At 31.4% G+C, this 103,721-nt stretch overlaps 1 protein-coding gene across 2 annotated transcripts; it reads right to left on the bottom strand.

The window, feature by feature from the left end:
- Positions 1 to 8,093: 8,093 nt before the first annotated feature.
- Positions 8,094 to 99,291, bottom strand: otp (orthopedia homeobox). 2 transcript variants are annotated; one of them, XM_075310904.1, is made up of 5 exons: positions 99,040 to 99,291; positions 92,472 to 92,627; positions 15,070 to 15,274; positions 9,844 to 10,010; positions 8,094 to 9,765 (listed from the first exon to the last, which is right to left on the bottom strand). In XM_075310904.1, the coding sequence occupies exons 1-5, from the start codon at positions 99,055 to 99,057 to the stop codon at positions 9,355 to 9,357; spliced, it is 957 nt and encodes a 318-aa protein (XP_075167019.1). In that variant the 5' UTR covers positions 99,058 to 99,291; the 3' UTR covers positions 8,094 to 9,354. The 2 variants fall into 2 exon arrangements, with proteins under 2 accessions (XP_075167019.1, XP_075167018.1); XM_075310903.1 differs by having other exon boundaries at positions 92,472 to 92,606; positions 99,040 to 99,158.
- Between the last annotated feature and the right edge of the window lie 4,430 nt (positions 99,292 to 103,721).

Here is a 103,721-nt window from a genome sequence, read left to right as displayed (position 1 = left end):
AATTTTGACAAAATTTCCTATAGAAATAAAATTTTGACAAAATTTTCTATAGCAATAAAATTTTAGCAATATTTTCTATAGAAATAAAATTTTGACAAAATTTTCTATAAAAGTATTTTGCCAAAATTTTTTATAGAAATGAAATTTGTCAAAATTTTCTTCAGAAATATAATTTTGACAAAATTTTCTATAGAAATAAAATTTTGACAAAATTTTCTAAAGAAATAAAATTTTGACAAATATTCTATAAAAATGTAAATTTTGACAAAATTTTCTATAGAAACAAACTTTTGACAAAATTTTCTATAGAAATAACATTTTAACAATAATTTCTATAGAAATAAAATTCTGACAAACTTTCCTATAGAAATTAAATTTTGACACAATTTTCTATAGAAATAAAATTTTGACAAAATTTCTTATAGAAATAAAATTTTGACAAAATTTTCTGTACAAATAAAATTTGGCAAATTTTCTAAAGAAATAAAATTTTTACAAATATTCTATAAAAATATAAATTTTGACAAAATTTTCTATAGAAGCAAACTTTTGACAAAATTTTCTTTAGAAGCAAACATTTGACAAAATTTTTTATAGAAATAAAATTTTAACAATAATTTCTATATAAATAAAATTTTGACAAAATTGCCTATGGAAATAAAATTTTGACACAATTTTCTATAGAAATAATATTTTGACACAATTTTCTATAGGAATAAAATTTTGACAATATTTTCTACAGAAATAAAATTTTGACAAAATTTTCTACAGAAATGAAATTTTGACAAAATTTTCTATAGAAGTATTTTGACAAAATTTTCTAAAGAAATAAAATTTTGACAAATATTCTATAAAAATATAAATTTTGACAATATTTTCTACAGAAATAAAATTTTGACAAAATTTTCTACAAAAAATTTTAACACTAATTTCTATAGAAATAAAATTTTGACAAAATGTTCTATAGAAATAACATTTTTACAAAATGTTCTATAGAAAAAAATTTTGTTTTGTTTTTCTGTAGAAAAAAAAATGTTTTGTTTTTTATTGTTGGTTTGTTTTTTTAATCATATTTGGCCCTTACCAAATATGGACATTGGACATTGGTGGACTAACTCTGTGGTGGTGGGCAGGGACTTTATAACCTCATTGGTGGAGGTTATAAAGGACAATATAAAAAAAATTGTTTTTGCCAATTTCCCTCACTGTGCATTTAACTATGGCAAACTCATAAAGTAAAACATTTGTATACATTGAACTTTCCATTTCCATTGCATTTGAAAAGGATTTTCTGCCCTGTATGTGATAGACTGATACATTTTTATATTTTTTTTTACTTGTTTTTCTTGTTGATGACTTATTTTTTTTTTCATTTTCATTAAGTTGTTTTCTTAATTAATTATAATTGTATATGTGTGTATATATATAGTTAAGTATACTTTTGTGTGTTTGTCTCTTGTATATTATTTATATTGTATTGTATATATATATTTGTATATAGAATATTTATAAAGTAGTTAATAATAAATGGGAAGGGAAGGAAGGAAGGGGGGATAAATTTCAGAGTTTGGCTGCTAAACATTTAATTAAATATTTGTTGTTGTTGTTTCAGTTTTTGTTCGGTTTTATTGTTATTATATATTTAAATATTTAAAACTTACTAATTATAATAATTTATAATTTAATTTATATCTTACTATGTGGTAGCTTAATTATAAATCATTTAATGTTTTCGTATACATTTGGTTTTCTTTCGTTCAAATTTTTTTATAGTCTTTTATTGCATTTTAAACAGTTGGCCATTGGGTTTTTGTTTTACTTTTTTTTGTTTAATTTATATACCTCTTGTTTTTTATATTACGACACTGAATTTAATTTATTTTGCATATGTTTTTTGTTTCATTGTAAATATAAAAAAAAAAAACAAATATTACTATTTACAAAACTCAGGGTTAATTAAATAAAATGTTTCATAAAGAAGCTACACAACGAAAAACACAAATCACGAAAAACATAAAATGGAAATTTTTAACTTTATTTAATTTTGTATTTAATGAAATTCCTTGAAATGTTTGTGACAATATTTCAAATGATATTAATTGAATATAAGTCAGTATTAATAATTTAATTTAAATTTTTTATTGAATGACAAAAAGATTTAATTAAGATTAATACATAACACTATTATAGCGAAACCATTTATATTTTAGTATGGGAATGACATTAATAGGCCAATCAGTAGGAATTTCTGAAAAAAACTATTATGCTAAAAAAAATTCGAAAAAAATTGCAAGCCCTTAAATACCAAATGCTCATGTTTATGTGATAAACTTCATTTGGACAAATGTAGGACTCTTTACGAAGTCTCAAATTATCTTACGAACAAGAATAGAAACCCATTTTTACCTAAATTAAATTTTAGAGTACCGAAGAAGTTAAAGTAACCTTGAGAAATTGGCACAGACGAGATGTCATGGGACTAGTGGCAATGCTCAACTTTATATAAATTTTTACATAAATAATTACACTAATAAAATTACACAAATTTTAAAAAACTTTGTACCATATAATTGTGTCTTCTATGTCACGAAATACTTCCATTCGTATTTGAAGGACAGGAAATCCTTGAACTTATGATAAAAATTTTTCAGAGAATGTTTATAAATGTGAACATTCCGATGTGATAATCAATCTAAATGTCTTGCAGTCAAATGGGGGGTTGTCCAAATTGGTAAAAAAAGCAATTAACTCCCAATTGGAACTCGATTGCAAAAAGCAAGACTGAGTCATGGGGACCTGTCAATGGTTCGCTCCAGGAAAATGAGCCCCAATATCGAAATAAAACGGGTCCGCTTTATAATGAATATGAGCCCCAAAAAATGCAACTAAAACATGAAAATCGCATCCAAACTAAATTAGGACTCATTTTATCTTTCAGTTTAAAAGACTGTGTGAAAATGAACCCTTAATGATGGACAATATATTAAATTTTTTGAAAATGAAATAAAATATTTATTACCGAGTTCGAAAGTCTTTAGAATTGCGTTATCCCACTTTTGGACTCTTTCTAAAGAAGAAAGTCAAAAACAGCGACCAAAGTCCGGGCACATAAAAACCCCATCTCATGCGATAAAATACTATTCCGAACAACAAAAGTTTGTATACTTGCCACCATTGTCAAATACTAGAATGCGAAAATAGGCTCTATTTGGAAACGAAGCATAATCCCAAGAAGGAAATTTGGGGTTTATTTTAATTTGAAATATTGGGGTCCAATTTCATAATGCAAACTTGGTCAAAGAATGTGATAAAGTTACTCCCCAAAAATATATACAAATTTGCTGTTGTTGTTTTCCATATAATTTTTTGTGGGGTCCAACTTCATTTAGGTTTTGGGCTTATTTTTATGGGGCCCATATAAATAGCGCCGGACCTGTCTAAAGACTGGTCCTACAAAACTGTTCCAGGTCTTGTACTGTGGAAATCTACTGACCTACTTGTAATAGTCGCCAAAATCGACGAAACGAAATTTATGCCAAAAATAATGATAACTTGCAAATGCCGTGACATTAAAGATTGATATTTTAATAGTAGAAAAAGTTGAATATCGACTCTTACATTTTTTTAACGTTGAAATACTGTAAAAAAAGTCTTGTAAATGTCAAAAACCGCCTTTTCCGAAATTATGGAAAATTTAACAGATAATTTCTGCAAGTCGACGTTTTAAAAGAAATTATTTAAAAAATATGACAAAGTCGATAAGGCTAGATTTTCAAAATTTTGATAAAGCCAAAATGAGGACTATTTAAAATTTTGAAACTTTCTATAGAAAATTTTGTCAAAATTTTATTTCTATAGAAAACTATGTCAAAGATTAATTTCTACAGAAAATTTTTTCAAAATTTTATTTCTTTAGAAAATTTTGTCAACATTTTATGTATAAAGAAAATTTTGTCAAAATTTTATATATAAAGAAAATTTTGTTAAAATTTTATTTATATAGAAAATTTTGTCAAAATTTTATTTCTATAGAAAATTTTGTCAAAATGTTATTTCTATAGAAAGTTTTGTTAAAATTTTATTTCTATAGAAAATTTTGTTAAAATTTTATTTCTATAGAAAATTTTGTCAAAATTTTTTTTCTTAGAAAATTTTGTCAAAATTTTATTTCTATAGAAAATTTTGTTAAAATTTTATTTCTATAGAAAATTTTGTCAAAATTTCATTTCTATAGAAAATTTTGTCAAAATTTTGTTTCTTAGAAAATTTTGTCAAAATTTTATTTCTATAGAAAATTTTGTTAAAATTTTATTTCTATAGAAAATTTTGTCAAAATTTCATTTCTATAGAAAATTTTGTCAAAATTTTGTTTCTTAGAAAATTTTGTCAAAATTTTATTTCTTAAAAAATTTTGTTAAAATTTTATGTATAAAGAAAATTTTGTCAAAATTGTATATATAAAGAAAATTTTGCTAAAATTTTATTCCTATAGAAAATTTTGCCAAAATTTTATGTATAAAGAAAATTTTGTCAAAATTTTATTTCTATAGAAAATTTTGTCATAATTTTATTTCTATAGAAAATTTTGTCAAAATTTTATTTCTATAGAAAATTTTGTCAAAATTTTATGTCTAAAGAAAATTTTGTCAAAATTTTATTTCTATAGAAAATTTTGTCAAAATTTTATTTCTTAGAAAATTTTGTCAAAATTTTGTTTTCTATAGAAAATTTTGTCGAAATTTTATTTCTATAGAAAATTTTGTCAAAATTTTATGTATAAAGAAAATTTTGTCAAAATTTTATATATAAAGAAAATTTTGTTAAAATTTTATTTCTATAGAAAATTTTGTCAAAATTTTATTTCTTAGAAGATTTTGTCAAAATTTTGTTTTCTATAGAAAATTTTGTCAAAATTTTATTTCTATGGAACATTTTGTCATAATTTTATTTCTATAGAAAATTTTGTCAAAATTTTATTTTTATAGAAAATTTTGTCAAAATTTTATTTCTATAGAAAATTTTGTCAAAATTTTATGTATAAAGAAAATTTTGTCAAAACTTTATATATAAAGAAAATTTTGTTAAAATTTTATTTCTATAGAAAATTTTGTCAAAATTGTATTTCTATAGAAAATTTTGTCAAAATGTTATTTCTATAGAAAATTTTGTCTAAATTTTATGTATAAAGAAAATTTTGTCAAAATTTTATATATAAAGAAAAGTTTGTTAAAATTTTATTTCTATAGAAAATTTTGTTAAAATTTTATGTATAAAGAAAATTTTGTCAAAATTTTATATATAAAGGAAATTTTGTTAAAATTTTATTTCTATAGAAAATTTTGTCAAAATTTTATTTCTTAGAAAATTTTGTCAAAATTTTATTTCTATAGAAAATTTTGTTAAAATTTTATGTATAAAGAAAATTTTGTCAAAATTGTATATATAAAGAAAATTTTGCTAAAATTTTATTCCTATAGAAAATTTTGTCAAAATTTTATGTATAAAGAAAATTTTGTCAAAATTTTATTTCTATAGAAAATTTTGTCAAAATTTTGTTTTCTATAGAAAATTTTGTCAAAATTTTATTTCTATAGAAAATTTTGTCAAAATGTTATTTCTATGGAACATTTTGTCATAATTTTATTTCTATAGAAACTTTTGTAAAAATTTTATGTATAAAGAAAATTTTGTCAAAATTTTATTTCTATAGAAAATTTTGTCATAATTTTATTTCTATAGAAAATTTTGTCAAAATTTTATTTCTATAGAAAATTTTGTCAAAATTTTATGTCTAAAGAAAATTTTGTCAAAATTTTATTTCTATAGAAAATTTTGTCAAAATTTTATTTCTTAGAAAATTTTGTCAAAATTTTGTTTTCTATAGCAAATTTTGTCGAAATTTTATTTCTATAGAAAATTTTGTCAAAATTTTATGTATAAAGAAAATTTTGTCAAAATTTTATATATAAAGAAAATTTTGTTAAAATTTTATTTCTATAGAAAATTTTGTCAAAATTTTATTTCTTAGAAGATTTTGTCAAAATTTTGTTTTCTTTAGAAAATTTTGTCAAAATTTTATTTCTATGGAACATTTTGTCATAATTTTATTTCTATAGAAAATTTTGTCAAAATTTTATTTCTATAGAAAATTTTGTCAAAATTTTATTCTATAAAAAATTTTGTCAAAATTTTATGTATAAAGAAAATTTTGTCAAAATTTTATATATAAAGAAAATTTTGTTAAAATTTTATTTCTATAGAAAATTTTGTTAAAATGTTATTTCCATAGAAAATTTTGTCAAAATTTTATTTCTATAGAAAATTTTGTCAAAATTTTATGTATAAAGAAAATTTTGTCAAAATTTTATATATAAAGAACATTTTGTCAAAATTGTATATATAAGGAAAATTTTGTCAAAATTTTATATATAAAGGAAATTTTGTTAAAATTTTATTTCTATAGAAAATTTTGTCAAAATTTTATTTCTTAGAAAATTTTGTCAAAATTTTGTTTTCTATACAAAATTTTGTCAAAATTGTATTTCTATAGAAAATTTTGTCAAAATGTTATTTCTATAAAAAATTTTGTCAAAATTTTATTTCTATAGAAAATTTCTATTATAAAAAAAATGTGAAGAAATGATTATAAACTTACTTTCAATAAAAAAATTCATTATTTAAAAAATGTCCTTAATGTGTTGTAAATTGTATGTTCTAAAATTTAGGTTGCATAATTTTTGATTTTAGGTTTATATTTTTTCAGAGCTTTTAGCTTTGCAGTAAAGGTAGAAAAAGTCAACGGATTAAAGTCAAGTTTGCTTCAATTCAACGGAATTTTTTATATCAAAATACCCATTTTAAAATCGATTGGGCTAACAACCAGGGCAAAACGCTTTCAATGAAAAGTCCAAGACAATGGACTGAATAGTATATGTTAAGTGAGCTTGAAATAAATCGAGCGACTTTGAATCGAGTAAAAAGTTTTTGTATCACTTGGCAAAAATGACATTGTTATTTTTCCTTATGACAATATTTTTCTTAGTATAGAAATTCGCCATGAAAATCTAAATATTTCGTGTGGGTAGAAAGACTTACAGAATTAACGTAAAACTTATTATGCCTCCTTCCTACTGGGTTACTTTAGCCTTATTAAAATGATGGATTTATTTCTAGAGGGGATTCCCCCTATTATTAGACCCAGGATACAAAAATCCTACTGCAAAGGATATAAGTAATTCTTGACCCTCAAAATTGATAATTATTGCTCTTGAATAAGTTCAGTCGAAGCTCGGTCTTACGAACGATATATTGTCTATCCTTTCGTTAATCAGAAAAATTTGTTAAATCGAACGAAAATTTTAAACGTAAAGTTTTAGTGAAAATCTTAGTCTTTGCCATGTGAGAAGAAATTCAACAGTATTTGGAAAAATTGTGGTATATAGTTTAGGTTAAGTTAGGTTATTTTATTTTTTCTTTCAGGAAATCTCTAATTCGTTTTTAGTCCCCATTTCCGAGCAGGTCCTGCTTTTTTCGCCGATATAGTGTGTTCTATATATTATTAAGGAGGGAAGGTAGTGTCCACAGTATATTCTTCCTCAAAATACGCCTTACATTCACAATCAGCCACTGCTTCTATTCGATGTTAGGACCACAGTTGCCACCCGAACTAAAAATAATCTACCAAAATGTGGAGACAATTTTACCAAAAAACTACCGAAAAAAACTTATTTTGCAAAATTTTATATCTGCAGAAAATTTTCTTAGAATTTTATTTTTGTATAAATGTTTTCAAAATTATAAAAAAAAAATTTGACAAACATTCTTTTCCTCTGTTGGTTAAGCTACACTTGTAGTTTAGTCAATGCATGGTTTTAAGCTGAAATAAAAAAACAACAACAATGCTTAAAGAACAAAGCCAACAATAACAAAACAAAACGAATGAAAAAAAATTTATTTGTATAGAAAAAATTGTTCAAATTTTATTTCTATAATTTTCAAAATTTTGTTTCAATAGAAAAATTTGTCAAGACAATATTTCAGCACCTGATTCGCTCACTTAAACTATTTAGTACAAAATATCAGGCTACCTCTATACCTAACCTACGTGCCCGGTCATTGAATACCATTTTCCAGAAATTTGATGAAATCTCTCATCTGTTGGTGTCTGACTACCGTACTTTATCGACATTTCCGAAGGACTTAAACTATTTTTGCAATCGCCAAATATTGATTTCTGTCTAAGGAATATATATTTCAACTCAACATTTTTAAGACACAGCCCATCGTGTAAAATTCTTTAAATCGAGCATACATTTTGGTCATTCGTTCGTTATTTAGAATACTCAATTTTAAAAATTTGGACGTTCGTTAAATTGGATTTTCGCTAAGTAGGTTATTCGTTAAACAGAGCTTCGACAAAAAATTCTTTTATAAACTTCTAAGTTGGCTATCTGGTTTTTCCCATTCATCATCAAGTAGAGTTAGAAATGTTCATTCTCAAATTTCACCAAAAGAACATTCCATCATAATCCTTATCCTTAGGTTAAAGCTTTTAAACTTTCATATTAAATTTCTATTAATTTCATGGTTTATAATAAATTGATACAATCATATAGTGTTCGCAATAAAATTTCTTAAAAGAATCCTTAAATTATTTTAGCAAACGATAGTTCTTAGAAATATTTCTCAATTAACATCATTAGGAAAATACGTGTGCCACATACAGAAGGAATTTCAATTAAACTAATTTAATAAATCATCATAGAAAACAAACTAAATTACCTTTTATAAACAAGTGGATATTCACACGAACACACACACACACGCGAACATATGTATGTATATGAACTTGTGTATATCCAGGATTATGCTACTTGAGTAAATAAACTTAAAGAAAAATACACACAGACACTTAAAGTAGCAAAGGCAAAAAAGGAAGAAAAAAAAACACATCAACTGAACTTAATTACATCCTTTTTAGTGCCAGGCCATAAGCCAAAAATGGCAAGGATTCACAATTACACATCAAAGGATGAAAGGAAACTATATATATAGAATTAAAACGCTCTTATGCTCTAAAGTCTTCACACCATCATGAATGGAAAACTAAAAGCTCTAAAAGCTTTTTCTTGTTTTTAATCTTAGTACTAGCCTAGACATCCACATCCACATTAGCATTGAGGCTTTGCTAAGATTGATATTCACCACTGCTTCACTACACCATATTACACCTCCTTTGATAGATATAGCCTTGTAAAAGCTTTAAAAGCCTTTCCTATTTTAGAACACCTAAGCTCAAAAATCGCTCTGGGGAAATCCATAATCAGAAAAGCTTTCAAAGCTTTTCAACAAATTTCAGTAGACCGAATTGTGGTGTTCGTAACTATTGTGAGCAGCGGCGGCATGATGTAAATACGTCGGTATCCCTGTGGTGGCATTCAATTCGGAAGCTCTCCTTCTTAGGGCAGCTATGCTATGACCTCGCCAGACATCATCTTCGGGTGAGCCATCTGTTGGCGATTGCATTGACTGATGACAATGTGGCAAAAGCTGTTGTTGGTGTTGCTGGTGGCCGCCTTGGCTATTATTATTCGAATCCGAATGCTGGGATTGTTGTTGTTGCTGTTGTTGTTGATGCGTTGGTGGATGTTGATGATGATTTTGGGGTTGTTGGTGATTTTGTTGTTGCTGCTGCTGCTGTTGAGGGGGTTGTTGCTGTTGTTGCGGCGGCGGTGGTGGTTGTTGTTGATGATGTGGCTGGGCACTCTATATATCAAAAAAAAAATGCAAAGGTTTGGAAATTAACTTTGGCCAAGAAACTATGAGACGAATTGAGATACTCACCATATCACCATTCAGTTCATTTTGACTAGGATTCGGTTGATTCGATAGAGGCGGTGTTACCGAAGAACACGAATTCATATTGGGTGGTGTGGCAGCTGTGGGTGAGCCATTGCCCCCACCACCACAGCCAACTCCTCCTACACTATGCTGATACATCATTGAATCACCTGAAATAGTATAAAGACTTTTATTTAAAAAAATCTCCAAAATGGTAAAATATTCATAGCAAAAAATTTATATTTCCACGGAATTGTAAATGGGTTCCGATTAATTGTTAGTAGGCTAGACATTAATGCCTAAATAAATAGCAACAATAAAATTATTTAGGTTTGTATAGTGTACACAGAAAAAAATATCACAGACATTTGTCCAATTAAATTTTTGAGTTTTAAAAAAATTTTCAATTAAAAAATTAATTGATGCAACAAATGATTTAACAAATTTTTGTGATTGGTTTAATTTTTGTGATTGGTTTTAACACAAACCAATCACAAAAATTTGCTCTATTAATTAATTTTTTGAATGAATCAATTAATTTTTTAATTGACTTTGGTGATTGATGCTATCGTTTCTGTGATTGAAGACATTTCAATTAAAAATTAATTGGTACAATTAGTTGGTACAATTAATTTCGTGATTGAAGACAAAACCTATTTTTATGTGTGGGAGCATAATACTGTAGTATTTTCATTATTAAAAATGTCAGTTATACTATTTTCACCAGCCTTCTATAAAAAGGCAATGATAAATTCGAATAAGTTCCGCCCTTGTAGTACACTGGTAGAAAAAACTTTATTATATTATTGAAAAGAGTCATTAAAATCGGATCAATGAAACAAATTCGTTAATACAAAGAAATTTTTCGTTATTGCAATGAAATTTCTGATCATCAACGAAATGTTTCGTAATATTAACGAATATATTCATTGTATTAATGAAAATGTTTCATTCTATCCATGAAATATTTTCGTTGGCTCAATTTTAATGAAATTTTCTTTGTGTGTAGTTCAGTTTTAGTTCTTTTTTTCTGTTGTTTTTTTTCGGTGTGTGGATACACATACACTCAAAAAATTTATATAATATTCTAAAACTATTGACTTTTTTTTAATTTTACATAAAATATTATAAACTAAATTATATTTTTTTCTTTCAGTGTAGATACGATTATACCACAGCAATGTCTCCGAATTTTTAATTAACAACTTTTCATCATATATATGTTTTGGTAAGTTTTTTCTTAACAAAAATATTAAATTAATTCATCACCTCTACGCTAATTATTTATACAAAAGGCACCAGAAACAGAATAAAACAAAAAAACAAAAAAAAATGTTTGCTGAAAGCAAGGCATCCCACTAAACTCTGGCTATTTTGAAAATCATCCATAATCAAATACACAACGAAAGAAGTTTTTTTGTATATAATAAAAACATGATTTTTTATTGCAAAAATCATTTGGCACATTTATGATTTTCAAAATTTTCCTCTCAAAACGTGATTGATTAATAATGACAGTAGTTAATAAAAAAAAAAACAAAAAACACCATAAAATATCACACCTCGATTTAAGTAACAAAAGAGGAAGAAATTTTTTATTAAGGGCATTTTCACAAATATTTATTGAGAAATATAAATTCTTATCTAGAGCAAAGTACAAAAATGTGTATTGCAAAATACCCATTCATAAAAATTTTGGTTAAAAAAATATTTGAAAATAAGTAGCAACTTACGTTATTTTTTAAAATATAGATTTACGTGGCCATGGTTAAACTGAGTTTTCCACATTATTAAAAATACATTATCGAAAAGATGACATTCGTCCAAGTGTCCCAATGGAAGAATAATACAAAGATCAATTTATTATCCTATATCACATTTTAGTTAACGTCTACTGGCACCCATGTAGGAAATTAATATAATTTTTGAAAAATGGAAAAATATCAATATTGGTGATTCCACGATCAGTGGACTGTATGACTTTCAATCTCATTGAGCTCTAAAAAAGTCGAATAGTTGGACTACAGCCAACTTAATTTCTATAGAAAGTTCTGACATAATTTTGTTTCTATAGAATTTTCTAAAACTTTTATTTTTTATAAAATTTTCTAAAAATTTTATTTTTATGGAAAATTTTGTGAAAGTTTTTTTTATAGAGACATTTATCAAAATTTTATTTCTGTTGAAAATTTTATCAAAATGTATTTCTATAGAAAATTTTGTCAAAATTTCATTTCTATAGAAAATTTTGTAAAAAATTTAATCCTAAAGATTTTTTTTTTAATTTTATTTCTATAGAAAATTTCATCACAATTGTATTTCTATAGAAAATTTTGTCAAACTTTCATTTCTATAGAAAATTTTGTAAAAAAAATATTCCTAAAGAAAATTTTGTCAAAATGTTAGTTCTATAGAAAATTTCATCAAAATTGTATTTCTATAGAAAATTTTGTCAATATTTTATTTCGATAGAAAATTTTTGTAAAATTTTATTCCTATAGAAAATTTTATCAACATTTTATTTATATAGAAATTTTTATAAAATTCTATTTCTATAGAAAATTTTGTCAAAATTTCATTTCTATAGAAAATTTTGTAAAAAATGAAATTTTTGTCAAAATTATATTTCTATAGAAAATTTCATCAAAATTGTATTTCTATAGAAAATTTTGTCAAAATTTTATTTCTATAGAAAATTTTGTCAACATTTTATTTCTATAGAAAATTTTGTAAAAAATTTATTCCTAAAGAAAATTTGGTTAAAATTTTATTTCTATAGAAAATTTCAACAAAATTGTATTTCTATAGAAGATTTTGTAAAAAAATTATTCCTAAAGAAAATTTTGTCAAAATTGTATTTCTATAGAAAATTTCATCAAAATTGTATTTCTATAGAAAATTTTGCCAAAATTTTATTTCTATAGAAAATTTTGTCAAAATTTCATTTCTATAGAAAATTTTGTCAACATTTTATTTCTATAGAAAATGTTGTGAAAAATCTATTTCAATAGAAAACTTTGTAAAAATTGTATTACTATAAAAAAAAAATTTGTTAAAATTTTATTTCTATAGAAAATTTTTGTAAAATTTTATTCCTATAGAAAATGTTATCAAAATTTTATTTATATAGACATTTTTATAAATTTTGTTTCTGAGGAATCAGTGTTCGAATTCGGGGATTCGTATCTGCTACTTGGAGACAGCGTTACCCTTAAGAATTTCCAAATAGTGGCACAAAAAGTGGTACTTTCTATAAACTGCGGCACCTTCAATTTAAAAAAGTGCACATTTTTCCATAAAAATTCCATTTTCCCAATTAAACGCATTTATACCACTTTTATATATGGAATTGTCAAATAACAGCTTTCAATTTAGATCCACACTAACCTAACAACTTTGGGAGCCACCGTGGTGCAATGCATACACAAGGTCGTGGGTTCGATTCCTGCTTCGACCGAATACCAAAAAGTTTTTCAGTGGTGGATTATCCCCTCAGTAATGCTTGTGACATATATGAGGGTATCAAAGCTTCTCTAAGTGGTTTCACTGCAATGTGGAACGCCATTCAGACTCGACTATAAAAAGGAGGTCCCTTGTCAATGAGCTTAACATGGAATCGGGTAGCACTCAGTGATAAGAGAGAAGTTCACCAATGTGGTATCACAATGGACTGAATAGTCTAAGTGAGCCTGATACATCGGGCTGCCACCTAACCTAACCTAACAATTATTTTATCTCTATTTCATCGGAAAATATTCCTTGAAATTTTGTATTAATCCGTCTTATCTACTATAGAAAATTTCATTTGCATAGTTTTAGGCGGAACACTTGCACACTTGAAATATTAAGATACGAAAAGGTTCAGACAGTGGGACAGCGTAATCTTAATTGTATTTATGATCAAAATACATACAAGACACTACTGTATAAATGAATGTATTTAAACAGTTGCACAGTATGACAAAAAGGTGGCACAAAAATGTAAAAAATATGACTTTCAGCGGTACAATAAAAAAGTGGCTCAAAAGTACCATAGTTTGAAAAAAGTGGCAAATTTGCCACTATAGTGGTCTAATTGGGGTATGGATTGTGCGACTTCCAAACTCGCTGAGCTCTGGAAATGTCGAAACGTTGGAGTATAACCAACTTGAAAGCATAATCCATATCGATTACTTAGGGAAGATCTAGTGGATGTTTTTCAATGGCGAAGAAGAAAGAGGTCATTTACCATGACAATGTACAAATTTTCCACAATGTTTGTCTATCAGTTTATCTGTACGACAATTTTTAGAGACATATTCCAGATTTATATTCGATGATATAATAGACACTGCGTATTATGTTATTATTGTGATCGATTAGACATTTATCGATTTTGTACTTATGGCCGACAATTCATAGCGTTTGACCACACTGTAAGAATTTTACAAAGATGGACTTAATTTATACTTCGCGAGAAGTTCTTTTGAGGTGATATGTAAAAATCTCTTGTCCGACCGGCGTTTCACTGCCTCATAGAGTAATCAGGAAAATGTATTAAAATCGAGTGATACACATCTTTGGTGTCTAGCGAATTTTAATACGAATTCATAAAAGTTTGATGCAATTGATTCCTGAATTCAAAAACTTTAAAAGGCAAATTTCATGGGGATGGCACAAAGTGAACACGGTTTCCCTGTTCCAAGTCACCATACCGTTATAACAGGTAGGCATATTTACATAACAAATTTACATCAACTTTATTACAACTTTGGGAATTTAATCACTACATAAAATTTAAATGAAAATTATTGAATTGAATTATTTTTTTAAATTATTAAATTAAAATTTTAGCATACATAAGTATTAGGCTACATTTACTTCTATATTTAGTAACTACAAAATTTATGTTTTTTTTTTTAATTTATAACATTTAAAATTATAATTACCTAAAGCATTTAATCCGTAATGTTGATAACTACCAGCACCCATGGCAGAACCTAAATTAATACCAGAATTTAGACCACCATTCAAAGAAGATGAAAGCGATGAAGATTGATTAAGTTGACCAAAACCTTTAGAGTTTTTATTTTTTGTTTTTTCAAACATTTGAAATTGTTAATATTTAAGTTATAAGACATACGACAGAAGGAGGATACAAGAAAAAGATAAAGAAGAATAGCATAAATAACCAAACCGTAGTATTAGTATTGCATCTTTCGTAAAAAAGCATTGCATTTTTTTACTCACCAGCTGTCATGGGATTAACACCCACACTCCAACGGTCTCCGCCAAACATACTAGACCCACATAGACCCTCGCCCATAGCAATATTTGTAATATTAGCACCGAAAGGCGGTAAACCATGTGAGGGCAAGAGGGCACCTGGAGTACGAAAAACATTGGTGGTCTTCTTGCGTTTCTTCCATTTGGCACGGCGATTTTGAAACCAAACCTGAAAAGACAACAAAAAATTAGGGGGACAAATTAAATTTTGAAATAATATTTAAATTTACAAATGTAGCATAAATAAATAGAACTTTGAAAAACCCCCTAGTTGGAGGTAATGAAACATGTCATAACATCATTTTATACACGGTCAATTATCACCACTACCACCGCAATGTCTTGTCCTGTACGACTACCATTCCACCGCAATTTGAATTTTGCATTTGTAGTAACAACAAAGCTGTTACTAGAGGAATCTCTGCATATTGTCTTGTAGTCATCAGACGATAAATACAAAAATATTCTCAGATTACCCAGAGGGAGTTACACGGGGAGGAGTTATATACAATAAGGGCCTTAAATTGAATAGCTTAAAAAAATCAAACTGATTTTAAAATGTGATGTTTAGCGTCCCAGAAAAAAAAACAAGTATATATGACCGTAAGTTCGGCCAGGCCGAATCTTATGTACCCTCCACCATGGATTGCGTAGAAACTTCTACAAAAGACTGTCATCCACAATCGAATTACTTGGGTTGTGGTACCTTAAAACTTCTTAACATCGTTTTCTAAATTGTGAGTTAGTCCATATGTGGTATATATTAGACAAAAAAGTTAGGTATAGGTAAGTCTACAAATAATTAATAATCGATATGGACTTTTTGCACGATACATAGAGAGCCAGAATTGAAATATGGGGGTCGCTTATATGGGGGCTATATACAATTATGAACTTGATATGGACCAATTTTTTGTGTGATTGGGGATCGATTTATCTGAGGGCTATATATAACTATAGACCGATATGGACATGGTTGTTAACGGCCATATACGAGCACAATGTTTCAAATTTCAACTGACTCGGATGAAATTTGCTCCTCCATGAGGCTCCAAAACCAAATCTCTGGGTCGGTTTATATGTGGGCTATATATGATTATGGACTGATATGGACCACTTTTGGCATGGTTGTTAAATATCATATACTACCATCACGTACCAAATTTCAAGCAGATCGGATGAATTTTGCTTCTCCAAAAGGCACCGGAAGTCAAATCTGGTGATCGCTTTATATGGGGGCTATATATTATTATGCACCGATGTGGACCAATTTTTGCATGGTTGTTAGAGACCATATATTAACATCACGTACCAAATTTCAACCGAATCGGATAAATTTTGCTCTTCCAAGGGGCTCTGGAGGTCAAATCTGGTGATCGGTTTATATGGGGGCTATATATAATTATTGACCGATGTGGACCAATTTTTGCATGGGTGTTTGAGGCTATATATTAACACCACGTACCAAATATCAACTGAATCAGATGAATTTTGGTCTTCCAAGAGGCTCCGGAGGTCAAATCTGGTGATCGGTTTATATTGGGGCCATATATTATTATGCACCGATGTGGACCAATTTTTGTATGGTCATTAAGAGACCATATACTAACACCATGTACCAAATTTCAGCCGGATCGGATGAAATTTTCTTCTCTTAGTGGCTCCGCAAGCCAAATCTGGGGATCGGTTTATATGGGGGCTATATATAATTATGGACCGATGTGGACCAATTTTTGCATAGTTGTTAGAGACCATATACTAACACCATGTACCAAATTTCAGCCGGATCGGATGAAATTTGCTTCTCTTAGAGCAATCGCAAGCCAAATTTGGGGGGTCCGTTTATATGGGGGCTATACGTAAATGTGGACACATATTGCCCATTTGCAATACCATCCGACCTACATCAATAACAACTACTTCTGTCAAGTTTCAAGTCGATAGCTTGTTTCGTTCGGAAGTTAGCGTGATTTCAACAGACGGACGGACGGACATGCTCAGATCGACTAAGAATTTCACCACGACCCAGAATGTGGGGTCTTAGAGCAATATTTCGATGTGTTACAAACTGAATGACAAAGTTAATATACCCCCATCCTATGGTGGAGGGAATAAAAACGTCGTCCAAAAAGTAGTGAGGAGGTGCTAAATTGGCGCAGAAAAGATGAATTTAACATGGGCTTGTCATTGAACGAATTTCAACCATTTCAACCGGCGTTGAACTGAATTGGCATTCGTTCTTAAGGTGTGATCCGAATTCAGTGTTTTGAGTGTGGCTTAAAAAAATTTTGTTTTTTTTACAAATAAATAGTTTTTACATTTTTTTTATGATTTTCAATGCATTCTAATGTATATCTGAAACAATAGACCTCAAATATTTGTAGAAATTCCCATTTTTATACCATGCGCCACACTGTGGAACAGGGTATTATAAGTTAGTGCATATGTTTGCAACACCCAGAAGGAGACGAGATAGACACATGGTGTCTGTGGCAAAAATGCCCAGGGTGGGGTCTTAAGTCGATATAGCGATGTCCGTCTGTCCGTGAACACATTTTTGTAATCAAAGCCTAGGTCGCAGTTTTAGTCCAATCGACTTCAAATTTGGCACAAGTATGTGTTTTGGCTCAGAATAGAACCCTATTGATTTTGGAAGAAATCGGTTCAGATTTAGATATAGCTCCCATATATATCTTTCGCCCGATATGGACTAATACGGTCCCAGAAGCCAGAGTTTTACCCCAATTTGGTTGAAATTATGCACAGGGAGTAGAATTAGCATTGTAGCTATGCGTGCCAAATTTGGTTGAAATCGGTTCAGATTTAGATATAGCTCCCATATATAGCTTTCGGCCGATTTACACTCATATGACCACAGTGGCCAAACTTTTACTCCGATTTAATTGAAATTTTGCACAGGGAGTAGAATTAGCATTGTAGCTATGCGTGCCAAATTTGGTTGAAATCGGTTCAGATTTAGATATAGCTCCCATATATAGCTTTCGGCCGATTTACACTCATATGACCACAGTGGCCAAACTTTTACTCCGATTTAATTGAAATTTTGCACAGGGAGTAGAATTAGCATTGTAGCTATGCGTGCCAAATTTGGTTGAAATCGGTTCAGATTTAGATATAGCTCCCATATATATGTTTTTCTGATTTCGACAAAATTGGTCAAAATACCAAAATTTTCCTTGTAAAATCGCCTTTGCTTAGTCGAAAAGTTGTAAAAATTACTCTAATTTTTCTAAACTTCTAATACATATATATCGAGCGATAAATCATAAATAAACTTTTGCGATGTTTTCTTAAAATTGCTTCAGATTTAAATGTTTCCCATATGTTTTTACTAACATTGTGTTCCACACTAGTGCATTAGCCGACTTAAATTTTGAGTCTATAGATTTTGTAAAAGTCTATCAAATTCTGTCCAAGTCGAGTGATATTTAAATGTATGTATTTGGGACAAACCTTTATATATAGCCCCCAACACATTTGGCGGATATGATATGGTATCGAAAATTTAGATCTACAAAGTGGTGCAGGGTATAATATAGTCGGCCCCGCCCGACTTTAGACTTTCCTTACTTTCTGAAACAATGGACCTCAAATATTTTTAGAAATTCGGAATTTTTGGCATTTTTTTCGACAAAATTTAAATAATTTGCACCATTTTATTAATTCTTTCTCTGTTTTTAACATATTGTAAACAAAAAAGTTCACATTACCTATTAAAAATATGAAAAAAGCGAGTTATAAAAAAAATCAAAGTACTTTCTTTGTAGTTAAAATATGTTAAAGAACATCTTTGGAAGTGCTTTTAAAGTTGTGCCTTTAGAACAACTTCCAAATTTTTTGCTGGGATGATGTGTGATCGATTGATGGGAGCTATCCACCAGACTTTAAGAAAAATTAACTTTAGTTTAGTTATGCATTTAAAATATGAAGGAAATAAGATTTGGATATTGAGATCAGGATATCCCCTTCAAGGCCCTTCATGCCTTGGTGCTACCTATTTTTCATAACTGGTCTTGGTTTTGTTGTCTTAATATCAGAAACATGCTCAAATATTGTACAACTAATGGTCGATGAAAGCTCACCTCCTCCACCCCCTAGATATAAATCCATAGGAAATAGCCCGACAAGAACACCATATTCCTTGTTCTTCAATACAATGGACCAATGGGTTTGAGTTACAAATGTATGCTGTGTAAGTGTATTCTGTTCTATTGCCTATAGCCGCAACCGAATGATAAAGGTAACATTGACCCACCTCTCTCTCTACTTTTGCTCTGTCATCAATACATGGATTCTCAGTTGGGGTTTTGGAAAGGTTTACCTCAACATTTGCTTTAAGATTTATGCATTTTTCAACAGTGTTGACCAACCAAGGAAGGAAATTGATTGAGAGTTTTGAGGTTTTGTAAGGTAACAAGAGTAGAGCCTGTCAGTTAGGCTTTCGAATTTCGACAGATACATGCTAACATCTTGTAGTAGTAGGTAAATTCGGCTAGTAGAAGAAGCGATGAGATGACATAGATTGTTAGACAATATTGTCTTATATGTTGGAAAGGCAAATGTAAAGAGATGGGAACTTATACACAAGTGCAGTGAAAAAAATATTGCATTAATAATAAATATTAATTATTCGGACACTGGAAACTTTTAATTAAAATAAATTAATTCTTCGATTTTTCTTCGGAATTGTAAATTATCTGTTAAAGTCCAATGTATGTCTGTAGAGAGCATAATTTTTTACGAAAATGGGGAGGCACATATACTTAAGGGTGTTTTATCTAAATCTCAACTTATGGCTAAAACATTTAATTTGCAATTTCTTTCTTCGCTAAAAGTAATTAGGAAATATAGAGAAATTTGCATCACCACAACCGTTTGGGTATGCAGCATTTTTGTTAAATAAAAATTTTTATTGCATACTTTTAAGTACTTGCATATTTTTAAAACTCCAATCAATATGGAGAACATACATTATTCTAGGACATTAAGCTAAACTTGAAATCGTGTAGCCCTTAACGATAAAAGGGAAATTCTCCACCTGCAGTATCAAGAAAGCCTAAAATAAGGGCCAGTATTGGACGTGTAAACCCTAGCGTTTGTTAAGTTACCAATTACAACAGTAGTGTGGATGGCATTTAGTGACACAAAAGTATCAACGCATGTCATATTTGTCACTAAAACGGTACATTGATCCCTACTACAAGGTGGCTGATATGTAACGCAACAAAGTAATGCAGCATATCCTTAATTTTTTTAGTTTTTGTTTTATTGTTCTAATGCCTGAAATAACATCAAATTTTAAGATAAATTTACATTTATTCTAACAGGCTATCTGTGGCATGAATTTGGCCGATAATGCCATAACACGCTGCACCACAGTAGCTTTGTGGTATTGTGTACCTTTCGCGGGAAGAGCTGAAGTGATTTTTTTTTGTGCCAACCTTACATTGAGATCCGGAGATTTTTATGGTCACTAAGCGGTAGAAATAAACAATAAACCTCGTTTTTTAAGCCATTCTTGGTTGACGCATCCCTAGTCCTGTTGGAATGTTCATGGTCTGCGGCCAAAAAATTGCCGTGCTTCAATAGTGTCTTTAGGATATTTTCCCGATAATATTCGGCATTTATTATACCCTCCACCATAGGATGGGGGGTATATTAACTTTGTCATTCCATTTGTAACACATCGAAATATTGCTCTAAGACCCCATAAGGTATATATAGTCTGGGTCGTGGTGAAATTCTGAGTCGATCTGAGCATGTCCGTCCGTCCGTCTGTTGAAATCACGCTAACTTCCGAACGAAGCAAGCTATCGACTTGAAACTTGGCATAAGTAGTTGTTATTGATGTAGGTCGGATGGTATTGCAAATAGGCCATATCGGTCCACTTTTACGTATAGCCCCCATATAAACGGACCCCCAATTTGGCTTGCGATTGCTCTAAGAGAAGCAAATTGCATCCGATCCGGCTGAAATTTGGTACATGGTGTTAGTATATGGTCTCTAACAACCATGCAGAAATTGGTCCATATCGGTCCATAATTACATATAGCCCCCATATAAACCGATCCCCCGATGTGGCTTGCGGAGCCTCTAAGAGAACCAAATTTCATCCGATCCGGCTGCAATTTGGTACATGGTGTTAGTATATGGTCTCTAACAACCATGCAAAAATTGGTCCACATCGGTCCATAATTATATGTAGCCCCCATATAGACCGATCCCCAGATTTGGCTTGTGGAGCCTCTAAGAGAAGCAAATTTCATCCGATCCGGCTGAAATTTGGTACATGGTGTTGGTATATGTTCTCTAATGACCATGCAAAAATTGGTCCACATAGGCCCATAATTATATATAGCCCCCATATAAACCGATCCCAGATTTGACCTCCGGAGCCTCTTAGAGGAGCAAAAGTCATCCAATCCGATTGAAATTTGGTACGTAGTGTTAGTATATTGTTTCTAACAACCATGCCAAAATTGGTCCATATCGTTCCATAATTATATATAGCCCCCATATAAGCCGATCCCCAGATTTGACCTCCGGAGCCTCTTAGAGGATCAAAATTCATCCGATCCGGTTGAAATTTGGTACGTGGTGTTAGTATATGGTCTCTAACAACCATGCAAGAATTGGTCCATATCGGTCCATAATTATATATAGCACCCATATAAATCGATCCCCAGATTTGTCCTCTGGAGCCTCTTGGAGGAGCAAAATTCATTCGATCCGGTTGAAATTTGGAACATGGTGTTAGAATGTGGACTCTAAGAAACACGCAAGAATTGGTCCATATCGGTCCATAGTTATATATAGCCCCCATATAAACCGTTCCCCAGATTTGATCTCCGGAGCCTCTTGGAGGAGCAAAATTCATCCGATCCGGTTGAAATTTGTAACGTGGTGTTAGTATAAGGCCGCTAATAACCATGCTATAATTGGTCCGTATCGGTCTATAGTTATATATAGCCGATCCCCAATCACACAAAAATTGGTCCATATCGGTTCATATTCATGTTTGCCACTCGAGCCAAAAATAATCTACCAAAATTTTATTTTTATAGAAAACATTGTCAAAATGTTATTTCTGTAGAAAATTTTGTCAAAATTTTATTTCTATAGAAAATTTTGTCAAAATTTTATTTCTATAGAAAATTTTTCCAAATTTTATTTCTACAGAAACTTTTTCCAAATTTTATTTCTATAGAATTATTTTCCAAATTTTACTTCTATAGAAAATGTTGTCAAAATTTTATTTTGTCAAAATTTTATTTATATAGAAACTTTAAACTTAATTGTATACGTATTTAATCGGCCTTTTTAGTTTAATATATACCACGTATGGACTATGTGGTATATATTACGGTGTTGGGAAGTTTTAAGATACCTTGCCATCGGCAAGTGTTACCGCAACCCAAGTAATTTGTGGATTGTGGATGACAGTCTTTCGTAGGAGTTTCTACGCAATCCATGGTGGAGTGTACATAAGATTCGGCCTGGCCAACTTACGGCCGTATATACTTGTTTTTTTATTTTTATTATTGAGTAACAAAAAGGTTGGAAATAACATCCAATTTTAGAATCAGCTCAAATTTGTTCGAATTGGTCACCGCACCCAGAGAAGGAATATGGTCACCTCAAACATGTTTCAAGAGCAAAATGTTACGTTTGGATGGTGACCATGTAACATGTTCGCTGCAACCATGTTATTTTCTCCGATATTATGTATCTCTTTTCTGAAAGCATGTTATGTTTGCCGAGAAAACACCATCCAAAAATAACATTTTGCTCTTGAAACATGTTTGAGGTGATCATCTTCCTTCTCTGGGTACATTGGAACGAATTATTAACTTCAAACGGCCGACAAAACCATCACACGCTGCACGAAAGTGGCTTCCGGGTATTTTGGCCTATTCTCGCCAAAGCGGCATCTTGAGATGATCGACACTTTTGTGTTTTCTATTGCCAACCTTGCTCTACAAAATATACCAGGCAAAAAGTCACACGGATTGAGATCCGGAGATTTTGGTAATCCTTGTGCGATAGAAATAGAGGGGGAACCTCATTTTTATGTCATTCTTTGATGACACTTGATGAGTGCCACGGTGCTAAGTCGTGTTGGAATGTCTAGGGTTTGCGTTCGAAATGTTTGTCTGCACATGCAGAGAGAAGGAATATGATCACCCTAAATATGTTGCGACAGCAAAATCTTATTTTTGGAACATTTTTGTAACAAAAATGTTTTCTCGGCAAACATATAAATGATTGCCGAAATAAGATACATAATTTTGCCAGCAAATAACATGGTTGAATTCAATCAGAAATGACTTGATTTTTGAATGCAACAGATCAAAGTAATTTTGTAGGCTTGTAAACAATAAAATGAACTGTCACGGGAATAAATCTATCAACTGTCAGACGAGTGGTTTAGACTAGCACCCGGAAGTTGGTTCCAAATTTTTTACAATAAACACCAGTCTAGACTCACATCTAGGTATAGGTTCCTTATATAGATAAGATATGGTTTTTAAGCTAATATTCTCCTTAAGTAAAACCTATTTTGAAAATAGTGTAATATTTTTTTTTTTTTTTTGTTAGAAAATATATATTTTAATGTAAATATATGTGCTGTTGTATTTCCAAAATATATTGCCTACTTTTAGGCATTTGAAATTCATCAAAATTCAAAGTAGCCATAAAAAGTCAAGTGACATAAATTTTGTTCGTTCCTTTTTTTTACACTTAAGCAAATTTTAAATGAACCATTAAAAAAAAACAAAACAAAACAAAATATTTTCCTTTGTTACGTTAATCATTGTGAGACGAACCACATTGTAAAGGAAACCCAGTCATTAGTCATGACGACCCTATGATTGCTTTTTCATGTCTTGTTAACTTTTCACGGACTTTGTTTTTTGCCACTTTGTTTTGGTTTTTCCGTTTCGCTTATGTTGACGTTTGAATGAATTTTTATTTTGTGCCATTTCATCATTATCATTACTTATGCATGAGCTGAAAGTTCATCCATAGAAGCGAACACATTCACTGGGGGACGAAATCTGTGCTGGATGAACAATAAAACATATTTCACAAAATATAATGGCATAAGCGCAAAAAACCAAAAAAAAAACGAAAGTCTACAAAATGTTATAGTCAAAATAGATGAGAGCACAAGGACGAACTCAAACAAAACATGGAGGGCAAAAGTAAGTGTTTTCTACAGCATTTGGATATTGAATAAAGAAACCAGTTTTTCAATTAAAAACAAGTATATACAGCCGTAAGTTCGGCCAGACCGAATCTTATGTACCCTCCACCATTGATTGCGTAGAAACTTTTACGAAAGATTGTCATCCACAAATTTCAACTCACATGGTAGTTAAATATCATATACTACCACCACGAACCAAATTTCAACCAGATCGGATGAATTTTGCTTCTCCAAAAGGCACCGGAGGTCAAATCTGGGGATCGGTTTATATGGGAGCTATATATTGTTATGGACTGATAGGAGCCAATTCCTGCATGGTTGTTGGATACCCTATACTAACATCACGTACCAATTTTCAAGAATTTTGCTCTTCCAAGGTGCTCCGGAGTTCAAATCTGGGGATCGGTTTATATGGGGCCTATATATAATTATGGACCGATATCGACCAATTTTTGCACGGGTGTTTGAGGCCATATATTAACATCACGTACAAAATTTCAACTGAATCAGATAAATTTTGGTCTTCCAAGAGGCTCCGGAGGTCTAATCTGGGGATCGGTTTATATGGGGCCTATATATAATTATGGACCGATATGGACCAATTTTTGCATGGTTGTTAAAGACCATATACTAACACCATGTACCAAATTTCAGCCGGATCGGATGAAATTTGCTTCTCTTAGAGGCTCCGCAAGCCAAATCGGGGATCGGTTTATATGGGGGCTATATATAATTATGGACCGATATGGACCAATTTCTGCATGGTTGTTAGAGACCATATACTAACACCATGTACCAAATTTCAGCCGGATCGGATGAAATTAGCTTCTCTTAGAGGCTCCGCAAGCCAAATCGGGGGATCGGTTTATATGGGGGCTATATATAATTATGGACCGATGTGAACCAATTTTTGCATGGTTGTTAGAGACCATATACTAACACCATGTACCAAATTTCAGCCGGATCGGACGAAAATTTGCTTCTCTTAGAGCAATCGCAAGCCAAATTTGGGGGTCCGTTTATATGGGGGCTATACGTAAAAGTGGACCGATATGGCCCATTTGCAATACCATCTGACCTACATCAATAACAACTACTTGTGCCAAGTTTCAAGTCGATAGCTTGGTTCGTTCGGAAGTTAGCGTGATTTCAACAGACGGACGGACGGACGGACATGCTCAGATCGACTCAGAATTTCACCACGACCCAGAATATATATACTTTATGGGGTCTTAGAGCAATATTTCGATGTGTTACAAACGGAATGACAAAGTTAATATACCCCCCATCCTATGGTGGAGGGTATAAAAATCATTTTAAAATTACAAAAAATAATAAATTGAAATTTTTTGATATCTTTAAATTGACCACATACAAAATCTGTTTTGTTACAAAAATATAGTTCAATCTAAAGATTTTGGGATTTATTTCGAACCAAAGGGAATAAATCCACCCCTTAATCTATTGGGTCCACTAAATTGTGTATACAGATCTCATTGATGGACTTTTTTTACAATATACAAAAAAAAAAAAAAACTATTCATAAACAAATAATTTCTATTTAGAAATCCATGGAAGGGTGTCTGGGTTTAAATTTTTTTATTTTATTGTTTTTCATATTGTGTAAATATTCTATGCTAAACATTAGGTTATATAATCTTTCATAATAGATCAAAATATTTTCAGTGTAAATTCGGATAATCACTTTAGAGTTTATTTTAGGTGAACTATACAGAAAAAAAATGTCAAGAACATTTTTCCAATTAAAGTCTTATTTGAGTTTTTAAAAAGATTCAATTGATGATTCAACAAATTTAATTGATTCAACAAATTTTTTAATTGGAAAAAAACTCGATCAGAAAAATTAATGGTATGAATTAATTTTTTAATTGTGGCTTTCAATTAATTTTTTAATTGCTACTATCATTTCTGTGATTGAAGACATTTCAATTAAAAATTAATTGGATCAATTAATTTCGTGATTGAAGACAAAAAAATATTTTTGTGTGTGTGGGTGTGTGTAGTTCTCAATTTGCGGTATACGACCAATTTTTAATTTTATATTAAATAAAATTAAAAATTTAAAAAAAAAATAAATAAAATTAAAATTTTAGTATTGACTTCTTCATACAAAAAATTAAATATTTGGGGTGGCAACCTAAATAGAGTGTTGTTAATATGTATTGCAACCAATTTTAGGGTGCTATCATTTCTAAACCATCGTCTAACAGCTGACGAAATTATTGCAGTGACAGTTCATTTTATTGTTTACATGCTTAAAAAAGCATTTTAATCTATTTGTGATGGAAATCAAGCATGATTGTACACACAGAGAAGGAATATGATAACCTCAACCATGTTTCAAGGGCAAAATGTTATTTTTGGGTGGTGACCATGTAACATGTTTATCCCAAAAATAGTGTTTTCTCACCAAACTTAAAATAATTTCCGAAAACAGATACATAATTTCCGAGAATATAACATGGTTGCGATAAAAATGTTACATGGTCACCATCCAAAAATAACATTTTGCTCTTGAAACAGGGTTGAGGCGATCATATTCCTTCTCTGGGTGTATGATTGCTTTTTATTTGGCAGGTATACCACAAGTGGCTATCGTTAGAGCCCTCCCAACATTTAAATGTGAATAAATCCTTGGTACGAGAGACCATTGGTGGTTACCGTGATATTGGCAGATTTGATGAAGGAGTTCCTCGCTTCATTTCTACCGAACAACGGCTATCGGATCTCAAACCGTTGGACTTTCGCGGTTTGGGTATTTTAAAGAGCTCACTAATAGAAAAAATTTACGTTTCAAAATTGTGAACGGACGGTAACAAAATGAAACGGAAACGTTCACGAAAAATCAAAACGGAATGTTTACGGTTTCACCCACGGGCGTTCACGGTTTCATTAACGGCTTTCGTACGAGACCATTGGTGGTTACCGTGATATTGGCAGATTTGATCAAGGAGATCCTCGCTTCATTTCTACCGACCAACGGCCATCGTATCTCAAACCGTTGGACTTTCGCGGCTTGGGTATTTTAAAGAGCTCACTAATAGAAAGAAATTACGTTTCAAAATTGTGAACGGACGGTAACAAAATGAAACGGAAACGTTCACGAAAAATTAAAACGGAATGTTTACGGTTTCATCCACGGGCGTTCAGGGTTACAGTAACGGCTTTCGTTTCGGTAGTGAATTTTTTTTATAAATTTGGTCCCATTTTCTTTTCAGACCATGAATGCTGGTTTTTGTTTTGACAACGCATCTTGTCATTTTATCATTGTCAGGTTGTCACCGTCTGTTCTCCGTTTGACACCACATGTGTGTTGATTCACTTTCATAAACGGTTCATTTTGAAACGTGCACGCCGTTTATGATTTTTTTTCTATGGGTGTTGGGTTGGTACCAAAAAAAATACCAAAGCGTCAATCTCAAGAAGGCGCTTCACGAAAATCTGCGTAAATATCGCAAAGCCAATTTCATGCTGCATGTGATTGCTTTGTTGGCCGTTTGAAGGTCATGATTCGTGCCAAAGGTAGTCAAATCGAATAAATCTAAATTAATTCTAAAATTTGATGTTATTTCCGATATTTTTACGGTTAAACAATAAAATTAAAAAAAAAAATAAAAAAAAAATTAGCGCCTTACATTGTTGTATTACATATCAACCACCCGAAATAAATCTAGAAATTATAAAAATGGATACATATACCGTTTACCGAATTTCACAAGGAGATATATGTCAATTTAAAACAGTCAAAGTTATATTAGAAACCTCAAAGTACAAAATATTTATTTTTATTAAAAAACTACTTCAAATCAAGGAATTAATATACATAAAATAGTAGTCTACATTTGAAGCTATTTTGTCCTTAAGAATAGTAAAACAAATATCAGCTAATTTAATGATAATTTCTTTAAGTCAAGAATGTCTACAGAAAACAAGTCTTAACTTACAAGACGCAAATTTAAAAATGAGTATCGTAAATAAAAAAATATAAAACAAAGATGATAAAATTATATTACTAAGAATTCCTTTTTTATGCCTTCAATATTGTGGAAATTCAATTTCCCAAAAAAATACCTAGATAATCTTTGACATTCAATATTTTCATTATATTCAATATTAAGTCAATATCTTGTTAAAATTTGCAAAAATCAGAAATATAAAATGTCCATTAATTAAATATCCTACTGCGAGGACCTGATGCTGTTCTATATACATATCCTTTATCTCTCTAAGGCAATGTTAACAGTTGTCTACCAACATTAATAATAAAAAATTAAAGATAATTGAGCGCAACCAAAAAAAAAAGGCGCGATCCCAAAGAGTGCCACCAACAACACCAGCAAAAAACAAACAACAATAACACATTTCCACGAGCTATAAGAGAGCACAATAACCTTGTGGCCTTAGAATAATCAAAAAACCATTCAGTCATCTCAACCCCTATTATGCTAAAAGTGGATGTGGTGTGCTACAATACCCTCCAAAAAATGTATGCTAGCCAAATGTAATTTAGTATAAAACCGCCCTATTTAACGCCTATTTATATGTATGTCTATACATTGTAACCATCTTTGTTATAAATCGCAAGGCAATTTTGTTTTAACGCCTTAAAGTAGGCATTGACCCATAAGCGGAAGCTCACACCTAAAAGTATGCATGCAAATCACGTTTTTATGACTGCTTATGAATTATAGAAAAATCGATTTTCCTCACCATGAAATTGTGTTAATATGCGGTGGAATGAGTATAGATATAAAGGAAAGTGACGCTAGACATGGAGGATGTTTTGGGAAAGAGAAAAACTTTTTAGATTTACTTAATTTTATATTTACGAAGCAACGACAAAATAATTCTCAATGTCAATTTAATTCATAGAAAAAAACAAAACAAGAAAATCTCAACAAACATAACAAATTTTTAGAAATTCACCATAAAAGTCAAGGTCGCCTTGTTGTATGTTTTCTAGGTAGGGCATGACTTTGAGAAACAACCCTTAAGGTATGCAATACAATTTTCATATTAAAGTGTTAAACCTGTAATGAGCAAACATGCTGGTGAATAATACAAGACAATGCACTATTTTTGCTGCCCCGCTAACCTGCCAAAGTAGACACTTGGACAGACAGTTAGACAGACATCAGAGTAAGGTTATGGAAGAGACCAAACAATCGAATCCTCAACACAATAACAACAAGGACGATGGCAATGACGAAGGCATGAAATAAAATTCCATGCCATTGCTCTTCCATTTGAACATGTGACAGTGATAAATACCCACGGGACCATCATCATCATTGTGAGTTGGAAAAGTACAAGAAAATTTACTTAACTTTGGAAAAATCAGAACGTTTGTTTTTTTTTGCCATGCCATACTTTTTACTACATTCTAAGGGTTTTTCGTTTTCATTTTATCCTGCAAGAGCTTTGAGAAGAAGTGCAAGTTATTGTCTTTGTAAATGGAAAATATTTCGTTTGGAAATCCTAAACTTTTTCAAATTGATCGATCGAAATAGAAAGAAGTAATTCCTAGGTTTTCCAACAAGGATTGAAGGAAAGGATATAAGAAAATGGGGAAACTGAATTTTGAAAGCAAGAGAGGGTTAAACTTTTGCAGTCGTTTTTTTGGGGGGTTATAATGAACCATACATTGGCCTTAAAGCGAGATACTATTATGGCAAACAGGATTGTCAGTTTAACCATCAGATAATCGAATAATCGTCCTCAAGTTGAATGAAAATCCATAATAATCAGCGATCCCATTGTGTCAATTTTTCATATAATGACACGTTTTTGCCACTACGAGTACAAGCCTTACATTATAATTTAAATGGAAATAAAATTTTGGCAAAATTTTCTATAGAATTAAAATTTTGACAAAATTTTCTATAGAAATAAAATTTTGGCAAAATTTTCTATAGAAATAAAATTTTTAAAAAATTTTCTATAGAAATAAAATTTTTAAAAAATTTTCTATAGAAATAAAATTTTGACAAAATTTTCTATAGAAATAAAATTTTGAAAAATTTTTCTATAGTAATAAAATTTTGACAAAATTTTCTATAGAAATAAAATTTTCACAAAATTTTCTATAGAAATAAAATTTTGAAAAATTTTTCTATAGTAATAAAATTTTGACAAAATTTTTTAAAGAAATAAAATTTTGAAAAAAATTTCTATAGAAATAAAATTTTGACAGAATTTTCTATAGTAATAAAATTTTGACAAAATTTTCTATAGAACTAAAATTTTGAAAAAAATTTCTATAGAAATAAAATTTTGACAAAATTTTCTATAGAAATAAAATTTTCACAAAAAGTTTTGTATAGAAATAAAATTTTGGCAAAATTTTCTATAGAAATAAACTTTTGAAAAAATTTTCTATAGAAATAAAATGGTCGTAAAATTCTCTATAGAAATAAAATTTTGACAAAATTTTCTATAGAAATAAAATTTTTTATAGGAAAATAAAATTAAAAAATGTTGATAAAATATTTTTATCGATATAAAATGTTGGAAAACTTTCTATGGACAAAAAATTTTGAAAAAAAATTTCTATAGAACTAAAATTTTGACAATATTTTATATAGAAATAAAATTTTCTAAAGAAATAAAATTTTGACAAATTTTTCCAAAGAAATAAAATGTTTACAAAATTTTCTAAGAAAGAAATTGTTGACAAAATTCTCTATAGAAATAAAATTTTGAAAAAAAAATTTTATAGAAATAAAATTTGGACAAAATTTTCTATAGAAATAACATTGTCATTAAATTGTCTTTAGAAACAAAATTTTCATAAAATTGTCTATAGAAATAAAATTTTCTATAGGAAAATAAAATTAAAAATTTTAACAAAATTTTTTATCGACATAAAATTAAACTTTTGAAGTCGTCCTCAAGTTGAATGAAAAACCAAAATACTCAGCGATCCCATTGTGTCAATTTTACATATACACACAAAAAAAATTTTTTCTGATTCAATCACGAAATTAATTGGTCCAATTAATTTTTTAATTGAAATGTCTTCAATCACGCAAATGATAGTATCAATCACAGTTTTAATTGGGCATAGAAAAAAATCTTGATTAAAAAGTTAATTGATTTCATTACCAAATTTCAATTAATTTTTTAATTGATTCAATTAAAAATTTAATTGATGTTGATTGCAAAATTCAATTAATTCATTAATTTAAAAAAAGTTACTATTTTCAATTACCTTTTGAATTGGCTTAGAATTTTTATTTGGATTAACAATTGATTGTTTAAAAAAAAAATAATTTTAATTAAAAATTTTAAAAAATGTTAATCACTTTTTTAACAGACTTAGTCTTCCGAATTTGATTAAAAGTTTATTGTATCAATTAACTTTTTATTTCAAAATTTTTAAATTTTCAATCATTGACTTCTATCTTGATTAAAAAGTTAATTGTACCAATTAATTTATTAATTGAAAAAAAATTCAACTTCAATTAACTTTTTAATTGGAAATATTTTGGTGATATTTTTTTCTGTGTAGTGACACGAGTTCTGCCACTACAAACCTCACATTATATTTTAAATGTAAATAAAATTTTGGCAAAATTTTCTATAGAAATAAAATTATGACAAATTTTTCTATAGAAACAAAATTTTGAAAAAATTTTCTATAGTAATAAAATTTTGACAAAATTTTCTATAGAAATATAATTTTGAAAAAAAAAATTCTATAGAACTAAAATTTTGACAATATTTTCTATAGAAATAAAATTTTTACGAAATTTTCTATAGAAATAAAATTTTTGACAAAATTTTCTATAGAAAATAAATTTTGACAAAATTTTCTATAGAAACAAAATTTTCTATAGGAAAATAAAATTAAAAAATGTTGATAAAATTTTTTATCGACATAAAATTTTGGCAAATTTTCTATAGACAAAAAATTTTGAAAAAAATTCTATAGAACTAAAATTTTGACAATATTTTCTATAGAAATAAAATTATAACAAAATTTTCTATAGAAATAAAATTTCAAAAAAAAAATCTATAGTAATAAAATTTTGACAAAATGTTCTATAGAAATAAAATTTTGGCAAATTTTCTATAGACAAAAAATTTTGAAAAAAAAAAATTCTATAGAACTAAAATTTTGACAATATTTTCTATAGAAATAAAATTTTCCAAAGAAATAAAATTTTGACAAAATTTTCTAAAGAAATAAAATTTTGACAAAATTTTCTAAAGAAATAAAATTAAAAAAAAAAATTCTATAGAAACAAACTGTTGACAAAATTGTCTATAGAAATAATATTTTCACATAATTTTCTACAGAAATAAAATTTTGACATAATTTTCTATAGAAACAAAATTTTCATAAAATTCTCTATAGAAATAAAGTTTTCTATAGGGAAATAAAATTACAAAATTTTTACAATAATTTTTATAGATATAAAATTTTGCCAAATTTTTCCACGTTTTATTTATTTATATTTGTACTTGGTTATTTTTAGTACATCGTCATCATAATAATAGTAAATGGGACTTTTTTTATAAAAAAGAGTAACACTTTTCTCAAATAAGTATTAACATGTTTATTACGAATGACACTTTTTGTGCCACCTTTTGGAAATTCCCAATGGCAACGGTCCATTAGCTTACATATCCGCGTTGACATTTTAAAAATTTGCTGATTTTTTTGCTACGTGATAATAGTATAAGTTTGGATCCCTTTTTATGATGTTAAACGCAAAAAAATTAATTCCTTTTCTGGGTAAGGAAATTTTGGACCAACGAAGTTTCTTTTTTTTTCTTCAAGTTTTTTCATCCATAGTTCTGTGGGACCAAACATACCAATCGGTATCATAAATAAAGATTCATTTGCCTTCACGGAAACAAATTTAATAAGAAAAGGAAATTTCGTTGGTCTTAAATTTCGTTTCGTAATAAAGAAATATTTTTTTGATGTGTAATAAATACCATTGTTTTTTTATTTTTCTGTCACATTTTGACCCAATTGTTCCCTTCTTGTTTTGTAAATTTTATTATGCTAAAATTACGCGTATAAGCATGGTTGCCACTCTTCCCATAAATACCAAAATTTTAAGAAAATTTTACCAAAAATATTCCAATTTTTAGATTTAGAAATTAGAATTAGAGTAGTACATTGTATTTCGTTAAATTGACTTTTTAATGTTTTTTTTCTCAAAATTTTATTTCTATTTTATTTCTATAGAACATTTTCTCAAAAATTTATTTCTCAAAGTTTTATATCTATAGAAAATGTTATCAAAATTTAATTTGTATAGAAAATGTAAGCACCTCTTAATTGGATAGGAATATTTTGCAAAATCTACCAAACCAAACAGTAAAAACTCGAATATTTTTGGTAGAATTCTACCAACTGTGGCAATACGAGTAAGCCACCATTTTAATAGCCGTTGCACTTAGGATGTGAATTAAAATATTTTGTAATATTTTGCCAAATAAATAATTTTTATAATTTTTTTTATGATTTTTAATGCTTTCTAATGCTTGTCTGAAACATTTGACCTAAAATATTTTCAAAAATTCGCAAATTTTCTAGACTGGATTTAGCATTTTTTTCCAAAAAATTTTAATAATTTCTACCATTTTTTTTAATTCGTAATCTGTATTTTACCTATTTGAGACAAAAAAGTTAAACTTACTCATTAAAAAAAATACGAAAAAAGCGAGTAAAAAAAATTGAATTAAAAAATTGAATTAAAAGAACTTCCTTTGTACAAATGTTCTGTTGGAGGACATTTTTGGAAGTGCCTTTGGAACAACTTCCATTTTTTTTTGCTGGGCAGTAAACGACTGCAAGGGATGTAATCCGAACATACGAGGGTGGTCCAATATGGTCTTATGCTAAGAAACAACAGGTATTTTGAAAAAGTAACAAATTAGTCTCCGCCTAACTCGGCTCCAAGCGCTACAAATCTTTAACTTTTTGTAAAAAAAAAATATCTCGAAGCCTCTGTGGTGGCAAATACTTCCTCATTCGAATAATATCTGTGCCTGTTTTCAAATTTGAAACCAAACAAAATCGAACTAAATAAAGAGAATGAGTTCACAGAGGTAGCAGTTCGTAGTCCACTTTGACTGCAGCAATTTGGGCTGTTCAAAAGTGTTAGTCGAATTGACCCAAATTTAGTGGATCGGAAACTACTTTAGTGGATCGGAAAACATTTTTGTAACATACACCCACACTGAAAAAAAAATATTTACCTACTATAAAAGATCATGCAACATAAATTTCAGGACATTGGATTAACACAATCTTAAGGGCAACTTTCTTTAAAGTAAAGAAATTTTAATTAGGAGAAAATTCATAATCTTTGATTTAAATATATTCTTCCATAAATATAGGACACGAGTCTTTGAAATTTGCGTCCATTCATTAAAGTCGTTTGTCTTTGAAGTAGGGAAAATTTTCTAAAGTAAAGAAAAACATTTTTGATTTGAAGAAATAGGTCTTATATTAACCGAGATACTGAATCTTAGGATTAACGATGAAAAAAAAAAAACTAAATATAGGCTAATATTTATTCTGAGAATTTTGCATCTTTGGTCCGAAATTAAGAAAATATTTTTTACTTTGAAGTATCTGTCATAATGTGGATTTTTTACTGGCTTTTTTGTACATGAACAACTTTGTTTAAATATCACAAAAATTGAATGGAAAATTGATAACTGAGATCTGTATCCCTATTTTAATTTTATGGAGCCTAGATTTAAAGCTATCTTGCTCCCTCAAGATTGCCCTTAGTTTAAAGATGTCGCCCTATTTGGCTCGGAACCAATACCAAAATCCTTAAGGGAATGTCAAAATCTTTGGATCCAAGTAAACTTTTTTTTGAGTGCAGAGAATGAATATGATTAAATCCTAGAGCAAACGGTTTTTGTTTTTGACGGTGAACATGTAACATGTCATTCGCAAACATGTTGTTTTCTCCTGATTTCGGCAACTATTTTATATTTGGCGAGAAAATAACATCATAATTTCATGCAGCCTATAATTCATGATTTTTTTTTTTGAAATGTACACCTCCAATTGCCGGTATTCGGAAATATTACCGTGGAATTTTTGTCACTTTACCCTCAATAGTAGCCATTTATATGAATGCCACTAATCAAAAACCGCTGTCATAATTTCGAACTATTATTAAATTAAAACCTGAGTGTATAAATTACAATGCAAATTTTATTTTTCAAATTGAAAATAAATTCCCCAATTTCAAAAGACAAAGTAAATACCTCTTTACAATATTTATGGCAAATTTCTGTTTCATTTGTATCTCTTGGAAAATAGCTTTACAAAGAATTATTATGAAAATTTATTTTGGAACTTGCAAATATTTGCATAAACAAATCAATAATCAATTTGCATAAACTCCTACTCCCCTTCCCCTAGGATGCTAATGAAAATGGAAAAACAATAACAGTCCACCACTTATGGTTGAATAGAAGAGCCATCACCATCATCATGAGGACAATATTCCAATCAAATTTCTATTAGTTTTTACAATCAAGCATTCCATAAAATGTAATATTGCCATTATGGTCAGAAATAAACGAACGAACCATGGAACGATTGAGTTGATACCTGCAAAGGAGGTCTATCATAAACAATTGAAAATGTAATAAAATTCAAATCCATTCAATGGAAAAAATTGCGATTGACAATATTATTGGTCTTTCGTCTTTTGCATTGAAAAAACGATGAGGCTAAAGCATTTGATTTTTATTTTCACAGAGGGGTCATGCGAAGGGAAACTTTTTTCCATTTTTCTGTCTTCATCTTTGAGTTTCTTGTAGAGGAGGTATTGACTACTTATCGATGATGATGATGACATTTCCTACGGATAATATTAAAGAGATAAGGATTTTTCTATCTTGGCAACAGATTTTATCAAAACGTTACCCAATCAAAAATCAATTCCATATGTACTTCTAGATAAATAAAGTTTTCTCATAACATAGGGTGGAATGAAGATTTCAATTGTGAATTTTTTTTCGTGAAAATAATTTTAAATTTCAAATTTTCATACAAAAAAATTTTATTAGAATTTAAATTTTCTATGAAAATTTCAATATTTGATAACAATTTCATTTGTCTATGACAATCGCAATTTTCTATAAAAAATTCAATTTTCTACGAAAATTTTCATTTTCTATAAAAATCTCCATTTTCTATACAACAAAATTAAATTTTGTTTTTTTTCCTATGAAAATTAAAATTTTTTATGACTAATAAAATGTTCTATGAAAAAAAAAAAAATTTTTATAAATATTTCAATTTTCTATGAAAATTTAAATTTTCTATGAAACTTTAATTTTTCTATGTATATTTCAATTTTCTATGACAATTCCATTTTTCTACGAAAAATCTCAATTTGCCATGACAATTTCAAGTATCTATGAAATTTTAAATTTTCTATGAAAATTTCAATTTTCTATGAAAATCTCAAATTTCTATCAACATTTTAAAGAAATTGTTAATTTTCTTTGAAAATCTCAATTTTCGTTGAAAATCTAAATTTTCTTTGAAAATATCGAAATTCCAATTTTCTATGAAAATTTCAATTTTCTATTAAAATTTTCTATGAAAATATAAATTTTCTATGAAAATCTCAATTTTCTATGAAAATTTTAATTTTCTACGAAAATTTCAATTTTCTATGAAAATTTCAATTTTTTTTAAAGTTGCAATTTAATTTTTTTTCAATTTACTATAAAAATCTACAAAAATTTAAATTTTCTATGAAAATCTCGATATTAATTTGTACAGTTAGTTTGTAAGGCCTGAGGTCATGTTGTAATAAAACAAATAAAATCTTAGTTTTTATTGTGTTTTATTTTTAAGTCTTTCCAATATTTAAAAATTAAATATTTAACTGGTTGTTTTGTTGACTTGTTCGCCACTACGATATTCTATAAAAACTTCAAAATTTCATTTCTATGAAATTTTAAATTTTTCTATAAAAATTTCAATTTTCTATGAAAATTTCAATTTTCTATGAAAATATAAATTTTCTATGGAAATCTCAATTTTCTATGAAAATTTTAATTTTCTATGAAAATTTCAATTTTCTATGAAATTTTAAATTTTTCTATGAAAATTTCAATTTTCTATGAAAATTTCAATTTTCTTGAAAATTTCAATTTTCTATGAAAATTTCAATTTTCTATGAAAATTTCAATTTGTTATGAAAATTTCAATTTTCTATGAAAATTTCAATTTCCAATGAAAATTTAAATTTTCTATGAAAATTTCAATTTTCTATGAAAATTTCAATTTTCTATGAAAATTTCAATTTTCTATGAAAATTTAAATTTTCTATGAAAATATCAATTTTCTATGAAAATTTCAATTTTCTATGAAAATTTAAATTTTCTATGAAATTTCAATTTTCTATGAAAATTTCAATTTGTTATGAAAATTTCAATTTTCGATGAAAATTTCAATTTTCTATGAAAATTTCAATTTACCATGAAAATTTCAATTTCCTATGAAAATTTGAATTTGCTATGAAAATTTCAATTTTCCATGAAAATTTCAATTTCCTATGAAAATTTCAATTTTCTATGAAAATTTCAATTTCCTATGAAAATTTCAATTTGCTATGAAAATTTCAATTTTCTATGAAAATTTCAATTTTCTATGAAAATTTCAATTTTCAATGAAAATTTCAATTTGCTATGAAAATTTCAAGTTGCTATGGAAATTTCAATTTTCTATGAAAATTTCAATTTGTTATGAAAATATCAATTTTCTATGAAAATTTCTATTTTCTATGAAAATTTCAATTTTCTATGAAAATTTCAATTTTCTATGAAAATTTCAATTTTCTATGAAAATCTCAATTTTCTATGAAAATTTAAATTTTTTATGAAAATCTCAATTTTCCATGAAAATTTCAATTTACTATGAAAATCTCAATTTTCCATGAAAATTTCAATTTTCTATGAAAATTTCAATTTTCTATGAAAACCTCAATTTTCCATGAAAATTTCAATTTCAGTTTAGCCGCTAAAGCGAAAACTAAATCAATACAAAACGGCATAAAATTATACATATTTGTTGCAAATTTTATTATAACTTGATGGAGAATTGCCCAAAGCAAATTTTCACAAAGTTTGTATTCCTTAAAATGGATTATTAAAGAAAAGTAATCGTGAAAAAACGTCGATTTTAGCGGCTAAACTAAATACCCACCTTAAAAATGTTTTTCCATTTTCTAAGTAAATTAAAATTTTCTATAAATTTTCAATTTTATTTTTTTTTTTTCAATTTTCTATGACAATCTCAATTTTCTATGAAATTTGTTATTTTCAATGTTCTATGAAATTTTTATGAAAATTTAATTTTTAAATTTTCTATGAAAATCTAAATTTTCTATGAAAATCTCAATTTTCAATGAAAATCTCAATTTTCAATGAAAAATTACATTTTTTATGAAAATCTCAATTTTCCATGAAAATTTCAATTTCCTATGAAAATCTCAATTTTCCATGAAAATTTCAATTTTCTATGAAAATTTCAATTTTCTATGAAAATCTCAATTTTCAATGAAAATTTAAATTTTTTATGAAAATCTCAATTTTCCATGAAAATTTCAATTTTCTATGAAAATCTCAATTTTCCATGAAAATTTCAATTTTCTATGAAAATTCAAATTTGCTATAAAGGTAAGTACTAAGTTTGAGTTTAGCCGCTAAAGCGAAAACTAAATCAGTAAAAAAGGCATGAAATTATACATATTTGTTGCAAATTTTATTATAACTTGATGGAGAATTGCCCAAAGCAAATTTTCACAAAGTTTGTATTCCTTAAAATGGATTATTAAAGAAAAGTAATCGTGAAAAAACGTAGATTTTTAAAATAAAAAAGTTTTTCCATTTTCTAGGAAAATTAAAATTTTCTATAAATTTTCAATTATAATTTTTTTTTTCAATTTTCTATGACAATCTTAATTTTTTTTTGAAAATTGATATTTTTCAATGTTCTACGAAATTTTTATGAAAATTTAATTTTTCAATTTTTTTTTTCAAGTTTCTATGAAAATCTAAATTTTTGATGAAAGCTGTAATTATTTCTGAAGATTTCAACAATTGAAATTATTAATTTCTTACAGAAAATTCAAAAATGTTAACTTAAAAAATAATTCACAAGTAATTTTTAAAATTGAAGTGAAAATTTTGCTATTTTCCTTTAGATCCTCCCTCATATTGAAGTATATTCGTACACACTATATTGTGAGTTGACATCTTCCCCCTCTCCAGTTTGTTTTGCCACAGTTGAATAAAATGTCCATTTTCTTACTTAGAATGGCTATTATTGTAAGCCATGTTATATAGCAGCTTGATGTTACCATGCATGGCAATGGCGATGTCAATAAAGTTTATGTTTTTTAACAAGTGCTAAAGACCATCCAATGTCCTTTTTCGTTTGAGTTTTTGCATTGCAAACGAAAAAAACATTCGAAATAAAAATGGAAGTAGGAAGGAAAGCAAAAAAAGGATCCACAATACATTGAGTGGTTTATGAAAATCGCTTTTTGGCCAATATCTTTTCATTTTCACAAAGGATTTTTATGATTATTTTGTACCATAAAAAAATGTCATGGAAAAAACAGGGACGTGTCTATGACGATGTTAGTGGACGTGTGTGTGTGGGTAAAATCTCTATGAGAAAGAAATCAAATGTAAATGGAGTCTGTATGTGTGGAAGTGTGTGGGGAGAGAATAGTATCCAGACTCCCCCGATTGTTTACAGCATTCTCCCCATTCCTATCAATCTCTCTCTCTCTCCCTCTCTCTTTGTGTTTTTTTTCATTCCTATCAATACGACCAGTGAACAGACATAGTAAAAGCCTTACTGTTAAAACGATTTATTTTATGTTATCCTTTAAATCCTATTTTACGACTAAAGGCAATAACAAATAAAATCTCTATACACACACACGCACACATACAGTCACAGACCTTTACACAGCTTAAAGGCAAAAAGAATGAAAAAAAAATGAAACTGAGAAGTAAAGCCCAATGACTGACCGAACTTTGGCTTGCTGTTATTTTGTTGCTGACTGGATTCGCTATTGCTGTTGACAGCTTTGGCAATACGCCCTTTCAATAAAATGTGAATTGAAGCAATTTTTTTCTTCTTTCCATTTGGGGTGGAGTTTTTCTCAAGACTGTTGAATTGATTGAATTTTCTAAAGTTTGTCGAAAATGATTTGAATGTGAATATTAAATGGTAGCATTAGTTTTGAAAACTTCTAGGTAATACGAATGCTAGCTGATCAAAAAAAAAAAAAATTTGGACACTCTATAAAATCTAAAACTTCGCCAAAGTGTACAATTTTCGTGCAACATTTTATATATTATTCAGTTAAAAGTAGAGATTTCATAATGGCTCGTCTTCCAATTGAACACAAAATGTAGATGGGCGTGTGTGTCCACTTCTAATAGGTTTCATTGTATCTCCATTTTTTTATCACAATTAACAAAAAAAAATTTTTTTTTGAGCTTTTTAATTTCTTTTTAAGGGAATTTGAGGTCAATCGAAATGTGAAAATAACCATAGCCACCAAGATATCAAGATATCGCCTATTTTGGTTTCAAGAACTCCCGCTTGTTCTCCTGATGAAAATTGTTAACATAAGAATGAACAATGGAAGGGTGAGTCCCTTTCCGTTTCTGTTCGCCTCTAGAACACTCTCTATGTCCTCATTCTATCTTTCTCCATACTTTGAAAATTAAAAAAGCCACAGGCAGAGAAGGAATATGATCACCTCGTAACACAAAATCAGATACACACAGAAAACAGATAGGTTGAAAATCGATTATTGTAACGAAAATTCTACATTTACAATCAAATCACAGTTGTGTCATTAATTTTACTTTATTTACAATCGTTATTTCGTTCCTTCTACCATTTGTTGTTTGTAATACAAGACAATTACTTGTTTAAACTAAATGCCTCTCTTTTGAAAAATTTTGATCGAATTCGATAGGCACAACCAACCTTATAAAACCTTTGTAACTGTCATTTTGTAGTCAGCACTTTCGTTGGTACTCACAGCAGAATTCCTTTGAATATATTTTTGAAATGTCAATAAAATTATTTGAAGTATAGTGTGTTTTTTAAATATCAAGTAACTAGAACTGAAAACGAAATACTTCTTATTCGTTTCGAAGTTTATCTGCCTCATCCGTGGACTGCCTATAAAATATTGTCGTGAATAACTCGCGCCGTGCAAAACTAAATAATAAAATAATACACAGCAATATTGGCTATATTGCAAACAAATAGCTTCAGGGTACTCAATGCTACGGTACGCATCCTTAATATGGAATAATTTCATTTTGTTTAACACGGCGGCTCTGAAAAAATCCATCTCTACATCTGCCTTATATATTTGAAACCCCAAGAAAGTGACCATCGTGGATGGGTTCGTATGTCGTTTTTAAAACTCCACACTAATTTCTTTAATACATTTATTGTGTGTTTTTGACGGGCCATAGACAGTTCGGACACCATCTATAAATACTAATTTGCTAAGAGTACCAAAGATTTAGCTCCATTATCTGTCAATTCCCCAACCTATTCATGCTGGAGGGTATACTTTTAAGGGTGAACATTTTTTATAATGTATTAATATATTGTATTTAAGTATATGTACCTTCCTATCATCTAAAAAATATAAATAAAATGCAGTATTTTGTGGGATTTTGTTATTCAATTCGGTTATGGTGCTTTAAAGTTGGGAGATACAACCAAATGAAGAAGGGAGCAACGACCAATTTCATCGTCTGACACAACCAACTCCATATATAGTATTAGTCTGGTTTCCCATCATTCGATTGAGCCGACCGAATTTGTTGGGTGTCACAACTGCCAACTGGTAGTTGCTACAACTGCCAAAAGGAGGTTGGCAATAAATTCGATTGTCACAACCAATCTATATTCTCTGTGTACATATTGTTCGAGAAATTAACGTGGTGAATGCAGTGTTGCCAGGTTGGGGGTTTTCCCCCAAATTTATGTCACAAATTCTCCCTGGGTGGTAAGGCAGACCTCTTGTCCGATTTGTACCTAGAAAAGGTTTTGCTGTAAAAAACCTTCCTCTACTACGAATTTTCAAAAATATGGTTTCTCGGTTTACTTCAAAATTTTCACAGAAGGTAGTCCCACTGGTTAGCTTCCATCTTGAGACTTTTGTTGCCTCATTTTTACAAGCTCTTCTTTTTGCAGTAGCAAAATGTTGGTATTTTGGCCATATTTTCTCTAGTTAGAGGAACATATGTATATGGGCAGTTTGCCTAAATTCGAGCCGATTTTGACCAAATTTAATACACATTGCTAAAATATCACCTGTACTCACTGTGCAAAAATTCAAATCAATCGGAGTGAAATTATAACTTCCATTGGTCATACGAGTCTTTATCGGGCCAAAGATATATGGAAGCTATATCTAAAACTGAACCGATTTCAACCAAATTTGGCAAGTACAGTAAGACTGATTTAATTTTTCCGAGTGAAACTGTGATCTCTTTGGTCAGAATCGGGTGAAAGATATATATGGGAGCTATATCTAAATCTGAAACTCTTTCAACACAGAAAAAAAAATTCACGAAAATTTTTCCAATTAAAATTTTAATTGAGTTTTAAAAAATATTCAATTAAAAATTTAATTGATTCAACATTTTTTTTTAATTGAAACAAAAATCAATCACAAAATTAATAGTATCAATTAATTTCTTAAGTGACTTTCAATTAAGTTTTTAATTGATACTATTATTTCCGTGACTGAAGACATTTCAATTAAAAAATTAATTTGATCAATTAATTTCGTGATTGAATAAGAATTTTTTTTTGGTGTGAACCAAATTTGGTACACTTTACGACACTATCAATTCTACACTTTGTGCAAAATTGCAACCAAATTAGGGTAAAACTTTGGCTTCTGGGGCCATATAAGTGCATATCGGGAGAAAGATATATATGGAAGCTATATCTAAGTCTGAACCGATTTCTATTCTGTCTCAAAGAACACAAACGTGCCAAATTTGAAGTCGATTGAACTAAAACTGTGACCTTGACTTTTGTAACAAAAATGCGTTCACAGACAGACGGACATTCAGAACAGGGATGATAAATGATGTTGACGAAAACGTACTAAAAATGTATTAAAAATTTACTTTTCGAAGTCAAAAGGTGCTAAAATTACATAATATCAAATTTAAAGACTTTTGTAAAAGTATACATATAATTAAATCTATGACGATTTGGATATTTTTTAGATTTTCTATAAAAATCCTATTTTGCAAAATTGTATTTCTATAGAATTTTTTTTTTCAAAATTTCATTCCTGCAGAAAATTTTGTACAAATTTTATTTCTATAGAAAATATTTTGAAAATTTTATTTCTAGAAAATTTGTTGAAAAATTTTTGAAAATTTTAGTTCTATTGAAAATTTTGTCAAAATTTTATTTCTCTAAAAAAATTTTTGTGAAAATTTTATTTTTATGGAAAATTTTGTCAAAATCTTTTTCTATAGACATTTTTTTGAAAATTGTATTTCTATAGAAAATATTGTCAACAATTTATTGCTGTAGAATTTTTTTTGAATATTATATTTCTATAAAAAATTTTGTAAAAATTTTGTTTCTATAGAAAATTCTATCAAAAGTTTATTTCAGCTTAAAACCATGCGTTGACTAAACTACAAGTGTAGCTTAACCAACAGAGGAAAAGAATGCTTGTCAAATTTATTTGGGCAAAGCCCTATAGACTGCAAGATGGTTGGATGTACAGCTGTTTCGGAATTACCACACTAATAGTAAAAGTTTCGTTATATTAACGAAATGTGTCGTTAAAAGTCAGCCAATGAAACAAATTCGTTAATACAACTAATTTTTTCATTAATATAACGAATTTTCTACAAATCAACGTAACGTTTCGTACTATTAACGAATAGTTTCATTGTATTAATGAAAACGTTTCGTTATATCAATGAAAATTTTTCGTTGGTTGACTTTTAATGAAATTTTCTTTGTGTGCACATTCCTCATCAACATCCTCTACTTGCAGCAAAACTATCAACCAATTATCAGAATAAATTCGGGTAATTCACTCAAACCAAAGTTAACTACACTTGAAACTTCCGAAAAAAAGTTTATTTCAATAGCATATTTATAAAGAAGTACCTCTTTGCAAAATCTATTAAAATTGAGAATTCTACCAAACTAAAAAACCATGTTTTTTAGAGTTCTACCAACTGTGGCAACCAGCTCAGGGGACGGCTCTAAGCATTATTGCTAAAGACACCATGTGTGTATTTCGATACCTTCTGGGCATTACAAATATATACACTATCTTAAAATACTGTGTTCCTCAGTGTGGCGAAAAAAATTCACGTTTCACATTTGCGGACGAATGTGGTATAGAAAATAAACCTCTCAAAAATGTTGAGATCCTGTGATAAAAACTAAAATATCCTCATTTGGAATATGTTTATTTCTTCAATGTCGGCTATTTATAATTTTTAATGTTGAGTTGATATCTGAGAAACGTTCAAATTTAGGGCATAATAACTCAATATATAGTAAGTGTGATGAAAAAGTACCAAATGGCTCGCGGTCACACCACGGTACTTTTGGCAGACGAAATGTATCAAAAAAAGCACAAAAGTGTCAACTTTATCAACCCTGATTCAGCCATGGCTAGATTGACTCAGGAGTTGGCCCTGAGCATTATTGCCAAATACTAAATGTGTCTACCTCGTTACCTTCTGGGAGCTGTAAACATATGTACTAACTTATAATATCCTGTTCCACTGTGTGGCACAGGGTATAATAAACATACATACACACAAAAAAATATCAATTAATTTGATTGTCAATACAATTAAAATTCTGTTTAAATTTGAGCTAACAACGTAATTTGTAAATACAATTACGATTTTAGTCACTTTAGCAAACAATTTTGTTATATCACCAAAAATTTTGTTGAACTTAAAAATTTTCTGTAACAACAATTTATTGTTAGCTCAACAATTATAATATTATTTTCTGTGTACGAGAATTATTCTTCCCAAATTCAACCATTTTCACATCCACTGTACATCATCCTCTCTTCCCTTTTGTTTGTTAAGGCTGTCGCCTTAAAAGCAAATATTTTTTTATTTGTGGTACCCCTTGCCATATTTGTCTCTAACGAATTTTTTCTTCTGCCTGAAAGAAACAATAAACTAAAACTTCTTTGCGTTAAAAACTTCGTTTCCAAGAAACGAAATTTACTTTTTTCCATATAGAAGCAGACAATTTAAGTCTTCTCTACCATCCGGGATTTGAACAATGACAGGTGTTTAATATTATATTTTCATAATGCACAATTAATGTTGTGTATAATGCCACTGGTGGTGTCACACAAAACAGGCGATTATAGAGTAAACATTCGGTCGCATTCAGGCCATTAACACCCACTCCACTATAAAGCCGCAATAGATTACACCACCCAAAGAATCACTATCGATGTCGAATGATAGCAGTGGTTACCGCATCATTGTCGTCATCTTCATCCTCACCATTATTGGCATTGTCATCCTCATCAGAAGCAAATGATTCTTTAATAATAACAAAATCAAATGGCAATATTATGCTTCATTTCAGCTCAGTTTCAATAGCAAAGACCAGGGCAATATCGAACAGACACCACTCCGTGTGGAAACAACAACAGGTTCACCAGGCCATTGCTTGATATTCCCCGGCCAGACATTATACGCTTTGCTGAATTTTTTTTTCTGTTTTGCTTTAGACAACTCCAAGGTAAAGTCACAAATCACTTGGTTGGTCCTGATTTGTACCTTGACTGTATGGTACGGTATGATGTGGTTTTTGAATTTTGGGCTACATTCCCCTCCCCTTGCGCTAAAGCATAAGTTTTGTATTAGGCGAGTTATTTGAACAGATTTTTTTGTTGTTCTCTTCGGGCTGACACCGTATGTCCTTTTACACCATAAGCTAACACTGAATGGTATACGCACCCTTACGATTATTATTGTGGGAACTGTGGTGTAAACACATAACAACAACACCAAACAAAAATCCACCCCTTGGCAAAAAGTGGCCTTATAATGCCTTTGCAAAATGCCAACGATGATCGTAAGGTTTGTGGGTTTTTTTCACTCATCCAGATGACTTGCTAGCTAGCATCAAACCACAGCGGACACAAAATTGTCTTTTCATGAACTGAACTTGACTTTTATTTATTAAAAAGTTACTTTATTATATATCGCTTCTATTCGCATAATGTTGTTGTTATTGCTGGTATTCGTTATACTGCATTTGGTTTGCTGGTTGCTTGTCCCTGCGTCCGTCCGTCTGTTTGTCTGTTTGTCTGTTTGGTTTTCTTTGTGTGATTTCAAGTTTTTGGGTGTTGGGTTTTCGCTTGTTCTCACTCTCTGCTGTTATCAATGTTGCGGTTTAGATACTTTTATTTCGACCACAAATCACAACAAAAGTTCCATTTAACATGAAAAATGTTTTAGGATTTCGATTTATTTGTTTTTACTATTTTCTATTTACCTTGTGCAAAAACAGTATTTGAGAAACGTGTGTTGTGCTGAAATCAAAGCATACTTTTAGGATTGTAAGTAAAAGGTACACATTCCATAGCATATTTTTTGGAGAACAAATTTGATACTTTCTTATGGTAAATATATAGGCTGTATGCTATAACAATAAATTAAAGAAATATGTTTTGACGTCATTAGCGTATCAAGAAAAGTTTCATCCAAAATACAGTAATAATATATCGAGGAAATCGTGGGCCAAGTGAGGTATAAGGTTTTTCTTGAAATCTAGGTTAATCCATATCTAGGATTTCTGACGAAATTAATTGCATACTGACAACAACGTGGTGAATTTAGAATACCTGAAAATATTATGGGTTTTGCAATAAATGTAGACCCTACCCCAGTAAAACCTCTCATTACAAAATAATCTTGAAGGTAACATAACATAGTTCAAAATTTGCAACCAATTACAGTTATTTGAAAATTTTGCTTTCTGAAGTATTACAATGTGATTTGTGAGAAATAAACAACATATCCAGTACTAATGTAAATATTCTGTATGGTATTCTAAATTGTTTTATACTGATTAATCATTATTCTCAAATATACGGTAATGCTGGCGGTAAGGTACTCATGGCTCTTGGTAAACAGTTTTTCACCTCAACTACTCTTACCAAATTTCGGCTGAGTTATGTCCTATGGGGAAAGTACTTCTCGGAATTCTATAGATTTTTACTCGCTATACTCTAATGAGCATGATAAATCGGGGAATTGTACTTCTAAACTAAAAAAAAGTGAAAATTGGAGCCATAGATTCACTGTTTTTTTTTTTTGTGTATTCTCGTGTAACTTCGATGGGCCTTCTATTCCCTCAAGAAATTATGTCGAGAGACCAATGTATATGAGGATTATATCAAACGCATAACTATATAAACCAAATTTGACATAGGTTACAATAGGTACATTGGCAGCTTTTTATTTCTGGTTCACCTACACTATCCAGACCACTGTGATACCGCAGAAAATGATTTTCTCTCTTATCAATGAGTGCTGCCCAATTCTCTCTTTAGCTCAAAGGCAAGGGTCCCACTTTTTATACGATGAGACCACTTAGAGTAGCTTTGAATACACACTGATATGTCACAGACATCACTTAAAAGAGATAATCCACCGCTGAAAACATTTTTGGGGTAAAGTTGGTATTAAGTTCGAATTTAGCCGCTAAAATCAAAAATAAATCAGTAAAAAGGGTGTAAAATTATACCTCTTTAATTCAAATTTTATTATAACTTGATGGGGAAAAGCCCAAAGCAGCGTCTAAACTCGAAGTTGATACCCACCTTTAGTCGAAACTGCAACGGGCATGCATTTAGATTGATACCCAGCAACAAATTTGAAAGTTCTTCCAAAGGCACAACTATAAAAGCACTTCCAGAAGATGCACTCCCAATGATGTTCTTTATTTTAACTACCCAGGAAGTTCTTTTAATTTAATTTTCTATAACTTGTTTTTTTTCATACTTTTAATGGGTAATTTTAACTTTTGTGTTTCAAATAGGTTAAAAACAGAGTAAGAATTCACAAAATGGTTAAAATCATTTAAATTTTGTTGAAAAAAATGCTAACTCCAATCGGAAAAAAGTGTAAATTTCTGAAAATATTTGAGTTCAAACGTTTCCCACAAGCGTTAGAATCCATTAAAATTTATAAAAATTATTTATTTGACAACGTATCAAAGAATTTTTTAATTTACATCCAAAACATTGAATTCAGATCACACCTAAAGAAGTGATGCAAATTCAGTGCAACGGCTGTTGAAATGGAGGACTTCCGTCCTATGACAAGCCCATGTTAAACTCATCGCTTCTGCGTCAATTTTGCACCACTTCCGGATCGAAAAAGAACATTTTCATTACTTTTTTGGCGACGCTTTTTAGGCTGAATAATTTTAGGGCGATCGAAATGTCGACAATTTTTTTTAATACAATTTTGACAAAATTTTTTGTAAAAATAAACTTTTGACAAATTTTCAATAGAAATAAAATTTAAAGAAATTTTCTATAGAAATAAAATTTTGTCAAAATTGTTTGCTATAGAAATAAAATTTTGACAAAATTTTCTACAGAAATAAAATCTTGACAAAATATTCTATAGAAATAAAATTTTGACAAAATATCCTATAGAAATAAAATGTTGACAAAATATCCTATAGAAATAAAATGTTGACAAAATTTTCTATAGCAATAAATTTTTGACAAAATATTCTATAAAAATAAAATTTTGACACAATTTTCTATAGAAATAAAATTTTGACAAAATTTTCTACAGAAATAAAATCTTGACAAAATATCCTATAGAAATAAAATTTTGACAAAATATTTTATAGAAATATAATTTTGACAAAATTTTCTATAGAAATAAAATTTTGACAAAATTTTCTATAGAAACAAAATTGTGATAAAATTTTCTATAATAATTAATTTTCTGTGGTAATAAAATTTTGACAAAATTTTCTATAGAAATAAAATTTTGCCAAATTGTTTGCAATAGAAATAAAATTTTGCCAAATTGTTTGCTATAGAAATAAAATTTTGACAAAATTTTCTATAGAAGTAAAATTTTGACAAAATTTTCTATAGAAATAAAATTTTGACAAAATATTCTATAGAAATGAAATTGTGACATAATATTCTATAGAAATAAAATTTTGAAAAAATTTCCATAGAAATAAAATATTGACAAAATTTTCTATAGAAATAAAATTTTGACAAAATTTTCTATAGAAACAAAATTGTGACAAAATTTTTTATAATAATTAATTTTGACAAAATTTTCAATAGAAATAAAATGTTGACAAAATTTTCTATAGAAATAAAATTTGACAAATTGTTCTATAGAAATAAAATTTTGCCAAATTTTTTGCTAAATTTTCTATAGAAATAAAATTTTGACAAAATTTTCTATGGAAACAAAATTGTGACAAAATTTTCTATAATAATTAATTTTCTGTGGTAATAAAATTTTGACAAAATTTTCAATAGAAATAAAATGTTGACAAAATTTTCTATAGAAATAAAATTTGACAAATTTTTCTATAGAAATAAAATTATGCCAAATTGTTTGCTATAGAAATAAATTTTGACAAAATTTTCTATAGAAATAAAATCTTGACAAAATATTATATAGAAATAAAATGTTGACAAAATATTTTATAGAAATATAATTTTGACAAAATTTTCTATAGAAATAAAATTTTGACAAAATTTTCTGTAGAAACAAAACTGTGACAAGATTTTCTATAATAATTAATTTTCTGTGGAAATAATATTTTGTCAAAATTTTCTATAGAAATAAAATGTTGACAAAATTTTCTATAGAAATAAGATTTTGACAAAATATTCTATAGAAATGAAATTGTGACAAAATATTCTATAGAAATAAGATTTTGAAAAAAAAATTCCATAGAAGTGAAATGTTGACAAAATTTTCTATAGAAATAAAATTTTGACAAAATTTTCTATAGAAACAAAATTGTGACAAAATTTTTTATAATAATTAATTTTCTGTGGTAATAAAATTTTGACAAAATTTTCAATAGAAATAAAATGTTGACAAAATTTTCTATAGAAATAAAATTTGACAAATTTTTCTATAGAAATAAAATTTTGCCAAATTGTTTGCTATAGAAATATAATTTTGACAAAATTTTCTATAGAAATAAAATTTTGACAAAATTTTCTGTAGAAACAAAATTGTGACAAAATTTTCTATAATAATTAATTTTCTGTGGAAATAATATTTTGTCAAAATTTTCTATAGAAATAAAATTTTGACAAAATTTTCTATAGAAATAAGATTTTGACAAAATATTCTATAGAAATGAAATTGTGACAAAATATTCTATAGAAATAAGATTTTGAAAAAAAATTCCATAGAAGTGAAATGTTGACAAAATTTTCTATAGAAATAAAATTTTGACAAAATTTTCTATAGAAACAAAATTGTGACAAAATTTTTTATAATAATTAATTTTCTGTGGTAATAAAATTTTGACAAAATTTTCAATAGAAATAAAATGTTGACAAAATTTTCTATAGAAATAAAATTTGACAAATTTTTCTATAGAAATAAAATTTTGCCAAATTGTTTGCTATAGAAATAAAATTTTGACAAAATTTTCTATAGAAATAAAATTTTGACAAAATTTTCTATAGAAATAAAATTTTGACAAAATTTTCTATAGAAATAAAATTTTGACAAAATTTTCTATAGAAATAAAATTTTGACAAAATATTCTATAGAAATGAAATTGTGACAAAATATTCTATAGAAATAAAATTTTGAAAAAATTTTCCATAGAAATAAAATGTTGACAAAATTTTCTATAGAAATAAAATTTTGCTAGATTATTTTTGGCTCGAGTGGCAACCACGATTATGAACCGATATGGACCAATTTTTGTGTGATTGGGCATCGGCTATATATAACTATTGACCGATATGGACCAATTTTGGCATGGTTATTAGCGGAGCCACCGTGGTGCTATGGTTAGCATGCCCGCCTTGCATACACAAGATCGTGGGTTCGCTTCCTGCTTCGATCGAACACTAAAAAGTTTTTCAGCGGTGGATTATCCCACATCAGTAATGCTGGTGACATTTCTGAGGGTTTCAAAGCTTCTTTAAGTGGTTTCACTGCTATGTGGAACGCCGTTCGGACTCGGCTATTAAAAGGAGGTCCCTTGTCATTGAGCTTAACATGGAATCGGGCAGCACTCTGTGATAAGAGAGAAGTTCACCAATTAGGTATCACAATGGACTGAATAGTCTAAGTGAACCTGATACATCGGCTGCCACCTAACCTAACCTTCTATAGAAATAAAATTGTGACAAAATTTTCTATAGAAATAATATTTTAATAAAATTTTCTATAGAAATAATATTTTGATAAAATTTTCTATAGAAATAAAATTTTTGCAAAATTTTCTATAGAAAAAATTTTTGACAAAATATTCTATGGAAATAAAATTTTGACAAAATTTTCTATAGAAATAAAATGTTGACAAAATTTTCTATAGAAATAAACTGTTGAAAAATCTTCTATAGAAATAAAATTTTGACCAAATTTTCTATAGAAATAAAATTTGGACAAAATTTCATATAGAAATAAAATTTTGACAATATTTTCTATAGAACTAAAATTTTGTCACAATTTTCTATAGAAATAAAATTTTGACAAAATATTTTCTAGAAATAAACCGTGGTCTAAAACCCAAGAAATCAAATCCCCCACCCATATATCAAAAAAAAAAAAATTGGAAGTTCTTCTTAAGGCACAACTTTAAAAGAACTTCCAAAAATGATCTCCCAAAGATGTTCTTTATTTTAAATACACAAAAAGTTAATTTGAGTCAATTTCTTTATAACTCGCTTTTTTCATATTTTCAAATAAGCTAAATAAAAACAGATTAAGAATTAATAAAATGGTAAAAATTATTTAAATTTTACCGAAAAAATGCTAAATCCTTTGTAGAAAAATTTCGATATTTGATCACAAAAGTTGCAGACAAGCGTTATAATGCATTACAAATCATAAAAAATTTTAAAAATTATTTATTTTTCAAAATAACACAAAATTTCTTAATTCACATCCAAAACATTGAATTCGCCTCACTCCTTAAGAAGTGATGAAAAATTCAGTGCGGCGGCAGTTGAAATGGTGGACATCCGTTCTATGACAAGCCCATGTTAAATTCTGCGTCAATTTGGCACCACTTCCGGATCCAAAAAGAACATTTTCACTACTTTTTTGGCGACGCTATTTTTGCTGGGATATTCGTCACATCCATTTATATAAATAAAATTAGATTTCCAATTTTAAGCGAATCACATACAAATTGAGTTATATCGATGCTCAAGACGCCAAAATCGGGGAATTGGTTTATATGGATTCTATATCAAAACCTGGACGGATATAGCCCATCTTCGAACTTGACCTGTTGGCAGACTAAACACTAATATGTGCCAAATTTCGGGACTATTGTGTCATTATAAAGGCAGCTGCGTGATTACAACAGACAGACGGACATGGTTACATAGTCGTAGAATTTCTCACCGATCGAGAATATATCTACTACCTATAATTCGGAATGACAACCTTTTTGTACCCCGATCACCGTAGAATGATATAAAAAGACTGCTTATGGTAATATTCCAAGGACTATGTCAAGAAATAGGGTTCATCCTATTGTCATACGTTTTAATGTGTGTTGTCCTAAAGTGGTTAAAATACGTCCTTTCGTTAGCAATACACCTCTTAGCCCCTTTATCCCATGTTCAACATTTAAAATGTTAAAAAATGTCTGTATTATTGAACACCAATTGATGCAATCGACTATTCCTTTTATAGATATGTTGACGGTAGCCACCGTGGTGCAATGGTTAGAATGCCGCCTTGCATACACAAGGTCGTGGGTTCGATTTCTACTACGACCGAACACCAAAAAGTTTTTCAGCGGTGGATTTTCCCACCTCAGTAATGCTGGTGACATTTCTGAGGGTTTCAAATCTTCTCTAAGTGGTTTCACTGGAATGTGGAACGCCGTTCGGACTCGTCTATAAAAAGGAGGTCCCTTGTCATTGAGCTTAACATGGAATCGGGCAGCACTCAGTGATAAGAGAGAAGTTCAGCACTGTGGTATCACAATGGAATGAATAGTCTAAGTGAGCCTGATACATCGGGCTGCCACATAACCTAATCTAATCTAACCTAGATATGTTGACCCTTCGAAAGAGCTGTTGAGTTCATGCAATGCAGTCATAGTAGACCTGCAAAACAATGTGTTGTCTTGGAGTTACATTGTTGTTTGGGAGCTACCTTGACATCCACCAGCTTCTCCAGGGTCTCTTAAAAAAGGTAATTTATTCAATAAACAGTAATGATGGAGGTGTTCAAATTCGAAACTGCAACCTATTAGACCCTTCGAAAAAAACGAAAACAAAAGTATTATTTATTTTAATCATACATTAAATGTATGATAAAAAGAAAAAGGCATTGGCTGCTATGGCCATCATAAAAAAATATTTTTCTGCGATTCAAAAATAATACGGTCTCTCGTATGTTAATAAATAAAATTTAAGTTGCACGTATAAAGGGCTATGGTCACCTTGATCTCTCTTCAGCTCTTTCTTATTTTTTCAGATCTTGAGATTATTAAAGATTTTCTCAATCATAGGCTTATCATTAAAATCCAAAATAATTAGTATATGAGTTTCTAGCCGACAGAAGTAAGGTCCACTTTTTATATAGAGTCCTTGCTTTCGTATATAAAAAATAAAGAAAAGAAAATCTTTTTATTAAATTTTCTGTAAACCCCAGCAACCACTTTCATTTCATTCCATAGCGTTTATTTTTTCTCCTTCATTCAGTCAATTCATAACATTTCATTGGTTTATTTTGCTATAAAAACCATAAAAACTAAGTGGGTGTACTAAACTACCATTCATGAGACGCGAGATGAAACTCAAAGTAGTAACCCCTCCACAAAAAGATGCTCTTAACAACCTCCCCCCCAAACCCAATTCTCCTTATTCACAACAAACATACGCATTGGCAGCCAAAGGATATTGGTGAGCTGATGGAAAAATGTGTAAGAGCATAAAAAAAACAAAAGAAGCAAAAAAACGAAAACGAATCCATGACATCGTATTTTAATTTAATTTTAAATTAAATGTCAACATAAAAGATAATGTTATTCCCTTTCATACTCTCTATCACCAAACGAAAGAAAAACGTATCAAGGACATAAAAGGATCTAACCATTCAAGTCAAGGAATTCAAGTAAAATAAAAGTTTATGAAGGCTAAAGTGAACACACAAAATTGTTACTAAGGCCAGAAGCAAAATAGGGAGTTTTTAGTTTTCTGCTTGGAGAAAATATTTTCAAGAATTCCAAGGATACGTTGCTAGGAGATTCGTTGTGAAAAACTTTTCTATAAAGTTCTAGAATTTTTTTTCTTTAGAATTTTCTTTAAATTTTATTTAGAAAGATTTAATGAATAATATTTACAAGAAATATCAACAAAGACCATTTCATTCGAGGCAGTTCTAGTTTTCTTGTTTCGTTTTTTATCTTACAGCTGAACCACTCTATTAACACTGAGTGCTGCCCGATTCGATGTTAAGCTCAATTTTATAGTCGAGTCCGAACGGCGTGCCACATTGCAGTGCAATCACTTAGACAAGATTTGAAACACTCAGAAATGTCACCAGTATTACTGAGAGGGAATATTCCACCGATGAAAAACTTTTTGGTGTTTGGTCGAAAATGGGTTCGCACCCACGACCCTGTGTATGCAAGGCGGGCATGCTAATCACTGTGGCTCCTCTTTCTCATTAATTTAAGGATTATTTCTTTAAATCACATTTTTTTCTCTTTTTAATATAAGGTCAATATCGGAGTGGTTGGAGTTAATCACAGTTAATCACAGAAGAAGACTATATAAGTTTTTTTCTATAGGAAATTTTCTTTTCTATAGGAAATTTTTTAAAAATGTCATTTCTACAGGAAATTTTGTCATAATTTTATTTCTATAGGAAACTTTGTCAAAATTTCATTTATATAGAAATTTTTATCAAAGTTTTATTTCTAAGGTAATTTTGTGAAAATTTTCTTTTTTTATATAGGAAATTTTGTCCAAATTTCTTTTCTGTAAAAAATGTTTCTAACATATAGGAAATTTTGTACAAATTTCATTTCTATACAAAATTGTTTCAAAATTTCCTTTCAATAGAAATTTTTTGTTTCGTTCCATACGATATTTTTGTCTTTTCTATAGGAATTTTTTGTCAAAATTTCATTTCTATAGGAAATTTTGTCGAAATTTCATTTGTATAAGAAATTTTGTCAAAATTTTGTTTTCTCTTGGAAATTTTGTAATAATGTCTTTTACAATAGGAAATTTTGTCCAAGTTTCATTTCTATAAGAAAATTTGTGAAAACTTTATTTCTATAGAAAATTTTGTCAAAATTTTATTTCTATAGGACATTTTGTCAAAATTTCATTTCAATAGGAAATTTGTGAAAATTTTATTTCTATAGAAAATTTTGTCAAAATTTTACTTCTATAGGACATTTTGTCAAAATTTCATTTCTATGGGAAATTTTGTCAAAATTTCATTTCGATAGGAAATTTTGTCAAAATTTCATTTCTATAAGAAATTTTGTGAAAATTTTGTTTCTATTGAAAATTTTGTCAAAATTTCATTACTATAGGAAATTTTGTCAAAATTTCATTCCCATGGTAAATTTTGTCAAAATTTCATTTCTATAGGAAATTTTGTCAAAATTTCATTTCGATAGGAAATTTTGTCAAAATTTCATTTCTATAAGAAATTTTGTGAAAATTTTATTTCTATAGGAAAATTTGTCAAAATTTCATTTTTATAGGAAATTTTGTCAAAATTTTATTTGTTTGGGGAATATTGTCAAAACGTTCTTTTCTTAAATTTTCTGTAGAAAATTTTATCAACATTTTCTTTTCTATAGAATTTTCTTTTCTATAGGATGATTGTGTCAAAATTGTCTTTTCTATAGGAAATTTTGTCAAAATTTCATTTGTTTGGGGAATATTGTCAAAACGTTCTTTTCTATAGGAAATTGTGGCAAAATTTCATTTCTATAGGAAATTGTGGCAAAATTTCATTTCTATAGGAAATTTTGTCAAAATTTCATTTGTTTAGGGAATATTGTCAAAACGTTCTTTGCTTAAATTTTCTGTAAAAAATTTTATCAACATTTTCTTTTCTATAGGATATTGTGTCAAAATTTAATTTCTATAGAAAATTTTGTCAAAATTTCATTTCTATGGGACATTTTGTCAAAATTTCATTTCTATAGGAAATTTTGTCAAAATTTCATTTCTACAGGAAATTTTTTTTTAAAATTTCATTTCTATAAGAAAATTTGTGAAAATTTTATTTCTATAGAAAATTTTATCAAAATTTCATTTCTATAGGAAATTTTGTCAAAATTTCTTTTTTATAGGAAATTTTGTCAAAATTTTATTTGTTTGGGGAATATTGTTACAACGTTCTTTTCTATAGGAAATTGTGGTAAAATTTCATTTCTATAGGAAATTTTGTCAAAATTTCATTTCTATAGGATATTTTGTCAAAATTTCATTTCTATAAGAAATTTTGTGAATATTTTGTTTCTATAGAAATTTTTTTTAAAATTTCATTTCTATAGGACATTTTGCCAAAATTTTATTTCTATAGGACATTTTGCCAAAATTTTATTTCTATAGGAAATTTTGTCAAAATTTCATTTGTTTGGGGAATATTGTTAAAACATTCTTTTCTTAAATTTTCTGTAGAATTTTTTTAGATTTTAGATTTTATCAACATTTTCTTTTCTATAGGATATTGTGTCAAAATTTTCTTTTCTATGGGAAATTTTGTCAAAATTTTCTTCTATGGGAAATTTTGTCAGGATTCCCCTTTTATAGGAATTTTGGTCAAAATTTCATTTATATAGGAAATTTTGTCAAAATTTCATTTCTATTTCATTTCTATAGGGAATTTTGTCAAAATTTCATTTCTATAGGATATTTTGTCAAAATTTCATTTCTATAGGAAATTTTGTCAAAATTTTCTTTTCTATAGGAAATTTTGTCAAAATTTTCTTCTATGGGAAATTTTGTCAGGATTCCCTTTTATAGGAATTTTTGTCAAAATGTTATTTAAATAGGAAATTTTTTCAAAATATCATTCCCATAGGAAATTTAGGCAAAATTTCATTTCTATAAGGAACTTTGTCAAAATTTCATTTCTATAGGAAATTTGGTCAAAATTGTATTTCTTTAGATCAGTTTGTCAATTTTTTTATTTTATTTAAAGATATTTTTGATTTAAGAATCGATTCAATAGCTATTCTAAACATTCATTCGTAGAATGTTCTTTGAATTTTATATTGATATTCAGCTTTTTCCCCATCAACTTAAAATTTAAAATTTAAGAAAAAACGCGCTTTAAAATTAAAGCCCTAAAAGACGTATTTTCTAATGCTTATTAGTTTTAATGTATGGTTTCAAAGAGGACGATTTCTTTATTATTGACGTGTAATTTCATATTTAATAAAGACTAGTTGACTTTATTTCAATACAATTTTTTTATAAATAGATCCCCATTTCACAGCCCAATCCCCATTTCACAGCCCAATCCCAACTCTAAAATAAAAAAAAAATAAAAAATAAAAATGTCTTCAAAAGAAAGCTTACAAAATTTTATATCAAACGTTTACATAAAATTTATATAAACCCACTTGCTAAACTATCTACAAAAAAAAAATATATTCATATTGTTTTTTTTTACGAAAATGTACTTTTTCCAGTCAGTAATAATTTTTTTCGAAAGCAAATCAATATTGCATTAATTCAGTTTATTCCCTAAAACAAAACGTTTCGTATTAAATAAAATATTTATGTCATATTACTATTGAAAATATTTTCTAAGTTGTCGTTCAAAAACACGACCATTGTCAATATTTGCGTTATTTTGTTAAGACCAAAGTAGCTGTGTGTATATTTCCTAGAAAAATAACAAACAAAATTATAACAAAACAAAATATTTCGACTATTTTAATTGAAATAAAAATCCATGTCTCTGAGAAACATTATTGCATATTTTTCCCTCAACAAAGGCATAACTCAAAGTTTATTAAATGAAAATAGAAAAATACTAACAAACAAACGAAATTTCCTTATACGAGGTGGTATAGCAAGGCTCCTCAAACTCTTTGGGTGGCGATGGTGGTGGTGTGTGTGTGTGTGTGAATAACAACAAAAACAAATTCCTCAATACATTTGCACTCAACTGGGATATGCGAGTTGAAAACGCATGTGCAAAAATGTCGCTCATTTTGTAACTCCAATAGACCATGAATGATAAGGGATGAAATGCAAGTATATGCCTTGAATGCTGTAGCAAATGCTATTGTGAATGATTTCTAAATATTCAGAGAGAGAGAGAATCTCATTCGTTCTGATTTATTTATCTCTTTGGCTGTGAGTTACTCCTCCCACTCTAAATGGGTTTTCGTTAAATCAAAACAAAGTTAAAAATCTACGAAAACTCTCAGTTTCGTAACTAGGAGAGTAGTGTGGCAGAACTTTATCAAGGTTCCAAAAAACTACAATGGTTACTCATACAAACAATCTTTGTATATTCTCGATTATTCACACACACACACACAAACATATAAATAGGAAATTCTGGATATCCTTTAGTTGTATGGATGTGGGTGCACTTTTACAAATATTTCACTTCCGGTTGCCACTGACAATGCACATAACTCACACAGAGTTATTCTCCTCTACCTCCTCCCATACCACTCACTAATCCTCCCATTGGGATGTGGAGCACAAAATTTCGTAGCTTAGGGAGATTGAAATTGAAAATTCCAAATATCAACAACAACTTTTGAAGATGGATGAATGGATGGATGGCTGTGTACAAAAGGAATGTTTTTGTTTCAAGTTCCCAAACATTGCCAACAATGACAACAACAACAACTATTTCTGCAATAACAACAAAAATGTGCTTTAAGGAATAACAGCCATTGCAAATATCTGACAAAAATTCAATAGGAATTTTTGGTAAAGCTTTTGAAGCACCCACATAAACCCCAACTCCCCCACCAGTGCAAATCCACCAATCGTGTAGTCAGTAGCTGGATTTGAGGCCCCTTGGTGGTTGCCATGTTTCTGGTCTGGTCCTTTTGATAACATCTCATAGTGCGTATTTTGATTGCTTTTGTGTATGTAGTCAAGGTGATCCATGAGCACCATTTCATATCTTGAGTGTCTTTGTTTCCCCATTGAGGGTCGAAAACACACAGAGGCAATGAAATATTTTTAAATTCATAAAAATTCTTCATTGTTTTTGCTTTTCATACCAAATATTTATGTTTCACTAATGCAAATAAAATCTTGTGAATTTCATTTGAAAGCCTTAGTGATTTTTTTTCATGAAAAACAAACTTTGCAGGTTTTGAAAAGCAAATGTTGAATTAGAAGTAACTATAGAACTGTTGTTACTGAAGTATTTAAGGAAATGTTAATGTTCGTAGGGGCGAATTAAAATATATTTTGGTTGTATGCAAATCATGAATTTTTCTTTTGACATATTTTTTATTTAGAAATTATTAAAATTCACTAAAACAAGGAGTCCAAAGAATGGAAATAGTATTCCATTAAAAATCATTTTGACTGTTTCTACCTATACGTAAACCAAGCATAATTTTATGTCTGATACTCGGAAAACCCAAAATTTTTTGTTTAGAAGAGTATCCATCTTTAGTCTGTGAGTGTTTGGTTTGGTTTATTGTCCGGCAAGGTCTGACTTTTGGGAAAATAATGATTCCAAAACAAAATAATAACAAGTATATACGGCCGCAAGTTCGGCCAGGCCGAATCTTATGTACCCACCACCATGGATTGCGTAGAAACTTCTACGAAAGACTGTAATCCACAATCGAATTACTTGGGTTGTGGTATCTTAAAACATCTTATTCCTGCATGGTTGTTGGATACCATATACTAACATCACGTACCAAATTTCAACCGAATGGGGCTCTGGAGGTCAAATCTGGGGATAGGTTTATATGGGGCCTATATATAATTATGGACCGATATCGACCAATTTTTGCATGGGAGTTTGAGGCCATATATTAACACCACGTACCAAATTTCAACTGAATCAGATGAATTTTGGTCTTCCAAGAGGTTCCGGAGGCCAAATAGGGGGATCGGTTTATATGGGGGCTATATATAATTATGGACCGATGTGGACCAATTTTTTCATGGTTGTTAGAGACCATATACTAACATCACGTACCAAATTTCAGCCATATCGGATGAAATTTGCTTCTCTTAGAGGCCTCGCAAGCCAAATCGGGGGATCGGCTTATATGGGGGCTATATATAATTATGGACCGATGTGGACCAATTTTTGCATGGTTGTTAGAGACCATATACTGACAGCATGTACCAAATTTCAGCCGGATCGGATGAAATTTGTTTCTCTTAAGGGCCTCGCAAGCCAAATCGGGGGATCGGTTTATATGGGGGCTATATATAATTATGGACCGATGTGGACCAATTTTTGCATGGTTGTTAGAGACCATATACTAACACCATGTACCAAATTTCAGCCGGATCGGATAAAATTTGCTTCTCTTAGGGGCCTCGCAAGCCAAATCGGGGGATCGGTTTATATGGGGGCTATATATAATTATGGACCGATGTGGACCAATTTTTGCATGGTTGTTAGAGACCATATACTAACACCATGTACCAAATTTCAGCCGGATCGGATGAAATTTGCTTCTCTTAGAGGCCTCTCAAGCCAAATTTTGGGGTCCGTTTATATGGGGGCTATACGTAAAAGTGGACCGATATGGCCCATTTGCAATACCATCCGACCTACATCAATAACAACTACTTGTGCCAAGTTTCAAGTCGATAGCTTGTTTCGTTCGGAAGTTAGCGTGATTTCAACAGACGGACGGACGGACGGACGGACGGACGGACATGCTCAGATCGACTCAGAATTTCACCACGACCCAGAATATATATACTTTATGGGGTCTTAGAGCAATATTTCGATGTGTTACAAACGGAATGACAAAGTTAATATACCCCCCATCCTATGGTGGTGGGTATAAAACAAAACAACAAAATATAATGGTAATAGGAGTAAAATTTTTTCCGGATCGCCACCGAGGCGAGAATACTTTACGACTTCTTCCTTTGTGGCTGCGTGAAAGATAAGATCTAAGCCATAAGTCCGGTTAATTTTAAATCTAAGCATTCGCAAGACTACCAAGGACATAACCTTTTTGGTCAATACTAGAAAAAATTCTACGAATAGAATTTTTGTCTGTTTTTGGCAAGTAAATTTACAAAGGTTTCCGTAATGCATCTCCTGGTTCACAAAAAATATTCAGATTATTGCAATACCACCTTTGGTGAATTTCTCTCTTATTCACTGAAAAAAATATTGTCGTGAGGTCAAAGATTTCATGTCTTAAAAAATCGAATGCAAATTTTGCTCAGCATAGAAGACGCATTTTTCTAATATAAAGTTGTTTTTCCTTGTCCAAAACCCGATAAAATTTTCAATGAAGTCGTACACCCTCAAAAAAAATCACTTCTTTAACATATGTTCCAAACATATTTTGCAGGAAGTACATATATTATTGGATACTTACGAAACATTAATATGTTTGTTTTATGTGAACATATTATATGTTTGGAAGCATTTTGATCCCAAAAATATTATATGCTTGGAAGAATTTTTCCCAAAGACGATTGTGCTCATTCCCTAACATACTCGTAATTTTCACTTCCACGAAATATTTTAGTTCTTGGCACCTTTTTCTGTAATAATGTTGAAGAAATTATTCACTTTTATTATTTTTTTTTTAATTTTACCTTTCGCCTGCACGGAGAATCGAACCGAGGACCATACAGTTTGTAAGCCAACACACTATCCACTGGGCTACGTAGCTGTTATAGTCACCAGCAGATAATTATCGTTATAAGTTACATTTATATGGCATAGTTTGCAGCGCCCACGAGCCCATGCAAACATAACATTATTTAACAGAAACATACATTTGTTTGCCACGTGGAGCAGTGGTTAGCATGTCTGCCTTGCATGCAAAGGGTCGTGGGTTTAATCCCTGCTCCGACCGAACACTTTTATACTATATAAAATTTTTATAATGAAACTTCGAAATGTGGGTTATTATAGTCAGTAACAGTGCTTGATATAAACGAAATTGACTAATTTTTGGATAACATATTATTTTTTTAATTGCAAAAATAACAATTTTGTAACAAAAACTGTGTTTGGTACAAAACTTTAAAATTTGGAAGGAATTCAAAAACTCTAACAAAAGAAGAACGTGGAGTCGAGTATAAAACTTACATAAATAATTTTATAATATAAACATAAATTTATTTAGGCGTGAACAGTTTTTTACTAGCATTTAACATCATCGCTCTAAAATGTCTTTTACTTTTCTTTAATATTTAATTTTAAAGAATATAAACTTTTTAAATTGTTTTAGCTGCAAAACTCGAACTTAATGCCCGCTTTTATATTTGAAGGTGTCCGTCAACTCCTCGTGGACTACTTATTAATAAAGAGGAACTAAACTTTGTTTTTATACATTTTACTGTGTAATTTTTCACTATTTCCTCCTTATTTCATTTTACTGTCCCAACTATAAAAAGAGTATAGTGCCCTTTCGTTATTTTTATGAAGACCCCTGAGTTCTTTTAAAGAACCAAGAAAAAAATTGTGCCCATAATGCCAAAATGATAAACAAAACACATGTCCACACATACATAAAATACATAAAATACTAAGAATAATAAAGCTCCTGGACTGGACAGAATTCCTTTTGAATTTTATAAACATGCTCCTTTTTCATTCTTGCGGGAAGTCCTACACATACTAAATTTAATTTATTTGCGTGGAAATATCCCTTCTTCTTCCAGTAGTTCGATTATTATACCGCTACACAAAAAGGGTGATGTTAACGAAGTGTCGAATTATCGTGGGCTGTCACTTTTGGACACTTTTTATAAAATTTTTACTGGCTTGCTCTTAGACAGGATTAACCTATGGATTATACAGAATGATATCTTGAATGAATTCCAGGCAGGTTTTAGACAAGGTTATTCAACGGTAGACAATATCTTCAATCTAATGAGCATTATCCACTTGAACCGGAAGGACAATAAGAAAACCTATGCTTTCTTCGTGGACTTTTCTGCCGCGTTTGATATGATACCACGCAACTCTCTATTCTTCAAACTAGCCAGAATGGGACTCTCCACCAAAGTGATAAGTACACTTCAAATGATTTATGGCGACACAGTCAGCCAAGTATGGGACGGTACTTCGTTATCAGAACCGTTTGCGGTTACGAAGGGAGTGCGTCAGGGCTGTATATTGAGTCCAGTGCTATTCTGTTTGTATCTGAACGATCTACATGACACTCTACCAGGGGGTATGTACATTGGGGGTGTTGAAATTAAATTGCTGATGTACGCGGATGATATTGTCATTCTATCCGATTCGCCAACGGAGCTTCAAAGGATGATACGGGCGTTATGGGAGTATTGCTCTATTTGGGGACTGAAACTTAACTTGAATAAGTCCAAAATTGTTGTTTTCAGGAAAGGGTCTAGATTTGACAGCAGATTGACTTGGTTTTATGGTTCTCAACCCATAAGTGTTGTCAATGAATACAACTATCTAGGGTTAAACCTCACTTATAACCTCTCATTTAAAAAGCATGTCACAAGTAAACTTCAGACTGCAAAGATGGCAATAAATTCCACTTGGCAACGATATTTACTGAATAGTCGTATTCAGTTATCGAAGAAAATGAAAATTTTTAACACTGCTGCCAAATCCATCTTGTTTTATGGGGCACAAGTCTGGGGATTCTGTCGGCACGAGGAAGTTGAAAAGCTTTTCAGATTCTTTATCAAGAAGATACTTTTCTTACCCGACAACACACCAAATTATATGTTACACATCGAAACAGGTCTCCCTAGTTTATTTACGGAAACTCTAAAATTGCATTTTACCTATATTAGGAAAGTTCTGGCGATGCCTAGTACAAGACTACCTCGTATATTAGCTGAGAGGACAATCGAATTGGGTGTGTTCTGGGCTGGAAGTTGGGTTGATATAAGCGGTGGGTTTAACATTGATTTCGATTTCGACACTAGGAATAGAGAACTAGGCATGTTGCAAGACAGAGTACTGTGTTAAACGACAAGAGAGTGATCTATACAGGAACAGGGCACTGGCTTCTCAATTCCATGAACACTATCCGAATCTAAGATACGATTTCCCTCCTTATTTTGTGGATACTAATTCGCAGACAGTTATAAGTTTGATATTTCGTGCAAGGTGTGCTCTCTTCAACCTGGGTGCGAGAGCTTTCCGAAATGACACAGATGGCACTTGTACAATTTGTAATTTACAGGTCCCTGAAAACACTTTTCATTTTATTGGGGTATGTCCAGTATATGCATACGGAAGGAGAAAATGTTTTGGAAAGAGTCCTGTAACACTAAACGAGTTTTACGACATACTAAACGGCAACCACTTTAAGCCTCTCATAAATTATTTAACATATAGCCTTAGATACAGGAAACTTATCATGAATGAATTTGATGCATAGAAATACGCAGAAGCAAACAATTTTTTGTTATTATTGTTATTATTATTATTATATTTTTTATTTATTATACATTTCAATCAAACTGTTTCACATATATAATACAATAATGCCGATCTGACACACAACAAAATTGTTATGTCATATAAGATTTTTCTTTAATAATTGTTAAACAATTTATCTGATGTAAAAGAATTATCAATAAAATCTTTTCTAATCTAAATCTAAATCATACATAAAATGGTGCTCTCAAGGCGAAAACATATGCTGTTTCTTTTTCAAATGTCTATTCTCTCGGTTCCGAATGTCTATTCTCTTTATTCAAATTAAATAATATTTAGACTTAAGCATATCAAATTTTTGACCTTATCATAAAACAGTTTTCCGAAACAACATACAAGCGGTTTCACAGAAATTGTTCTCTTTTGATTCTTTCGCTGTGTTATGTTGATATCTTTCGTCAACTCTCCCGGTTTCCATCTCTATTTCTTTCTCTATACTCTCTCTGTCGCTTTGAATAAAATATCACAACATATGTATGTTTAGTCGAAATTTGTAAATTTATATATGTTTGCATTCACACATATGAATTTTATGAAACATTCATGCCCCAAACATAATATATTCTAACATATTAACATAGATGTCCCAAACATTTAGTTTTAGTTTAGGAACATTACATGTTTGCACTTAAATATATTGTGTTTTAAAATTTTGCCCGAAACACATTTTGTTTATATCGGAACATATGAAAAACATATTCTTCTAACAGTGTATCGTCCTTATAACAGGTTGGCTGATAAGTCCCCGGTCTGACGCATAGATGGCGTCGCTAGTATTAACTGCATATTATTTTTATATAGTACCAACCTGCAAATTATTAGTGTCAAAATTTGACGTCTGTAAGTCAATTAGTTTGTGAGATAGAGCGTCTTTTGTGAAGCAACTTTTGTTATTGTGAAAAAAATGGGAAACAAGGAATTTCATGTTTTGATAAAATACTGTTTTCTGAAGGGAAAAAATACGGTGGAAGCAAAAACTTGGCTTGGTAATGAGTTTCCGAACTCTGCCCCAGGGAAATCAACAATAATTGATTGGTATGCAAAATTCAAGCGTGGTGAAATGAGCACGGAGGACGGTGAACGCAGTGGACGCCCGAAAGAGGTGGTTACCGACGAAAACATCAAAAAATCCACAAAATGATTTTGAATGATCGTAAAATGAAGTTGATCGGGATAGCAGAGGCCTTAAAGATATCAAAGGAACGTGTTGGTCATATCATTCATCAATATTTGGATATGCGGAAGCTCTGTGCAAAATGGGTGCCGCATGAGCTCACATTTGACCAAAAACAACAACGTGTTGATGATTCTGAGCGATGTTTGCAGCTGTTAACTCGTAATATACCCGAGTTTTACCGTCGATATGTGACAATGGATGAAACATGGCTCCATCACTACACTCCTAAGTCCAATCGACAGTCGGCTGAGTGGACAGCGACCGGTGAACCGTCTCCGAAGCGTGGAAAGACTCAAAAGTCCGCTGGCAAAGTAATGGCGTCTGTTTTTTTGGGATGCGCATGGAATAATTTTTATCGATTATCTTGAGAAGGGAAAAGCCATCAACAGTGACTATTATATGGCGTTATTGGAGCGTTTGAAGGTCGAAATCGCGCAAAACGGCCCCATATGAAGAAGAACAAGTATATACAGCAGTAAGTTCGGCCGGGCCGAATCTTAAATACCCACCACCATGAAACAAATATTAAGGTTTCCTTTGAAATTTCAGAAGGGCTTGAGGACACTTCCGGAAGATAAATTTAAAGATTTCATCTATGAGGACTATATCAGATTCTGGATTTATAAGAACCATTTTTGTTTGAGTTTTAGAGGAATTATTAACATCTCTTGTAAGTGTGCAAGAAAATTATAAAATAACGTCGTGATTTGAAATCTTAAATCTGTAGATTTTCACCCGAGAAGTAAAATTTGGAAATTTTACATTAAGTTCCAAGCAATTTTCATGATCATTTTACACCCTCAAGAAGTGAAGTCGGTCTATATGGAGGCATTACCAAATGGACCGATAAAAACTTAATCCGATACACGTTTTTGTGAGCCTCAAATACCAGAATATTTAGAATTTCAGGCAAATCAGATAAAAACTACGATTTCTATAAGCCCAAGAAGTAAAATCGGGAGATCGGTCTATATGGGGGCTATACCAAAATATGGATCGATACTCACAATTTTTGGCACACGTATTTGTGGTCCTACAATACCTCTAGATTTCCAATTTCAGATAAATTGAATAAAAACTGCGGTTTCTGTAAGCCCAAGAAGTAAAATCGGGAGATCGGTCTATATGGGGGCTATACCAAAACATCTACCGATACTCACCATTTTTGGCACACCTCTTTATGGTCATAAAATACCTCTAGATTTCAAATTTCAGGCAAATTGGATAAAAACTGCGGTTTCTATAAGCCCAAGAAGTAAAATCGGGAGATCGGTCTATATGGGGGCTATACCAAACCATGCACTGACACTCACCATTTTTGGCACACCTCTTCAAGGTCCCAAAATATCTCTAGATTTTCAATTTCGCGCAAATTGGATGAAAACTACGGTTTCTATAAGCGAAAGACCCCAATTCGGGAGGTCGGTTTATATGGGGGCTATACCAAAACATGGACCGACACTCACCATTTTTGGCACACCTCTTCAAGGTCCCAAAATATCTCTAGATTTTCAATTTCGCGCAAATTGGATGAAAACTACGGTTTCTATAAGCGAAAGACCCCAAATCGGGAGGTCGGTTTATATGGGGGCTATACCAAAACATGGACCAACACTCACCATTTTTGGCACACCTCTTCAAGGTCCCAAAATATCTCTAGATTTTCAATTTCGCGCAAATTGGATGAAAACTACGGTTTCTATAAGCGAAAGACCCCAAATCGGGAGGTCGGTTTATATGGGGGCTATACCAAAACATGGACCGACACTCACCATTTTTGGCACACCTCTTCAAGGTCCCAAAATATCTCTAGATTTTCAATTTCGCGCAAATTGGATGAAAACTACGGTTTCTATAAGCGAAAGACCCCAAATCGGGAGGTCGGTTTATATGGGGGCTATACCAAAACATGGCCCGATATAGCCCATCTTCGAACTTGACCTGCGCGCAGACAAAAGACGATTCTGTGCCAAATTTCAGGACGATAGCTCCATTATTGAATGCTGTAGCGTGATTACAACAGACAGCCAGACAGACAGACAGACAGACAGACAGACAGACAGACGGGCATGCTTTTATCGTCTTAGAATTTCTCCCTGATCAAGAATATATATACTTTATATAGTCGGAAATCGATATTTCGATGCGTTACAAACGGAATGACAAACTTATTATACCCCGTCACCATTCTATGGTGGTGGGTATAAAAAAGTGTTGTTCCACCAAGACAACACACCGTGCCACAAGTCATTGAGAACGATGACAAAAATTCATGAATTGGCCTTCGAATTGCTCCCCCACCCACCGTATTTTCCAGATCTGGCCCCCAGCGACTTTTTCTTGTTCTCAGACCTCAAAAGAATGCTCGCATGGAAAAATTTGGCTGCAATGAAGAGGTGATCGCCGAAACTGAGGCCTATTTTGAGGCAAAACCGAAGGAGTACCACCAAAATAGTATCAAACAATTGAAAGGTCATTATAATTGTTGTATCGCTCTTGAAGGGAACTATGTTGAATAATAAAAATGAATTTTGACAAAAAAAATGTGTGTTTTCTTTGTTAGACCGGGGACTTATCAGCCAACCTGTTAGAACTGTTGCTACTGAAGTAAAGGGTGGTTAAATTGTAAAGGCCGATGTTGAATGCGAACCACACCTAAACGCCAAGTTTTTTTCCGAATTTTATTTCACATTTCCCTATTTTAGACTTATTCAATCATCCACCGTTGCCATTTCTTGGAACCATTCTGCCCATTCACGACGTCCATGGTTCAAATGGACGTCGTGAATGGGCAGAATGGTTCCAAGAAATGGCAACGGTGGATGATCAATTTTCGAAGAAAATCATCTTCAGTGATGAGGCACATTTTCACCTTAGTGGATTCGTCAATAAACAGAATTGACGCATTTGGGCGAATGAGAATCCAAGAGTGATTGTCGAAAAACAAATGCACCCACAAAGAGTGACTGTTTGGTGCGGTTTATGGGCTGTCGGCATCATCGGGCCGTATTTTTTCCAAAATGAGGCCGGTCAAGCAGTTACTGTGAATGGTGTTCGTTATCGTGAGATGATAACGAACTTTTTATGGCTCGAATTGGAAGATATGGATGTGGACGATATGTGGTTACAGCAGGATGGTGCCACTTGCCACACAGCTAACGAAACAATGGCTCTTTTGCGCAACAAATTCAATGACCGTGTTATCTCACGTAATGGCGATGTCAATTGGCCGCCAAGATCATGTGATTTGACTTTTTTCTTTGGGGTTATTTGAAAGAAAAGGTGTACGTCGATAAGCCAGCAACAATTCAAGAGCTAAAGGATAAGATAATTCGGCACATTAACGGCATAGAACCTCCATTATGCCTCAGCGTCATCGAAAATTTGGACCATCGGATGAAAGTGTGCCACCGAGGTAGCGGCGCCCATTTGGCCGATATTTTGTTCCATACGTAATTGAGTAATACCAATATATCATAATAAAATAAAATTACAATAATTTCCTAAATAGTTTGTGTTTTATTCAAAATCAACATCGGCCCTTGAAATTTTAACCACCCTTTATTAACATAGTTGGGTTTCCCATCATTCGATTGAGTCGACCGAATTTGTTGGGTGTCACAACTGCCAACTGGTAGTTGCTAAATTCGATTGTAACAACCAATCTGTATTCTCTGTGTACGACTTCTAGAAGCCCAAGAAGTAAAATCGAGAGGTCGGTCTATATGGGGGCTATATCAAAACATGGACCGGTATTCACCATTTTCGGCACACTTCTTTATGGTCTTGGAATACCTTGAGATATCCAATTTCAGGCAAATTGAGTAAAAAGTACGGATTCTAGAAGCCCAAGAAGTTAAATCGAGAGGTCGGTCTACATGGACCAACACTCATCATTTTCGGCACACTTCTTTATGGTCTTAGAATACCTCTAGATATCCATATTCAGGCAAATTGTGTAAAAACTTCGGATTCTAGAAGCCTAACGCAATTTATAAACATGCTTTATGTACGATGAAATGATTAAACTTCACCAAATTTAAATTCATTTTGATATATCCTTGGAAAATTGTGGTTGTAATTAACAAACACGAAGGACGGACGCTGGACATGATCCCCCAGGCTTGAAAACTTCCAAAAAAAGTCATCCAAACATTCTTAGAGTTTGCTAAATTTTGTCCAATTGGTGCAAGATTTTTAGTCGCATTATCATATCTCTTCTCCTGAGTTATATGAAAATTCCCATATATTTGTATCATTATAATATAATGATATCTCCACCTATTTATTTAATACCTAAACTATTATACTATAAATGCCATAGGTGTGGAAGGGATTTCGATCATGTCCTCTCACTCCCCATAGCCAAAAAAACTTTTTGGGGTTATAAATCTATCATTGATTTATGGTTGCCATGAAATAGACACTGGTATTAATGTAACATTAACACACCAATGGCTAGAAACAATTCATCATTTGACCAACAATCTCCACAGAGAGAGAGAGAGAGGAAAAAAAAACATCCATACAAATAAGGGAAGAAAACTGTGATAAATGTCTCCAAGGATGATGTGAGGGGGAAAATCAGCAACACTAACTTTATAAACACTTTCCATAGGAGTAAAATGACCAAGAAGTTTTTATTCACAGAAAAAAAAACAACAACAAAATAGTTTAGTAATAGCTAAGGGAATTCCTAAATCTCTGGACTTTAACTTTGCCAAGATATTAAACCAAACCAACCCAACTTTTTCATTCTTAAGCCACTTGGAAAAACTAATAACAAAAATTCAAGACTATTTTGTTTAGGTAAATATGTTAGTCAGGTAAATTGTGAAAAAAAAAAACAAGTTTAACATCACCAAATGGCCAGTAACAATGGTAACTGTGAGACAAGACCATGACGATGATGACAAACAAAATTAAATACCAACATCTAAATTAATCATGAAAAATTCATAAAGTTGTCGACACATTCCACGAGGCCGTTTTGGCAACCATATGGAGAGCACACGCAAACCATGGTCGGCACGTGACACTGCAATAGTCCATTAAATGACTGAATTTGAATCTGTGTCGCTGAGCAACATGTTGCAATGTCATGAGGAATCTTAATATGGATACAGTGGGCTCAATGTTTACAATAATAAAAAAAAGGAAAAAAACACTGAAGAAATTATTAGAAAACATATTTGATGAAAATATATCCCTGAAAAACATTTAGGTGTTGGACGGAAACAATGATTGAAGCCAATCTGGTAGAAAAAACTTCGTAAGAACTATGAAATGTGTCATTAAAACTGAGTCAACGAAAGAATTTCATAAATACAATGAATCTTTCCGTTATTATAACGATATTGCCATTAAATAAAGAAATTTTTCATAATATTTATGAACATTTTAATTAAAAAAATCAATGTGTCTTTGAAAAAATTTCGTTTGCTCAGTTTTCATGAAATTTAGTTTCTGTGGATGGCTCCTTGTATGCAAGGCGGACAAGCCAACCTTTTCACCATACTGGCTCCACGCAGGAACTATGAGTATTTTCGATATTCGTCTACAGCTATCTCCATTAATAAAGCTAATGATGAAAAATCAGGTAACACTCCTTGATGTACTCAAAGAAAAAGCTTTATCAAATTAATGAAATGCATCATTAAAATAGAGCCAATGAAAACAGAACAATTTCATAAATACAATGAAATTTTTCATTATTGTAATGAATAGTGAATATTTTCATTGTCCGAATAAAATATTTTAATAATGAAATGCATCATTAAAATAGAGCCAATGGAAACAGAACAATTTCATAAATACAATGACATTTTTCATTATTGTAACGAATAGTGAATATTTTCATTGTCCGAATAAAATATTTTAATTATGCCAATGAATCAATTTCATTGGCTCAGCTTTGATGATTTTTTTTTTACTTAAGAGATAACTTCACCACCAATGGTGTCACAATACTCTTGGTAGCATAAATAAGCCTAAAATAACAGACTGCCATTTTACTTAACTTAAGTGATAAGCTAACTCAGATTGTTTTATTTCTGTATACATAACGTATCAAACACACGTTATGCAACAAATTACCTAGGTTATGTTAGGCATACGGGCATATTTCAGGCTCACTAAGACTATGCAGTCCATTGTGATACCACAGTCAAGAACTGTTCTATTTTATCACTAAATGCTGCTCGATTCTATGATTAGCTAACGACATGGGACCTCATTTCTATAGCCGACTCCGAACGGCGTTCTACATTGCCATTGAACCACTTAGAGAAGCTTTAAAGCATTCAGAATGGTCCAAGTATTACTGAGAGGGGTTAGTCCACCCCTAAATATTTTTCTTTTTTGGAGTTTGGTCGAAACTGACCTTTCGTATGCAAGGTGGCATGTGTGGGGGGCCATTGCATGACAAATAATTTTTTCTAAACCAAATAATATCGGAAATAACAACAAAGTTTAGACTCAGTTTGGATTTGTTTGAATTGATTACCCGGGCACAAGTTATGGCCTTAAAACTGCCGACAAGACCATCACACACTACACAAAAGTGACTCTGTGGTATTTTGACCGATTCCTGACCCAACGCTATTTTGATATGAACGACACTATGGTATTTTTTTAGTGCCGACCTTAGGTTATGGTATCACAATGGACTGAATAGTGTAAGTGAGCCTGATACATCGGACTGCCACCTACCCTAACCCTAACCTAGGTTTGGTTAGGTGGCAACCCGATAAATCAGGCTCACTTAGACTATTCAGTCCATTGTGATACCACAGTGGTGAACTTCTCTCTTATCACTGAGTGCTGCCCGATTTCATGTTAAGCTCAATGACAAGGGACCTCCTTTTTATAGCCGAGTCCGAACGACCATCACACACTACACAAAAGTGACTCTGTGGTATTTTGACCCATTCCTGACCCAACACTATCTTGAAATGAACTACACTATGGTATTTTTTTAGTGCCAACCTTACTCTCCAAAATGCCCAGGCACAAAAATCCAACGGATAGAGATGGGAGAATTTGGTGGTCATTGTGCGCTAGAAATGAAGCGAGAAACCTCTTTTTCAACCTATTGTTGATTGACGCGTTCTACGGCCGAAAAATTTCTCTATCCTGCATTCCAATACTGTCTGCGTCATATTTTTCCGAAAATATTCGGCATTTATGTTGAACCCACCGTCGATGATGATCAGCGAAGAGCGACCAACGACCATTAGGCGATCCACCCTATTACCATCGGCAGTAATTGAGTTCTACTGGCCAATGGAAAGTGTACATTTTCCACTGACCTCATTGGTAAGTAGGTTAGGTTAGGTGGCAGCCCGATGTATCAGGCTCACTTAGATTATTCAGTCCATTGTGATACCACATTGGTGAACTTGTCTCTTATCACTAAGTGCTGCCCGATTCCATTTTAAGCTCAATGACAAGGGACCTCCTTTTTATAGCCGCGTCCGAATGACGTTCCACAATGCAGTGAAACCACTTAGAGAAGCTTTGAAACCCTCAGAAATGTCATCAGTATTACTGAGGTGGGATAATCCACCGCTGAAAAACTTTTTGGTATTCGGTCGAAGCAGGAATCGAACCCACGACCTTGTGTATGCAAGGCGGGCATGCTAACCATTGCACCACGGTAGCTCCCTCATTGGTAAGTAAATTCGATCGTTTTAGTTATTCACAAACTGCTCAGTTTGGAATGGCTTCTCGTAGAAAACCAAATTCCGTAACTGACCATTTTCTTACAAGCGAAGTAACTCCTTCGCATTTTCCCTACTAACTGGTTTTTGTGCATCGATGAATTCTTGCACTTTTTGCAACTCCATGCTCATTTGTCAATGTGTGTTTGCTCCGTTTTTGCAATATGTTCAGCCTACGAGCAAGTTTTCTACCATTGCGTCGTGGTTTTCGATCAAACCTGGCCTTCATTTTTCGAATCATTTTTTTGGTGTTGTTACCTTTTTTCACGGTTTCGTCCGTAGGCGTTCACGATTTTATGAACGGCTTACATTTTTCTTTGGCCACCAAGAAAAGTCTTAAAATATTCGTTAGACGTTGTTATGGCAATGCGCTAAGACGACTGTTATCGCGTATGGTGCAGGCAATCCAGGTTCGAGTCGCGTTTTTTTTATAAATTCGTAACCATTACGTTTTCAGATAATGAACGCTAGTTGTTGTTTCGACAACGCATGGTTCTATGGGTGATGTGATTTTCCAATCAAATATAAAGCCATCACGCTATCAAGCTTGAATTCCATACCGAATAACTTTTTTCTGAATGCAGTAGATCAAAATGTTTGTGTAAGCTTATAGACAATAAAATGAACTGTCACTGGAATAAATCCGTCAGCGGTTTAGAAAAGATAGAAAGCTGAACTTGGGTGCAATACACATCAACCACCCTGCACATGTTAAGTTGGGAGTATGGAAACACCAGGAACTAAGCGTCTGATTATTTTTTCTATCATTCGAAAAACATCGTTTTTGGTCATTTCTTCTTAAACTGATTTTTGTTCGGTATGGCAAAAGTTAGCAAGGTTTTTTAAATGTTCGTGAGAGCGATTTCACACGTGAGCGCATATATCAATGTTGGGAGAGTGAATTTTCCATTCGAAAGTATTGGCTATAACTTCATGAGTGTGTGTGTGTGACAGAGAGTGAGTATAATTTAATCACGTACAGATCTTGCATTTGACCCTAGACAACTAACCAGGGTTGCCATTTTGGTCCGATCGGACCAAAATTGGTCCAAAAAATTATTAATTTTTAAATTTATTCCGATGGTCGGACCAACTAGAATTTGGTTGATTTTTGGTCCATTCTTGTCAAATCAGTATTTTTCAAAATTTTCTATATAAATAAAATTTAGACAAAATTTTCTATATAAATAAAATTGTGACAAAAATTTCTATATAAATAAAATTTTGACAAAATTGTTTATAGAAATAAAATTTTGACAAAAATTTCTATAGAAATAACCTTTATTTTCTGTAGATATAAAATTTTGGCAGAAATAAACTGTGCACAAAAATTTTATATTGTTAAAAAATTATGCAAAAATTTTGTATATGTAGAAATTTTTGTAAAAATTTTATATAGAAATAAAATTTTTCGATAACTATGTATAGAAATAAAAGTTTGACAAATTTTCTATAGAAATAAAATATTGACAAAATTTTCTACAAAAAAAAATTGTCAAAATTTTCTATATAAATAACATTTTAACGACATTTTCTATAGAAGTAAAATTGTGACAAAATTTTCTATAGAAATAAATTTTTTTAGAAATAACATTTTGAAAAAAAATTCTACAGAAATAAAATTTTGAGAATATTTTCTATAGAAATAAAATTTTGACAAAATTTTCTATATTAATAAAATTTTAACAAACATTTCTTATTAAATAAAATTTTTGACAAAATTTTCTATAGAAATAATATTTTGTAAACATTCTATACAGAAATAAAATTTTTCGATAACTATCTATAGAGATAAAAGTTTGACAAATTTTCTATAAAAATAAAATGTTGGCTCAATTTTCTACAGAAATAAAATTTTGTCAACATTTTTTTATATAAATAACATTTTAACGACATTTTCTATAGAAGTAAAATGTTGACAAAAATTTCTTAAGAAATAAAATTTAGTCAAAATTTTCTATAGAAATAAATAGAAATAAAAATTTGACAAAATTTTCTATCGAAGTAAAATTTTTAACTTTTAAATGATATTAATTTAATTTAGAAGAATGATCCGCTGGTACGAATTTTGGTCCAATTTTGGAAAAATGTTGGTCCAAAATAAAAATTCATTGTGGCAACACTGCAACTAACCTACGACTGAGAGAGGTGTGTCTTTTTAATTGATCTTCTCCAAAAATTGATACCGAAAATGTGTTTTTTTTCCTTACACAATAAAATAAAGTTTATACAAAGAATAACAAAAAAAAATTCTTCAAATACTGTTACCATGAAGATGAATTATGATACGTCCCACAGATATATGATTATCTTCTCCGTAACTTTCATTAGGGTTAGCTTTCTGGGGTTAACGATAATCGCACTTTTAGAGTCAGCAGGACGTAGTTAGTCAGAAGACATAGTTGCCGATTATGCAGTTTGTGTACCACTTCCAAAGTATTTTATTATTATTTATTTATTATTATTCACCTTCTTATACATTTGATTTTCTGAATGGTTGTGACATTTCATTTTAATTCTTGTTAAACATAAAAATATTTTTTATACCACTGTACACAAGCTTTGCTTTTAAACTCAGAAATTAATAAACAAACCAATAAATATAAAAACCAGAAACAGATTTCAATCCTAAATGATCCATCCAACATTATAGACTAGCGGTGTAACGCCCTGACAAGGCTACAAGGGAAGACTAAAGAACTTTCTCTCATTCCATTAAATCATGATAAGTTAATTTCCACAGTGTGTTTTCCTTTTCTTTGGTCGATGTGCATGTGTCTACAACAAATGAGAATAACAAATAAAACTCAAGGCAGGATGTATTCAAGCCAATTGGTATTAGCCTCAACCCACATATCCCACTGGGCGCGAGAGAGAAGAAAGTCAGAAAGTTCCTTGCATGCATTTAAAGGCACAATCACGTGTCAACACTAACTCCTCTTTTAGCCCATGCACTCTGCATGTGTTTTCAGGATGTAGCTGTAGCCTGGATGGGGAAATGACTGCAGTATTTCAAATGAAATTCATTCTTTCCGATTTTATTGTAGTCTATGGCAATGTTGTGGCTTTCTAAATGGCCTACCCCCGTAGTAAATAAACAGCACACCATGTGAAATTGAACAAATTAAATATTTGTAAGATTTGGTCATTTTAATGTTTGCCACCATCATCTACCTCTCCCTTGTTTTCTGGATATCCTGCTGGGTTCGCATTGTTTATTGTGGGTGTTAAACACTACCTTTTTTATTTGTAGTTTTTGATAAGGAAAGAAAAGCTGGCGTGAAACTCATGCTGCTATCAAATTGGAATACAATCAAAGTCAAATGTCTTTATAAACATATAGACATAAAAATAATATATTATGCAAAATCCATATTCTCTATCAATGACATGAATACTGCTCTAGCTGGCGCTGGGATTTATTAGGTAAGAATATAAAAACAAGTAAAGGGTGATTCTTTTGAGGTTAGGATTTTCATGCATTAGTATTTGACAGATCACGTGGGATTTCAGACATGGTGTCAAAGAGAAAGATGCTCAGTATGCTTTGACATTTCATCATGAATAGACTTACTAACGAGCAACGCTTGCAAATCATTGAATTTTATTACCAAAATCAGTGGCAGACAATCCGCTTTTTTATCGACAAATTTTGTTCAGCGATGAGGCTCATTTCTGGTTGAATGGCTACGTAAATAAGCAAAATTGCCGCATTTGGAGTGAAGAGCAACCAGAAGCCGTTCAAGAACTGCCCATGCATCCCGAAAAATGCACTGTTTGGTGTGGTTTGTACGCTGGTGGAATCATTGGACCGTATTTTTTCAAAGATGCTGTTGGACGCAACGTTACGGTGAATGGCGATCGCTATCGTTCGATGCTAACAAACTTTTTGTTGCCAAAAATGGAAGAACTGAACTTGGTTGACATGTGGTTTCAACAAGATGGCGCTACATGCCACACAGCTCGCGATTCTATGGCCATTTTGAGGGAAAACTTCGGAGAACAATTCATCTCAAGAAATGGACCGGTAAGTTGGCCACCAAGATCATGCGATTTGACGCCTTTAGACTATTTTTTGTGGGGCTACGTCAAGTCTAAAGTCTACAGAAATAAGCCAGCAACTATTCCAGCTTTGGAAGACAACATTTCCGAAGAAATTCGGGCTATTCCGGCCGAAATGCTCGAAAAAGTTGCCCAAAATTGGACTTTCCGAATGGACCACCTAAGACGCAGCCGCGGTCAACATTTAAATGAAATTATCTTCAAAAAGTAAATGTCATGGACCAATCTAACGTTTCAAATAAAGAACCGATGAGATTTTGCAAATTTTATGCGTTTTTTTTTTAAATTTATCAAGCTCTTAACAAATCACCCTTTATATACGGCCGTAAGTTCGGCCAGGCCGAATCTTTTGTACCCTCCACCATGGATTGCGTAGAAACTTCTACGAAAGACTGTCATCCATAATAGAATTAACTGGGCTGTGGTATCTTAAAACTTCTTAACATCGTTTTCTAAATTGTGAGTTAGTCCATACGTGTTATATATTAGACAAAAAAGGTATGTATAGGTAAGTCTGCAAATAATTACGAATCAATATGGACTTTTGCACGGGATCGGTTTATATGGGGGCTATATATGATTATGGACTGATATGGACCACTTTTGGCATGGTTGTTAAATATCATGTACTAACATCACGTAACATGTACCAAATTTCAGCCGGATCGGATGAAATTTGCATCTCTTAGAGGCTCCGCAAGCCAAATCGGGGGATCGGTTTATATGGGGGCTATATATAATTATTGACCGATGTGGACCAATTTTTGCATTGTTGTTAGAGACCATATACCAACACCATGTACCAAATTTCAGCCGGATCGGATGAAATTTGCTTCTCTTATAGGCTCGGCAAGCCAAATCGGGGTATCGGTTTATATGGGGGCTATATATAATTATTGACCGAAGTGGACCAATTTTTGCATGGTTGTTAGAGACCATATACCAACACCATGTACCAAATTTCAGCCGGATCGGATGAAATTTGCTTCTCTTAGAGGCTCCGAAAGCCAAATCGTGGGATCGGTTATATGGGGGCTATATATAATTATGGACCGATGTGGACCAATTTTTGCATGGTTGTTAGAGATCATATACTAACACTTGTACCAAATTTCAGCCGGATCGGATGAAATTTGCTTCTCTTAGAGGGCCTGCAAGCCAAATTTGAGGGTCCGTTTATATGGGGGCTATACGTAAAAGTGGACCGATATGGCCCATTTGCAATACCATCCGACCTACATCAATAACAACTACTTGTGCCAAGTTTCAAGTCGATAGCTTGTTTCGTTCGGAAGTTAGCGTGATTTCAACAGACGGACGGACATGCTCAGATCGACTCAGAATTTCACCACGACCCAGAATATATATACTTTATGGGGTCTTAGAGCAATATTTCGATGTGTTATAAACGGAATGACAAAGTTAATATACCCCCCATCCTAAATATGGTGGAGGGTATAAAAATTGTTTCCCTTAAGAGAAATAAATTTCTATGAAATTTTTAAAACTATGTTTAATGGATTAATTTCTTAATTTTTCATACGGATATGAATTTTTCAATTTTTTTTTTCAATATCTTTTTTTCTTATTTGTCGTGTCAAGTAAACAGCTGATTCCATACAAAAATTTTCGGAGCATTAGAAACTGGCCACAATTGGCATATCCTGTGATATTATTGGACGTGTTGTGCTCTCTATCATATTCTTCTCTTATTCTTGGAAATCCGTACCGTTAACGAAAACATTAATTAGTCTCCAATATGTCTCCTTTAGTAGTTTCCTAAGCTTCATACCTTGCACCACACTGTGGAGCAGGGTATTATAAGTGGCTCGGTATGCTTGCAACACCCAGAAGGAGACGAGATAGACATATGTTGTCTGAGTCGATATAGCCATGTCCGTCTGTCTGTGTGTCCGTCATATTGTGTCAAACGGAGAACAGACGGTATGAATCTAACAATGACAAAATGACACCGTGTATTGTCAAAACAATATCCTGCGTTCCTGATCTGAAAACGTAATGGTTACGAATTTATTAAAAAATGGCTACCGTGATTTGAACCTGAATTGTCTGCTCCATACGCGTTTACAATCGCCTTAGCACATTGCACCACCGACGGAGTTGCAGCGAGAAAGTCTAAAGAATATTTTAAGACTTTTCATGGCCAAGGAAAAACGAAAGTCGTCCATGAAGTCGTGAACACCCTTGGACGAAACTGTTTTCGTGAACGTTTCCGTTTCATTGTGTTACCGTGCGTTCACGATTTTGGAACGTTATTGTGTACATTGTCTTTTGCCGTTCCTATTCAATGCAAATATGCCTTCAAATCTATGAGCCAGGTCTAGTATCACCCGGCAGACAGACTATCTTCCTACTCGCCTTCAGTCAATGTTGCCAGGGAAAATTTACCCTACAAGGATAGAAAAAGTTCTCTACTTTCCCCTACATTCCCAAAAAAAATTCCCTACAATTTCCCCAACAATATTTTTCGTTAAATTTAAATAAAATTTACAAAACAAAAATGGTTCTATATGCTTTTTCATCTTAAAACATATGAAAATTCAACGTATATTACGTAAAAACAAATTTGTATTACCACCACAGCTGCCACAGTTGGTAGAAATCTACCAAAAATAGTGGATTCTTTTCTGTTTGGAAAAACCAAATCTGGTGCGATGCAATGCTATTTGCAATATTTGTCACCATTGCAAATCCCAAAATGCAAAAATAAGACCCCCCCCGATTGGACTTAAATTGCGACCTAGACTTTGATCATAAAAATGTGTTCAGAGACAGACGGACGGATGGACGGACGGACAGACGGACATGGTTATATCGACTCAGGGACCCACCCTGAGCATTATTGCCAAAGACACCATGTGTCTATCTCGTCTCCTTCTGGGTGTTACAAACATATGCACTAACTTATAATACCCTGTTCCACAGTGTGGCGCAGGGTATAAAAACGATGCATAACATAAAAAAAGTAATTTTTTGAAAAATATTTGATAAAAAATTTGCCGCTGGTGAGATTTGAACCTGCGTTTCTTATTTCTTCGTTCATACTAATAAAGAACATCTCGAAAAGCAATTAGAATGTTATTCCTTGGTGTCGTATTACGATCATATCACAAACATTTGAATTGACCTTTCGACGCTTTATGTTCAATGGCGTTGTGGCTGAGTATGCTAAGGTGTTCTGGTATGGTGCCATCAAACCCAGGTTCAACCCCTGGCCGGAGCGAAAAAGTTTTTCAAATTGTAAAAAATTAGATAATAGGAAAATAATAGTATAATAAAAAATATGGTTGAAAAAAAAAAATGAAATTGGTTGAAAAAATTTTTTTTTTCGCTTTTTAATTTCTTCATTCAAATTAACTTCCAGGGCACAACTTCTAAAGCAATGCAAAGGATCCATAAAGGGTGTACTTCCGTCCTATGACAAGTCCATGGAAAATTCACTGGAGATGATCCAAGTTTGCACAACTTCCCAATCACAGATTGGGGATCCAAACTACTTTTTTGGAAGCTCTTTTTTTGCTGGGTATTTAACTCAATGACAAGGAACCCCTTTTTTATTGCATAGTCTGGAAGATATTTCACATTACGGTAAAACCTTTTAGATACGCTTTAATACACTCAGAAATGCCTTCAGCATTACTGAGAGGGAATAAACCACACCTATATTTTTTTGGTGCACGCAGAGAAGGAATATGATTTCCTCAAACATATGCCAAGAGAGAATTTTTGGACGGGGAACATGGAAAATGTTTGTCACAAAAATGTTGTTTTCTCGCCAAACAAAAAGGCGCCTGCCGAAAGCAGATACATATTTCAGAGAACATAACATATTTGCGACAAACATGTTCCCTATCCAAAAATAACATTTTGCTTTTGAAACAGGTTTGAGTTGATCGTATTTCTTCACCGGGTGTGTTTGGTCGAAACTGGGATTGAATTCAGGACCCTTTGTGTATAAGGCAGGCATGCTAACCATATATCTCCATTAATAGTTCTGCTAATACCTGAGCATTTCCAATTACCAATTTTTACCACATTGGATTCATCCTAAAAGCACACTATAACCTTAAAAACTCCAGATATCTTGCACAAAAATTTAATACATTTTTTCTGTGAAGCTACGAGAATGTAGATCGTTGTGCTGATTTTGTCCCTGTTTCGATTTGTTGAATGTTATATCTGTTCTATTCGAATGTTCTATCTGATTTCCACTTTTTACTTCTTGAACGCATAAAAGCTGAAATTTTGACACGATTTTCCTAAATTTGCTAAAATTATTATTCTATTAAATTCTATGGCATTTTTTTATATACCTCATTTTGTAGATTTTAAATATATTTATAGCATAATTTGATATTACTTTAAAATGTAAATCTTAAATTTTCGCATATTTTAAAGCTAAACAATTTCCTTTCTGGCCAATTTTCAAACACACGATGCGCTCATACTCTGACATCTGGAATTTTTAGCCTTGTTTGGCTCAGCGGGGTATTGGGGTCCCTTCTGACCCATCTGTTGATATATGTTGAACAAACATTGAACCTTTATTGAGTTCCGTGAATCCCTACTGACCCATCTCTAACTTAGGAGTCCTTTCTGACTCGCTGGGGTCCTTACTGACCTATAGGGTCCCTTCTGGCCCACTTGGAATATAGAATTGTATCTAATTGAATTGAAATGTTATATTTTGTAATGTCCCGGCTGCTATTAGCCGTATATAAATAAATAAATAAATACACTAAAATAAAAAATAATAAAAATCAATGCATACTTTTAGATTGAGGCCATAAATCCATTGAAAGAATAATACTCTATGTATAATTAAGACAACACATTTTAGTCTTAAGAATTTCCTGTATCATTTATGTAAGAAAACACTCAATAAATACAAATTACAAATTAAAAAAATTTAATTTAAATCTTAAATTTTCGTACTTTTTAAAGCTAAACAATTTCAAAAATCAATGCATACTTTTAGGCTGAGCCCATAGATCCTTTAAGAGAAAATTAGCCACCTGTTTGCTTAGCTCCTTTTCTTCCTTAATACGCACAAAATTACACACGCACACGTACTCACACATTCACAAGACTATAAAGCGCAGGGGAAAAAACTATTTACCCAAAAACTTTGGACATTTATTTAAGCCACAAGGAAAACATTAAAACTTCCACTTTCACACTTTAGTGGAAGAGCAGTTATAGAGACAAACATAAAAATACCAATGAATAGACCAACACAAACAAAACCCCAACAAAGACTTGAAGATATCCTTAAAGCAGACTCTACTGTTACATTACCAAGAGCACAAAGATCATAGCCGTAGTAGTGATAGTCTTTGGTTGTATAGACCACACCAACCAACGCTAAAGAGAGAGGAAAAACGAATTTAATGAAGCAGTAAATTTGATTGTCGCATAAACAAAGGTTACCGTCCTCCCCAAAACCCAAAGCATAAGACCATCATGACTCCCAAAAGCTTAAAATGACTTCCGTTTTACTATGCTTTTCACCCTTGGGAGGGGTGTTGGTGGAGTGAATTATACTCTAGGAATATGGCGAGAAGTCAGGGTGGACCAGAAACCAGAAATTTAGTCTGCTTTAGTTTTTTTTTATTTTTTGTTTGGCTAGGAAATATTGGGATTTTCTACGGCGCTATTCTGCTTGCCAGTCAACTTAAATTTGAGTTTATGTGTTTCACATAAAGTATAATTTTAGGCTTTAACAGTAAAATATAATAAAAGCCTATTTTATGGCTAAAGTGAAAAAAATTTAAAATGAAAATTTTAGGAAACTCCCAATGAAAAGGAGAGAGGCTTTTCGGGGAACCAAAAAAAATGTATGTTGATGGCTATGTTCTGTCTATGTTTTTGGCATATATATGTGTCATATGTTTTTGGTAGTTACAATGACTATATTGGCTTTGTTCAGTGTTCACTCTAAGGCAAATTGTATATTACATACAGAACACAACACACTTGTGGTTTATGTAGAATTTGGCATTTTTTCAACAGAAAATCGACAGCGGTTTGTCTTCGATTGATGCTAAATCAACATAGATATTGACAACAGTGGTTTTAAGATTGAAACAACTGTCAATTCTTTGAGTGTATCGAAAAGGATGTCAAATTGTAAAACATAAATAGGCAGGATTTTATCATACCCTTCCCAAATGGTGAGTACTCTACAAAAATATTCGCCTACTATGAATGCTTATGAACTCAAAAATTTGGATCAATTAACATGATGTTAAGGAAAGTTCCCTTAAAATAATGAATTTTTTATTAAATGAAAGTTTATAATAATTCCCAGCAGAAAAATTGGAAGTTGTTCCAAAACCATTTCCTTTTTAGAGCATCGCGTGATCCTCCATCAATTTTTTTCCACTTCTCACGAAGTTATTTTCGACCAGTCTTAGAAAATTCGCTATTTGGCGGTTTAAAGTCAAAATATATATTTTGGACAATGAAAAGTACCAGAAACGAATACAAAATCAACAAAAAAGCAAAAAAAACAACAACAATAAAAATAAAATTACGAATTTCACCCATTCGCGGAGATTTGAACCTGTTCCAGTTGTCTTTTTCACTTCCATGGAAGTTCTTTTGAGGGGGTTTTGCAAATTATGAACATTTAAAATTTTTATTGAGTTTGGGCATTAAAAAAATACTTGATTAAAAAATTAATTATCATTATATAATTAGCAAATTTCAATTAATTTTTTAATTGATTCAATTAAAAATTTAATAGATGTTGAATGCAAAACTCAATTAATTTTCTCATTAACGCCCAAAGTGAAACTGCCTGACAAAAATTGATTTTAAGTGTTTTTATTAATTCAGTAACGATTACATAAAACGATTTAAATAAAAAACTAAAAAGTTATTGATATAAATAAGAAATAAAAATAAAATTTTTTTAAAAATATTGATAAAAATAAAAAGTGAATTGGTGAAACAAATCTTGTTTTTAGTTTTTTTTTTTTAATTACTTCATTCAAATGCACTTCCCAGGCACAACTTCTAAAGCAATGCAAAGGATCCAAAAACCGAGCACTTCCATCGTGTGACAACCCAACATGGAAGTTGTTTTAAAGGCAGAACTTTAAAAGCACTTCCAAAAATGTCCTCCCAAAGATGTTCTTTATTTTAACTACACAGGAAGTTCTTTTAATTAATTTTTTTAAAATTCACTTTTTCATATTTTTAATGGAGGATTTTAATTTTTTTTTTTTAATAAATACGTTAAACACACAGCATGAATTAATAGTTAATATGGTACAAATTTTTAAATTCCGACGAAAAAAAAATTCAAAATCCATTTTAGAAAAATTTCAAAATTTTGAAAATGAGGCATTTTAAATAGATTCAGGCAGGCGTTGGAATGCATTAAAAATAATAAAGAATTATAAAAATTATTTATTTGCCAAAATATTACATTTTTTTTTAATTTACATCCAAAATACTGAATTCGAATCACACCTTAAGAAGTGATGCAAATTCAGTGCAACGTCTACTGAAATGGTGGACATCGAACCTATGACAAGCCCATGATAAATTCAACGCTTCTGCGCCAATTTTGCACCACTTCCGGATACAGAACAGTAGAATATTTTCACTGCTTTTTTTGTGACGCTTTTTTTACTGGGAAGCTCATGTAAAATTCATTTGAGATGATTCATGTGTGCACTTCTTACGGATCACAAATTGGGGATAGGTTAAAGAGTGGCAGCCCGATTTAGTTTCAGACTCACTTAGACTATGCAGTCCAATGTGATATAAAAGTGGGCATCCTAACTACTTTTTGGGAAGCTCTTTTTTTGTTGGGTTTTCTTCAAAAAAAATTGTTTCGTTAAATCTTTAACACAAATATTTAAAATTTCCGTCTTTCCATTTAAGTTATATGTCATTGAATTAAGGAAAATTTTCCTTAAAGTAAAGTGTACCATTTTTGATGATTGAATTTAATATTTAAATACATTTTCAAAATTCTATCTCAAATGGTGTTATATCAAATATCTTGAAGTTCAGGTGAAAAATCGTCAAACTATCATTTTCATTTTTTTTTTGACTAAAAAATCTACAGTAGGTCTAGTATCTAAGCTTAGCCATAATTTATAAAATTTCTATCCCTAGTCATATCAAAAACTCACTTCTGGTAGCCTATGTTGTGCAACATTAAGGTGGGTATTAAGTTCAAGTTTAGCCTCTAAAATCGTCATTTTTTCACGGTTACTTTTCTTTAATAATCCATTTTAAAGAATAACAATTTTGTGAAAAGTTGCTTTGTGCTATTCACAATCAAGTTATAATAAGATTTGGAACAATGACATATAATTTTATGCCTTTTTTCTGATTTATTTTTGATTTTAGTGGATAAAGTTGAACTTAGTACCCAACTTTAGGGGTAAATTTTCCAGTTTCCAAGCCACTAAAAAATAATTTTTACATTTTTACGCCACCTTTTTACCATGTTGTGCCACTTTATCACTAATATCTTTTGTAGTGCAATAATTTTCATAATAATAATAATTTCAAACCCTAGTGTTAAGTGGACAATTGTTACGCCTGAAAATAAGCCAGGGAATTTTTCTGTAATAGGTAAACTGTGTTCTCCCATAATCTGTCAATTTAAAGGATTGATTTTTTATGAAATTGAGATAAAATGATTATTGTTTTTTTTTTTGGATCTATTAATATTTAGATATAACAAAAAAGAAAAATGGATAGATTTTTTTATGAAATTAAGATAAAACGATTATTTTTTTTTTAGATCTAATAATATATAATAATATTTAGATAGAACAAAAAAAGTAAAACGGCAAAATAAAAAAAAATAAAAAAATTAACTTTAATAATTTTATCGATTTTTTTCCTTACAAAAAGTTTGAAACTTATTGTGCCAATTTTTTCCGATTATTTTTTTTTAGATCTAATAATATATAATAATATTTAGATAGAACAAAAAAAGTAAAACGGCACAATAAAAAAAATCAAAAAATTAACTTTAATAATTTTATCGATTTTTTTCCTTATAAAGGGTGATTCTTTTGAGGTTAGGATTTTCATGCATTAGTATTTGACAGATCACGTGGGATTTCAGACATGGTGTCAAAGAGAAAGATGCTCAGTATGCTTTGACATTTCATCATGAATAGACTTACTAACGAGCAACGCTTGCAAATCATTGAATTTTATTACCAAAATCAGTGGCAGAAAATCCGTTTTTTTATCGACAAATTTTGTTCAGCGATGAGGCTCATTTCTGGTTGAATGGCTACGTAAATAAGCAAAATTGCCGCATTTGGAGTGAAGAGCAACCAGAAGCCGTTCAAGAACTGCCCATGCATTCCGAAAAATGCACTGTTTGGTGTGGTTTGTACGCTGGTGGAATCATTGGACCGTATTTCTTCAAAGATGCTGTTGGACGCAACGTTACGGTGAATGGCGATCGCTATCGTTCGATGCTAACAAACTTTTTGTTGCCAAAAATGGAAGAACTGAACTTGGTTGACATGTGGTTTCAACAAGATGGCGCTACATGCCACACAGCTCGCGATTCTATGGCCATTTTGAGGGAAAACTTCGGAGAACAATTCATCTCAAGAAATGGACCGGTAAGTTGGCCACCAAGATCATGCGATTTGACGCCTTTAGACTATTTTTTGTGGGGCTACGTCAAGTCTAAAGTCTACAGAAATAAGCCAGCAACTATTCCAGCTTTGGAAGACAACATTTCCGAAGAAATTCGGGCTATTCCGGCCGAAATGCTCGAAAAAGTTGCCCAAAATTGGACTTTCCGAATGGACCACCTAAGACGCAGCCGCGGTCAACATTTAAATGAAATTATCTTCAAAAAGTAAATGTCATGGACCAATCTAACGTTTCAAATAAAGAACCGATGAGATTTTGCAAATTTTATGCGTTTTTTTAAAAAAAAAAGTTATCAAGCTCTTAACAAATCACCCTTTAAAAAGTTTGAAACTTATTGTGCCAATTTTTTTCCAACTTTTCAGCAATTCTCAACGGTAACGTTGCTGGCATTTTTTTTTCACCAACGATCTGGGCGTGAATCGAATTTGTGGCATTCCCATGGAGTAGTAAGAAACAGTATCTAAAAATGCTTACCATAAAAATCCTCTATAGAAATTTCCTTATCAATTTAGCAAAAAATCTTAACAATAAACAGAAAAGTAATTGATCCGAAAATCGCATTAAAACCACCATTCATCGTCTAAACAGGCAATTTGATAAATTGTTTTTAATAATTCGAAATCAATGTTAATTTTGTCTATAGTTACAATCACACAATGGTCATTGCAAGGATGGATGGGTTGAGCAACAACCACCCCATTAAAAATATAGCCGGGGCATAGAAATCCTTGCATAGACTTTTCTCCCCTTTTTTGTTGTATTTGGCAGGATAATCTGAGAAAATGACAGGGTGTTAACTACAATGCACAAGGGAAGAGACAAACACAAACAATGGGGTGACTTGAATCTCCTAGGTGTCTATGTGTGTATGTGTCTTTGGGTGTATTCGTGTATAAGAGTTGGTGTCTGTTGATGTTTATTAGCACTATTATAGGCAAAAATATGTTTGATTTTAGGCTTAAAATGTCATTCCAAAGGCTTTACACGTATTATCCTTGTACCAGCAGGATATCATTTCTCTATTTTGTTGTTATTGTTGTTGTTGTTGCTGTATTGTATGATGCTATTGCATTGTTAATAAAATTAGCATATAAATTAACTTGACTACATCATATTATTATGCGGTCATATTAATGCCTTTATCATTGTCGCCCCCTCCCCCTCGAATGATGATCCTGCAAGAATTGTTTAGCCCTATAAAATGCACAACAAATTCTGGACTAGCTTTTATGACAATGGATAACCAAAAAAAAAAAAAATATTATTGACATATTTTGTGAAACACATTAAGGCCATTTCATAACGTTTAGTGACTTCATCTCTTCTACGTTTTTTTGTTGTTTTCCTTTTTTGTTGTGAGTGACATTAAACCCAATGGGCCAGTCTATATCATTAAGTGGTAACATTGGAATAATTTTAGTTACCTTTAGATTTAAATAAAATGTCGCTGGCCAATTTAATCCAATGATAGCCTCTGTTTTTTTTACATTGACTCTATGTTTGATCCTTTCAATAGTCCTTTTCATGGCTCATTAATATGCTCATGCACGTTCATCGGTAAATCAATCTAAACGGATTTGTGGCTAATGACTCTAGGCTTTCCAGACCGGGGATGAACACTGAAAACATGTGTTTTTCCAGTTTGGTATTCTCTGTTACACATATTCAACATAGAAGAGTTTTACCCGAAATCTCTTGCTTGGGGATACATTTGGAATACTAAGTAGTAAAGAATGGTTTTGTTCCCTTGATAATCTAAATTTCAAGGTTTTTAGCTAGGTTTTTATACCCTCCACCATAGGAAGGGGGGTATATTAACTTTGTCTTTCCGTTTGTATCACATCGAAATATTGCTCTAAGACCCCATAAAGTATATATATTCTGGGTCGTGGTGAAATTCTGAGTCGATCTGAGCATGTCCGTCCGTCCGTCTGTTGAAATCACGCTAACTTCCGAACGAAACAAGCTATCGACTTGAAACTTGGCACAAGTAGTTGTTATTGATGTAGGTCGGACGGTATTGCAAATGGGCCATATCGGTCCACTTTTACGTATAGCCCCCATATAAACGGACCCCCAAATTTGGCTTGCGAGGCCTCTAAGAGAAGCAAATTTCATCCGATCCGGCTGAAATTTGGTTCATGGTGTTAGTATATGGTCTCTAACAACCATGCAAAAATTGGTCCACATCGGTCCATAATTATATATAGCCCCCATATAAACCGATTCCCCGGTTTGGCTTGCGAGGCCTCTAAGAGAAGCAAATTTCATCCAATCCGGCTGAAATTTGGTACATGGTGTTAGTATATGGTCTCTAACAACCATGCAAAAATTGGTCCAAATCGGTCCATAATTATATATGGCCCCCATATAAACCGATCACCAGATTTGAGCCTCTTGGAAGTCCAAAATTCATCTGATTCAGTTGAAATTTGGTACGTGGTGTTAATATATGGCCTCAAACTCCCATGCAAAAATTGGTCGGTATCGGTCCATAATTATATATAGGCCCCATATAAACCGATCCCCAGAGTTGACCTCCAGAGCCCCTTGGAAGAGCAAAATTCTTCCCATTCGATTGAAATTTGGTACGTGATGTTAGTATATGGTATCCAACAACCATGCAGGAATTGGTTCCTATCAGTCCATAATTATATATAGCTCCCATATAAATCGATCCCCAGATTTGACCTCCGGTGCCTTTTGGAGAAGCAAAATTCATCCGATCTGCTTGAAATTTAGTACGTGGTGGTAGTATATGATATTTAACAGCCATGCTAAAAGTGGTCCATATCAGTCCACAATCATATATAGACCCCATATTAACCGATCCCGAGATTTGGTTTTGGAGCCTCTTGGAGGAGCAAATTTCATCCGAGTGAGTTGAAATTTGGCACATTGTGCTAGTATATGGTCGTTAACAACCATGCCTAACTAGGTCCATATCGGTCTATAGTTATATATGGCCCTCAGATAAATCGATCCCCAATCACACAAGAATTGGTCCATATCAAGTTCATAATTGTATATACACGCAAAGAAAAAAAACGTTTGGAAAACGTGTACCGAAAACGTTTTTCTTTTGTTAGAGTTTTTTGAATTGCTTCGAAAAGAATACACTTTTATCACCAAAAAAATTCGTTTGTTACAAAATCTTAATTTTTTTAATAAAAAAAGTTATTTTTGAATCAACAACACAGTCCATTTCGTTTATATCAAACACTGTTCTTTTCTGACTTTAGGTCTTTAATAAGACACATTTTACAGTTCAAAATTTAATATACTACAATGTAATGTTGAACATTTTTTCGGAATCTTCCTAACATATCTGGAATATATGTAAAAAAAAAATAAAAAAACTTTGGTCGAAGCAGGGATCGAACCCACGACCCTTGGCATGCAAGTCAGACGTAGCAACCACTGCTCCATGGTGCCCAACTAAATGTATTTTTCTGTGAAATAAACTTTGTTTAATCGGCTCGTGGGCGCCGCAAGCTATGCTATATAAATATAACGTATATGGGTAATTATCTATTGATGACAATAACGGCTACATAGCTCAGTGGATAGTGTGTTGGCTTACAAATTGCATGGTCCGCGGTTCGATTCTCCGTCCAGGCGAAAGGTAAAAAAATTTTAAAAATTTATAAAATTGTATAATTTCTTCTACATTGTTTGTAGTACAGAAAAAGGTGCTAAGAACTAAAAAAAATCGTGGAAGTGAGAAAGATGGGAGGGAAAATGCAATTAGCCAGAAAAAAAATTTTTTGAGTTAGTCTTTATGAAATTGTTGTTACATCCTGGAAAAGAATACACGTTTATCACAAAAAGTATATACTTTTCTTCCAAATACACTTCCTTTCAACGAGAAGCAAATGAGAAACGAACTTTGTTTGTCTAAAATTTCGTTTGGGAGGAAAGAATTATTTTTTTGCGTGTAGCCCCCATATAAGCGACCTCCATATTTCAATTCTGGCTCTCTACGTACCGTGCAAAAAGTCCATATCGATTCGTAATAATTTGTAGACTTAACTATACATAACTTTTTTGCCTAATATATACCACGTATGGACTAACTCACAATTTAGAAAACTATGTTAAGAAGTTTTAAGATACCACAACCCAACTAATTCGATTGTGGATGACAGTCTTTCGTAGAAGTTTCTACGCAATCCATGGTGGAGGGTACATAAGATTCGGCCTGGCCGAACTTACGGTTTGTTTTTAATTGCTCTAATTTAATTTAATTTAATTGTTAGAATCGGGCAACGAAATGCTTGCAAATTCTCAGTATTCTCTTAGTTAAGGCCTGAGGTACTTCTGTTCGTTTCCACATTTAAAAAAATCAGTCACCAGACATAAATATCGGACTGATCATGAAGTTATCACCGCAATGGAGACCCTTTAGGGATCCAATGTAATCAGTTAAAACTAGACTTTGTTGAAAAATAAATCCACCCATTTCCAAAATACTTGTTCTTATCCAATTTTTTTTTTCGACCACCCAATCTTTAGACCTCCTTATTTATTTTTAATGCAACTCAGTGGTAAGAAAGAAGTTCTAATGCAACTCACCTGTACTCTAGATTCTGTTAATCCTATACGCATTGCTATCTCTTCTCTCATGAAAATATCCGGATAATGAGTTTTCGAGAAGCAACGTTCCAGTTCATTTAATTGGGCCGGTGTAAATCGTGTCCGATGACGTTTCTGTTTATTTTTATCCGACATCTAAAATAAAATGAAAAAAATCAAAGAAAATTTATAAATATTTGATATGAAAGAAAAACGTTATTTTCTACTAATCAAACAAATAAAATTAAAATACGTAAATAATAAACATGCAAATATATAATTAAATGTTGGTTCATATTTCAAGTTAAAAGAGCTGATATTTGAAAGCTATTAACATTTTGCATTAGAGTCTTGAAAATTCTCAAGACTCACCCAAGAGGGTGAATGCTATCACTCCAATTCTATATTCGTTCCAATGTAAAAGGGATATCCATTTTATAGCGAAATCTGACGGGATATAGAACTGGCACTAAGTTATATGAACCATTCATAACCAGTTCCGTTATTATGGCCTACTTAAAACACTTAGAAAGATATACCGAATAAAATCGATATCTCTCGTGACATTTGGGATCGTTAATATATTATTAGACTGCTGGCTAAAAATAAAATTTTGGAAAAAAATTGTATTAAAATTCTACTAGTGCAGTTCGAATACGTGGTGGGCAGAGAATGAAGCCAACCCATTTTTGTCGGCGGCGGCGGACACTAAATTTTTGCCTCCGGCGGCGGCGGCTTGACGGCTGAGCCGATATAAATTTGTTCACTCGGCGGCGGACAATTATCCATTACAAAATCAATTTGAAGTTAATCGAATGATAATGAGATTAGTTGTACAACCTGTCTTACAAACAAATGTACTTTTCGTTCAAATTTTCTGAGCTAAATTTTTGCTAAATTATTATAGCAGCTTAAATATGATTGGTTGTGTTCAAAATTTTGGAAAAAATACGTCAAATATATATAAATTTTTCTGATTTAAATCGACATTTTTGATTAATTGGCGGCTAAATTTGAGTCGAGATGAGTCGACATATTCGGCGGCGGCGTCGACTGGCAAAAAATGGTCGGCGGCGACTGAAATCGGCGGCGCGACTCGGCGGCTTCATTCCCTGGTGGTGGGAATTTATATATTTTTTCTAGTTTGTCTGTGAATTTACTTGAACTCTAATATCTCGAAATTGAACGATTTTTTTTTGCTTCGCAAAAACTGTGTTGACAATTTTTTATATTTTATTTTTATAATTTTGATTAACAGAATTTTTATAAAATGTTTCTCCCAACATTTAATGTTTAACCAGTTGTATGATGGTTCCCATAGGCAAATTGTTAACAGCTATTTATTTTATTAACATCAATTCAAATAAATTTACGTGCATTATTTAAAATTTACTACGTGTATGTAAAACATATTTCTACAAATTTCTATTCATAAAAAAACTATACATTTATAAATATAAAAATAAACTAAATCACACTTACTTTTTTTTGGAATTTTTGTTTTCATATTGATTGGTTTGGATAAAATGTAAAACGTACACAAAATGGAATTATGTTTAGTTTTTGTAATATTTGCAATATTTTCACAAGCAATCAAATTGAAATATGCAATCAAATGGATTTTGTATTGATTTGTTCCACATAAATCCATATCACACACATACGCACACCATAAGCAGTTCATCATTATATTTGAATTTATTTGTTTTTTGTTGGATGCATATTTTCAATTTCAATTTAATTTGATTTTTTTTTATAATTTCGATTACATTATATTGAATTTTATTTTAAAGATAGTAGACAAATACACCGAGGAAGAAAAAAAAAACGAAAAAAGGAACATTGATTAATATCATAGATGTGGTTGTTTTTTTTTTTTTAGTTGAACTAGTATATTTTTAATAATCTAAAATGTAAACATTGTTGGGAAAAATTAATAATGAAAATTTATTATTCTGGGTGGAAGTTTTGTAACACTCAATTTGCTTTAACCCATTATGGACCACGAGTAGCTCCTGTTTGTTGCTTCATATATATAAATATTTTTATTGGTTTAACGAGTTCACTTGTTGAATTTTTTCTCCTTCAGATATCCCCAAAACGGCTTCCATGGAGAATAGCCTTCCAAAAGTGCAAGATCTCCCATTTGAAGACCACCAGTTAAAAGTTTCATTTCACAAATTAAATGAGAGTTTTTTTTTTTTTAATCACGAACTTTTGGACATAATAAAGCTGTGATACAAGATACAATTTCAGAAAAGTTTTTGGACGCTTTTTAAATGCAATCCGTGGAAGTTTTTATGATAATCGGTAAACAAACCCACCATTTCACCCACCACAATCAAGTTAATCAAATTGCGAGATAAAATGTTGCTCCTCCAAGAGATTCTTCAGATTTGGCCACGATCAACTTCTTTTGTTTTCAAACTTAATGTAATATTACTAGGTATTTATCGGCCCTGCCCTAACATATTCAAATCACACAACACATCCTTTAAATTAACTAAACCAAAGATTCACTAAATTCGTGTTTCCCATAAAATAGTTCTGAATTTCTAAAAATTTTTAAATAAAAAAAAAAACAAGTATATACGGCCGTAAGTTCGGCCAGGCCGAATCTTATGTACCCTCCACCATGGATTGCGTAGAAACTTTTACAAAAGACTGTCATCCACAAATTTCCACTCACACTGAAAAAACAGTGAACCCACCAGGAAGAAATCTTTTGGTTAATTTTAGAAAATTTTGTATATTTTTAGAAAATTTTAACTAAACAGTATTACAAACGCTGACATCACGCCGATATCACAAAAATAAGTAAATATTTTTCGACAAATTCAAGAAAATTTATTACACATAAGTAATTTTTTTCACTTGATAAAGAAAATTTTGTAGTTTGAAGGAAAAATTTGTAGTTCAAAATTGCAAGAATGTCTTTAGTGACATACGAAGTTCATGATGGACGCTTTTGTAGTAAAATTTACAAATTTGAAGAAATAATGAACTATTTTATGAGAAATACGAATTTAGTAAATCTCTATGCTTAATTTCTGTATATTTTTTCCCCGTCTTTTAGTTCATTTAACTAAGGTTCGTAAAAAATTATTAGAGTAAATGAAACTTTCTCCAAATATAATAATTTCATGAACTAAAATATAGTTAAATTGGCTTTAGTGAAATAGTGAGTTCACTTTGTTTTGAGTGCACTGGGATGAAATTTGCTCCTCCAAGAGGCTCCAAAACTAAATCGCGGGATCGGTTTATATGAGGGCTATAATTGATTATGGACTGATATAGACCACTTTTGGCATGGTTGTTAAATATCATATACTACCACCACGTACCAAATTTCAATCAGATCGGATGAATTTTGCTTCTCCAAAAGGCACCGGAGGTCAAATGTGGCGATCGGTTTATATGGGAGCTATATATAATTATGGACTGATAGGAACCAATTCCTGCATGGTTGTTGGATACCATGTATTAACATCACGTACCAAATTTCAACCGAATGGGAAGAATTTTGCTCTTCCGGAGGTCAAATCTGGGGATCGGTTCATATGAAGCCTATATATAATTATGGACCGATATCGACCAATTTTTGCATGGGTGTTTGAGGCCATATATTAACATCACGTACCAAATTTGAACTGAATAAGATGAATTTTGGTCTTCCAAGAGGCTCCGGAGGTCAAATCTGGTGATCGGTTTATATGGGGGCTATATATAATTATGGACCGATATGGACCAATTTTTGCATAGTCATTAGAGACCATATACTAACATCATGTACCAAATTTCAGCCGGATCGGATGAAATTTGTTTCTCTTAGAGGCTCTGCAAGCCAAATCGGGGGATCGGTTTATATGGGTGCTATATATAATTATGCACCGATGTGAACCAATTTTTGCATGGTTGTTAGAGACCATATACTAACACCATGTACCAAATTTCAGCCGAATCGGATGAAATATCATTCTCTTAGAGGCTCAGCAAGCCAAATCTGAGGGTCCGTTTATATAGGGGCTATACGTAAAAGTGGACCGATATGGCCCATTTGCAATACCATCCGACCTACATCAATAACAACTACTTGTGCTAAGTTTCAAGTCGATTGCTTGTTTCGTTCGGAAGTTAGCGTGATTTCAACAGACGGACGGACGGACGGACGGAGGGACATGCTTAGATCGACTCAGAATTTCACCACGATCCAGAATATATATACTTTATGGGGTCTTAGAGCAATATTTCGATGTGTTACAAACGGTATGACAAAGTTAATATACCCCCCCCCCCCCCCATCCTATGGTGGAGGGTATAAAAAATTAAAGTTTAATTGAATCCCTTACTAGTTTATTATACCCTGCGCCACACTGTGGAACAGGGTAATATAAGTTAGTGCATATGTTTGTAACACCTAGAAGGAGACGAGATAGACACATGGTGTCTTTGGCAATAATGCTCAGGGTGGGTCCCTGAGTCGATATAAGCATGTCCGTCCGTCCGTCCGTCTGTCTGTGAATACATTTTTGTGATCAAAGTCTACACAGTCTCACACAAGTTTACATACGATTAAAGAATTTGTATTTTATTGAAATAATAAAATATTATAAACTATGCATATACATGCTTTAATTTTTGTAAAATAATTTGAAAACATAGTATTTGTTAATTTTTAACAATATTTTTTTAGTGTGGTTTATAAAAAACAACAGGAAAGATGTTTGGTTAGTAGGTTAAAAACTCAGGGGTATGTAAACTTGTGTAAGACTGTGTAGGTCGCAATTTAAGTCCAATCGCCTTCAAATTTGGCACATGTTCCTAATTTGGGTCAGAATAGACCCCTATTGATTTTGGAAGAAATCGGTTCAGATATAGATATAGCTCCCATATATATATCCTTCGTCCATATTAGTTCATATCGGACTAATATGGACCCAGCAGCCAGAGTTTTATAACGATTTGCGTGAAATTTTGTACAAACATAACACTTAGTCGTATAGTCAAGTGTGCAAAATTTGATTGAAATCGGTTCAGATTTAGATATAGCTCCCATATATATCTTTCGCCCGATATGGAGTTATATGGCCCCAGAAGCCAGATTTTTGGCCGAATTTGGTTGAAATTTTGCACTAGGAGTACAATTAGTAGTATAGTCAAGTGTTCAAAATTTTATTGAAATCGGTTCAGATTTAGATATAGCTTCCATATATATCTTTCGCCCGATATGGACTAATATGGTCCTAAAAGCCAGAGTTTTTGCCTAATTTGGTTAAAATTTTGCACAGGGAGTAGATTTAGCATTGTAGCTATGCGTGCCAAATTTGGTTGAAATCGATTCAGATTTAGATATAGCTCCCATATATATCTTTCGCCCGATATGCATTTATATGGACCCAGAAGCCAAAGTTTTATCCCGATTAACTTAAAATTTTGCACAAGTAGTACAATTGGTAGTATAGTCATGTGTGCCAAATTTGATTGAAATCGGTTCAGATTTAAATTTAGCTTCCATATATATTTTTCGCCCGATATGGACTTATATGGCCCCAGAAGCCAGAGTTTTGGCCCAATTTGGTTGAAATTTTGCACTAGGAGTACAATTTGTAATATAGTCATGTGTGCAAAATTTGATTGAAATCGGTTCAGAGTTAGATATAGCTCCCATATATATGTTTTTCTGATTTCGACAAAAATGGTCAAAATACCAACATTTTCCTTGTTAAATCGCCACTGCTTAGTCGAAAAGTTGTAAAAATGACTCTAGTTTTCCTAAATTTCTAATACATATATATAGAGCGATAAATCATAAATAAACTTTTGCGAAGTTTCCTTAAAAGTGCTTCTGATTTAAATGTTTCCCATATTTTTTTTACTAAAATGGTGTTCCACCCTAGTACATTAGCCAACTTAAATTTTGAGTCTATAAGTTTTGTAAAAGTCTATCAAATTCTGTCCAAATCGAGTGAATTTAAATGTATGTATTTGGGACAAACCTCTATATATGTAGCACCCAACACATTTGAGGGATGTGATATGGTATCGAAAATTTAGATCTACAAAGTGGTGCAGGGTATAATATAGTCGGCCCCGCCCGACTTTAGACTTTCCTTACTTGTTTTTTCTTGAATCAATTAAAGTTAAATCACATAGTCAGTAGACAGACATTGTGGTGTCTATTCCAACTCTAGTAGGGCTAATGATTATCGTCCTTCTCTTCACATTGGGATGATCCTTGATTCGCACCTATTAACCTCTTGTTTGTGTAAAGCCTTCGTATGGTGTCATAGTAGGAAAATAAAGTGTATCTGGCTTTCCTTTTATAGTCACAAAATCTAACATTTGTACTATAGATTCAATATTCCAGGACACTAGTATTTGTGGTCTCGCTTTTAAGTTTATTTATCTTCAAATTGCACCTTTTAACGCTCCACAAAGGGTTAATTCTATAGCATATAACAATTTTTCTTAAAATTTCCCATGAATGTTTACACTTTTTTTTAGAATATTAAAATTTACTAGAAGTTATTACTATGTGATACCATAGTCTGTGCAAAAGTGCACTTACCTGATCTTGTTGTTGCATACTGTTGTTGTTATTGTTGCTGTTATTATTATTGTTATTGGCCAATGGATTCTGATTATCGCATAGATTATTGGAGACATGCAAACGTGGACCACCTCCACCACCGCCTCCACCAACGACACCGTTTAGCGAAATATCACTGGGATTTGGTGGACCATTGGTCAATTGGCCAAAGCTATTGACACCGGCATGTAGGGCAGACAATGCCGCCTTGGGTATATCACAATCTTTGGGACCTAGAAAGATATATTAATGGGTTAACCAATTTCGAAATAGCAATTCAAAATAGTATAAAATATAATAGACTGAATGCTTTAAAATTTTTTAAAATTACAGACTAGCAAATTTAAAAAAAAAAAAAATTAAATCTAAGATATTAATAAATTTATTTAGGAAAATTGAAAAATCTACATTAAAGTTAGAATTTTTTTCTATGACCAATTTATTTGTTTAAATTTTGAAGCCAAAAAGCCTATTAAAAAAAAAAATAAAAAATAACTAAATTACAGTTATTAGTCAATTTATAAAATGCTGTCAAAAAGCCAGTAAAAAGGAAGATTTTTCCTTATTTTAACAAAACCATTTCGCTGAAAGACTTAAAAAAAGGTATGTCGGGGAAAAAGCCAAATTGGCAACGCTGGTTATTGTTGCCATTTGATAAACAAAATATTTCACTCTACCAGTTTTAAGGTTTTATATAAGTTCAGTATTTTCAATATTTGTTTGTTTAACAATAAACTTTTACCTTTCTGTATTGTACTTCAACGAATTAAGTTATGATCGAATGCGGGAGAATAGCTTGTGAAGTGTTTAATTTACTATTCGATTGATGTGCTTAATCTTTTTTTTTTTAACTCCTATTGAAACCACAAAATATGATGTTTCTTTCAATAATTTCACTTTTTTTCTATTATTTGTATAAAATATGGATAACAATGCATTTCTCTTTTACTTTGCTTAGTACAATTTCTTCACTCAATAGATTTTTGTGATCACTGAAATCCTTGCAATCACATAACATCCCACTCAAACAAATTCACATTTCTTAATAAATCCCACAATAACATACACTTGCACACAAATAATGTCTATCAAAGCTCCATCACGAACAGATGCGAAAAAATGCCGAATTGAAATTGAAAACAGTTACGACAAATCCGAAACCATTGTATTTGATGATAGAATTTCGTAAACCGTCATTTAGCCACAAACCATTAAAACCAGTCGGCCAAAAAAATAAATATCAAATCAACGAAACGCAATAAAGAACAAGTGTTGAGAAGGAGAAACCGTGATGCCGGCTCGCGTATGTATCTCACTTAACTGAAATGTTAAAGTAAATTGAATTTTTCAACAACCTGTCATTCAAAAGATGCCAAAAACACCAGAAGAGCTGTAGACGGAGCGAAAAAATAATGAAATAAATTCACACAAATACAATGAAATAGGGCTCATATACGCATAGCCTTTCTCACCTCATGACACAAGCTCTCTTACCAACAATAATGAGAAACAAAAAAAAAAACTCATCTACTCTCATCTTCCCCATACACAAGTGAACAAGTGAAACAGGGGAAACAAAATTCATCATCTTCTTGCTATAAAATACAAAATGTACGTAAATTCAAACAGAGCAGCCAAAAGATGATAAAACAAACTACCAACAACAAAAAGTAACACAACATTAGCAACAATTGTTGTTACATAGAAAATAACAAATAGACAGCCAAAGAAACAAACAAACAGTAAAAGAGCTAACCCATTTGCAGTCCTCTACCCAAGAAAGGAGTGAGTGATGCGTTTAGGTGTGCGTGTGTGTTTGTGTTTATTGAGATTTTTAAGAGTTATCCAATATAATGGTGAGAGGTGAGAATTTAACCTGATCTGTAAACTTGCATGGGTTAATACAATGCTCACGTGTAAAAAACATATCAAAGTAGTGACTACGGAGAAAGGGGTTGTAGGTTAGGCAAGGTGGCGGTTGATTGTTGTTACACAAACACACGTTAGACTATCGACACTATTGTGGGGTTATTAGTTTTTCTATCATACAAATACACTCACTCAGGCTTTTTATCATCCTCATACACACTGTAACTACGGCGAAATGACCAGCAATAGCATAGAATATTGCCCATAAGCACCGATTTATTTTCTAAAAAAAATGTCTAGAGTTATTGTCGTTGTTGTTATCTTTCTCAACAACAAATTGTAGTTAAATAATAGAGTCTGCAGCAGCATCGACACAAAAACTCACTGTTAAAAAGGCAAATAAATAAAAAGTTAAAAAACTTGATGTGCGTGGTTGTTGTTTTTTTTTCTTAGTGTTGTGAGCAGTTTTCTTGACCTGTCTTCTTAAAAGCCGATAATACAGTGGCACAAAAACCCTCGCCTGATGCTAAATTTAACTAAAATTTATAGAAAAAATATTTACAATAAATTTAGCTAAAATTAATTTTTTGTTTTTAGAAATTTCCAATGAAATTATCCTTATCCCGTGCCTCAAAAAATTCTCAATAATAAACGGAATTAAATACTGCCTTAATATGTTTATGAATTGGAACCAGCGTATATAGACGTCCATGTCCTGGTGACCTAAACGCAGCTGTATCGAAACAATAAACTGTATGCGATCCGAAAAAGACGATCCAGACGGTTCATTTTATTGTTTAAAAGCTCACCAAAGCATTTTGGTCTTTTACATTCAGAAATAATGTTATTAGTGATGGAATTTATGTAGTGCTGCATCTAAAACGTGGAAAAAAACTCTTATTTTCTCCACGTTTTAGATGCAGCACTACTTAAACAAAACCAGAAATTATCCAAAAAATAATGGCAGATTTGATCGATAGCCATGTGGCAGTGGTAGAAGACTTGCTCGTGAACTGAACATATCGCGAGGATGCAGCACATATTGAAAAATAAACTTGAACTAAATCCATTGAATTTAAAAAAGGTGCAAGAGCTCAAAATCAAAACAAGTTTGACTGGAAAGAATTTAGGGGTTCGCTTGCACCAAAGTGGCAAGTTCCCGAATTTGGTTTTCTCTGATACCACCGTGGTGCAATGGTTAGCATGCCCGCCTTGGGTTCGATTCCTGCTTCGACCGAACACCAAAAAGTTTTTCAGCGGTGGATTATACCACCTCAGTAATGCTGGTGACATTTCTGAGGGTTTCAAAGCTTCTCTAAGTGGTTTCACTGCAATGTGGAACGCCGTTCGAACTGGGCTATAAAAAGGAGGTCCCTTGTCATTGTACTTAACATGGAATTGGACAGCACTCAGTGATAAGAGAGAAGTTCACCAATGTGGTATCACAATGGACTGAATAATCTAAGTGAGCCTGATACATCGAGCTGCCACCTAACCTAACCTCTGATACGAAGCCACTCTAAATTGAGCTGATCGGGTTTACTCGGCCAAAGTGGTCAGCTGAAAATTTACACCTTCGATTGGCAAACCAGAAATCAAGCGCCGTCGATGCCAATAGTATGGTTGTTCCCCGCTCGAAAATGTCCTAAAGGTAGTATTGCAGCCCTGAGTGGACAAACATTTCGACCATAGACCATGGATATTTCAGCAAGACTCACATTCATCGCACTCAGCACGTATCAATCATGAACGGCTTAAAAAGGAGGTTCCTCGTTTTTAATCGCACAGTGGCCACCAAAATCCCCAAATCACAATCGGTTGGACATCTTGTGCCTTTGACAATTTGGATAGAAGGTTGGCTTAAAAAAATCCAAAGTGTCGATCATCTCAAGACGACGCCTAGCCAGGAATGGGTAAAATACAGCAGAGCCACTGCCGTGCAGAATGTCGGCCGTTTGAAGGCCATAACCAATTCGAACGAATCTAAACCGATTCTAAAATTTTATGTTAATTCCGTAATTTTTGCTTTTGTACAATAAAATTGAAAAAAAAAAACAAGTATATACGGCCGTAAGTTCTGCCAGGCCGAAGCTTATGTACCCTCCACCATGCATTGCGTAGAAACTTCTACTGAAGACTGTCATCCACAATCGAATTACTTGGGTTACGGTAACACTTGCCGATGGCAAGGTATCTTAAACCTTCCTAACACCGTAATATATACCACATAGTCCATACGTGGTATATATTAAACTAAAAAAGGGCGATTAAATACGTATATAATTAAGTTTAAAGTTTCTATAGAAATAAAATTTTGGCAAAATAAAATTTTTACAACATTTTCTATAGAAATAAAATTTGGACAAAATATTCCATAGAAATAAAATTTGGAAAATTTTTTCTATAGAAATAAAATTTTGACAAAATTTTCTATAAAAATAAAATTTTGACAAAATTTTCTATAGAAATAAAATTTTGACAAAATTTTCTATAGAAATAAAATTTTGACAAAATTTTCTATAGAAATAAAATTTTGACAAAATTTTCTATAGAAATAAAATTTTGACAAAATTTTCTATAGAAACAAATTTTTCTATAGAAATAACATTTTGACAATGTTTTCTATAAAAATAAAATTTTGGTAGATTATTTTTGGCTCGAGTGGCAATCATTATTATGAACCGATATGGACCAATTTTTGTGTGATTGGGGATCGGCTATATATAACTATAGACCGATATGGACCAATTATGGCATGGTTATAAGCGGCCTTATACTAACACCACGTTGCA

This window comes from Haematobia irritans, chromosome 5 (assembly GCF_050003625.1).
Source record: "Haematobia irritans isolate KBUSLIRL chromosome 5, ASM5000362v1, whole genome shotgun sequence".
Taxonomy (NCBI): Eukaryota; Metazoa; Arthropoda; class Insecta; order Diptera; family Muscidae; genus Haematobia; species Haematobia irritans.
Note: the sequence above shows the minus strand (reverse complement) of the source record. Positions and strands in the feature narration are given on the sequence as shown.

What these genes read in the sequence shown, in the direction of transcription:
- otp (XM_075310904.1), bottom strand. An exon ending in TAACAGAATCTAGAGTACAG is followed by an intron (nt 15,275 to 92,471) that starts GTGAGTTGCATT and finishes TTGTCTTTTCAG; the next exon opens with GTTTGGTTTCAAAATCGCCG. An exon ending in TGTTAATCCCATGACAGCTG is followed by an intron (nt 10,011 to 15,069) that starts GTGAGTAAAAAA and finishes ATACTATTTCAG; the next exon opens with GTGATTCAATGATGTATCAG.